The sequence below is a fragment of the Scyliorhinus canicula genome, unplaced genomic scaffold (assembly GCF_902713615.1).
Source record: "Scyliorhinus canicula unplaced genomic scaffold, sScyCan1.1, whole genome shotgun sequence".
NCBI classification, from domain to species: domain Eukaryota; kingdom Metazoa; phylum Chordata; class Chondrichthyes; order Carcharhiniformes; family Scyliorhinidae; genus Scyliorhinus; species Scyliorhinus canicula.
In genome coordinates, this window is record NW_024055429.1 from 120,288 (window position 1) to 264,466 (window position 144,179).

A 144,179-nucleotide genomic window follows, 5' to 3' on the forward strand; every position below is an offset into this window, starting at 1 on the left:
AAAGTTAGTCAGGATAGTCAGAGGCTTTTTCTAAGGGTGGAAGTGTCAATTATAAGGGGGCACACTTTCAACGTGAGAGGGGAAAAGTTTAAGGGAGATGTGTGGGGTAAGTGTTTCATGCGGGGGGGGGGGGGGGGGGGGTGTGCGTGTGCCTGGAACGCACTGCCAGAGGATGTGGTGGAAGTAGCACATTAGCAACAGTTAAAAGGCATCTGGATGGGGACATGAATAGGGAGGAAACAGAGGGATATGCACCGAGTCAGGACAGAAGTTTTTTTTTGTAGTTAGAGCATCGTGATCGGCACAGTCTTGGAGAGTCGAAGGGCCTGTTCCTGTGCTGAACTTTTCTTTGCACTTTATTCAGGTCCCCTCCCCGTCTCTCTGCTCCAAAGAAAACAACCCGATCTCATCCAGCCTCTCTTCAGAGTTAAAATGCTCCATTCCAAGTAGCATCCTGGTGAATCTTCTTTACCCTCTCTCGTTCAATAACCTCCTTCCTATAGTGCGGTGAACAGAACTGAATACAGTACTCCAGCTGCAGCTGAACCAAAATCCTCTGCAGCTCCAACATTACCTCCCTGCTCTTATAGTCTATTCCACGACTGATAAAGGCAGGTGTCCCGTCTGCCTTCTTAACTACCCTATTCACTTGTCCTGCCACCTTCACTTGTCCTGCTGTAATGTTCAGGGGTCTATGGGCAAACACCCAAGATCCTACAAGATGTCTACCAAATTATGAGGGGCATGGACAGAGTGGATCGTCAGAAGCTTTTGCCCAGGGTGGAAGAGAAGGCTGAAGGTTGACCTGATAGAAGTTTTTAAAATGGTTAAAATGTTCAATAATCCAATAGGGATTTCAGTAGAAACCTCTTTACCCAGCGAGTGGTGAGAATGTGGAGCTCACTACCACAGCGAGTGGTTGAGGTGAACAGCATGAATCCATTGATGGGGAAGCTAGATACATACACAAGGGAGAAAGGAATAGAAAGAGATGCTGATGGGGGAGATGTAGATGGGTGGGTGGAGGGCTCATATGGAGCATAAATACTGACACAGACCAATTGCTCCGACTGGCCTGGCCCTGTGCTGTAGACTCAATGGAACAGAGACAAATGTATTTATTTTAGATCTACCAGTAGTAGTAGATGCAGAATCCATCAAATAAATTAAGGCCAAAGGGCTGCACTGTGGCCCAGTGGTTAGCAATGCTGCATCACGGCGCCGAGGATCCGGGTTCGATCCTGGTCACTGTCTGTGTGGAATTTGCACATTCTCCCCATGTCTGCATGTGTTTCACCCCCACAACCCAAAGATGTGCTGGGTAGGTGGATTGGCCATGCTAAATTGCCCCTTAATTAGAAAAAAAAAAGAATTGGGGTACACTAAATTGTAATTTCTTTTAAAATTCAGGCCAGACTGAAGCGTCATGGTGTTGTGATCTCACTTAAAGAGTGTGGAGCAGTCGCAGCATCTGGGTTACAATGAACATTCATCTTCTGAAAGCCCTTGTGTGGCCGGTGACAATGTCCGGCTGTGAAAGCTGCAGCATCAAGAAGCCGGACGAGGCTCCAATAAAAGTGTTTGAAATGAAAGGACTCAGACGGATATCCCGTGTGTCACGGACGGCAAAGTGGACGAATGAGCGGGTTCTGGAGAAAGCTGGTGTTCAGAGGAACCAGTTTGAGGCAGTGATATCGAGGAAGCTTACGCATTTTGGACATGTGTTGTGAACAGGAAGGGAGCGTTTGAACAAAGAGGTAATGCCAGGCACCTGGAAACTGTGTACAAGGAAGGCCCAAGATGTTCTGGGTGGATAATATCGGAATGTGGACTGGCCTCTCGATGGGACAGGCAGTGAGAGCAGCGGAGAAATCAGTGAGAAAGATTGTCTAAAGAGCAGCCAACACTCGGAATGAGGACGGATGAAAGACAAGACAGGACATCTGTAGTGGTGGAAAAAAGACTATTTACTAAACAGGATAAAATTAATGTACCATATCTGCCTTTGCAGATTATTGCAGTGGAAATGTGCCCTCGCTCGAAGAGAATCAGTCCCCTGGAATGAAACTTGGCAGACCGGCCAGTCCAGAGGGAAACACTCCGACCTCCCACATCACCAACTGTCAGAGTGAACATGGTTCAGTCCTGGATGTGATTCACAGCAGCAAAAACAGCAGAATCCAACCCCTGTAACTTGTGAACCTGCTGGTGTCTCAGCCGGTGGGATGACTGAGTGAATCCCTTCCCACAGTTAGAACAGATAAATGATCTCTCCCCGTTGTGAACTCACTGGTGTGTGAGTAGGCTGGATGAATCTCAGAATCCTTTACCATACACAGGTCACAGTAAATGGTCTCTCCCCAGAGTGAACTCCCCTGTGAGTCAGCAGGTTGGATGAAGCTCTGATTCCTTTCCCAGACACTGAGCAGTAAATGGCTTCTCCCCGATGTGAACTTGCTGGTGTGTTCGCAGATCTGATGCATCTCCGAATGCTTTCCTACACACTGAACAGGTAAACGGCTTGTCCCCAGTATGAACTCGCTGGTGAGTCAACAGGCTGTATGAATCTCTGAATCCTTTCCCACACATGGAGCAGGTGAATGGCTTCTCTCCAGTGTGAACTCGCTGGTGTCTCAACAAGTCAGATGAAGTAGTAAATCCCTCCCTACACATGGAGCAGATAAACGGCTTCTCCCCGGTGTGAACTAGCTGGTGCCTCAGCAGGCAGAATGAATCTCTGAATCCTTTCCCACAATTGGAGCAGGTGAATGGTCTCTCCCCAGAGTGAACTCGCTGGTGTCTCAACAAGTCAGATGAATTAGTAAATCTCTTCCCACACACTGAGCAGGTAAATGGCTTCTCTCCGGTGTGAACGCGCTGGTGTGCCAGCAGGCAGGATGAATCTCTGAATCCTTTCCCACACTTGGAGCAGGTGAATGGTCTCTCCCCAGAGTGAACTCGCTGGTGTCTCAACAAGTCAGATGAATTAGTAAATCTCTTCCCACACACTGAGCAGGTAAATGGCTTCTCTCCGGTGTGAACGCGCTGGTGTGCCAGCAGGCAGGATGAATCTCTGAATCCTTTCCCACACTTGGAGCAGGTGAATGGTCTCTCTCCGGTGTGAACTTGCTGGTGTGTCCGCAGGTTGGATGAAGATCTAAATCTCTTCCCACAGTTGGAGCAGGTGAACGGTCTCTCGCCGGTGTGACTGCGTCGATGTGTTTCCAGCGCAGATGGGAAAGTGAATTCCTTCCCACAATCCCCACATTTCCACGGTTTCCCCATGGTGCGGATGTCTGTGACTTGATGCTTTTCCAGTCACACTGATGGTAAAATAGCCGATGGTTTTCCCCGTCCTAATGAATCGAGTGACTGTCAGATCTCGATGTGAAGTTTGGTTTGAGATTTCTTGCTGCAAATCCTCCACTTTGAATATCCTGTGAAAGGAGTTTACAAATGTCATCACTGTCAGTACAGCTCAGAAATTCAGAACAGACAATTCTAGTTGCTGTGGAACATGCTTTCTTCCCTCGTTCCCCAAAAACTGTAAATTTCCTTTTTTCAAAAAATATTATTGGAATTTTGCATTTAATATCAAAACATTGCAGAACAATATAAAAACAATAATAGTAACCAAACAAATAACACCGTCAATACAGGTATCACATGCTGCCGCCGTGTCTGTGACAGTCATCCCAGTGCTATCAATCCCTCCCTCTGTTACATTGTGTATTAAACAGTTTTTTTAAAAAAATGTTCTTATTGGGACTTTTAATGGTTGATCATAAGAATTATACACAACTTGACATTGGTATTTACCGTTATTGCCAGGGTTGTTTGCGTTATTTACCATTACTTTCATTTAGCTGGTGGTGGGGGACACGGGTGGAGGGGGGGTCCTATTCCCCCCCCCCCCCTTGAGTTTTGGTCGGCGGTTTGGATGGTCCATCTCCCCGGTGCACACACTCTACCTCCCTCCCTCCATTCTCACTCTACCTCCCTCCCTCCATTCTCACTGTACCTCCCTCCCTCCATTCTCACTGTACCTCCCTCCCTCCATTCTCACTGTACCTCCCTCTCCATTCTCACTGTACCTCCCTCCCTCCATTCTCACTCTGCTCCCCCCTCCATTCTCACTGTACCTCCCTCCCTCCATTCTCACTGTACCTCCCTCCCTCCATTCTCACTCTGCTCCCCCCTCCATTCTCACTCTGCTCCCCCCCTCCATTCTCACTCTGCTCCCTCCCTCCATTCTCACTCTGCTCCCTCCCTCCATTCTCACTCTGCTCCCTCCCTCCATTCTCACTCTGCTCCCTCCCTCCATTCTCACTCTGCTCCCTCCCTCCATTCTCACTCTGCTCCCTCCCTCCATTCTCACTCTGCTCCCTCCCTCCATTCTCACTCTGCTCCCTCCCTCCATTCTCACTCTGCTCCCTCCCTCCATTCTCACTCTGCTCCCTCCCTCCATTCTCACTCTGCTCCCTCCCTCCATTCTCACTCTGCTCCCTCCCTCCATTCTCACTCTGCTCCCTCCCTCCATTCTCACTCTGCTCTATCTAATATACACCATCCCTATCCTTCTGAAGGCTAAGTCACACTGATCGACAGATTAATACTCACTGTTTCCTGTTCTCAACCAAGTGATAACATCCGAAGAAATAGGAGCAGGAGTAGGCCATTCAGCCCATCAAAGCTCTTCTTCTATTTAACAAGATCATGGCTGATCGGATTGTGACCCTAAATTTCATTTTCTTCCTGTCACCATAACCCTCGACTCCCTTTTCTATCAAAACTCCAACTGGGCCTTGTATATATTTAACGATGCAGCCTCCACTGCTCTCTGGGGAAGAGAATTGCAAAGACTAACCGCCCTCTGAGGGAAGACATTTCTCATCATCATCTCAGAAATGTGACCCTTTATTTTGACAATCTGCCCATTAGCTCCTGAATCCCCCATGAGGGGAAACATCCTCTCTTCAGCTCCCATATCATGTTACCTCAGAATCTTATATGTTTCAATATGATCACCTCTAAACTCCAATGAGTCCAGACGCTTTCCTCACAACTCAACACATTCATCCCAGGAATTAGCCCGGTGATCCTTCTCCCAATGCAAGAATCATCCTCCTCAGTTAAGGAGATTGAAAGTGTGCACCGTACTCCAGATGCTATGATCTGAGAGCCATTACAGAGACACGGCTGCAGGATTCCATCACTTTAGAGAAGGGCAGGCTGGTACCTGAATATTCAAGATTCCATCACTTTTCAGAAAGAATATGCGGAGGGGCAGCTCTGTTAATTAAGGATGACATTAGTACAATAGAGAGAGATGACCTTATTTCTAGAGATCAAGATGTACAATCACATTGGGTAATGATAAGAAATGACAAAGGCAGGAAGTCACTTGCAGTAGTATCTAGGTCCCCTTAACAGTAACTACTGTCATGGGAATGTCTCTTTAAGAACTGTTTGTCTTCTCAAATGGCTGCAGTGATGTCATTGTGTGGGAGGAGCTGGGCTGTGGGTCTAGTTTTTAACTTTTGCTTTGAGCTGGAAGCTGGTTGTGGCTCTGAGTTTTACTTACGGGTTTGACAGTTGGAAGCTGCATTCAGACAAAAGAAAGCTTCTCTGGTCTCTCTGCAGGTTAAAAAGGTGTCTCCAGATCACTTGATAACTTCAAACTAATAACTATGTTCTGGAAGGAATTCAAACCTTCTGTTTTGTGGTAAAAGGGATTGCTAGAGTTATGGATGTTGTTACACGAGTGAAACAGTAACGGGAAGATATAAGGGTTAAATATAGAGTACTGTAGCTGTGTGGGGTATTTAGGTTTGTAGTTGATAAAAATGCTGACGATGTGTTTTAATAGAAATGTTAACTGAATTTGTAGAATAAACTTTGTTTTTGTTTAAAAGTGCCTAAGGCTCTATTGCATAACACCTGAAAAGTCGGCCCTTGTGCTCCTCATAACCAAAATCTACAAACAGTTGTAGGTCAGGTGAACTCCACGACATACTTTGGCGGTCTCTAGACCCGGGCCCATAACACTACACTGTAGGACGGAGAGTACAGAGAGGAATAATGGCTCTGAGAAAATGTAGATTGGGCGAATCAGATTGGCAAAGGTAGCCAGGCAGATGAGCTTGCAGAGTGTTTTGGAGAGTTTCTTACAGCAGCACATGCTGGAGCTGACCAGAGAGCTGACTATTCGAGATCACCCAATTGCTGAATTGTTAGGGTGCAGAAGGCCCATTGTGTCTGCACCGACTCTTCAAACGAGGATTATGACTTAGTGCCATTCCCGTACCACCCTTGACAACTTCATATCTGAAATTATTGCTCAAAGTCCTCGAGGTTAAACCCAGCAGCTTCTCCTGCATCTCCACTCCAGCCAAACTGATACAACAAACCAAAGGGAATTGTACAAAACCCTGGAAAGACAAAATGCTAGAAGGAAGTGAAGAAAGGGCAGGGCAGTGGGATGAGCCAGCATAGGTATGATGGGCTGAATGGCCTCCATCTGTATTGTAATCATTCAATGATTCTGTGAAAAAGGACTGTAACTGGAGACCAGAGACTAGCCTCCACAACCAACACCCTCCCCAACACAAATCAGTTCTTAATTGGTCTGTCTCTGCTTCCAGACTCGGTTCTGTGAGAAACGCCTGCAACAGAATAATAGCAAAATACTGTGGTTACTGAAAATTTGAAATAAAAAGAGCAAATACTGAAAATACTCATCATGTCAGCAAGCAACTGCAGCAAGAGAAACAGAGTTAACATCTCAGGGTGACGGATTCAATAAACATATGAACAATGAGCAGGAGTTGCCATTCAGCCCCTCAAGCCTGCTCCACAATTTAACAAGGTTATGGCTGGTCAGATAGTAATCTCAAATCTTCAATTACAGAGAATAAATATGGAGCAGAATTTGATGGTTAATATCAGCTGATGAGCAGAAGAAAAATGATCTTTGATGCAGGAAAAACAATTCCTGACCTCGGGAAGATAAAGATGGCAAATCAGCAGCACAAAGCCAAGGGATGGGCAGCAGTGAACTTCATTCAGACACATTGGAAGAAATAACAGTAAAATACCAAAACTAGTTAAAATAAATCCACTATTAGAGGCAGAAGACATGAGACAATGGCAGAGAGGTGATGACGGATGGCAGAGAGGTAATGAGGGAGGGCAGAGTTGAAACAGAGCAATGGGTGAACATGGATTCAGATCCACAGTGAAGGAGCCAAACCTGCCCCAGAGCCCTGGAACCAGTGCACAGATAACAAAGCACAACACTAAAAACTCTAAATTATAGATGGATGCTCAATAATACTCACCTCTGGAACTATTTCAGTTTTCAAATTTGAAACCTTCTGCTGGAATTGCAGCTTGAAATAATTCAGCAGCACTCAAATCAGAGAAAAATTGCAGTCTTCAAATGTTCTAACTCACTGTAAAAGGTGATTACAAGAGTCATGTGTCAATAGTGGTTTAAATCAAGAGATAAACATTTTTCTTGATTTGAGATTGCTGTGTAAATACTCTCCTTCTGACCTCCTGTAAAATAAGTTTGCAAAATCCATCAGTCAGTCCAGGATGCCAATTTATAACATTCCCTCCTTCTGTTTCCTGGTATAGGATTACTTAAAATGAGATATACTTAATTGGACGTAGTTCAGACAAAGTTCACCGAGCTGATTCCTGGCTAGAAGGGAGTTGGTTTCAAGAGGAAATGTTGGGCAAGGTGGCGAGCACTATTGCTTCACAGCGCCAGGGTCCCATGTTTAATTCCCGGCTTGGGCCACTGTCTGTGCGGAGTCTGCACGTTCTCCCCATGTCTGCGTGGGTTTCCTACGGGTGCTCCGGTTTCCTGAAAAACGTGCTTGTTAAATGAATTGGATATTCTGAATTCTCCCTCATGTCCCCGAACAGGCGCTAGAATGTGGCGACAAGGAGATTTGCACAGTAACTTCATTGTGGTGTGAATGTACGCCTACTTGTGACAATAAATTTTTAAAAATTATTATTGTATGCCCTGCAGCACCTTTCCGCATTTAAAGAGGGTGCCCGTAAACCAGCCCTTTCAATCAATGAGTCATACATTTTCTCTCCTGGCCCCTGGAACCCCGGCACAGTGGCAGAGTGGTTTGTACTGCTGTCTCACAGCACCAGCGACCCGGGTTCAATTCTGGCCTTGGGTGACTGTGTGGTGTTTACACATTCTCCTCGTTTTTGCGTGGGCTTCCTCCAGCTGCTCTGGTTTCCTTGCACAGGTCAGGTGGGAATAGGGTGAAGAGTGGGCCGAGGTAGGCTGCTCTTTCGAAGGGTCGGTGCAGACTTGATGGGCCGAATGGCCTCATTCTACGCTCCAGGGATTCTGTGATCAAGGCTGTCAGGATGGCCGCGCATGCGCTCTGCTCCCCGCTGAACGAAGATGGCGGCAATGGAACTGGGCCTGATCCGGATAAAAGCCCCGCAGCTGCAAACTCGGGACCTGAAGGGTTTTATTTCGGCCGTGGGCCTTCACCGGGCGTTTATGAAGCTTCCTCTCCCTCCCCACCCCCGACTCCCGGCTCCATTCCTCCCGCCGCCTCGCCGACTCACCCGCCCAAACAACCGCTTCCACACTCGCAGGGCTCCGGGCAAAATGGCACTGCGCATGCACCAAATAGAGCTCTACGCCTGCGTACTGTGCTCATGTGGAGTGAATAGAGCACATTCACATCAAGGGGATTGCTGGGTAATATCCGCACCATTGCAACATCACAGTTAATACAATATAACTGTGTTACCATTTGAGATAAATTAATCTAAAAATGTCATACATTTTGAATTGGTGATCTGCTATGCTCCATTTGTCAAAGTTCTCCTGTGCGACCATGCAGTTTTTAAAGCTTTTATACTATTTCCTCTCTCATCCCTCCTCCGACGTTGCTGACTCTGACTGGGTTCAATCGCAGTCATTGGTTCCTCTTTTTCCTTCTCCATCTCTGATTCTGAATACTCACTGTTTTACAAAATCATACTGCACAAGTAAAAGTCATTCGGCCCATTATACCTCGACTGGCTCTTTGGAAGATCTATCCAATTAATCCCACAGCCCTGCTGGCAGAGTCAGAGCAATGTATACCTGCTGTAGTATTCCGAGTGATTAATGGAAATAGTTTTCCAGTTGGATAGTTCACAGTCACATTCACCCCTGTAGAAAAATTGATTGTCCAATTTATTATCCAATTAAGTGTTCACCATTAGTTATGCACACAGAGCACCTGATTGAATTAATTCAACAATTGACAGACCACACAAACCACAGTGACATTATTAACAATAGGTCAAGTTAAGGGAGAATCCTGGTGTGATAGAGTAGATGAAATATGGGGTTACAAAATAAAGGCATTAATATCCTGCAATTTCACAATTCTCACTTGGCTGGAATGTTGCAGTATGAAAGGCCCTTTCATACTCCTATCAGAGGGAAGAGGCTGAGTCCAATAGACCTACCAAAGCCACACCACTGTTAGACTGCCTGAGGTCTGTGAATAAATCTGGGTATTATGATGATCAGTATGGTTGTTGTGTATTTGATTCCCAATAACAGATGCAGTATCCTCATTAAATACCCATGACAGTATTTAGCCCAGAAATCTCAGGACATCATCATAATCACTGTCATTGAAATCGTTCCTGATAAAAATTACCAACTATTCTGAAAGCTCCATTAGCTGTAACTCCCTTGCTGAAAACATACTTTTCTAGCAAAAAACCACACAGCTTCTGCACAGCCAAAAGGAAATCACTCACGCTGCAATTCAAACTCTGAATGATTTGGGATGTTGCTGGTAAGTGCCCAGGACAAATTGTTATTTGTAAGGTGAAGGTACATCAGCAGCAGGAGTTAGTGAAGAGGGTGATGCTAATAAACAGGCAGGCTGACACACCAGGAAATCTGCTCCAGAGGGGATTCATGGGATCCACCCAAAAGTCAAAACACAATCATTGGCTCCGGTATGACAGACTTCAGTTGAAGCTGATTTTAAAACTTGTCAGGACGCGGACCCTGATGTGATGGTGCAGAGGTGGTACACCATCGCAAAGATGTTCCCTCAGTCCTCACAGCAAGTAAGGTCTCACCCATCCTACATGATGAGGTTTTCTATCACAACGTAGCTCTAATTTGACATGCATTACATCTTGATGTCTTGCAAAAGAATTAATTTTGTTTCGGGATCAGATTGGGAAGTGTTGCTCCTTCATGTCCTCCATATGTTCATAATTACTACTGGTGGCTGAGGAACCCCCAGGATATTCGTCAACACCTGAACCTGTGTCCAAACTCATCCCACCATGCGACAGGAAGACTAATTGGGAAGTTCCACACGATGATCTGGATAAATTTGGAGGAACAAGTCTTTTATTCACAAATGAGGGAAGGAAGCACAGTATCTGTGTTACCATGGAGATAAATGTGTCAGGTACAAAATGAAAATAAATGAATAAATACTGTGCTTGATTTTTTTCTCAACTGGAACTCGATGTGGATGGTCGCCGTGCTTATGGACTGTGTCCAGGCTGAAAATTGGTTCTTGACGTATGATCCCCACCCCCTGCTCCACCCACTCCAGCCAGGTGATATTAACATTGAAATGGGAAAGCCAAAGAGTATCAGGGAAGATGCTACTCCAGAACTTTCTCTATGATAGTTCTCTCAATGCTTGAATTATGATTAAACTGTTATTACCTATTCCTGGGTCTCCCCTGGTTAGTTGGAAGAAGTCATTCGCCCATAACTGTACACAATATTCCAGCTAAGGTCTAACTAGTGTCTTGTGCAAATTCAGCACAACCAGCTTTTTCCTTAGTTTTTGCCCTTATCAATCAAGCTCAGAATAGTATATGCTTCAACTGCCCTCTTCATCTATCCTGTCACCTTTGATGACTTCTGTACATATACACCCAGGTCCCACTGCGTCTGCACCCCCTTCAGAATTTTACCCATTATTTTATATTGTCTCTCCATGTTCTTCCTCCCAAAATGTATCACCTTACACTTTTCCACATTGAATTCAACCTGTCGCCCATCTGCTCACTCCACCAACCTGCCATTGTCCAATTTGAAACTCTACACTGTACTCTTCAAAGTTTGTAATACTTCCAAGTTTTGTGTCATCTGCAAGTATTGAAATTGTCCCCTGCAGAACATCAATCTAGATCATGAATATATGCCAGGAAAAGCAAGGATCCAAATACCGACCACAGGGGAACACCATTACAAACATTCCTCCAGCCTGAAAAATATCCATTGACTGTTACGCTCAGCTTCCTAGTATTCAACCACTTTTGTATCCACTTTGCTACTGTCCCTTTTGTTCCATGCACTGCAATTTTTCTCACAAGTCTGTTGTGTTGCATTATATCAAATGCCGACTGAAAGTCATGTACATGACATCAACAGAATACCCTCGTCAATCCTTTTGGTTACCTCCACAAAAAAACTCCAGCAAATTAGTTAAACATAATTTCCTGTTTAGAAATCCATGCTGCTTCTTCCAAATTAGCCCTCATTTTTCCACATGGCTATTAATTCTATCTGGAATAATTGATTTGTGAAACAGACCTAACAACTGGTGTTAAACTAGTTAGTCTGTATGCTGGAGCTATCCTTTCAACCCTTTTTGAATAAAGGCATAAGATTTGTAATTCTCCAGTCTGGTACCTCCACGAAAGACTGGGGAATCATTTCAGGACCCCTGAAATATACATTTTCACTTCACCACTTCCTCATTATCAATTTTAAACCTATTAGGGCCAGGGCTTTTTAGTCTGGCCTGGGTAGTATCTACCTCCTTTGTGAAGACAACCAGTTATTTTTGTACAATTTTGAACAGGGCGGGATTCTCTGTCAGCCGACACCGGAATCGCGAAACGAGATTGGGTGGCAAATCGGTTCCGACTCTGAAATTGTGGCAGGCACCAATTTCACGGCAAATTGCAATTCTCAGGGCAGCGTGGTGGTGCAGTGGTTAGCCCTGCTGCCTCACAGCGCCGAGGTCCCAGGTTCGATCCCAGCTCTGGGTCACTGTTCGTGTGGAGTTCGCACATTCTCCCCGTGTCTACGTGAGTTTCGCCCCCATAACACAAAGATGTGTAGGGTAGGTGGATTGGCCACGCTAAATTGGCCCTTAATTGGAAAAAAATAAATTGGGTACTCTAAAAAAAATTTTAAAATCGCAATTCTCTGTCACCTCGACAGTGGCGTCAATAATAATAATAATATTAATTGCGTATTGTCACAAGTAGGCTTCAATGAAGTTACTGTGAAAAGCCCCCAGTCACCACATTCCGCCGCCTGTTCGAGGAGGCTGGTACGGGAATTGAACCGTGCTGCTGGCCTGCCTTAGTCTGCTTTAAAAGCCAGCGATTTAGCCCAGTGTGCTAAAGAATTGTACATTCAGAACTTCTCTATTTAAAATTTTGTAAACTCCTTTTCCAGGGCATGAGAATGGTGGATTTACGAACAGGAAGCTCAAACTGAACATCACAGCATTATCTGACAGAGTCACTGACTCACCACGGCCTGAATATCATCAATAATTGATTTGGAAGGAGAAATGTTTGTGTGTTCTGTCTCTACGACACCAGTTGAAACATCTGTGACTGGAAAAGCATCAAGACACACACTGGAGTGAGAGGTTCCAGTACACGGACTGTACAAAGAGCTTTAAACAGCCTGTAAAAAACATTACACGATTCTCAGAGGGAAAAAAGCATAATTGTGTTCTGTGTGTGTGGACAAAGCTTCAATTGGGCTTCAAAGGGGCTGGTTTAGCTCACTGAGCTCAATCGCTGGCTTTTAAAGCAGGCCAGCAGCACGGTTCGATTACTGTACCAGCCTCCCCGGACAGGCGCCGGAATGTGGCGACTAGGGGTTTTTCACAGTAACTTCATTGAAGCCTACTCGTGACAATAAGCGATTTTCATTTTATTTTCATTTCAATTGATTGTCTAAACTGGAGAGATACAAGGAAACTGGCACCATGGAGAAATGGTGGCAATGTGAGGAAGGCGATAAAGGATTCAATTCTTCATCCCAGCTGGAAATCCATCGACGTGTTCACACTGGGGAAAGGCCTTTCATCTGTTCTGTGTGTGAGAGGAGATTCACTCAGTTATCTGCCCTTCGGTTACACCTGTGGGTTCACACTGAGGAAAAGCCATTCAGCTGCACAACCTGTGAAGAGAAATTCAAGTCCTTATCCATGCTCACTGAACATCAGCGAATTCACACAGGTCAGAAACCGTTCATTTGCTTTGTGTGTGGGGAAGGATTCACTCAGATATTCACCCTCCAGACACATCACCAAATGCACACAAACGAGGATCCATTCAGGTGCATCACCTGTGGAGAGGGTTTCAGTCAGTCAGCTGACCTCAGTGAGCACCAACGCACTCACACTGGGGAGAAGCTGTTCATTTGCTCCGTGTGTGGGAAGGGATTCCCTTGGTCATCCCAACTGCTGACACATCAGTGGGATCACACCAGGGGAAGACGGTTCACCTTGTGTGGAGTGGGATTCACTCAGTCACAACACCTGCTGAGGCACCAGCGAGTTCACAAGTGACTGCAGGGACTGGAATCTGCTGTTTGGCTGCTGCTAATCACATCCAGGATTGATCGTCTGACAATATCTGGTTTGATTCTGCTGATGTTGACAGTTCCTATAACTGGCTGCAGTTCAATATTCTGGAGATGTCACTGATTTCCGGGGCTGCAATGCCCCTTTTTAAAAGCCCCACCTGTGATCTTCCTCAATTCCAAAACTCTCAATCGGAACACCTTTACAGTAAAATTATCAATTTGTACTTCAATCCTAAATTGATCTCTGATGCAAATCAGTGTCAGCAAATGCTCCACTGGTTGTCAACTTCAATTAGAAAGTGCAGATTAATCCTTGCTGACAATTCCTGCTGACTTCTGTCCATTGGGAAATTAAATTGCATCATGTGAAAGTAGCCAAGACAGATGTGTAAAAATCAGGGACATACTCTGTAAATAGACATTGGATCAGCTGGTGTCAGTTATTCCAGACTGCCTGTGACAATGGAAATCTCTGTGTGATTAGATCAAGAGGACGCTTCATCCGACCATCACCAAAGTTGCCCGGCTGAAATTGGCAGGTGGTGAAGATCTCACCGACAGAAGTAACCAGATGTCCCGCTGGGTTGAACATGACTGTGAGCTGTACCCCTGTCAGACGGACATCTCCCAGTCTCTGTTTGACTCTCCTGCAGCTTCCTGTCACAGTGAGTTGGACAAGGAACCCTCATCATTTGAGATGAATAGGGCCATTGATTGCTGAGCAAGCAGAAAGGTGCCCGGCAAGGATGGAATTCCAACTGAACTACTCAACCACGGAAAGTCCCATCGACTGCCACACCTTCATGACCTCCTTCGTCTCTGGTAGGTGACAGGAACCATTCCATATGCGTGATGCAAACATCATCACAATATATAAAACCAGCAGTGACGGAGGAGATTACAACAACTGTAAAGACATCTCAGTCCTTAACATCACTGGGAAGATCTTCATAGGGTCATGTTTAAAGACTCCAACTTCTTGCTGACTGAGTGTCAGCCATTGACTCTAATCGGTCATTAAGACCCATTTGTATTATTTACGTCCTCTTGTTAGCGCGCAGGCATGAGGCCCAATCCCGCCATCAGCAGGGTGGCTGTCAGAGCATCACGCTTGGATCGGCGCCCAACGCCAATACCGATTTTCCAATTCTCCACTGCATCAGGGACCCCGCTGTGAGTGGTGGAGATTCCAGCTCTATGTGTATAAACATCTCCTTCATTCATCACGAGTGTCTGGCAGTTGCCTTTCCGTTCCAGGCTGATATTGTCTCTGACATTATAGGTAGAAAGAGGTGCTGTCTGTTCAGGGTTTGGGAAGACACTCACAGACTCTGTTAGCAGCAGTTTGTCAAATGGCCTCCGGTAGCTCCCTCTGATGTTGGACAGTGCAGTTCATGGATGGTCTGATGGAAGCTCTTCAGATGCACCTTATAAGTGAGACATTTCCAAATCGGAGAAGTGAATATTTTTATTCTGCTGACTCATAGGCAGAGGGTTGGCCATCTTATTGGTTGCTGTTCACCCAAAAAATCCAGTTTGAACATAAGAAATGCAATAAGGCACTTTTTTCACCAAAACATACACGGTTAGGTTCTGTCCTTTCGCATTAAGTGGAGTCGGCCAATGTTACTGAGGTGAAAAGTCTTGTGGATGTATAGTTGAAAACTCAGCTTGGGGTGAAATATTTTGTGTTGAGTGTGAGCCAGGGTTCAGCCTGAGACAGTTCCCAGGGAGCGGGATGGAGTCCGTGTATCGGGAATGTAGATTGTCGTGGAGGTTGAAGAGGGATGGAGTCAGTGGGTAGGGAATGGAGTTTGCAGTGAGGGTTGAAGACAATGGCCTCATTCTACATGTTTAACTGGAGGAAGTTTCTGCTCTTTCAGCCTGAATGTCAGACAAGTCAGGATGGTGTGTGACTTGGAGAGGAATTTGGTGGTGAAGGTGTTCACATATACCATTGAGGTGGTGGAGGGGAGAGTTTGGGAGGTTCTGGTCAATTGTAGATATGTAAAAAATCTGTCTCACTGGCCACTGCCTCGACCCCACTAATGACCTGGTTCAACACAATTTCATCAGCTGTCTTTGTGTTTTTGTGAGTTCTCACTCCCTTTTTTCTGTTTTAACTCAATTTCACAGGGTACTGGAAGGGGAGGACTTTCTGTCGGGAAACTGAAACCAAACATCACATCAGGATCTGGCAGAGATAATTTACCATAACCTGAATATGATCGGATTTTGAACATGGAAGGAAAAAGCACCGATCACAGTGAGGAGAAACTGTCCACATGTTATGTGTTTGGACGACACTTCAGCCGATCCGACCGGTCGAACAACAAACATCGTCACACTGAGGAGAAACTGTGGAAATGTGAGGATTGCGGGAAGGGTTTTGACTATCCAGTTAGGCTGGAAATTCATCGGCGAATTCACACTGGGGAGCGACCGTTCATCTGCCCCAAGTGCGGGAAGGGATTCACTACCTCGTCCCACTTGCTGATACACCAGCGGGTTCACACTGGGGAGAGGCCATTCACCTGCTCTCAATGTGGGAAGGGATTCACTCAGTCATCCAACCTGCTGACACACCAGCGAATGCATGCTGGGGAGAGACCATTCATCTGCTCCGAGTGTGGGAAGGGATTCACCATTTCAGCCCACCTGCTGAGACACCAGCGAGTTCACTCTGACGAGAGACCTTTTAAATGCTCAGACTGTGGGAAAGGCTATAAAAGTTCTGGGGAGCTGATGTCCCATCAACGTGTTCACACTGACGAGAAACCGTTCAGATGCTCTCACTGTGGGAGTGGGTTCAAGCAATCATCTGACCTCACTGTACACCAGCGCACTCACACTGGGGAGAAGCCGTTCTCATGCGCTGTGTGTGGGAAGAGATTCAATCAGACATGTACCCTCCAGAGACATCAGCAAGTTCACACTGGGGAGAAGCCATTCACCTGTTCTGTGTGTGGGAAGAGGTTTGGTCGGTCATCCACTCTGCTGAGACACCAGCGAGTTCACAAGTAACTGCAATGAGTGGACCTTCCTGTAAATCACATCCAGGCCTGAACAGGAGGAGCAGCCAGATTGGGAGAGACTGAATCTGATTGGAGGAGCTGTTTCTCACACATTCTGTCTCTCCCACATTCAGGAGAGAGTTAATTTCCAATGGTCACCCCAGTGGTGAATTTTAATTGGCATATTGGGGGATTTTGATGGGCAGAATTTGCCCAACTCCTCCATTGAAATTACACCTTGTTCCAATTTTCCACATCTCCGATTAGAAAGTGCTGATTAATCCTTGCTGACAATTCTTGCTGACGTCCACATAAATTATCAAGGAATCTGAAACAAAACAGTGAATTATTTCACAGACACAAGATTCAACAATCAACATTGATGAAGTTTGGAAGTTGCTGAGTTGAATCATTTCTGACACAGCAGCAGCAACATTTGGTAAAGGTGGAACCCACAACAAAGACTGTTTTGAGAGCCACTCAGCAGAGATGTCATCTGTCATTGAAGCAAAAAGCAAAGCCGACCTGATGAACAACATAAACCCAACACCGAGAACACTGCATCATGTGAAAGTAACCAAGACAGTTGTGGAAAAGACGGGGAGAACGTGTGAAATAATCACTGGATCAGCCGACATCACAGAATGTGAATTGCCTCTGAAAACTACTGGATTTGATGTGATTAAGAGGACACTTGGTTCTTCCTTCACCAATGTTGCCCAACTGAAATCAGCAGATGCTGAAGTTCTCACTGACAGATCTAAACAGATGTCCCGCTGCGTTGAACACAGCTGTGAGCTGTACCCCTGTGAGACGGACAATTCCCAGTCTCTGTTTGACTCTCCTGCAGCTTCCTGTCATGGTTGAGTTGCACAAAATGCCATCACGTGCTGGAAAAAGCCATTCGTTGCTGAGCAAGCAGAAAGGCACCCAGAAACGATTGAATTCCAGCTGAACTGCTCAAACACGGAGAGTTCCATCGACTGCCACACCTGCATAATCTCCTCCTCTTGGCAGGTAGGATCCATTTCACAGGAAACGTTGACACAAATATCACAATCTACAAAAACAGCAGTGACAGAGGAAATTGCAGCAACTACAGGGACATCTCACTCTTTAGCATCACTGGGAAGACCTTCACTAAGGTCATGTTTGAAGATTCATCTACTTGCAGACTGAGTTTATCCAGAAGCACAGTGTGGTTTCTGTGCTGACCGATCTACAGTGAACATGATCTTCTCCACACACCAGCTACAAGAGAAGTGAACAATTGGGATTTGATCTATAGTATCAATGCTGAGAAAGTGAAATGTTTTAATAACTGAATGAAAATAAACCTTTCAGTGTGAATCACAATTTACTGGTGCAATTGGAAAAGGCACCAAAACGTCTCAATCTCTGAAGATAAACGTCAGCCTTGAAGTTATGTTTCGGAGCTCACAAGCTGTGGGAAGCTCCACTCTCTTTAACACTTTTTGGTCTAAGAAGGTTGAAGCATTTGTTTACCCACGTAAGCTAACTTTTTTAGTTTGATTTTTCCTCAGTTACAATACAGCGATCGGGAAAGTCACCTGAAGAAAGAAAACAAAACATCTTGGCAAGACTGAGAAAAAATATCAAAATAATTGGAAAAACAAAGATCAAAATGGTGTCTTGTTCATCTTTAATCTGGAAATAGTTATGTAAAGTTGACACTATTGTGTCCATTTGTGAATGTTTGCTTCACCCTTTTACAGTCAAGCATCGCTGTGAGAATTTAAACTAAAGTTTAAAGGTTTTTTAAAGATTTGGCTTCATCCCATTTGTTATCGTTCAAGACAAAGTGCCTGAAAACGGGAAATGAGAGTTACCCCCAAACCGATCTGTACCTCTGTCTCTGATCTAAAAATACCGGATGATGTGAGTGTTTAATTGGACAGTAAAGTTTCCGCACTGTCCTGAAACAGATAGAATGGGAAGCTCCATTTTCTTTTTTCTTAATAAATTTAGAGTACCCAATTATGTTTTTCCAATTAAGGGGCAATTCAGCGTGTCCAATCCACCTACCCTGCACAGCTTTGGGTTGTGGGGGTAAGATCTATGCAGACATGGGGAAAATGTGCAAACTCCACACGGACAGTGAACCGGGGCTGCGATCGAACTCGGGTCCTCGGCGGCATGAGGCAGCAGTGCTAAGCACTGCACCGCAGTGCCGCCCTGGAAGCCCCATTTTTAATCTAAGAAAATAAAATCACACCAGCGATTGGGAATTGGAATAATTCTGTGGGTCTAATTCAACGGAACAGACAAACTGTATTTCTACGTACATTCTAGTGGAAGTTAGGAAAGTGTAGATGAGACAAGTGAGTGATAGTTTTCACTTGGAGATGTTTGTAGCCTGGCTTCTGCACTTAACAGTAATGGAATCTGACAGTCTGGTCACTACCTGAAAGCATTAGAACCATACAGAGTGGCTCCTTCATCTTTTAAGAGACCATCTTTTAAACATTGTTTGAAAATCCATGAGTGAGCTGTATCAGATGGTACATGGAACATCCTTTTGGGATACAGATGTGTGTGTGCAGATGTGATGTTACATGTGGAAACACATGGTGACCCTGCACGGGAGAACAGTCCCCGACATGTTCAGCTATTCCACTACAGAACAACATGAAGTGCTTAACATAGAATGAGAGAGCATTTTAAATTATCAAGACATTGACATGTCTTGCACAGAGAATCTGACTGTAAAACAATCAGGACAGAATTAAACTCACTGGAATCTATCAGAGGGAGTGAAATTAAAGTGAAGAGGGATATAGAATCTGGATTTAGAAAATATTCACAAGGTGGATGCAGGTGAACAGGGGGCTGGAGAATCTTTGAAATTTGTGCCTGAATATTTGTTTGAACTGGATGTGTTTCCGATGCCAATAATCTAGAATTGTGAGAGATGGAGTGCAGGTGGGGAGTCAATAATGATCACATTTTGCTAGAATTGTTTTTACAAGTAGTCTAGGTTGCAGCTCAAGGGTTTGTGTTGCTGTTTCTGATCATTTCAGGAACTTTAGATGTTATCTATGGAATGTAACAAGAAATTAGGAAAAAAAGCTTGTAGTTTAGAAAGAGCTGGGTGAAACAGAAATCAGATTGTGAGACGTTAATAAGGATAATCCCTCTTCAAGGTGGGAAGATCTGTCAGAAATCACTGACTAATAACCTAATAAAATCATCAGAAATGTATTCCATATTACAAGAATAGCTGTGTGTGTGTCTCTCTGTCTTGCTTAAAAATAAAGATTCCTGGCTTGACAAACAGAGGGAAATCTATTCCAGTATTACTACATACGGACGGACACGGTAGTTAGGGAACTGAATTTATAGTGCTAACTGAAGACAATGACTTTGGCCTTCCCAATTTTTAATCCAAATTTCTGCTCATCCAGTACTGGATATGGGAAAAGCAGTTTGATCATTTAGTAACAGTGGAGGAATGGGGGTGAGGTAGAAATGGGTGTTGTCAGTGTACATGTGAAAACTAACACGGTACTTTTGGATGGTGTCACCGAGTGGCAGCGTGTAGATGGGAAATAGGAGGGGCCGAGAATAGATCCTTTTTAAGGTGGATAATGACGGTGGATTTAAAGGTGAGAGGGACAGTACCAAAAGAGAGAGAGACCCGTTGACATTATCAGCTAACACGGGGAAGTTGGGTGATCAGTAATCCTGAGAATAGGGTCAATACAGCAGAAGGTGGAACTCATGGACAAGAGCACTGAGAGGGCACGACAGAGGATGGCAGAGAAACTGGAGAAAGGTGTGAGTTCAGAGCTCAGAAACAAAAGTCTGACCCTGGTGGGCTCATGGAAGAGAGGGAAGCAGCAGAGGCAGCTGATCGGATTGTCTCTGTAGCTCCATGAGTTCCTCACACTTGTTGGAAGTGAGAATGGGAGACAGGGAAGAACAAGAGCCCTTCAAAAAGGAATTAATGCGAGTTAGAGATATTAAAAAGACGCAACGCAGTGTACTTAACACAAAGTTGATTTATTTAACATTTATCTAGAATAGTAACTTGGCTGTTAACTGGGCTGGGGCTTAACAACATCAGCAGAAACAGACCCCAATGAACATGGTCCAGTGCTAGATGTGATTAACAACCAAATTCAATCGCTGTAGTTACTTGTGAACTCGGTGGTGTCTCAGTAGGTTGGATGACTGAGTGAATCTCTTCCCACAATCGGAGCAGATAAACGGCCTCTCCCCAGTGTGAATTCGCTGGTGTGCGGTGAGCTCAAACGTTTGCCTGAATCTAGTCGCACAGTGAGAGCAGCTGAACGGTCTCTCGTCAGTGTGAACACGCTGATGGTACATTAGATCCTCAGAACTTTTAAAACACTTTCTGCAGACTGAGATTTAAATGGTTTCTCCCCAGTGTGAACTTGCTGGTGTCTCAGCAGATCAGACGACTGAGTGAATCCCTTCCCACACTCGGAGCAGGTGAACGGCCTCTCCCCAGTGTGAATTCGCCGGTGTACTGTCAGTTGTGATGATCGCCTGAACCCAATTCCACAATGAGAGCATCTGAATGGTCTCTCGTCAGTGTGAATACGTTGATGCAGCATCAGATTCCTGGAACTTTTGAAGCACTTCCCACAGTCTGGACATTTAAATGCTGTCTTGTCAGTGTGAATTTGCTGGTGTGTCAGCAGGGTGGATGAATCAGTGAATCCTTTTCCACACTCGGAGCAGATGAACGGCCTCTCTCCGGTGTGAATGCGTCGATGAGTTTCCAGTACAGACGGGTAAATGAATCCCTTCCCACAGTCTCCACATTTCCACGATTTCTCCACAATGTGAACGGTGTTTTTTCCTTCCATCTTAAATATCCAGTCTCATTCACGTTACGATCAATTGGGTGTCTGTCTGATCCTGATGTGATGAATGTTTTCAGATTCCCCACTGAAATCATTGCATTCTCATATCCTGTGTAACTGTTTAAAAACAGAAAATAGGGAGTGAGAGAGAACCCACAAAAACACAAAAGCAGGTTGTGAAATTGAGCTAAATGAATCTGGTTATTTGTGGGGCCGACACTGGGAGAAAGTGACCATGAAAACTGCTGCATTGTCATAAAAACACAACTGGTTCACTCATGTCCTTCAGGGAAGAGAACCTGTCAACTGGTCGGAGCGTAGATTAGACATCAGCCTCTTTTGGAGGAGAGAGAAAGCTGGGAGCAGAATGGGTAAAGGTGATTGACTGTATGCATCTAAAGCTCAGCTAGAACTTTGACAGAATCTCCCGGATCTTCAACCTTCACCACTGAGAAGGATCAGGATCGCAGGTGTATGTGAAATGCATGACCTCCAAGTTCCAGTCCAAGACACACACTGTCCTGATCTATCTGACAGCCATGGTGTGAAGATACCGGTGTTGGACTGGGGTGGGCAGTAAAAAGTCTTACAGCACCAGGTTAAAGTCCAACAAGTTTGTTTCGAATCATTAACTTTCAGAGCAAAGATAGCCAAGTTCCGTACCCATGAGTACGGCCTCAACCAGGACCTTGGATTCATGTCACATTACATTCACACACCCCCCCCCCCCCCCACCCCCACCATCTGGCCTGAGTTTGAGAAACTCTACGAACTGACCTGGCTTGAGACAATTCACACCTCTTTAATCTGTGATTATCCCTCTCTCCAGTTGCGCCATCTGGACCTGTAAAGACTTAATTACCGGCAAATACTCGCATTCAAAGTATCATCTTGCATCATTGACTTTGTCTATATATGTGGTTGTGGAACCCACCTCTTCATTCACCTGAGGAAGGAGCAGTGCTCCGAAAGCTAGTGATTCCAAACCTGTTAGACTTTAACCTGGTGTTGTAAGACTTCTTACTGTATCTGACATCCTGTACTGGATGAAGAGAAATTTCTCCCAATGAAATAATGAGAAGTTTGAAATCATTGTCTTCAGTCCCTGCGAAAAGTTCCATACCCTAAACATTGACTCCATCCCTATCCCTGACAACAGTCTGAGCTGAACCAGACTGTTTACAACCATGGAAAAATATTTCACTAAAATAAAAGTAAAAAACTCTGGAAATGTGAAGTACAAACAGAAAATGCTGGATAAACTCAGCAGGTCAGGCAGCACCTGTGGAGGAAGATGACTCTTCCGAAACCACAGCTCGGTTTCCGACCACATATCACTGCCACGGCCTTGAATGAGTTTCTATCTCGTTCACATCACCCGACTTAGTCTTGTCTCATGTTTCTGATGTTCACACACATTCCTTTATTGTCTCTTGATTTGACTATCCAAGAAAGACACTTACATTTAGGTTCTGATGAATGGAGTGACTGTCAGATTTTGATCTGATATTTGGTTTGACTTTTGCACCTTCAAATTCTGCTCTTCCAACGTCCTGTAAAGCAAAATTCATCACTGTCAGTCCAGGAATAAAAATTGAGAATCGTCGGGCCGCCGCGTAGAGCGGCCCGCGCCGGCCAACCACGTCGGCACCAATGGCGCCAAGGGGGCATGGCCCGGTCGTGGGGATTCTCCAGACCAACCCAGGGTTGGAAGAATCCTGCCCACGATAAGGGAGTAAACCAGGGCATCATGATCGGCACAGGCTTGGAGTGCCGAAGGACCTGTCCCTGCTGTACTTTTGTTTGTTCTTTGTTCAGGGTTGTGAGTGTCTTCCCTGGTATTCATGTGACTGAACAGATCTTTAAACACAAGGAGCAGGGCGTCCCGTGAGGTACTGGGATCCGGAGGCCAGGATTTGTTTATTTCTCTTTCCTCCTCTGCTTCACAAATAAGACCTTGGGTCTCTACAGGGTAATGCAGTTTGATGGACAGGCTGTCTGTATTCTGAACAATGGGTAACAAGCTCCGCCCAGTCATTCAAAACATTGCCCCCAAAAAAGATGGCGATCGCGCATGCGTCTTGCTGCTTGTTGCCACCAATAAAGATGGTGACCTTTCGGTTTACACAACATGTTTAAGAAATCTCCCGCCGAGCTGTCCGATCCTTCTCACCCTCCGTACCGACAATCTCTCTTCGCGTGTATGGATTCGCCAGAGAAGGACATCTTAATCGCCATTACTTGCAGTGCGCATGCTTTAGTTTGCGTCCCTCATTCACTGTGATTGGTTGGAGGACCAGCCGCTCCCGCCCCCTCCCCCGATTGGTCCGGAGCTGCCGTCAATCACTTCCGGGGGCATTGAGAGACAGAGCATGCGCAGTCCGGCTGTGGGCTGCACATTAGTGCGCAGGCGCAGTGTCAAAGAGCTTGGAGCATGCGCAGTGTGATTGATGCCTCGGCCCTTGTTTGTCACGGAGAAACGGAGTCAGCGTCAGGCGGTGGGTGGGAGGATTTGGAAACACTTTGTGGGTCCGCAAACCCTTCACCATCATTGGCTGCGCTGAGAGTGGAGACATGGAAATGGTGCAGATGGTGAGATGGGTTTGGATTTCAGCCCAGGGAGGAGGGAGAGTGTGTGGGATGGGGATTTACAGCTTTGGGGAACAAGAGAGGAAAAATTTTCCAGAGAAACTTGAATTGTCTGTTCAGAGTTAGTTTTGCTTTTACAGGGTATCACTGAGGAGGATTTACAGAAATTCACATGGAGATCTGACACAGCCTCTTGATTCATCAGGACCGAAATACTGTTGGCATTTACAGTGGAAGGAGAAATGTTTGTCTGCTCGTCTTTGCATGAAAATTTCAAACATCAGTGTGACTGGAAAAGCCCCGAGACCCACACAACACACACCCGAGTGAGAGTGTTCCAGTGAATTGACTGTGGAAAGAGCTTTAACCATTCACAGTAGGGAGAAACTGTACATGTGCTCTGTGTGTAAATGAAGCATCAACTGATTGTACAAACTGGAGAGACACAAGGCTACCAGCACTATGGAGAAACCGTGGAAATGTGGGGACTGTGGGAAGGGATTTAATTATCCATCCCGGCTGGAAACTCATCAACGCAGTCACATTGGGGCTAACAAAATGGAGAAACCATGGAAATGCAATGATTGTGGTAAAGGATTCAATTATCCATACCTGCTCGAATACCATCGACAGAGTCACACTGGGAAGAAGCCCTTCATCTGTTCCGAGTGTGGGAAGGGATTCACAACCTCATCCCACCTGCTGTTACACCAACGTATTCACACAGAGGAGAGACCGTTCAGCTGCTTTACCTGTGGAAAGAGGTTCTCGTGTTCATCCAACCTCAATGCACATCAGCGAGTTCACATTGGGGGTAAGTCGTTCACCTGCTCCTTGTGTGGGAAGGATTTCGCTGGTCCATCCGGTCTTTGGTCACACCAGCAAATTCACAGAGGGGTGAAACCGTTCATCTGTTCCGTGTGTGGGAAGGGCTTCACTCTGTCATCCAACCTGTTGTCACACCAGCGAATTCACACTGAGGAGAGGCCATTCAGCTGCACTTCCTGTGGAAAGAGGTTCAGGTCTTCATCCAACCTCAGTGCGCACAAGCGGGTTCACACTGGAGAGAGGCCATTCACCTGCTCCATGTGTGGGAATGAATTCACTAATTCATCCAGCCTCCAGTCACACCAGCGAATTCACACAGAGGAGAAGCCATTCATTTGTACGTACTGTGGAAAGAGTTTCAGGCAGTTATCAATCCTCACTGCACATCAACGCACTCACACTGGAGAGAGACCATTCACTTGCTCCGAGTGTGGGAAGGGATTTACTCAGTCTGGCAGCCTGCATTTACACAAGCGCACTCACACCGGGGAAAGGCCATTCACCTGCTCTGAGTGTGGGAAGGGATACACTCGGTCATCCCACCTGCTGACACACCAGCAAGTTCACAACTGTCTGCAGGGTTTGGATTCTGTTGTTAATCACATCCAGGATTGATAATCTGACAATATTTGGTTTGTTTCTGCTGAAATTAACAATCCCTACAACTGGCTGGAGTTTAATATTCTGGATCTGTCACTAATTGTCAGGGCTGCAATGCTCCTTTTAAAAAGCACCATCTGTGATTTGTTTTTGCTTTAATTCAGGAACTTTCAAGAATAACTTGTTAATAATAAACTTATGAACTTTTCCTTCAATCCAAAATGGACCTTTGCTGCAAACTCTACAATACACTGTCTCCAGGTAAAAGGTAAAGTCATCCAAATAACCACAGGCTGACTGGTTGTGATTTAACCTGACGATCATGACACCTCCAGCCAAGGGCAAGGTTGAGAAGGCGGACCTTCCTGAATAACCCACACTGCTGACCTGCTCTGCATTATAGACCAGCTGTATAGCCAATTGAGCTAAACTGGCCCCACTGTCTCTAAGATTCCGCTGATTCACATCTCCAATTAGAAAGTGGTGATTAATCCTTGCTAATTCTTACCGAATTACACATTCTTCACAAATACACCTCCACTATCAAATTTAATTCTCAAGGAACTTAAAAGAACTTAAGTCACTTATTAGCACTGAAATTAAAATTGTTGAAAAGAGAGAAATGTTGCTGAAGCTTTTCATTTTGTACTCATCAGGACAAGCCGAAAAATGCCAAATTTCAAATGATCATAATTAATACAACAGGAGTCAAGAGTGCTGATTGGTTCGCAAGTGCACTCTCACTGGCTGAAACATGACTAGAGAAATCAACAGGAAACTACAGGTTCCTTGAGCTTTCGGGTAATTCAAATAAAGTTGCAAGGCTTAATCATATTCCTTTTGTTTACAGAGAACTGGTGCCTGCATATGAAAGCATGTCGCTTTTAGCAAAATACAATGAGTCATGTTACGAGCTGGACTGATTATCTTAAATTGATTGTTAGTGTAGCTATTAGCGCATCAGATTGTTCAGATCAATGGCAAGTTTTATTTTTATTGCACTTTTTAAAAATAAATTTAGTGTACGCAATTCTTTTTTCAAATTAGGGGACAATTTAACGTGGCCAATCCACTACCTTGCACATCTTTTTGTGTTGTAGGGGTGAGAACCACGCAGACACAGGAAGAATGTTCAAACTTCACACGGACAGTGACCCAGGGCCGGGATCGAACCTGTGTCCTCGGCGGCATGAGGCAGCAGTTCTAACCACTGCACCGCCGTGCCGCCCCTTTTATCACGCTTTGAACATTGCAAACCAACATTTGACACTGCGGCTAGCACGAGGGGCGAAGGGATCAAAGGATATGGGGGAAAATGGGATTAGGCCAAGGAGTTGGATGATTAGCCATGAGCGTAATGAATGGCGGAGCAGGCTCGAAGGGCCAAATGGCCTCCTCCTCCTATTTGCTATGATTATATTAGCCACTGTAGCCACCTGGGGTGGCCACTGCCCAACACAAAATGGAAGATTACAAAGAATGCAGGGAAAATGCAGGGAAAGTGAGCAGCATAGTAGTATTGTGGATAGCACAATCGCTTCACAGCTCCAAGGTCCCAGGTTCGATTCCAGCTTGGGTCACAGTCTGTGTAGAGTCTGCACATCCTCCCCGTGTGTGCGTGGGGTTCCTCCGGGTGCTCCGGTTTCCTCCCACAGTCCAAAGATGTGCAGGTTAGGTGGATTGGTCCAAAATTGCCCTTAGTGTTGGGTGGAGTTACTGGGTTATGGGGATGGGGTTGGGGTGTTAACCTTGGGTAGGGTGGTATTTCCAGGAGCCGGTGCAGACTTGATGGGCCGAGTGGCCTCCTTCTGCACTGTAAATTCTATGATCAATGTTGCAAAAGCAAGCACCTTGCAATAGCACTTGTGTATTCTGACTGCTGCAGAAACCAGGCAGCACTGTGAAAGAAAACAAGTTAGCATACTAATGAGGCGATACCGGGTGATTCCCAGGTACAATGGAAACAAGTTAACTCAAATCGCTACAGTGAATAGAAGGCCAGACTTCTCAGCGCCCAGAAAAGTCCAAAACAATAAGCCCCAAGAACTGCCCAGTGATCGCGGGACTGCCCCGTTATTGGGGAAATTCAAATCAATCGATTGGGAAGAGACCCAATAGATTGCGGGTGTATAGAGGGTCCGCCCAGGTGGGCGCAAGACCCTGGGAGAGCTATAAGACAGAGACCCCGACCCCAGCTCGCTCGCTCAGCCAGCCTCATCTTGACCAGCTCCTCTTAGCCAGCGCTCTCCTTGATCACCAGCAGAAGACCTTGAGAAGAGGAGGCTTGGTCAGCAGCCACCACCAATTAAGTGTCACACAACGCACGCTACGAGAGTAGACACTCCTGACCCTTTTAGTCCACACCGATTGGAAGCCTGCGATCCAGGACAAAGCTAGAGGCCGTTGTTCCCTGATCGGCAGTTCCCTTATTCCAGTATTGACCTGTTAGTGGTAGGATTAACCTAGTCTTGTCGTTTTATATGCATAATTAGTAGATAACTATTATAGTAAACGTGTCTTGTTTGAACTTACTAACTGGTGTATGAAGTTATTGGTCTGAACTTGAACTTGAAACTTGTGGCGGTATCTTAACGATACCTGGCGACTCCAGAGCTAAGGAACGAAACAGAGCCAAATTGAGTGTTAAGCACACTCACCCAGAACGAGCAACACCACATAAGGTGATATTAGAACAGATGTTCAAAAACTTGGTTAAAGAGATTGGATTTAAGGAGTATCGTACAGGATAAAAGTGAGGCTCAGAGTTGGAGAGGTTTAGGGGAAATTCCAGAGATTGGGTTCTGGGGATTGGAAAGAACAGTCCCAGTGGTGAAGCGATTAAAATCTGGAATACTTAAATGACCGGGATTAGAGTGCAGAGATTTGGGAGGGTTGTGGAATCACAGGCATTGTCAGAGATGTGGAGGTCACAGCCAGAGACAGATTTTAAAAAAGGGGTGAGAATTTTAAAATGTTGCTACTTAAACAATAATCTTTGTGGGGGCCAAGGGTTTGGGAATTTCTGGTTGAGTTGTAGATACACAAGATTCCTGTCCTTTACCCCGCTCACTCTCCTACTCCCTCTCTCGCTGTCCTCTCATAGAAGCCAGAGACTTGTGTCGGCCCAGACTGGGTGGCAGGTGCAAATCCCTGAAGGATATTAGTGAACCAGTTGTGATTTTACAACAATCCAGCAGCTTTCATGGTTGCTATTTCCGACTGACAACCCCACAAATGACCAGATTGATTCAGCTCAATTTGAAACCTGCCTTTGTGGTTTTGTGGGTTCTCTTCACTCCCTTTTCCCTGTTTTAAATCAGCTTCAGGGAACTGAAACCAAATCATTGGGATCTGATAGAGTTGCCCAATTTGTCACTATCGGAACATCAACATTGGAATTTGAACACGGAAGGAAACAGCACCGTTGACACTGCAGAGAAACCACACACTCGTTCTGTGTGGACAAGATTTCAACTATTCATCTAACCTGGAGAGACACAAGGACACGTGGGGAAACCTTGGAAGTGTGAGTACTATGAGAAGGGATTCAGTTATCCTGTTGAACTGAATCAGCACATTCACACTGGAGAGAAGCCATTTACCTGCTCAGAGTGTGGGAAGGGATTTACTCGGTCATCCCACCTGCTTCGGCACCAGTGTGTTCACACTGCGGAGAGGCCATTCACCTGCACCATATGTGGGAGGGGATTCACTCGGTTATGCCACCTGTAGAAGTCAACTGTTACCTGACACACCTAATAGGTAGAGGATAGTTATTTAGGATAAATATTAAGCCCCAGTTTTACCATTTTAAATTAAGGATTTTAACACTCTCAAAACATAACTGTTTCATAGAACCAGCATAATTCACTTTACTAGATTAAAACAGACACTTTAACTGATTTAATGAATACATTTTTCAAGTCAGTGTCCAAGGACAGAGCAGGACCCGTAGCAACAGCCATAGACATGAAGGCTTTATTGTTATAATAGCTAAGCCAGCAGACAATCAGTTTTTGTGTTCTTGATAAAGCACAATAGAACATAGAACAGTACAGCACAGAACAGGCCCTACAGCCCTCAATGTTGTGTGCTGAGCCATGATCACCCTACTCAAACCCACGTATCCACCCTATACCCGTAACCCAACAACCCCCCCCCCTTAACCTTACTTTTTTATTAGGACACTACGGGCAATTTAGCATGGCCAATCCACCTAACCCGCACATCTTTGGACAATATTGCATTCATTAACATTGGGAATTTCTGGTTGAGTTGTAGATACACAAGATTCCTGTCCTTATGCAGATACGAAACAATTAGAACTAATGTTGCATATTAAAGATGGACGGCTTGCCGTCAAATCAGATGTGTTTGAGTCTAACCCAAACCAATTAGGATTATATTGGGGTGTGATTAGATGGCTTCAGACAGATATGAAACAGTATAACTGAAAAGTTTTGTTTGGCCATTTGTGAGTGGTGTTGGTTTGAAGCTGAAGATTAGCTGGATTTCTTTCTCTCTTTTTGAATCATCTATACTTTGATCTGAACTATTCACTGCCTCCTGTATTCATATTTCATTTTCAGACTTTGACTTTTAAAGTTATTGTCAAGCTGTTTGCCTCAGCAAGAAGATAATTTCTGTGATTCTTTGAAAGCTTCAAATTGTCTACGAGTTGCCTTTCATAATTACTTTCAAATTGTAATCAATAGAAGACAAATAAACAATTCCTATTTGCACCTGAGAAGTTTTAACTGAAATTTCTGCTGAGTTCCAGTAATCTCAAAGTGCTGCTGACAACCGAATGGTTAAATCCATCAACTTGGTGTCGTTCGGCAAACAGGGGAGGCACCAGCCAGGAAGAAAACGGCTAGAATGGGGTAAGAAATATATTTTTGACCCATTCTTATAGCTGCATCAAGCAGTGCTTCGACCCCTTAGAAAGGACCTTTTTATAGATTGTTAATTCAATCAGGTGCCGGTCATTGAATCTAAAATAAAATGGGACTGAAAAAATAGTCACGGTAGTGTACACAGATATGCAAAAGGAGTTGACGACCAAAATATTGGGTGTAAGGCTGAGTTTATGGTGGACATGGCTCCTAAAGTAGTTTCAGAACCTTCAAATGGAAGAGAACTACTTCCCACAACGTGCAAGGGAGGTCGTGCTGTATCGGATGTCTCTATTGATGATCTTGGATCTTTGATTTGTAGACAATTTGGACTGTCTGCAGTTGCCACAAAAATTGAATCAAAATATGATATCCCCAAAGGACAGTGGTCCCTTGATAATATCAAGAAGGCATGGGGTAAGACCACACGGTTAAACGGTGGAAGACGTATTAAATGGTCTTTTGCAGTAATGGCACAGCTCCAAAAACATCAAGAGACAAATGCAAAAACAAAATTCGATTGTGAGCTTCAGTCCACTAAAGATCAACTAATTGCAGCTGTTGAGGAATTACGAGATGCAAAATCCAAACTTGAGCATTATGATGAAATTAAAACATTGTTGGAAAATTAAACCTTTAAGGTTCAATTGTTATCTTTTCAAATCGCAGAATTGCAACATCAAGTTGTTGAATCAGAGTCAAACTACCAACAGTTGCAAACAGAAACTGAGCAAATCAAAAGTCAAAATTGCCAGTTACTTGAGGAAAAATGTATTTTGGAAATTGACATGGACACCATGAAATGTCGTAACAAATTACTGACAGACAAATTAACAGCACAAAAGACTTCAAATCTGTGTTTAAAAAATGAGCTGAACTCTCCAAAGTAAACAGCGCCACTAACCGGACAATTCAAAATGATGTTAACTAAGAGCTAAGGTGTACCAGTGATAAATAAATCAAATCTTACATTATTGCAAGCTGCTACTGACATGAAAACAATGAATACACTGATCGAGGTTCCACAAGGGGGGTCTGGCCAAATGAACTATCTCTCAAGGACACTTTTACCCCAGAACAAACTGTTATCTTACTCTGAGACCGACCACAAAATGCTGCTGGCCATGATCCAATTAAGCACCAAACAGCCACCAGAACTGTTTGCAGCTTTAAACTTGATCCTACCCAAACCTCAGTCCAAAACCTCAATTGCTAACAAAGGCATGTCAATCGTTGCCTCTCCTCCGTTAACGATAAATCCAAGCCTTGCATTCACTTGAAAAAAAAATTCCAGAAGATTTCTTTCTCGTGTTGAAGATGGCCATTTTGCGAGTTTCAGATTTCACGGTTGCAGACTGGTCTACGATGAAGGCCAGCCTCCTGGCTACAGGGATACGGGACAAGTCACGTATCGCTAAAAAGTTGCCAAGAACTGTCAACTTGAGAAAACTGTTATTAATCTGAATGTTGCTTTATTAATTTTAAGAAATTAACATATCTTGTTAGCTGTGTTTCCTTTAACAGAATCGACTAGTTCATCTACAGAAAACCAAGATACAGCGCAAAACTGGTTCAGTTATATATTCAATAAGTTATTGTGTTTGATATTTTAAAATAAATGTTTAGAATTAGCTTGGAAATTAAAACTTCAGAAAAGTAACTCTGATTAAAGCAAATCCATAGAGAGAACATATTGTTCTAAGAGACTTGATAACGGGAATTTGGCAGCAATCCAACTTTTACTCCCAGTCCATTTGAGTGACAAATATAATAAAAAGTTCAGAGATGAGAATGGCATCATTCCAATTTATCCACCCTATACGCCCCTTTTTGTCTCTGCAAGAAAATTAAACCTTTCAACAGCTTTTATGTATAATCCAAAAGATGTCAAAGACTTGACAATTCACATCCAATACAAAGTTTCATTATCATTTATTAGTGAATTATTATTAATAATTTATTAATAAATTACATAATCAATTTTGATCATCATTTTACCATTTATTACTAGATCATATGTTCAACTTCTTATTGTATAATCATTTTATTTGTATCCATGAAATTATTATTAATTGTTTATTGCTGAATTTTGTAATCATGATATCAATTTTAAATCAGTATATCAATGTTAAGATCTGTAAAATGTTAACCGTAATACTCATTTTCAGTTATTTGACTGGCTTTGTAAATGTACCAGATTCACATCCAAAAATCTATTCTCCTGTGTAGCTGTGTTCATCATTTACATAACATACCAATGGGCTAAGTGTATCAAAGAACTATTTGCTAAACACAGGGGACCAACTGTCAGAATGATTCACACTAACTCTACTGCACCCCCAATTGATGAATTTGAGATGAAATACTATTGTTGAAATGTTACTGATCAATCAATTATTTGACTGTATTATTAACATATTCTATAATTTATTAATACTGAATCAGTAGAATCAAATTTGATTAATTTATTGTTATTTTGTAATAATGATTCTTTAAGAATTTTAATGATTATTGTTGAAATGCTTGTTGCAATGCTAAGTGTCCATTCTATTGTTTAAAACTGCAATGACAATATGAATGAGTTATTCTTTGCGCTTTTACCTATCCTGTCACATTAATAATGTCTTTTATCATATTCTGATATGTCTCACTTGATCTTTCGATTTATCAAAGGGCCGAACTGTAGAAGCCAGGTATTTCAAATATACCTAATATAGGTAAAAGATAGCTGTTTAAGCGTAAATATTAAGCCCCAGTTTTAAAATTAAGCATTAAAAAACACATATTCTGCAAATTCATTGACATAGTTTTAAAGTAACACAGAAGTCTGATAAGACAAACACTTTTCATTACATTTCTCCAAGGACAAGGGCTGGATCCATGGCACTGAGGTGGCAGGAGTGAAGGTTCTCCTGTTCTCACGCCGTTCGAGATTAGGGTGAATCACATTCCATAACTTATACAAGGTGAAACATTTTAGACTATGTTGCCTTGTTTTTAATAAATGGACATTTAATAAATGGACAGTTCGAACATCGAATCAAATATATTTGATTCCAACATTCTCAAAACAACAATTTTTATAAAAGCAACACCGAGACTTGCATTCGCTCCCAGTCAATTCTCACCCTTGTTTTCAAATCCCTCCATGGCCTCATATCTCCCTGTGTCTGTCATCTCCTCCAGCTCCACAACCCTCTGAGATATCTGCACAGCTCTGATCCTGGACTCTTGTCCACCCCCCGATTCTAATTACTCCGCCATGGTTTTAAGTTCCCTCGGCCCCAAGCACTGAATTCCCTCCCTAAACCTCCCCGTCTCCACCTAACGTACCTCCTTTCATACTCTGTAAAACTCACCTCTTTGACCAGGTTTTTGGTCACCTGGTCTAATATCTCCTTTTGTGTCTGGGTGTCTCACTTTTTATAGAATTATAGAACAGTACAGCACAGAACAGGCCCTTCGGCCCTCGATGTTATGCCGAGCAATGATCACCCTACTTAAACCCACGTAACCCGTATACCCGTAACCCAACACTTTGTTTTATAATGTTCCTGTGAAGTTGACTGGGATGATTTATGATGTTAAAGGTGTTAAATAAAAGAAGTTGTTGTTGTTGACTGTAACCCTGACCTCCTGTTTTACAATATCCCATTGGTTTCAGAACAAACTTTATCTCTGATGTTTTGCCCCCTGCAGGTTTGCAGCCTCTATAAAGACGGCGGCCGTTAACTCAGGCCTGTAACCGGGAGCAGGCTGCAGCTGTCCCCCCGCTCGATGCAAAGCCGGGTGCGGAAACTTCTTATTGGGGTTTGGCACCTCCACAGGGTTTCAGTGAACCCACCCGGCCGAGTCCAGCATTGGCACTGCGCATGCTCCAGCTCATGATGCACAAGGAGTGATTGACGGCAGGTCTGGACCAATAGGAAGAAAGGGGTGTGCGTGGCGGTCCTCCAAGCAATCGGAGTGAATAAGGGGCGGGGCTGAGCCCGGACTCCCACGTGAGCTCTAGCATGCGCAGTACCGTTGAGAACTCAGGATTCCAGCAGTTGGGCGGAAACCCTCAGTCGGTCACATCGCGATCGGGTGAGTCATGAGGGAGGAATGGAGGCGGCGGATGGGTCAGGAAACTTCATAAAAACACCGTGTTGGCCCCAAACACGAAGCTCGGATACAGCAGTTGAACCGGCGAAAGCTGCTCGGGCTTTTCCCCGAGACAGGGCCGGGTGGATGCGGAGGGAGCGAGAGCCCCGGCTTTGCTCCGCCTCCCATTCACTCTGATTGGCTGGAGGACCAGTCACTCTTGTTCGGTCTTCCAGCCCCGCCCACTCTTCCTATTGGTCTGAATCCGCCGTCAATCAGTCCCCGGGCATTGTGAGCTGGAGCAAACCCTTCACCATCATTGTCAGCTCCCTGGTTTGCAGCTGCGGAGCTTCTCCCTCCCTCCCGGGAACAGGCCCAGGTTAACGGGCACCATCCTGCTTCACACACTGGAGGGTGGTTCACATCACGGGATGGGGGGGATGGGGATGGGGGGGGGGGGAGAATAAATAAGAGCTTATACTTTGCACTCAAATCAGTGAGGACTCTGATCTGTGGGAAGGAAGGAAACCCTGGGTGGTGGGCCGGGAGGATTCACAAAACACACGCTGGAGGCCCCAAACTCCCAATAAGACCCATTGATTTTATTGTCAGTCAGCGGACAGGAGCTGGAGAACTGAACCCAGGCAGAGGAGAGGGAGGAAAAAAGGAAATGGTGCAGATGGTGAGATGGGTTTGGATTTCAGCCCAGGGAAGAGGGAGAGTGTGTGGGATGGGGATTTACAGCTTTGGGGGAACAAGAAAGGAAAAAATGTTCCAGAAAAACTACGATTGCCTGATCAGAATTTATATCCTGGACTGACAGTGATGGCTTTTGTAAACTCCTTTTACAGGATATTGGAAGTGGAGAATTTGCACACAACAAACTGAACCCAACGGAAAGGTTTGTCTCTTTGCGAATTCTATCCTGCATTGACAGTGATGACGTTTGTAACATGAGATATTAAAGCTCCCAGGAAAGATTAAATGGAGGGGGGCAATGTGAGAGATTACCATGGTTTAGCACACTGGGCTAAATGGCTGGCTTTGAAAGCAGACCAAGGCAGGCCAGCAGCACGGTTCAATTCCCGTACCAGCCTCCCCTACCAGGTGCCGAAATGTGGCGACTAGGGGCTTGTCGCAGTAACTTCATTTGAAACCGATTTTCGTTTCATTTCATTTCAACAAACAAGTCATAAATACAAGATAGTTACGAATAAGTCCAAGTGGACAATACGGACAAAATTATTTATCACAGTTCAGAATGTGCAACTCATTACCATGGAAAGGAGTTGAGGAAAATGCTGAGATGTTTTCAAAAGGAAACAGGACAAGCACATGAGAGAAAATGGAATTGAAAATCAGGAGAAAGGCTGAGATTTGATAGGTGTGACAGTCGGAGATGTGTGCCGAGTATTGACAGCAGCAGAATCTGTGACAGAATGGCCTGTTTGTGTCTTATATATTCACAATATTTCAATGTAATCTCCTTTTACAGAATATTTGCAGATGCAAACATCATGTCGAGATCTGACAGTCACTTGATTCATCAGGACCGGCCTTTCAATGTGGAAGGAGAAATGTTTGTCTGCTTTGTCTTTTGGAAAAAAATTTGAAAATCACTGTGATTGGAAAAGCACCGAGACACAGACATCTAAGTAATTTTCCACCGTTAGCTGGAACTGAGCTTTAACCAATCACAAAGCATGAAATTAAATTGCAGCATATACATCAGGGAGACACCGTACTCAGGCTTCAACTGATGATCCAAGTTGGAGAGACATAAGGACATTCGCACCAAAGGAATAAAGAAGCAGCAATATGACATTCCGCCCCGTGAGCCTGTTCTACCATTTAATAACATCACGGCTGATCTGACAGTGACCTCAAATCTGGATCCCACCTGCACCTGATAACTTGTCAATACCCATGGAGAAACCGTGGAAATGCAGGGACTGTGGGATGGGATTCAATTACCCATCTGAATTGGAAACTCATCGACGTATTCACACTGGGGAAAGGCCGTTCACCTCCATATGTGGGAAGGGATTCACTCGGTCATCATACCTCCTGACACACCAACTTGTTCATACTGATCAGAGACCGTTTAAATGTGCTGACTGTGAGAAGAGCTTTAAAAGCAGAAAGGATTTACTGTTACATCAACGCACTCACACTGGGGAGAGGCCATTCACCTGCTCCGAGTGTGGGAAGGGATTCACTCTGTCATTCCAACTCCTGGCACACCAACTTGTTCATACTGATCAGAGACCTTTTAAATGTGCTGACTGTGAGAAGAGCTTTAAAAGCAGAAAGGATTTACTGTTACATCAACGCACTCACACTGGGGAGAGGCCATTCACCTGCTCCGTGTGTGGGACGGGATTCACTCAGTCATCAGACCTCCTGAGACACCAACTTGTTCATACTGATCAGAGACCTTTTAAATGTGCTGACTGTGAGAAGAGCTTTAAAAGTAAAATGAGTTTACTGAGACACCAGCGCACTCACACTGGGGAGAGGCCATTCACCTGCTCCGTGTGTGGGAAGGGATTCACTCAGTCATACCACCTCCTGGAGCACCAACTTGTTCATACTGATCAGAGACCGTTTAAATGTGCTGATTGTGAGAAGAGCTTTAAACGCAGAAAGGAGTTACTGTCACATCAACGCACTCACACTGGGGAGAGGCCATTCACCTGCTCCGTGTATGAGAAGAGATTCACATGTTCATCCCAGCTTCTGCAAAACCAGCGAGTTCACACTGGGTACAGGCCGTACTCTTGCCCCGTGTGTGACAAGAAATTTACTCAGTCATCTCACCTGATGACACACCGACTTGGTCACATTGATTAGAAACCTTTTAAATGTTCTGACTGAGAAAAGAGATTTAAAGGTAAACCGAATCTGCAGAAACACGAGCGAGTTCACACTGAAACAGAATCATAGAATTTACAGTGCAGAAGGAGGGCATTCGGCCCATCGAGTGCACAGGCCCTTGCAAAGAGCACCTTACTAAAGCCCATACCTCCAACCTAACCCATAACCCCACCTAACCTTTTTGGACACCAAGGCAATTTAACATGACCAATCCACCTAATCTACACATTTAATGGACTGTGGGAGGAAACTGGAGCACCCGGAGGAAACCCACGCAGACATGGGGAGAACGTGCAAACTCCGCACAGACAGTGAATTCCCAAGCTGGGAATTCTGGGACCCTGGAGATTTGAAGCAACAGTGCTAACCACTGTGTACCGTGTGGCCCACACGTGGGAGCGATTCTGGGGAGAGGCTGTTTAACTGCTCCGTGTGTGGGAGGAGATTCACTCAGTCAAACAACCTGAACAGACATCAGCAAATTCACAGGCAACAGCAGGGTTTGGATTCAGCTGTTGTTGCTGCTGTTAGTCACATCCAGGACTGAATGATGCCTGGACGTCTGTTTCCAGTGGGGCTCCACAGTTTCCGGTATATATCAATGATTTAGACTGAAATGTACACACCAGGATTATACAGAAGTTGCTGATGTGTTTCAGACAATGAGGGAGAAAGTCATGGACTGGGTCAGGTGTACAGAAAAGTGGTGAATAGAAATTTAGATAATGAGAAGTTAGGAACACACTTCAGTGAACTCCCGATAAAAATAAGGTCACTTCAGGATAATGGAAAAAACTGATTGGTGAGGAAGCAACAAATAAGAACATAAGAACATAAGAACTAGGAGCAGGAGTAGGCCATCTGGCCCCTCGAGCCTGCTCCGCCATTCAATGAGATCATGGCTGATCTTTTGTGGACTCAGCTCCACTTTCCGGCCCGATGGAGAAGGGTCGGGGGGGAGGAGAAGGGTCAGGGGGGGGAGGAGAAGGGTCAGGGGGTCAGAGTACCCAATTATTGTTATTTATTTTTCCAATTAAGGGGCAATTTAGCCTGGCAAATCCACCTAACCTGCACATCTTTGGGTTGTGGGGGTGAAACCCATGCAGACACGTGGAGAATGTGCAAGCTCCACACGGGCAGGGACCCAGGGCCGGGATTCAATCCCGGGTCCTCAGCGCCGTAGTTCCACTGCTCCACGTGTTACTCTAGCTAAAAATAATTCTAATAACTTTATTGAACAGTTCTCAAATGGAAAGGCACTTGACCACATTAAAACTAAGGATCTGCAATAGACATTTGATCTAGCAAGTCATATATTTAGGGCATAGTTAGAAACAGAAGGCATTCATTTAAAGTGATTAGAAAAATAAGCAATGCTGAGCAAGGTGAGGAGAGTGGGCAAATAATACAATGAGTAGCATGGTGGTTAGCATAAATGCTTCACAGCTCCAGGGTCCCAGGTTTGATTCCCGGCTGGGTCACTGTCTGTGCGGTGTCTGCACGTCCTCCCCGTGTGTGCGTGGGTTTCCTCCGGGTGCTCCGGTTTCCTCCCACAGTCCAAAGATGTGCGGGTTAGGTGGACTGGCCATGCTAAATTGCCCGTAGTGTCCTAAAAAGTAAGGTTAAGGGGGGGGGGGGGGTTGTTGGGTTACGGGTATAGGGTGGATACGTGGGTTTGAGTAGCGTGATCATTGCTCGGCACAACATCGAGGGCCGAAGGGCCTGTTCTGTGCTGTACTGTTCTATGAGGAACAGTGTGAGATTATGCACTTTGGAAGGAGAAATGGAGGTTAGACTATTTTCTAAATGGGAAAATGCTGAGGAAATCACAAGCACAAAGGGACTTGGGAGACCTTATTCAAGATTCTCTTCAGGTTGACGTGCAGGTGCACTGCAGCCTCACGGCGCCGAGGTCCCAGGGTCGATCCCGCCTCTGGGTCACTGTCCGTGTAGAGTTTGCACATTCTCCCCGTGTTTGCATGGGTTTCGCCCCCACAACTCAAAGATGTGCAGGGTAGGTGGATTGGCCACGCTAAATTGCCCCTTCATTGGAGAAAATGAATTGGGTACTCTAAATTCAAAAACAAAATGTAAAACCAAAAGGTTAATGTGCAGGTTCAGTCGGCAGTTAGGAAGGCAAATGCAATGTATTCATGTCGAGACGGCTAGAATACAAGACCAGGGATGTACTTCTGAGGCTACATAAGGCCCTTATCAGACCCCATTTGGAGTATTATGAGCAGTTTTGGGCTCCGTATCTAAGGAAGGGTGTGTTGGCCTTGGAAAGGGTTCAGAGGAGGTTTACAAGAATGATCCCTGGAATGAAGAGCGTGTCGTATGAGTAACGGTTGAGGACTCTGGGTCTGTACTTGTTGGAGTTTAGAAGGATATAGGGGGGGATCTTATTAAAACTTACAGGATACTGCGAGACCTGGGTAGAGTGGACATGGAGAAGATGTTTCCACTTGTAGGAAAAACTAGAAGCAGAGAACACAATCTCAGACTAAAGGGGCGATCCTTTAAAACAGAGTAAGAAGTCTTACAACACCAAGTTAAAGTCCAACAGGTTTGTTTCAACTCACTAGCTTTAGGTGCACAGTTCCTTCCTCAGGTGATGAGGAGGAATTAAAACAGATGAGGAGGAATTTCTTCAGCCAGAGGGTGGTGAATCTGTGGGACTCTTTGCCACAGAATGTCATGGAGGCCAAATCACTGAGTGTCATTAAGGCAGAGATAGATAGATTCTTGATCAATAAGGGGATCAGGGGTTATGGGGAGAAGGCAGGAGAATGAAGATGAGAAAATATCAGCCATGATTGAATGGCGGAGCAGATTCGATGGGCCGAGTGGCCTAATTCTGCTCCTATGTCTTACGATGTGAAGAAAAACATTCTGTGCTGCATGTGGGATCATGAATGCACTGCTCGAAAATGTGGTGGAGGCAGATTCAATTGATGCCTTGAAAAGAGAATTGGACAACTATCTGTTACTATCAGATCAGCCATGACCTTATTAAATGATGGAGCAGACTCGGCTGAATAGCCAACTCCAGCTCCTTGGCCATCTGTTCGTATCTTTTGAGGAGAAAAATATCTGCAGAGTTCAGGGCCAATGACAGGGGATTGTGACTGTTGCAGAAAGTTGGCACAGATACAATTTGTTGAGTGCCTTTGTTTTGTGCTGTCACCTTTCTATGCCACTGTGTTACATAGAACAGTACAGCACAGAACAGGCCCTTCGGCCCTCTATGCCGAGCATTGTCCGAAACCAAGATCAAGATATCCCACTCCCTGTCATTCTGGTGTGATCCATGTGCCTCTCCAATAACCGCTTGAAGGTTCCTAAAGTGTCTGACTCCACTATCTCAGCAGGCAGTCCATTCCGCACCCTAACCATTCTCTGAGTAAAGAACCTACCTCGGATATCCCTCCTATATTTCGAGGGCAGCACGGTAGCATTGTGGATAGCACAATTGCTTCACAGCTCCAGGGTCCCAGGTTCGATTCCCCGCTGGGTCACTGTCTGTGCGGAGTCTGCACGTTCTCCCCGTGTGTGCGTGGGTCTCCTCCTGGTGCTCCGGTTTCCTTCCACAGTCCAAAGATGTGCAGGTTAGGTGGATTGGCTATGCTAAATTGCCCTTAGTCCAAAATTGCCTTTAGTGTTGGGTGGGGTTACTGGGTTATGGGGATAGGCTGGGGGTGTGGGCTTTGGTAGGATGCTGTTTCCAAGAGCCGGTGCAGACCCGATGGGCTGAATGGCCTCCTTCTGCACTGTAAATTCTATATCTATATCTCCCACCCTGTATCTTATAGTTATGCCCCCTTGTAACAGCTACATCCACCCGAGGAAATAGTCTCTGAATGTCCACTCTATCTATCCCCCTCACCAACGTATAAACCTCTATTAAGTCGCCTCTCATCCACCTTCGCTCCAAAAAGAAAAGCCCTAGCTCGCTCAACCTTTCCTCAGAAGACCTATCCTGCAAACCAGGCAGCATCCTGGTAAATCTCCTTTGCACCCTTTCCAATGCTTCAACATCCTTCCTATAATGAGGTGACCAGAACTGCACACAATACTCCAAATGTGGTCTCAACAGAGTCATGTATAGTTGCAACATAACCCCGCAGCTCTTAAACTCAAGCCCCCCATTAATAAATGCTACCACACTATAAGCCTTCTTCACGGCTCTATCCACTTGAGTGGCAATCTTCAGAGATCTGTGGACATGAACCCCAAAATCTCTCTGTTCCTCCACATTACTCAGAATCCTGCCATTGACCCTGTAATCTGCATTCAAATTTCTCCGACCAAAATGAATCACCTCGCACTTATCAGTGTTATGAGGGAAATGCAGTGCACCAACGCAAGAGAAGCAGATTGCTCCCTCGATTTGGATTGGATTTGTTTATTGTCACGTGTACCGAGGTACAGTGAAAATTATTATTCTGTGAGCAGCTCAAACAAATCATTTTGTACATGAAAAGAAAGTAAACTAAAAAGAAAAAACATAATAGGGCAACACAAGGTACACAATGTAAATATATAGACAAAGGCATTGAGTGAAGCGTCCAGGAGTGTAGTATTAATCAGGTCCGTCCATAAGAGGGTTGTTCAGGAGTCTGGTAATAGTGGGGAAGAAGCTATTTTGAATCTGATCGTGCGTGTTCTCAGACTTTTGTATCTCCTGCCCGATGGAAGAAGTTGTAAGAGTGAGTAAGCTGGGTGGGAGGGGTCTTTAATTATGCTGCCCGCTTTCCCCAGGCAGAGGGAGGTGTAGATAGAGTCAGTGGATGGGAGGCAGGTTTGTGTGATGGACTGGGCTGCGTTCACTACTCTCTGAAGTTTCTTGCGGTCTTGGGCCGAGCAGTTGCCACTCCAGGCTGTGATGCAGCCAGATCGGATGCTTTCTATGGTGCATCTGTAAAAGCTGGTTAGAGTCAGTGTGGACATGCCAAATCTCCTTAGTTTCCTGAAGAAGTATAGGCGCTGTTGTGCTTTCTAGGTGGTAGCGTCGATGTGCGTGGCCAGGAGAGATTTTTGGTGATGGAAACCCTGTGCCCAGCGCAGGAGAGGCTGGTTGTTGGGCAGTGTGAGCTGAACATACATGGCTGGATAAAGACTGAGGCAGATGTCAAGACCCTTGGAGTGAAAACAGGTCTGGAGGGAGTAGGTCAAAAAACCTGGGGAGTTGCATTTTGCATGAATCGTGAGTGTGAGCCAGTCACAACTATGAACAGTAAACAAACCTATCACTGGTTTGATGAGATGATATACCATGTCCCAGGTGTTGTAAATACTGTACATACTGTAGATCAGCCTGCTTGCTGCCCATGTCTAAGTGATATCTTATCAGAATAATTTGCTTCTGTATTAAATAAAGTATCCAACCTCTCATCGTGCTTCATGCCCAGCATCTTGACTAACTCTGGATTTTCTGTTTTGCTAACTGGGAAATAGAATCTTCCTGTTTACTAATTACCCTATGGCGGCTGTGTTACCCAGAATCCCCCGTGCTCCAGAAAGTCCCCTATCAGTGAGTGTACGAGGCCAGTGTGCAGGTGCAGTGTGGGTGTGTGCTCTGAGCATGCTCAGTGTCAGTCATGGTGAGAGAGTGAGGAGGAGCTGGGTTGAACACAACAGTGAGCTGTTCCCCTGTGAGAAGAGCATCTCCCACTCTCTGACTCTCCAGCAGCTTCCTGTCATGGTTGAGTTGGACAAGGAACTCTCATCATTTGAGCTGAGAAAGGCCATTGATTGCTGAGCAAGCAGAAAGATGCCTGGCAAGGATGGAATTCCAGCTGAACTGCTCACACACAGAAAGTCCCATTGACTGTCAAACCTTCCTGCCCTCCCCTTTTGGGCTGTGAGATTGGTCCACGGATCATGTGTGATGCAATAAAAACAGCAGTGACAGAGGAGACAGCATCAACTACAGGGACATCTCACTCCTTGGAGTCAGGGGAAGACCTTCACTTGGGTGATGTTTAAAAGATTCATCTACTTGAAGACTGAGTTCATCCAGAAGCACAGTGCGGTTTCTGTGCTGACAGATCTACAGTGAACATGATCTTCTCCACACACCAGCTACAAGGAAGAGAACACTTGGGATTTGATCTAAAGTGTTAGTGCTGAGAAAGTGAAATGTTCTAATTACTGAGTGAAAGTAAACCTTTCAGTGTGAATCACAATTTACTGGGACAATTGTTTCAATCTCTGAAGATAAACTTCAGCCTTGAAGTTATGTTTCGGAGCTCACAAGCTGTGGGAAGCTTTGTGAATGTTTCTTCTTCCCTTTTGTAAACAAGCAAAGAAGTTAACCTTTTCCCCTGACAGCACGGCAATGATTTGAAATTAAGACTTTGACTTTTAAAGATTTGGCTTCAACCCATTTGTTGGGGTCATCTTTCCGGCCGTGCGAATCATCGTGGGTGGGTTGGAAATTTTGCTGGAACATTTTTTGATAATCATAGAACATAGAACAGTACAGCACAGAACAGGCCCTTCGGCCCTCAATGTTGTGCCGAGCCATGATCACCCCACTTAAACCCACGTAACCCGCATACCCGTAACCCAACAATCCCCCCATTAACCTTACACTACGGGCAATTTAGCATGGCCAATCCACCTAACCCGCACATCTTTGGACTGTGGGAGGAAACCGGAGCACCCGGAGGAAACCCACGCACACACGGGGAGGACGTGCAGACTCCACACCGACAGTGACCCAGCCGGGAATCGAACCTGGGACCCTGGAGCTGTGAAGCATTGATGCTAACCACCATGCTACCGTGAGGCCCCTTTTTTTTTTTTCTGCCCTCTGCTGGATGATTGCCTTCACTCAAACTCCTCGGGTCTTCTTCGCAGATTCACCTTCAACTTAGGCTGACCGCACTGCACGTATGCAAATTCCCCCAGAACAGCTGATCAGTAGCTCTGCTCTGCTGCCCTCTGCTGGATCCTAATCTTTATTGTCACAAGTAGTCTTACATTAACACTGCAATGAAGTTACTGTGAAAAGCCCCAGTCAGCACATTCCGGAGCCTGTTCAGGTACACAGAGGGAGAATTCAGAATTGCCATGTGAGAGTACCTTTAAGAATTGGGTGTTTATCAAATAGCTGCAGTGAAGACAGACAGCCCAGCTCCATCCTGATTTATTTTCAGGATGTGTAACTAGTAAAAGCTCTTTCCACGGTCAGTTCACTGGAACACTCTCACTCGGGTGTGTGTCTCAGTCCTTTCTCAGGCACACCTATGTTTGAAATCTCTTCCCAGACAGAATGGACAAACATCGCTCCTTCCACATGCAAATTCAAGTCCAGATGAACTGAGTTATTCTGTTAATTTCCTGTCTGAAAATCCTCTTCTGAGCCCCAGTAAAACGGCTGCAGTCACTCGTAATCTACCTGGTGTCTCGAAGATCAGATGACCGAGTGTATCCCTTCCGACACTCGGAGCAGGTGAATGGCTCCACTCCAGTGAGTGTGTTGTTGTTTCTGCAGATCATTGCTGCTTTACAGCTCTTCCCGCATTTAGCACACGAGTGTGAACACGCTGGTGTCGCTGCAGGTTTGATAATCAAGAAAATCCTGTCCCACACATGATGCAGGTGAGTGTGAGTGCGTCAATGAATTTCAACACAATGTGTAATTAAATTCTTTGCCACAGTCCCTACACTGGAACACTCTCACTTGGGTGTGTGTTTCCCTGTGCTGTTCCTGTCACACTGATGTTTGAAATCTTTCCCACAGACAGAACAGACAAACATTTCTCCGGCCACATTCAAAAGATATTCAGGTCCTGATGAATTGAGTGACTTTCAAATGTTGATGTGATGTTTGATTTGAGTTTCCATTCTGTCAATCCACTCCTTGTGACCCTATAAAACCAATGTGCCCATGTTAGCCTAGGACCGAAACGTAGAACAGATAATTCTAGTTCCCAGGATTTAAGTATTGCTCTTGTTTCCCAAAGCTGCAACTCCCAGTCCCACACACTCTCCCCTTCCCACAAACTCACCACAATGATTTCACCGTCACCAATACTCAGATGAACATTGAATTCCAGATTATTGAATTTATCCTCCACCAATTGCCATGATGGGATTTGAACCCTTGTCCCCAGAACACGAGCCTGTGTCTGGATTGCTGATATAGTGAATCCCCATGGAGAGTGGTACTGACCTGGAACTCAATGGTTACACTCAATGACCAATAATATCCAGGTTCTGATTAATCAAGTGACTCTTTCTGTTTTGAATGTCTTGTTTGATTTCACTTTGCTGTGTTTAAATCCTCCCCTTGTAACCCCGTCAAAGGAGTTTCCAGAATCCATCACTGTCAGCCCTGCTGAGTGGACAGGGCTCACCACGCATGCGCCCTGCTGCACACAGCCCCCGATGAGGATGGTGGTGGTTAACTGGGGAAAGGCTCTGCAGGAAAACCTTCCTGCTCGAGACTGGTAATTTCTTGTTTTAGCTTTGAGGCTTCCACTGGGGGTGTGTGAAGCCTCCCCTCCCACCCACTGCCCCTAACGCTGCCTCCGCCTATCCGCCTCCTTCCCGCCTGAAGATGAGACAAACAAGCGCCTGTCCCTGGACATGAGCCGCACTGCGCATGCCCCACATCACAATGCCCGGGGAGTGATTTGACGGCAGGTCCAGACCAATAGGAAGAGGGGGCGTGACTGGAGGACCGAGCAGGAACGGCTTCCAAGCAATCGGAACTAATGAGGGGCAGGGCTGATCCCGGATCTCCCTCATTGGCTGAGACTCTGCATCATTTTGAGTTCTTCCCATTGGCCACATGGGCACGGGTTCCACAACCTCATTTCCTGCCTGAGAGGTGTTAACCAATGGGAGGAATTGGAGGACCGGATGGTCCTCCAGCCAATCAGATTGTGGACTTTGTGTGAATGAAGATTGAGCTTCACAAAGACTGAACCTTCTTCCTGTGTCAAACCTCTGAGGAAAACACTTTCTTTTCACTTCAATGGACTTCTTAAGGTTCAATTGACCCTTCTACAGAACTGTTACAACAAGGGACAACAAACTCTGTTTCTGATGCCACAGATGTGGCCTGGCGGCACAGTGGTTAGCACTGCAGCATCACAGGGCCAGCAACCTCAGTTCAATTCCAGCCTTGGGTAACTGTGTGGAGTTTGCACATTCTCCCCGTGTCTGTGTGGGTTCCCTCCCTGTGCTCCAGTTTTCTCCCACCATCCGAAGATGTGCAGGTTTGGTGGATTTGTTATGCTAAATTGCCCCTTGGTGATCAAAGGTGAAGTGAGGTTACGGGGAGAGGGCAGGGAGAATGCGCCTGCAAAGGGGGAAGGGGTGGTGTAGGGTTGGTGCAAACTCGATGGGCCGAATGGGCTCCTTCTGCACTGAAGGGATTCTATGATGCTGCCAGACATGTTATGTTCATCCAGCATTTTCTGTTTTTACTCTATATCACACACATTTTTGATCCACTAATTTGATTTATTGAACCACAATACCATCAACTACTGGAAGCAGTGTATTGGTGTTGCAGCTTTTCTATAGAACTTTCTCTCATGTCTGATCTAATGGGAGGCAGAGGCAGCTGATCGGATTGACTCAATCTCAGTCACAAAGAAGCTCCACAAGCTCCTCACACTTCTTGTTGGAGGTGAGGTTGGAAGAGACACGGGGAAGCGAGAGAACTTCAAAAGGAACTAACTTGTGTCAGAGATATTAACAAGTTTCAACACGCTGCATATTTAACAAAAATCTAATTTATTTGACTTTTAGCCAGAATATTATGCGCTGTAAATGGGGTGGAGTTTGTTATCAGCAGAAACAGTCCCAAATTAATATGTTTCAGTCCTAAATGTGATGAATAGCAAAATCCAATTACTGTCGTTACCTGTGGCCTTGTTGGTGTGTCAGCACATGTGATGACTGAGTGAATCCCTTCCCACACTTGGAGTCGGTGAATGGTCTCTCCCCAGTATGAACTCGCTCGTGTCTTAGCAGGTGGGATGACCGAGTGAATCCCTTCCCACACTTGGAGCAGGTGAATGGTCTCTCCCCAGTGTGAACTCGCTGGTGTCTCAGCAGTTTGGATGACTCAGTGAATCCCTTCCCACACTTGGAGCAGATGAATGGTCTCTCCCCAGTGTGAACTCGCTCGTGTCTTAGCAGGTGGGATGACCGAGTGAATCCCTTCCCACACTTGGAGCAGGTGGATGGTCTCTCCCCAGTGTGAACTCGCTCGTGTCTTAGCAGGTGGGATGACAGAGTGAATCCCTTCCCACACTTGGAGCAGGTGAATGGTCTCTCCCCAGTGTGAAATCGCTCATGTGTAAGCAGGTGGGATGACCGAGTGAATCCCTTCCCACAAGTGGAGCAGGTGAATGGTCTCTCCCCAGTGTGAAATCGCTCATGTGTAAGCAGGTGGGATGACCGAGTGAATCCCTTCCCACAAGTGGAGCAGGTGAATGGTCTCTCCCCAGTATGAACGCGCTGGTGACTCAGCAGGGAGGATGACTCAGTGAAACTCTTCCCACACTTGGAGCAGGTAAACGGTCTCTCCCCAGTGTGAATTCGCTGGTGATTCAGCAGGTGGGATGACGTGCTGAATCCCTTCCCACACTTGGAGCAGGTGAATGGTCTCTCCCCAGTGTGACTGCGTCGATGAATTTCCAGCCTGGATGGGGAAGTGAATCCTTTCCCACAGTCCGCACATTTCCACGGTTTCTCCTCAATCTGACTGCATTTGTGGCTTGTGAGGCCTGATGATTGACTGAATCCTCGTCCACACACACAACACGTGTACGGTTTCCCCGCACTGTGAACAATGCTCTTTCCTTCCATGTTCAAAATCCTATGATGTTCAGGATATGATAAATTGAGGGTGTGATGTTTTGGTTTGAGATTCCCGACCTTTGAAGCCTCCCCTTCGAACACCCTGCGAAACGGATTCAAAACAGAAAATAGGGAGTGAGAGAGAACCCACAAAAACACAAAAGCAGGTTGTCAAATTGAGCTGAATGAATCTGGACATTTGTGGGCCCGGCACTGGAAAAAAGTGACCATGAAAACGGCTGGATTGTTATAAAAACCCAACTGACCTCTTTGGGAGGAGAGAGAAAGAGGTGAAGAGGGATGTTGTATATCTACAAGACATATTAAGAGAGTAGTTGGCAAAGCAAATTCGATTTTGAGCTTCATAAACAGTAATATTGACACCAAAGCTATGCTTCCGGTGGCAGTGATTAGCACTGCTGCCTCACAGCGTCAGGGACCCGGGTTCAATTCCAGCCTTGGTGACTGTCTGGAGTTTGCACATTCTCCCCGTGTCTGCGTGGGTTTCCTCCCACAATCTAAAGAGCAGCAAATTAGGTGGATTGGCCTTGCTAAACTGTCCCTTAGTGTCCAGGGATGTACAGGTTAGGTGGGGCTATGGGGTCACAGGGTAGGGGTTTGGGCAGAGGCAGGGTGCCCTTTCAGAGAATCAGTGCAGACTCGATGGACCGAATGGCCTCCTTCTGCACTGTAGAATTCTATAGTTCTAATTCTATCCTGTGCATCTTTCTAAAGCTCTGGTCATCACTCTTCAGGAAGGATGTGAAGGTTCTTGGAGAAGGTGCAGAGGAGATTTACCAGACTGGATCCAGCAAAGGAGGTTGAGGGGAGATTTGATTCAGGGACACAAGATTATGCCAGATTTCCATCAGGTGGACAAAGAAACTCTGTTTCCATTCACTGACTGTACAAGCAGTCGGGACACAGATTTAAAGATTTGGGTAAAATCTGGATTGAACTATATAAGATCCTGAGGGGTTTTGGCAGGGTGGATGTGCTGAGGGTGTTTCCTCTTGTGGGAGAATCTGGAACAAGGGGGTCCCTGTTGCAAAATAAGGGGTCACTCATTTCAAATGGGTGACAGTGCGGAGACTGCACATTTTCCGTGTGGCTGTGTGAGTTTCCTCCGATTTCCTCACACAGTTCAAAGATGTGCAGGTTAGGTGGATCGGCCATGCTAAATTGCCCTTCGTCTCGAAGGATGTGCACATTGGGTGGGATGGGGCGGACCTGAGTGGGGATTGTTCTTTCGCAGGGTTGGTCCAGACTTGAGTCCGCTCCAGTCACAGCCGGACTCTGCGCATGTGCAAAATTGTGTAATGTGGATCTCGCACATTCTCAGCTGCAGTGCATGTTGGGTGATTAACCCGCCATTGAAATCTATATTGTTGATATAAATCATGCTTTGTGAACCGATTATTACTGGTAACATTGGACCAATGTGACAAATGTATTAAATCAATCAAACAGCACCTAAATAGTAAGGGCCCTCCATCACAGTTCTGTCTTGGGTGTGATTGACAACAGTGACGACAGTGAGATGTGAATTCATTGGGGGTCTCAACAGGTTGGGTGAACAAATGATTTTTGTCCCCATAGACCGAACTGTTAAACTGCCCCTCGCCAATAACAATGTGCTGAAATTGGATCAAACAGTTTGAGCTTTTAAAGGTGGAGTGTTAACCCGTGGGGAAACTGAGGAAATCCCTTTGCACATGTGAAGTGTGTGAGTGATCTCCGTCTGAACTGCTCCTGAACTGCACATTAGATTAATTAATGACTAACTCATATTTATTCTCATCCAGTGGAAACATCTTCCACTTTTCTATCATATCAAACCTTTTGATAATCTTAAAGGATCAGGCCATTGTTTATTCCCTTTTCCAGAGAAAAGGGATTTTTAGACGTCGGTAATGGTTCTGCCATTCATACCCCCCCGGACCTGTCTTTTATTTCTTCACTTGTTCTGTTAGTTTACCTACTTGTCTCATTGTCACCCAGTTTTGCCTTGCACTATTATCCTCTTTGTCATTTAAAAAAAACCATTAAAGACTTCCGGTTGTGGCTATGCGGAGCTAAGTCGCACGTTCGGCAGCTCCCGCTAGCAACGGACTTTTGGGCTCTTTTCAGGGCCCGTAACGGCGCTTGTTCGATGTTTCCCGGTGTGGGAAGGGGACAGCAACATTCCCTTGATGGTGTATGGATTGGACCAGGAGTGGGGCGATTAAAAAAGTGACATTTAAGCAAAGAAAGGTGCGAGGGAGGAGGACCAAGGTGGCGGCGGGCGGGAACCAGGCAGTGTGGATACAGTGGAGATAGTGGCGGTGATGGATGCGGAGAAGGCCTTTGATAGGGTGGAATGCGGGTACCTGTGGGAGGTGCTGAAAAGGTGCTGGTTTGGGGAGGCGTTCGTCAGGTGGGTGAGGTTGCCATATGAGGCCCCGGTGGCGAGTGTGGCCACGAACAGAAGGAGGTCAGAGTATTTCCGGCTGCACCGGGGGACGAGGCAGGGGTGTCCCCTGTCCCCCCTGCTCTTTGCACTGGCGATCGAACCCCTGGTCATGGCGTTGAGGAACTGGAGGGGGTTAGTGCAGGGTGGGGAGGAGCATCAGGTGTCGCTTTATGCGGATGATCTGCTGCTATATGTGGCGGACCCGGTGGGGGAATGCCAGAGGTGATGCGGATCCTTAGGGAGTTTGGGGATTTCTCCGGGTACAATCTCAATATGGGGAAGAACGAGTTGTTCGTAGTGCACCAAGGGGACCAGGAGAGGGGCATTGGTGAGCTCCTGCTAAAAAGGGCGGAGAGGGGTTTTAGGTACCTGGGGGTCCAGGTGGCTAGGATTTGGGGGGCCATGCATCAGCTTAACTTCACAAGGCTGGTGGAGCAGATGGAGGAGGCGGGTAGGGTGCAGTCAGTTAATATTTCAGTGCTCCTGAGGTTTTTGTTCCTGTTCCAATGCCTCCCCATCCTGATCCCCAAAGCCGCCTTCAGACGGGTTAACAGAAGCGTTACGGGGTTTGTGTGGGCGCAGAAGACCCCGAGGGTGAGAATGGTGTTCTTGGAGCAGAGCAGGGATACCGGGGAGGGGGGGGGGGGGGGTTGGCATTGCCTAACCTCTGTGGGTAATATTGGGCCGCCAACGCGGCGATGGTACGCAAGTGGGTGATGGAAGGGGAGGGGCGGCATGGAAGATGTTGGAGATGGCGTCCTGTGTGGGCACGAGCCTGGAGGCGCTGGTGACAGCGCCGTTGCCGCTTCCTCCAACGAGGTATACCACGAGCTTGGTGGTGGCGGCTACCCTGAAAATCTGGGGGCAATGGAGACGGCACGGGGGGAGGTGGGGGCCTCGGTGTGGTCCCCAATACGGGGGAACCACCGGTTTGTCCCGGGGAGAATGGACGGAGGGTTCCTGAATTGGCACAGGGCAGGTATTAGAAGAATGGGGGACCTGTTTGCGGATGGGAAGTTCACGAGCCTGGGTGAGCTGGAGGGGAAGTTCGGCCTCCCCCCGGGGAACACCTTCAGATATATGCAGGCAAGGGCGTTTGTTAGGCGGCAGGTGGTGGAGTTCCCACTGTTGCTGCCATGGAGGGTCCAGGACAGGGTGCTTTCGGGGATGTGGGTTGGAGAGGGGAGGATCTCGGCAACGTATCAGGTGATGCAGGAGGAGGAGGAGGAGGCATCGGTGGAGGAGCTGAAGGGTAAGTGGGAGGAGGAGTTGGGTGAGGAGATCGACGAGGGGACGTGATGGATGCCCTGGGGAGGGTGAATTCTTCCTCCTCTTGCGCGAGGCTCAGCTTAATGCAATTCAAGGTGCTGCATAGGGCGCACATGACCGGGGCAAGGCTGTGCCACTTCTTTGGGAGAGAGGACAGATGTGTTAGGTGCTCAGGGAGCCCAGCAAACTACACCCACATGTTCTGGGCATGCCCAGCGCTGGAGGACCTTTGGAGGGGCGTAGCAGAGACTATGTCAAGGATGGTTGGTTCCAGGGTTGAGCCGGGCTGGGGGCTCGCAATATTTGTGGTGGCAGAGGAGCCGGGAGTGCAGGAGGCGAAAGAGGCCGGTATTCTGGCCTTTGCGTCTCTGGTAGCCCGGCGAAGGATTCTTCTTCAGTGGGAGGATGCGAGGCCCCCAGGCGTGGATCAACGGTATGGCTGGGTTTATTAAATTGGAGACGGTCAAATTTGCCTTAAGGGGGTCGGTGCAAGGGTTCTTCCGGCGGTGGCAACAGTTTCTAGACTTCCTGGCGGAGCGTAAGGTGATGGTCAGCAACAGCAGTGACCCGGGGGGCAGTGGGGGGTTTTGGGGTGGTTGGGGGGCTTGTGTGAGGGTTTGTTTGTTTTTCTTGATTGGGCGTGTATATTTGCCGATATGCTGATTATTTATGTTAATTTATTACTTGTGTATAGGGGGGGGGGGGGTTTGTTCTTATTTCTTTGTGTTTTTGTTGTTGATAATTTGGGAAAACTTGAATAAAAATTATTTATAAAAAAGAAGCATGAAAGTGCCCAATTCTTTATTTTCCAATTAAGGGACCAATCCACCTACTCTGTACACCTTTGGATTATGGTCGAAGACCCACGCGACAGTGACGTGGCTGCAAGGTGATCAGGGCTAGGATCGAAATATACAAGGATCTGTGTCCAATCGAAAGAAAAGGCAGATGGGCAAAGGGGGGTGGGGTTGCATTGTTAGGAAGGAATTAAGTAAATCGATTGCAAGGAGAGATATAGGATCTGAAGGCATAGAATCTCTGTGGGTAGAGTTGAGGAATCGCAAAGGTAAAAAGACCCTGGTGGGAGTTATGTACAAGCTTCCGAGCAGCAGTCAGGATGTGGGACAGATAAGAAATCAGGAGACAGAGAAAGCGTGTAAAAAGGCAATATCACAATAACCAGGGGGAATTCAATATGCAGGTGGGCTGGGAAAATCAGGTTGGTAGTGGATCCCAGGAAAAGTAATTTGTGGAAGGTCTAAGAGATGTTTTTTTCGAACAGCTTTTAACAGAGCCTAATAGGGAACGGGGTAATGTGTGATGTGTAATGAGGCAGACTTGATTGAGGCACTATGGAAATTCATCCCAAGGAGGAACAAAGAACAGTACAGCACAGGAACAGGTTCTTCGGCCCTCCAAGCCTGCGCCGACCATGCTGCCCATTTAAACTAAAATCTTCTACACTTCCGGGGTCCGTATCCCTCTATTCCCATCCTATTCATGCATTTGTCAAGATGGCCCTTAAACATCACTATCGTCCCTGCTTCCACCACCTCCTCCGGCAGCAAGTTCTTCTGTGTATAAAACTTACCTCGTACATCTACTCTCAACCTTGTCCCTCGCACCTTAAACCTGTGCCCCCCAGTAATTGAAAACATGCTAAAGGGAGGACAAGCATCCATGGTTGACGAGGGATGTCAAGGACACCATAAAAGCAAAAGCATACAAAGTGGCGAGGACATGTGATGAGCAAGTGAACGATCTCTCCCCAGTGTGAATTTGCTCGTGCTTCTGCAGGGTTGATGACCGAGTGAATCCCTTCCCACACTTGGAGCAGGTGAATGGTCTCTCCCCAGTATGAACTCGCTGGTGTCTCAGCAGTTTGGATGACTCAGTGAATCCCTTCCCACACTTGGAGCAGATGAATGGTCTCTCCCCAGTGTGAACTCGCTCGTGTCTTAGCAGGTGGGATGACCGAGTGAATCCCTTCCCACACTTGGAGCAGGTGAATGGTCTCTCCCCAGTGTGAACTCGCTCATGTGTAAGCAGGTGGGATGACCGAGTGAATCCCTTCCCACACTTGGAGCAGGTGAATGGTCTCTCCCCAGTGTGAACTCGCTCATGTGTAAGCAGGTGGGATGACCGAGTGAATCCCTTCCCACACGTGGAGCAGGTGAATGGTCTCTCCCCAGTATGAACGCGCTGGTGACTCAGCAGGGAGGATGACTCAGTGAATCCCTTCCCACACTTGGAGCAGGTAAACGGTCTCTCCCCAGTGTGAATTCGCTGGTGATTCAGCAGGTGGGATGACGTGCTGAATCCCTTCCCACACTTGGAGCAGGTGAATGGTCTCTCCCCAGTGTGACTGCGTCGATGAGTTTCCAGCTTGGATGGGGAAGTGAATCCTTTCCCACAGTCCGCACATTTCCACGGTTTCTCCTCAGTGTGACTGCATTTGTGGCTTGTGAGGCCTGATGATTGACTGAATCCTCGTCCACACACACAACACGTGTACGGTTTCCCCGCACTGTGAACAATGCTCTTTCCTTCCATGTTCAAAATCCTATGATGTTCAGGATATGATAAATTGAGGGTGTGATGTTTTGGTTTGAGATTCCCGACCTTTGAATCCTCCCCTTCGAACACCCTGCGAAACGGATTCAAAACAGAAAATAGGAAGTGAGAGAGAACCCACAAAAACACAAAAGCAGGTTGTCAAATTGAGCTGAATGAATCTGGACATTTGTGGGATCGGCACTGGAAAAAAGTGACCATGAAAACGGCTGGATTGTTATAAAAACCCAACTGACCTCTTTGGGAGGAGAGAGAAAGAGGTGAAGAGGGATGTTGTGTATCTACAAGAAATATTAAGAGAGAAGTTGGCAAAGCAAATTCGATTTTGAGCTTCATAAACAGTAATATTGACACCAAAGCTGTGCTTCCGGTGGCAATGATTAGCACTGCTGCCTCACAGCGTCAGGGACCCGGGTTCAATTCCAGCCTTGGTGACTGTCTGGAGTTTGCACATTCTCCCCGTGTCTGCATGGGTTTCCTCCCACAATCTAAAGAGCAGCAAATTAGGTGGATTGGCCTTGATAAATTGTCCCTTAGTGTCCAGGGATGTGCAGGTTAGGTGGGGCTATGGGGTCACAGGGACAGGGTAGGGGTTTGGGCAGAGGCAGGGTGCCCTTTCAGAGAATCAGTGCAGACTCGATGGACCGAATGGCCTCCTTCTGCACTGTAGGAATTCTATAGTTCTAATTCTATCCTGTGCATCTTTCTAAAGCTCTGGTCACCACTCTTCAGGAAGGATGTGAAGGTTCTTGGAGAAGGTGCAGAGGAGATTTACCAGACTGGATCCAGCAAAGGAGGTTGAGGGGAGATTTGATTCAGGGACACAAGATTATGCCAGATTTCCATCAGGTGGACAAAGAAACTCTGTTTCCATTCACTGACTGTACAAGCAGTCGGGACACAGATTTAAAGATTTGGGTAAAATCTGGATTGAACTATATAAAATCCTGAGGGGTTTTGACAGGGTGGATGTGCAGAGGGTGTTTCCTCTTGTGGGAGAATCTGGAACAAGGGGGTCCCTGTTGCAAAATAAGGTCACCCATTTCAAATGGGTGACAGTGCGGAGACTGCACATTTTCCGTGTGGCTGTGTGAGTTTCCTCCGATTTCCTCACACAGTTCAAAGATGTGCAAGATGTACATCCAATAAAAATGGCGGCCGTTAACTCGAGCCGAACATGAGGAGCTGCAGCTCCGCTCGGTACAAACTGGGTCCCGGAAACGCATTTTCCGAGGTTTGCAACTTACAACAGCTTTACACAAAGTTTCCGCCCGCCCCCGCGATGTCACGCTTCCTCCATGTTGTGGAGATGCTGGCGTTGGAATGGAATGAGCACAGCAAGAAGTCTTACAACACCAGGTTAAAGTCCAACAGGTTTGTTTCCTAAAACATATCTGTTGGACTTTAACCTGGTGTTGTAAGACTTCTTACCATGCTCCTCCATGTTGTTAAATGCCTCCTACCAATTTCGGATCTGAAGAAGACGCTCTTCTCCTTCGCCATTACCCACACTGCGCATGCTTCAATCACAGCGGATCCCGCCCCTCAGTCACTCCAATTGGTTGGAGGACCAGCTGCTCCCGGTCGATCCTCCAGATCCGCCTCCCCTCTTCCTATTGGCCGGGAGTTGCCGTCAATCACCCGGGCATTGTGACGGTTCCAGATGGTGAGAGCGGCCACAGGCTCAGGCTGACTCGCTGATTGTCCAATAATAACAGTGAGAGTCTCAGTGGGACAATCAGACAATAATAGTGGCGATGGGGCCCAGAGGAGAAACAGCAAAGGATTCACTCACTTTGAGACTAACAAACAGTTCCAATAAGTCAGGCTGCAGTGTGTGAGTGAACACATAGAACATAGAACAGTACAGCACAGAACAGGCCCTTCGGCCCTCAATGTTGTGCCGAGCCATGATCACCCTACTCAAACCCACGTATCCACCCTATACCCGTAACCCAACAACCCCCCCCCTTAACCTTACTTTTATTAGGACACTACGGGCAATTTAGCATGGCCAATCCACCTAACCCGCACATCTTTGGACTGTGGGAGGAAACCGGAGCACCCGGAGGAAACCCACGCACACAGGGGGAGGACGTGCAGACTCCACACAGACAGTGACCCAGCCGGGAATCGAACCTGGGACCCTGGAGCTGTGAAGCATTTATGCTAACCACCATGCTACCCTGCTGCCCCTTTGGATCTTTGGATCCAATGTAGAATCATAGAATCCCTACAGCGCTGAAGGAGGCCATTTGGCCCATCGAGTCAGCACCGACCCACTGAAAGATCACCCTACTGTGGCCAATCCCCCACCCTAACCCCGTAACCCCACCCAGGGACAATTTATCACAGCCAATCCACCTGCACATCTTTGGACTGTGGGAGGAAATCTTTGCAGCCACGGGAAGAATGTGCAAACTCCACACAGACCGTGACCCAAGGTCGGAATCAAACCCAGGTACCTGGTGCTTGAGGTAACAGTGCTAACTACTGAGCCACCCCCGTAACTCTGTCATGATTAGACAATAACCTGCCTGTTATTCCAATTCTGGTGTATGTTCCTCTGTTACTATTATTATTAGACAACAATCTATCTGATATTCCAATTCTGGTGTGTTATACTCTGTTGCTGTTATCATTAGACAATAATAGGAGGGCAAGATGCAAGGTAGCAATGATATTTTGAAGTTTCTGGGTTACAATGAGTGTCACTGGGAGGTGTGATAAAATAGGAATGGAAACATCATGACAAAGGGTGGCACAGTGGCAGTGGTTAGCACTGCTGCCTCACGGTGCTGAGGACCCAGGTTCGATCCTGGCCCCGGGTCACTGCTATGTGGAGTTTGCACATTCTTCCCGTGTCTCCATGGGTCTCACCCCCACAACTCAAAGATGTGCGGGTAGGTGGATTGGCCACTCTTTTGAGGTCCACCAACAAAATAGAACAAAGGAAACAAACTTAGGGACAAAGCAAAAAGGGCCGCTCCAGTTAGGGGCACTGCCCGAACGTAACAAAGATCAGCAGAAACTTAAAAACATCTAATGGGAGTGTATTTAAAGGAGTCAATAAAGCACCCCAACCCCTGCGGTGCCCACCGGGCATGGAAGGCTTTGATGGTGCCCATGGACACCGCATCCTCCCTTTCGAGGGACATCCAGCTGCAAATGTAGTCGCGGAAAAGGGGCAAACAGTCTGGTTGGATGACCCCCTCAGTCGCCCGCTGCCTGGACCTATAAATGACGCACTTCGCCAGGCCCAGAGCATGTTCACAAGGAGGTAAGTGGAGCTGGTTCGCGAGGTGTTCGGCCCAAGTAGGACTCAGCAAAAACACAGTCCGTGCTCCCACCCTGGAACGACCACCCAGTGGAATCCACCTCCTCCCTGCTGGTGTGTGGAGCCTTCAGTCCGGGAGGGGGCTCAGCAAACACACTGTCTACTCGATCCCCCTGACCCGGAACAAGCACACCGGATCGAATAAGGAAGGTTTGTCCTTGCTGAAGGCAGATGTTATCAGTTGGGAGGACTGGGCCGGGCCCTCGGCCCAGCAAACAAGTAGTCCAAGGGCTTTACTCCCACCTTGTTTTTGAAGTTGCCTCCTTGTTGTTGTCATTCTCTCCCCTCTCCTTCCTCCAGGCAGCTCAGCAGCAACCAGGACCGGAAACAGGCAGCAAACTGAGCAACCGAGAGTGAGAGAGAACAGCAACAGAGAAAGGGAGAGAACAGCAGCAGCCACTCTCCACAACAGCAACATCCTCACAACACCAAAGTCTGCACTGGGAGTGCCAGCTTCGGATTGGCCATGCTAAATTGCCCCTTAATTGGAAACAAATAATTGGGTACTCTAAATTCATAATAAAAAATAATAATACTCACCTCTTGTCACAATTTTGGTGTTTTCAAGCTTACAATCTGCTGCAACCTTCGGCTGGAAAGATATTAGAAGCTTTGGAAGCACCTGTAAAAAGAAATTACACTGGTCAGAAATGTTAGTCGAGGTTAGAAATTAAGATCAGGCAAACCTTTATCTTGGTTTGAGTTTGCTGGGTGTAAATCCTCCCCTTCTAACCCCCGGTAAAAGGAGTTTCCAAAATCCATCACTCTTCAAGTCCAGGATAGAAGGTCCAAACATTCTTTCCCCTTGTTGCCAGTCCCAGGATTACTTAATGAGGGTTTTACTTGCTTTGGAGGCAGTTCAGTGAAGTTTCACTAGTCTGATTCCTGGGATGCGAGACTTTGTTTTATGGAGCAAGATTGAGCCTGTTTGATCTGTACCCGATGGAGTTTAGAAGAATGAGAGGTGATCTTATTGAAACGTCTAAGATTCTGAGGGGTTTTGATAAAATAATATTTTCCCACGTGGGGTTCAAGAACTAAGGGGGACAGTTTAAAGATAAGCGTTATCCAATTTGACGCTGAGATAAGGAGAAATGTCTTCCCTCAGAGGGTCATCAGTATGTGGATAAAAGTAAATTGCTGCGGATGCTGGAATCTGGAACAAAAACAGAAAATACCGGACAATCTCAGCAGGTCTGACAGTATCTGTGGGGAGAAAAGGGAGCTAAAGATTTAGGGCAGCACGGTAGCATGGTGGTTAGCATAAATGCTTCACAGCTCCAGGGACCCAGGTTCGGTTCCTGGCCGGGTCACTGTCTGTGCGGAGTCTGCACGTCCTCCCCATGTGTGCGTGGGATTCCTCCGGGTGCTCCGGTTTCCTCCCACAGTCCAAAGATGTGCGGGTTAGGTGGATTGGCCATGCTAAATTGCCCGTAGTGTCCTAAAAAGTAAGGTTAGGGGGGGGGGGGGTGGTGGTGGTGGTGTTGTTGTTGGGTTACGGGTATAGGGTGGATACGTGGGTTTGAGTAGGGTGATCATTGCTCGGCACAACATCGAGGGTCGAAGGGCCTGTTCTGTGCTGTAATGTTCTATGTTCTAATGTTTTGAGTCTGGATGACTCTTTATTAAAGCTGAGTTTGTGGAATTCTCTTTCCCAGAGAGTACTGGCGTTGGGTCACTGAATATACTCAAAGCTGAGTTAGTCTTTTTTTATCTACTGGGGAGTCAAAGATTTTTGGGGGAAGGCAGGAAAATGTGATTAAGGGCACATGCGGATCAGCCATGCCTTTATTGAATGGCAGAGTAGGGTCAATAGGCCGCATGGCCGTTCCCTGCTGCTAATTCTGATGTTATTATTCTTCTGTTCTTCGGATTGCCACACACACAGGGCAGCAGCACCTTTCCCCTCTGGAGGGGCCTGTCAATCATCGACACAATGATTTTCTCTCCTGGTCACCGGGAGCCTGAAGCATCGCCTCTGTTACGTCATCAAGATGGCCTCTCAGCCGCTCCGCTAAACAATGATGGCGGCCGTGGAACTGGGCCTGACACCGGATAAAAGCTCCGGAACTGCAACCGCGGGATTTGCAGTCTTAAACCGGCCTTGCGACCAGCAGGGGGTGTTTATAAAGCCGTAACTCCCTCCCCACCCCGGCTCCCGGCTCCATTCCTCCCTCCGCCTCACCGACTGTCACCGCCCCAAACAGCCGCTCCCGCACTCGCAGACCTCCGAGCAAAGTGACACTGCGCATGCTCCAGACACAGTCCAGCATTGCGTCTGCGCACTGGGCTCCTGTGACGTGAGGGCACATTCACAGCCGCATGGAATGATGGGTAGTAGCCGCACGATTGAAACTGCAAACAGTTAATACAAAATAACTTGGTTACCGATTGATAAACATAATCAAGCAAATTATTGTCAATGGGTATTCTGCTATTCTCCATTTCTCGAAATGAATGAATTCTGCTCTCCTGTGGAACAATGCAGATCTTAAAATGCTTTTCCCCCATGGGTCCTTCCTCTCTCCTCCCCAGAAGATGCAAACAGTTGCTGGGTTCAATCCCAGAATCAGTAATTCCTCCATCTTCTTCCCTCTTACTCGTGATACTGAATGTTCAGTGTTTTCTAGAATGATCCGGCACAGATGGAATTCACTCGGCACATCATGTCTGCACGGACTCTGGACAAGAGCTACCAATTTTCCTGGTTAAATTCCATTTGCCACTGTACTGCCCATATAACCAGTCCATCTGTATAATCCCGTAATTTAAGGTTTTGGTCCTCGCTAGTTACCACACCGACAATTTACCATCTGCAAACTTATCGATCATACCTTCACATATTTCAAGTACACGATTTTATATATAATTACTATTGGTGTCTGAGGATGCACCGGATCTCCGTCAGCACCTGAACCTGTGATTCCTTCCTGCGAGACAATCGAGAGCTTTAATTGCTCTGGAGAAACAATGCTGAGAAAGCTGATGTTCTGGTCAAGGCTAATAACTGGGTGCTGCCTTGCCTGTCTCTGAATTTACTCCACTCCTGTTCACTCCCCACTTATAAGCATTGACCATAATGACTGGCAAGAGTTTAGAACATAGAACAGTACAGCACAGAACAGGCTCTTCGGCCCTCGATGTTGTGCCGAGCCATGATCACCCTACTCAAACCCACATATCCACCCTATACCTGTAACCCAACAACCCCCCCCTTAACCTTACTTTTTAGGACACTACGGGCAATTTTAGCATGGCCAATCCACCTAACCCGCACATCTTTGGACTGTGGGAGGAAACCGGAGCACCCGGAGGAAACCCACGCACACACGGGGAGGAGGTGCAGACTCCGCACAGACAGTGACCCAGCCGGGAATCGAACCTGGGACCCTGGAGCTGTGAAGCATTTATGCTAACCACCATGCTACCGTGCTGCCAATCAGTCACTATCGTGACAATGTACCTATCAAACTGCATCATTGGAGCGGCACGGTTACACAGTGGTTAGCACTGTAGCCTCACAACGCCAGGGTTCCGGTTTCAATTCCCGCTTGGGTTACTGTCTGTGCAGCGTCTGCACATTCTCCCTGAAAGACTTGCTTGTTAGGTGAATTGGTCATTCTGAATTCAGACGAACAGGCGCTGGAGTGTGGCAACTCAGGCATTTTCACAGTAACTTCATGGCAGTGATAATGTAAGCCTACTTGTGACAATAATAAAGATTATTACTATTACATTTGAATTCCAACGCCTCAATGAAGAGGCAGAGAGTGGTAGAGAGGGATCTCTGCCAAACATCTGCGGGTCGAGAAACACCTTCTCCAATCGCAGAAAGACCACAAGAGAAAACATATGACCCTGAGTAGATGTCATCCTCGAAACGAGGAACAACTGACAACCGAACAACAGAGGAGGAGCAGGTCATGAAGGTGTGACAGTCAATATAACTTTCTGCGTTTGAGCAGTTCAGCTGGAATTCCATCCTTGCCGGGTTGGTTCTGATTGCTCAACAATCAATGGCCTTTTCTAGTTCAAGTGATGAGGATTCCTTGTCCAACTCAATCATGATAGGAAGTTGCAGGAGAGTCAAACAGAGACCGCGAGGTGTCCGTCTCACAGGAGTACAGCTCACATTCGTGTTCAACCCAGCAGGACATGTTCACATCTGGTGGTGAGAACTTCACCATACTCCATAATCAGGTTGGCACGGTGATGCAGTGGTTAGCACTGCTGTCTCACGGCACTGAGGTCCCTGGTTCGATCCCGGCTCTGGTCACTGTCCATGTAGAGTTTGAAAATTCTTCCCTTGTTTGCGTGGATTTCGCTCCCTCAACCCAAAAATGTGTAAGGTAGGTGGATTGGCTATGCTAAATTGCCCGTTAATTGGAAAAAATGAATTGGCCACTCGAAATTTAAAAAAATAACAATACATAATCAAAGGCAGTTCAGATTCCTTGATAAAAGCATATTACTCCGGATGCTGGAATCTGAAACCAAAAGAAATATGAAACTATCTTTAGTTTCAGATTCCTGACGCAGGCTGCTCCAGTATTTATTTGTACAGCATCTCCATCTTTTACACAATGGTCTTGGCAACATTCAAGTCCCAAGTGATGCAGTGTTCTGGCTCCTGGGTGTATGTTGGGCATCGGGTAGATTCTGCTTTTTGCTTCAACAACAGATGTCATCTCTGCTGAGTGGGTCTCAAAACAGTCTTTGTTGTGGGTTCCACCTTTACCAAATGTTGCGGCTGCTGTGTCAGAAATGATTTAACTCAGCAACTTCCAAACTTCATCAATAATAATTTTGATTGATTAAGTTTCTATTCATGCGCCTGTGAAATATTTTACCGTTTTATTTCATGTTGATAATTTAATTTTATAATGGTGGTGTCACAGTGAAGCAAGTGTAAGTCAGAAAGAATTGTCAGCCAGGTTTAATCAGCATTTTCCACTTGGAGATCAGTAGAATGTTTCAGAAACTGAATTATAGATTTTGCACCAAAAACTATTCAAGATTAAAGTAAAAGTTCATAACGGCTATTGTAAGTGTGTTTCTGGGAAAGATCTTGAATGAAGAGGAAAGATGTTTTTAAAAAGAGACACTGCAGCCCCAAAATCAACGACAAATCCAGAATATTGAACTGCAGCCTGTTATAGGGGTTGTTGACATCAGCAGAAATAAACCAAATATTGTCAGACGATCGATCCTGTATGTGATTAACAGCAGAAATAACAGCAGAATCCAGTCTCATCAGTCACTCATGAAGCTGTTGATACAAAGAACAAAGAAAAGTGCAGCACAGGAACAGGCCCTTCGGCACTCCAAGCCCATGCCGACTATGCTGCCCATCTAAACAAAAATCTTCTCCACTTTCTGGGTCCGTATCACTCCATTCCTATCCTATTCAAGAGTGGTGACTTGAAAGAGGTCCACAAGATTATGAGGGGCATGGATAGAGTGGGATGAGCAGGCAGGGTGGAGTGGTCAGTCACCAGGGGCATAGGTTTAAGGTCCCTGAGGCAATGTTTAGAGATGTGCGAGGCAGGTTCTTTTTACGCAGAGGGTGGTGCGTGCCTGGAACGCATTGCCAGGGGAGGCAAGGGAGGTAAATCTATAACCATTCTCTGAGTAAAGAACCTACCTCGGATGTCCCTCCTATATTTCGAGGGCAGCACGGTAGCATAGTTGTTAGCACAATTGCTTCACAGCTCCAGGGTCCCAGGAGCGATTCCCCGCTGGGTCACTGTCTGTGCGGAGTCTGCACGTCCTCCCCGTGTGTGCGTGGGTTTCCTCCCACAGTCCAAAGATGTGCGGGTTAGGTGGATTGGCCATGCTAAATTGCCCGTAGTGTCCTAAAATGTAAGGTTAAGGGGGGATCGTTAGGTTATGGGTATAGGGTGGATACGTGGGTTTGAGTAGGGTGATCATTGCTCGTCACAACATCGAGGGCCGAAGCGCCTGTTCTGTGCTGTACTGTTCTGTTATGGAAGCAGATACATGAACGGCGTTCAAAAGGCATCTTGACAAACACATGGATAAGATGGGTATAGGGATACAGCACAAGGAAGTGCTGAACATTTTGGCAAAGGTTGGTATCATGACCGGTACAGGTTTGGAGGGCCGAAGGGCCTGTTCCTGTGCTGTATTGTTCTTTGTTCAAAGACCATGTTCAATGTGTGAGAAACAGTTCACGTGTTCGGAATGTGGATGATGTTTTAGCCTATGGTCTAACCTTTCGACCGATATGTAGGCACGCTGGAAGAAACCTTGGAAATCTGGCGATTGTGGAATAGATATAATCAGACCTGGAGATTCATCGACATGTTCACACTGCGGAGCGACCGTTAATGTTCTCCGTGTATGGAGGAAGAGATTCACTCATTTCACCAGCCTCACTTCATCATGGTCAATCTGTACTGGACTGTTACAAAGTCCAATGTATCTTTCCTGAAATTTGGTGGCCAGTACAGAACACAGTTCATGCAGGAAAAGACAGCAGGAATTTCTCTAATCTGTGATTTACAAGGACACATTCTTGGTTCCCAGCAGTTACGTTTCTGCAATAATTTACTCATTTTCCCTAAACTACCCTGCCTGTTAATTCTATTATTTCTGATAATTCCATTACTGTAGCTATAAACATTACACGTTAGAATTTAATCTGTTCCATTATTCACTCTGGTTTAAGTTTATGTTGAGGTTAATAACAGACAAACTCTGTCCTCTCCCCGATCCGATTAGAGTTTCCAATGAGTCGATTCTGTGGAATGGAATGTCTTATCAGCGTTTCCACGGTGACCTGTCTGCAGTGAAGCACCTGCTTGAGTTTCTAACACAGACTAAACTTCTCTCTCCCATTGCACACATTATATCAGACATTAGATGTCAATGTATTTCAGCCATGTTATGTTAATATCTCCAAAACTCTAGAAGGAGTTCAGATACACGAACCGTTAAATGTGGGAGGACAAGTTGATAAAGTGTATCTCATCTATAATTTCACAGGCTTTGTTCAGAGTTGTTGTCAAACCACCACCCGGTATTTGAACCTCTGGTATCCAGCGCAGGTATCCAAGGTTTTATAATTCTAAGTGTGGAGTACAAAATGACAGATGTCCTGTAAACCTGGACAAATCATTGGTTGGGCTGCAGTTGGAATATTAGATCAGGTTTTGGGGATCTTACACCAGGAAGGATGTCAAGGCCATGGAGAGGGTGTAGAAGAGATTCACTGAGATGATCCCAGGGAAGAGAGGCTTTAGTTACCAGGAGGGATTAGAAAAACTGGGGCTCTTTTCATTCGAACAGAGGCTAACTGAAGATCAGAGGGAGGGGGGTTTGATTCCACCCTTGGGTGACTGTGTCGAGTTTGCACTTTCTCCCAGTGTCTGCGTGGGTTTCTTCCGGGTGCTCCAGTTTCCTCCCACAGTCCAAAGACTGTGGTTAGCGCAGCTTAGTTGGATTGGCCATTCTAAAAGATTTCCGCTGAGTGTCCAAAGGTTAGGTGGGTTTCTGGGGATAGGGTGGAGGAGTGGTCCTGAGTGGGGCACCGTATTGGAGGGACAGTGCAGGTTTGATGGGCTGAATGGCCTCATTCTGCACTGAAGGGATTCTATGGAACAGAAAAAGGCTCGTATGAAATATCAATCAGATGGTATAACAATGTTTAGGACTCTCACTGGATGGACAGGACAGCAGATGTATGGGAACATCACCACCTGCAAGTTCCTTTCCAAGCCACACACTGTCCGATCTTGTCCGACATCCAGTGCTGGATGAGCAGAACTTCCCTCCATTTAAATATTGAGAAGACTGAACACATTCCCTTTCATCCCCTCTACAAACTCCACTCCCTTGTTACCAATTCCATTCCTGTCCAATGTCTGAGGCTAAAGCAGACTGTTCACAACCCTGGTGAAATAATTCACCCCGAGATGAGGTCTTGACCACATATCCACACTGTCACCAAGATTGCCACCTCAGGAACATAGCTCAACTCCACCTTAGTCTCTGTTCATCTGCTGCAGAAACCATCATCCATTCTTCTGTTACGTCTCCAACAAATTATTCCAACGCACTCGCAGCCGGACTCGAACATTAAACAACCCCCTCCATCCCAAACTCTGCTACCCATGTGCTTACTCACACCAGCCCCTGTCCCACTGATCTGCAAATGCTTCCTTTTAAAAGGCACAAAAAAGTTTAAATCTCATTATTCTTTTCCTCCATGGTAGTGATCATCCTGATCACTGTAATCTCCTCCACATGCACCCCTTTGAGATCTCTGCACTCATTTAATTCCAGACACTTGAGAATTCCTGATTTTAATCTCTTCACCATTACTGAGTTGCCAAGGCCTCAATTTCTGGAATTTCCTCCTTAAAACTCTCTAACTCTGACTCAATTTCCTCCATTAAGATTCTCCTTAAAATCTAATATCTCCTCATGTGGCTCAGCGTCAATTGTTATTTTGTAACGTTTCTCTGAAAGTCTTAAAAATTACATTCTGTTCAAGTCACAATATAAAATTCGAATTATTGTCACTGCCCTCGACATATATTCTGCCCCGTAAATAGGAATTTGTAACTCAGAGTGAAACAGTTTGCTGGACATTCTATCATGAAAACACATTTTAAAAATGTTGCCCCCAACAATGATGGCGACTGAGCATGCGCTCTGCAGCTCGTGCCCCAATAAAGATGGTGGGTGCGCGTGCGCACTGCCGCTAGTGATCCAAATAATGATGCCGAGGGCGCATGCGTGCGGCTGCCAGCAGTAAATAAAAATGGCGGCCGCATCGTCTCTTCTGTAACAAAGCTGCAGCCTCCGCTCAGATCCCCAGGTACCGGTAGGTTATTTTGTCAGATGTTCGGTTTATATAACATGTTTACGCAGCGTGCCTAACAACCCGCATGATACATGTCTTTCTCCGTCCCGCCATTCCCACCTTATGGATTGTGGATCCGAGAAACAACCTTTTCCGCATCGCCATTAATCGCAATGCGCATGCTTCACTCAGCCCAGTCCCGCCCCTGATTCACTCCGATTGGCTGGAGGATCAGTCACACGCGGACCCGCCCACTCTATTCCTATTGGTCTCGCGATGCCTTCAATCATTGTCCGGGCATTGTGCGGTGTCAGGTGAGAGGTCAGTGTTGGGGGGCGGGGTTTACAAACCCCAGTGCGGCCCCAGAGCCGAACAATGAACATTCTCCACTCTCACTGTCCGTCACTTCCGGCTTCTCTCCACAAACAACCTCAGAGAGACCAGGGGGGCGTCACTGACCCAGTGACAATGTCACTGCAGCGAGACAGGAAAATGTTCTGGGGACATGGGCTCCAATCCATTCAATTAATAAAATCTGGAATTTAAAATTAGTCTCAATGATGGTGACTGAGGGTCACTGAGAAAATCTCCAATGTCACTGGATTAGGTCAAAAAGGCAGAAAGTAGGAAACTAGTTAGTTTAAAGTCTGTTGTTGGGAGACTGTTGGAATCCATTATTGAGGAAGCAGTATCTGGACATTTGGAAAGTCAAACTGCAATCCATCAGAGTCAGCGTGGTTTTGTGAAGGGTAGATTGTGTTTGATTCATTTCTTCCAGTTCTTGGAAGATGTAACAAGCCAAGTGGATAATAGGGTCCTGTAGATTTATTTGGACTCCCAGAATACGTTTGATAAGGTGTCACACAAAAGATAATAATCAACATAAAATCCCACGGGGTTGAGAGGTAATATATTAGTTTAGATAGAGGATTGGCTAACCAGCAGAGTGGGGATTAGATTTATTGACACAGGTACTGAGGAAAAATATTTTTATCCAGAGGGTGGCGACGGTCTGGAATGCACTGACTTCGGAGGGTGATAGAGACGGGTTGCCTCACATCCTCTAAAAAAGTGCCTGAATGAAGACTGGCACGTCATAACATCTAAGGCTGTGAGCCAAGTGCTGGTAAATGGGATTAGGTAGGTGGGTCAGGTTTATCATGTGTTGGTGCTAACTCGATGAACCGAAGTGCCTCTTCTGCACTGTGAATGAAATTAAATGCAAATCGCTTATTGTCACAAGTAGGCTTCAAATGAAATTACTGTGAAAAGCACCCCATTCCGGCGCCTGTTCGGGGAGGCTGGTCCGGGAATTGAACCGTGCTTCTGGCCTGCCTTGGTTTGCTTTAAAAACCAATGATTTAGCCCAGTGTGCTAAACCAGTCTCTCTGAGTTGCTGATGATACAAAGTTCGGTGGCATCATAGACAGCATAGATGATTGCATTAAATTGCAAGAAGAAATTGACAGACAAGGTGAATGGGCAAGATTGTGGCATTATAAACAAGTGTGAGGTTATCTGTTTTGAACCAAAAAAGGATCGAACTGAGCACTTTCTAAATGGAAAGAGGTTCAGTACAGTGGGTGTCCAAAGAGACTTGGGGTTCATAGAATCTATGGTATGGAGACAGGCCCTTCGGCCCAAACTGGTCCATGCCAACCAAAAAACTCATCTAAGCCAATCCCATTGGCCTGTATTTGGCCCCTATCCCTCTGAACCTTTCCTATCCATGTATCTGTCCAAATGCCTTTTCAGTGTTGGCAATGTCCCTGCCTCAACTCCTTCCTCCGGCAGTTCATTCCGTACTATCCTCTATGGAAAACCATTGCTCCTTGGGTTCCGATTAATTCTTTCCCCTCTTAACATAAACCTGTGCCCTTTAGTTCTCGATTCCCCAACCCTGAGAAAAAGACTGAGTGCATTCACCCTATCCATGCCTCCCATGATCTTATACACCTCTATAAGATCACCCCTCAGTCCCCTACGCTCCAAAGATAAAGGTCCTGGCCTGTCCAATCTCTCCCTATAACTCAGTCCCTTGCCTGGCTACATCCTTGTAAATCTCTTCTGCACTCTCTCCAGTTTAATAACATCTTTCCTACAGCAAGGCAACCAAAACTGAACACCAACCTCACCAACGTCATGTACAATTGCAACATAACTTCCCAACTTGTATACTCAGTGCCCTGACTGATGAAGGCCAGCATGCCAAAAACCTCCTTCAGAGAATTTGCAGTGCAGAAGGAGGTTATCGGCCCATCAAGTCTTCGAGAGCTGAATAGCCCTTACAAAGAGCACCCTACCCACTTATCTACCCTATTCCCGTAACCCAGTAACCCCCACTTAACCTTTTTTTTGGGACACTCGGGGTAATTTAGCATCCCCAGTCCACCTAACCTGCGTACCTTTAGACTGTGAGGAAACCAGAGAACACACGCAGTCACGGGGTGAATGTGCAGACGCCACACAGACAGTGACCCAGCTGGGAATCGAACCTGGGACCCTGGAGCTGTGAAGCAACTGTGCTAACCACTATGATACCGTGCTGCCCTATCTATCTGTGACTCCACCTTTAAAGAACCGTGCACATGAACTCCAAGTTCCCTCTGTTCCATGATACACCCTAAGTCCCTACTATTCACTGTGAAAGTCCGACCTTGGATTTGACTTTCTGAAATGCAACACCTCACACTGATCTGTATTGAACTCCATTTGCCATTTCTTGGCCCACTTCCCCAGCTGATCAAGATCCTGCTGCAATTTTTGACAACCTTCCTCACTGTCTACAATATCACCTATTTTAGTGTTATCTGCAAACTTACTGATCATGCCTTGTACATTCTCATCCAAATCGTTAATATAGATACAAACAGCAATCTCATAGTTACTGATCTCCGATGTACTCCCCACTTAGTTAATTACTCCAGTTTCTCAAATATAGAACAGATTCCCAACCAGCCAATCAGCTTTACTCTGAGGTACGTTATTTATATTTATTGTGGGGCAGCATGGTGGCTCAGTGGTTAGCATTGCTGCCTACGGCGCTGAGGACCCGGGTTTAAATCCCAGCTCTGGGTCACTGTCCGTGAGGAGTTTGCACATTCTCCCCGTGTTTGCGTGGGTTTCACCTCCACAAACCAAAGATGTGCAGGATAGGTAGAGTGGCCACGCTAAATTGCCCCTTAATTGGAAAAAATAATTGGGTCCTCTAAATTTATTTTTTTTTAAATTATATTTATTGTTCCGAAAATGTCTAGGCCATGAATCCCCGCGGTACGTTATTTATATTTATTGTTCCGAAAATCCTCCTGCCCAAGTTCACACCAATTCTGCTCCCTGCATTTGTGAGATTCACTGCTGGGAGTCTGGAAAGTAACTGTCCTGTAAGGTGATGAGTCCTTTTCCCAATTGGCTGAGGAAGGCAGTGTGTCACAAGGATGGATGTGTTGACCGATTAATGGCTGGAGGATGGGGACTGGTCATGTGATCAAACTTCCAGGAATACATTTAATCAAAGTTTGCGAGGAGAGAATGTTGTGAATTTCTATCCTAAACTGACAGTGAGGTTTCTGCACATTTACAGGACACTGGAAGAGGAGGTTTAACAGACGGGAAACGCAAACCAAATGTCACATCGCAATCTGACAGTCACTCGATTCATCAGAACCTGAATATCAGCAGCATCTGGGTGTGAAAGGTAAAAGGTTTGTCTGTTCTGTCTGTGAGGGAAGATTTCACGTCTCGGTGTGACTGGAAAAGCCCCGAGATTCACAAACCCTGGTTAGACCAAACCTGGAGAACTGTGTTCAGTTCTGGGCAACAAACCTGAGGAAGGATAGAATGGCCTCGGAGGGAGTGTAGCACAGATTTACCTGAGTGATATCTGAACCCCCCCGGGGTTAAATTACAAAACTAGATTACACAAAAGAGTCAGAGACATGATGGCACAGAGAATGGCATTTGGCCCATTGAGTCCATGCTAGCTCTCTGGGGCAATCCAGTCAGTGCCATTCTCCTGCTCCCTGTATCATCGCAGGTTTATTTCCCTCGAATCCAATTTCCTTTTGAAATCAAATCATTCATTGTGTCCATTTCCAAACTCCCTGACAGGCAGCAAGTTTCAGGTCATTGCCGCTCGCTGTGTAAAAACATATCTCATATCACCTCATATCTCCTGTACCTTGTACATTCAAACTAGGAACAGGCCACTCGGCCCTTCGAGCCTGCTCATCATTCAATAAGATTGCGGCTGATCTCATTCTAACCTCAACTCCACATTCCTGCCTACCCCTGATGACCTTTCACCCCCTTGCTCATCAAGAATGTATTCAGCTCTGCCTTAAAAGTATTCAAGGACTCTGCTTCCACTGCCTTTTAAGGACGCGAGTTCCAAAGTCTTACACCCCTCAAGAGAATAAAAAATCCTCATCTCCATCTGAAATGGGCGACTCCTTATTTTGCAACAGTGATGCCTTGTTCCAGATCCTCCCACAAGAGGAAACATCCTCTCCACATCAAACTTGTCAAGACCCCTCAGGATCTGATATAGTTCAATCCAGGTTTTACCCAAAACTATTAATCTGTGTCACGACAGATTAACCTAATTCCACCCTATCGCCGTATCTGCTTGTACGATCAGTGAATGGAAAGAGTTTCTTTGTCCACCCGATGGAACTCTGGTATAATCTTGTGTCCCTGACTCAAATCTCCCCTCAACCTCCTTTGCTGGAACCATTCTGGTAAATCTCCTCTGCACCTTCTCCAAGAACCTTCACATCCTTCCTGAAGAGTGGTGGACAGAGCTTTATAAAGATTCATAGAATAGAAATAGAACCATAGAATTCCGACAGTGCAGAAGGAGGCCATTCGGCCCATCAAGTCTGCACTGATCCTCTGAAAGGGCACCTGTTTGGGCCCTCATTCCTACCCTGTCCCTGTGACCCCCATAGCCCCACCTAACCTGCACATCCCTGGATATGAAGGGGAAATTTATCAAGACAAATGCACCTAAGTTGCCCTTCTTCAGACTGTGGGAGGAAACCTGAGCACCGGGTGGAAACCCACGCAGACACGGGGAGGAAGTGCAAACTGCACACAGTCACCAAGGCCGGAATTGAACCTGGGTCCCTGGCTCTGTGAGACAGCAGTGCTAATCACTGTGCCACCAGAAGCATAGTTTTGAATTCAGTATTACTGTTTATGAAGCCCAAGATCAAATTTGCTTTGCCAACTACTCTCTTCATATGTCTTGTAGATCCCTCTTCACCTCTTTCTCTCTCCTCCCAAAGAAGTCAGTTGGGTTTTTATAACAGTCCAGCCGTTTTCATGGTTGCTTTTTCCCAGAGCCGGCCCCACAAATGACCAGATTCATTCATCTCAATTTCACAACCTGCTTTTGTGTTTTGTGGGTTCTCTCTCATTCCCTATTTTCTGTTTTAAATCAGTTTCACAGGGCGTTTGAAGGGGAGGCTTCAAAGTCCAGAAACTCAGACCAAGCATCACATCAGGATCTGACAGAGCCCTCAATTTATCATATCCTGAATACTATCGCACTTTGAACATGGAAGGAAAAACCATCGTTCACAGTGGGGAGAAATCATACACGTGTTGTGTGTGTGGACGAGGATTCAGTCGATCATCAGGCCTCACAAGTCACAAATGCAGTCACACTGAGGAGAAACCATGGAAATGTGCGGACTGTGGGAAAGGATTCACTTCCCCATCCAACCTGGAAACTCATCGACGCAGTCACACTGGGGAGAGACCATTCACCTGCTCCACGTGTGGGAAGGGATTCACTCAGTCATCCAACCTGCTGACACACCAGCGGGTTCACACTGATGAGAGACCGTTTCAATGTCCAGACTGCGGGAAGTGCTATAAAAGTTCTGAGTATCTGATGCGCCATCAACGTGTTCACACTGCCGTGAAACCGTTCAGGTGCTCTCACTGTGGGACTGGGTTCAGACGATCATTTGCCTTCACTGTACATCAGCGAATTCACACTGGGGAGAGGCCATTCACCTGCTCCAAGTGTGGGAAGAGATTAATTCAGTCATCTGATCTGCAGAAGCACCAGCGAGTTCACACTGTGGAGAAGCCATTCACCTGCTCAGAGTGTGGGAAGGGATTCACTGAGTCATTCGCTCTGACCACACATCAACGAGTTCACACTGGGGAGAGACCATTCACCTGCTCAGTGTGTGGGAAGGAATTTAGTGTTTCATCCAACCTGCTGAGACACCAACGACTTCACACTGATGAGAGACCGTTCCAATGTCCAGACTGTGGGAAGTGCTATAAAAGTTCTGGGAATCTGATGAGCCATCAACGTGTTCACACTAACGAGAAACCGTTTTGGTGCTCTCACTGCGGGACTGGGTTCAGACACTCATCTGCCCTCACTGTACATCAGCGAATTCACACTGGGGAGAGACCATTCACCTGCTCCTGGTGTGGGAAGGGATTCACTCAGTCATCAGACCTGCAGAAGCACCAGCGAGTTCACACTGGAGAGTGACCGTTCACCTGCTCCAATTGTGGAAAGGGATTTCATCCCACCTGCTGACACACCACCGAGGCCACAGAGCAGATACATTAATGGCATTCAAAAGGCATCTTGACAAACACATCAACAGGATGGATAGAGAGGGATACGGCACAAGGAAGTGCTGAGGGTTTTGGCCAAGGTTGGTATCATGACCGGTACAAGCTTGGAGGGCTGAAGGCGCTGGTTTAGCACAGGGCTAAATCACTGGCTTTGAAAGCAGACCAAGGCAGGCCAGCAGCACAGTTCAATTCCCATACCAGCCTCCCCGAACAGGTGCTAGATGTGGCGAGTCGGGACTTTTCACAGTAACTTCATTTGAAGCCTACTTGTGACAATAAGCGATTTTCATTTTCATTTTTGTTCTTTGATCTTTGCACAGTGAATGGATTTTGCTGTTACTCACATTCAGGACTGAACCATGATCATTTGGGTCTCTTTCTGCTGATAACAAACTCCAGCCCATTTACAGGGGCTAATATTCTGGCTAAAAGTCAAATAAATTTTATTTGTGTTAAATACGCAGTGTGTTGAAACTTTTAATATCTCTGACACAAGTTAGTTCCTTTTGAAGTACTCTCGCTCTCCCCTGTCTCTTCCATCCTCGCCTCCAACAAGAAGTGAGAGGAACTTGTGGAGCTTCTTTGTGTCTGAGATTGAGTCAATCCGATCAGCTGCCTCTGCTGCTTCCCTCCCTTCCACATGTCCACTGGACCAAACTGTCCCTAAATTTCATCCTTTCCCGAGCCCTGGACCCACATCATTCTCTAGTTTCTCTCCCATCTCCCCTCATGCCCTCTCAGAGCCCATCTTGTCCATGAGACCCAGCTCCTGCTACATCGACCCTATTCCCACTGAGCTGCTGATCAGCCAACTACCCTGTGTCCATGGATATTGTCAACATTTCTCTCTCTTCAGGTACTGTCCCTCTGTCCTTCAAATCTGCCATCATCACCCCCTCCTCAATAAAACAAACCCGTGACCCTGCCATCCTTACAAATTACTGCCCCATCTTCAACCTCCCTCTCCTCTCCAAACTCTTTGAACATGTTGTCACCTCCCAAATCCTTGCCCATCTTTCCCAGAACTCCCATGTTTGAATCTTTCAATCAGGTCTCTGCCCTGTCACAGTGAAGTACAAGAGACAAACAGAATCTCACCCGGAGAGAAAGACAGACAATCCTGGAGCTTGGATCCAACACGGATATGTCCATAAGACCAGAAGTAAGGGTAGCAGCACAGTCATTATCGAGAGACAACAATACCTGCTGGTGACAGACTAAACAACATGAATCACAACACCATACCTAGACCCATATACCCGAGACAAGAAGAATTGGAGATGAAGAACTCAAAGACACATTAACCGGACAAATGGAATATCTAAGAGGACAACAGGTAGAACCAAGGAAGTTGTATCTGCTCCCCAATATACCCAAACACATGATGATAATAATTTTTATTATTGTCACAGGTAGGCTTATATTAACACTGCAATGACGGTACTGTGAAAATCCCCCAGTTGCCACACTCGAGTTCCTGTTCGGGTACACTGAGGGAGAGTTCAGAAAGTTCAATTCACCGAACAAGCAGGTCTTTCGGGACTTGTGGGAGGAAACTGCAGCACCCGGAGGAAACCCACGCCGACACGAGTCGAACGTGCAGACTCTGCACAGGCAGTGACCCAAGTGGGAATTGAACTCGGGACCTTGGCACTGTGAAGCAACAGTGCTAAACACTGTGCTACATCAGGGAAATACTACCAGACATCCCTATTGGATCAGACTGTGAGAGAGGAAATGCTACAGAATCATAGAATCTATAATGCAGAAGGAGGCCATTCGGCCCATCGAGTCTGCACTGGCCCTTTGAAAGAGCACCCTGCTAGACCATGCTTCCACCCTATCTCAGTAACACCACCTAACCTTTGTTTGGACACTAAGGGGCAATTTAGCATGGTCAATCCACCTAACTTGCACATCTTTGGACGGTGGGAGAAAACTGGATGGGAACCCACACAGATACGGGGAGATTGTGCAAACTCCACACAGTCACCCAAGGCCAGAATAGCTTAAACATCAACACACTGCTCCTGCTAGTTGATGGTATAGTGGGTCAATAAATATAACTAGTGGATTAAAAAGGTGTGTTATATAGTGTAAAAACAGAAAATGCTAGATTAACTCAACAGGTCTGGCAGCATCATAGAATCCCAACAGTGCAGAAGGAGGCCATTCAGTCCATCGAGTTTACACCAACCCTACAAAAGAGCACCCTACCCAGGGGCACTTCCCCCGCCCTCTCCCGGTAACCCCACTTCACCTAAGGACACTAAGGGGCAATTTAGCATAGCCAATCCACCAAAGCTGCACATCTTTGGACGGTGGAGGAGTGGCATGTGGCACAGTGGTTAGCACTGGGACTACGGCACTGAGGATCCGGGTTCAAATCCCGGCCCTGGGTCTCTGTCCATGTGGAGTTTTCACATTCTCCCCGTGTCTGCGTGGGTTTCACCCCCCCACAACCTAAAATGTGCAGGGTAAGTGGATTGACGACGCTAAATTGCTCCTTAATTGGAAACAAAAATTGGGTACGCTAACTTTTAAAAAAAATCATTGGATGGTTGGAGAAAGCTGGAGCACCCAAAGGGAACGTACACAGACATGGGGAGAATGTGCAAACTCCACAGTCACCCAAGGCTGGAATTGAACCCAGGTCATTGGAACTGTGAGGCAGCAGTGCTAACCACCGTGCCACATCTGAGGCAAGAGAAACAGAGTTAACATTTGTTCTTCCTTGTTGTAACAGTTCTGTAGAAGGATCAATGTAGAAGTGGAAAGAAAATGTTTTAATCAGAGGTTTGATACAGGAAGAAGTTTCAGTCTGTGTGAAGCTCAATCTTCAATTACGCAAAGCCTGCAGTCTGATTGGCTGGAGGACCAGAGTCCATCCGGTCCTCCAAATCCTCCCATTGGTCAACACTCCTCAGGCAAGACATGAGGTTTGGAACCCGCGCCATCTGACCAATGGGAAGAACTCAAAATGATGCAGAGTCTCAGCTAATGGGGGAGATCTGGGATCAGCCCGCCCCCGTTTTACTCCAATTGGTTGGAGGACCAGCTACTCCTGCACGGTCCTCCAGCCTCACCCCACCTTCCTATTGGTATGGACCTGCCGTCAATCACTCCCCGGGCATTGTGATGTGGAGCATGCGCAGTGCGGCTCATGCCCAGGGACAGACGCTTGTTTGTCTCATCTTTAGGCGGGAAGGAGGCGGATAAGCGGAGGCAGCGTGAGGGGCAGTGGGTGGGAGTGGAGGCCTCAAAGCTAAAACAAGAAATTACCGATCCCGAGTTTGCACCAAGCGGGAAGGTTTTCCTGCAGCCTTTCCCCAGTCAACCACCACCATCCTCATAAGGGGCAGGGTGCATGCGCGGTGATCCCTGTTCACTCAGCAGGACACAGTGATGGATTCTGGAAACTCCTTTTACAGGGGGTTACAAGGGGAGGATTTAAACACAGCAAAGTAAAATCAAATAAGGCATTAAGATCTGAACTTCTGTTTTGAACCAGATGTATTGACAATTTTTATAAGATGCAGAGCAAGGCCAGCAGTGTGGGTAGCACAGTGGTTAGCACTGTTGCTTCACAGCGCTAGGTTCAATTCCTGGCTTGGGTCACTGTCTGTGCAGAGTCTTCACTTTCTCCCTGTGTCTGCGTGGGTTTCCTCTGGGTGCTCCGGTTTCCTCCACAAGCCCCGAAAGATATGCCGTTAGGTAATTTGGACATTCTGAATTATCGCTCAGTGTACCTGAACAGACACCTGAATGTGGCAACTAGGATCTTTTTACAGTAACTTGATTACAGTGTTAATGTAAGCCAACTTGTGATAATAAAGATTATTATTATAAATAAATCAAATCAAAATCTGGGTGAGGGTCACATTCAGGAGAAGTTATTAAAATGGAACCACATACAGATAAACTATATCAGGATTTACTGATATTTCCATTTGAATCACTGATCCTGGTATCTGACACCTCTTAACTTGATCCATCACATCAACACTTGGACTAACTGACTGGGCTGAGGTCTGTCTCGTATAAAAACCTGAGGATCTCTTGTCATCAGAGTCCTAGAAATTTACAGCACAGAGGAGGCCATTCAGCCCATTGTGTCTGTGTTGGCTGAAAATGGTTTATCCAGCCCACTTTCCACCTCTTGGTCTGTAGCCCTGCAGGTCACAGAAACTCCACATCGGGGTGTCTTTAAATGTGATGAGGGTTTCTGTCTCTACCTTTCAGACAGAGTTCCAGATCCCCACCACACTCCTGGGTGAAGAAAATCCTCAATTCCCCTTTAATCCTTCCAATAGATACTTAAATCTCTGCCCCTGGTTACTGACCAGCCTGTTAATGAAATAGGTCCTTCTGCCATCTGATCCACTGTATCTGGGACCCTCATGATTTTATACACCTCAATTAAATGTCCACTCGGCCTCCTCTGTTCCACAGAAAACAATCCCAGTCGATCCAATCTTTCCTCTTATTAAAATTCCCCAATCCTGGAAACATCCAGATAAATCTCTTCCGTACTCTCTCCAGTACAATCACATTCTTCCTGTAATGTGGTGACCAGAACTGTACTCCGTACTCTAGCTGTGATAGAACTCGTGTTTTTTAGTTCTGGAATAACCATTCTCTAACATTTCATTGACTTCAATGAAATATGGGGCCTCACGGTAGCATGGTGGTTAGCATCAATGCTTCACAGCTCCAGGGTCCCAGGTTCGATTCCCGGCTGGGTCACTGTCTGTGTGGAGTCTGCACGTCCTCCCCGTGTGTGCGTGGGTTTCCTCCGGGTGCTCCGGTTTCCTCCCACAGTCCAAAGATGTGCGGGTTAGGTGATTGGCCATGCTAAATTGCCCGTAGTGTAAGGTTAATGGGGGGGATTGTTGGGTTACGGGTATGTGGGTTTAAGTAGGGTGATCATTGCTCGGCACAACATCGAGGGCCGAAGGGCCTGTTCTGTGCTGTACTGTTCTATGTTCTATGTTCAATGTGATGGAAACTGACAGTTGCAACCTGTCAGCATTTGAAAGATATTTACAAATGATTTGAGAGTTTCTTACAGTTGGGATCTTTCTCTGTCCTGTCCATTCGAGGTGTTTGATAACAGCCTTTCCCCTGTGAATATCTAGCTGGAGTATTGGGCCCTGATATGTTTCCTTATTCACCTTGTTGACTAAATATTGAATCTTGTGGTTTTCAGATACCAGATAATCAAACTGTCAACAACAAATCGTCTTTTACTAATTTTATTTACAGCGCTGCAATAATACAGACAGTCAAATCCTTACATGGTTCTGGTCCTCAGTGAAATACTGAAATTATGAACTTTAGATGTACTTCATATATTTCACAGGAAACAAAGTACATTTGGTCTGTCCGCATTGAGTCCTTTTTTAAAATTTAGAGTACCCAATTGTTTTTTTTCCAATTAAGGGGCAATTTACTGTGGCCAATCCACCTACCCTGCACATCTTTGTGTTGTGGGGGTGAAACCCACGCAGACACAAGGAGAATGTGCAAACTCCACACGGACAGTGACCCAGGGCCGGGATCGAACATGGGTACTCAGCGTCATGAGGCAGCAGTGTTGACAACTGTGCCACCCCATCCACATTGACTCTTATAAATTTTTACAGATGCACCACAGAAAGCAACCTATCTTATTGCATCACACCTTGTATGGTAACTGATCAGCCCAAGACCGGATTAACCATGCTAAATTGCCCCTTAGTGCTCAGAAAAGATGCTTAGGTTAGGTTAGGGTCATTGGTATAGGGAATGGGAGTGGACTTTTATAATCTTTATTATTATTGTCACAAGTAGGCTTACATTACCACTGCAATGAAGTTACTGTGAAAGGCCCTAGTTGCCACATTCCGGCGCCTGTTCGGGTACACTGTGGGAGAATCCAGAATGTCCAATCCACCTAGCAGCACGTCTTTCGGGACTTGTGGGAGGAAACTGGAGCACCCGGAGGAAACCCACGCAAATACGGGGAGAACATGCAGATTTCAATGTGGGTTTTGAGGAGAGATTTCGCCTGCTGCTGCTGAGTAGACTGAACACTGGTTCTGAAATAATGTCACACTGATCCAAATCCTCCCAGTCAATCCAGAGTTCCAGATTTAAGTAGAATTATTTAAATAAAAAAATAGGTACCATTTAATTTCTTTACACTTGGGTCGGCAAACCCGGTCACACAAACTACAAGAGATAGTCTTTGAGATTAATTATTCCTTTAATGTCTGTGTTGTTCTGAATGTTGACAGTATTCACCTTCTCCCTAACCTGCGCTTTCCCTTCTTTAGGTTAATTCTAAAAATGTTTAACTAACTTGCTGGAGTTTTTTGAGGAGCTAACAAAAGGCGTTGATGAGGGTAATGCGGCAGATGTGGTGTACATGGACTTTCAAAAGGCATTTGATACAGTGCCACACAACAGACTTGTGACCAAAGCTATAGCTCATGGAATAAAAGAAACAGGAGCAACATGGATACAATATTGGCCGAGTAATAGGAAACAGAGAGGACTGGTCAATGGATATTTTTGGGGGCTGGAGGAAGAGTTTAGTCGTGTTCCCCAGAGGGTGGTATTGGGACACCTGCTTTCCTTGATATATATCAATGATCTAGACGTTGGTGTACAGGGAACAATTTCAAAGTTTGCGGATGATACAAAATAAAAGTACTCAGTATCCTTGGATTTATTATTCTGCTGCACAGTGGTTAGCACCGCTGCCTCACAGCACCTGGGACCTGGGTTCAATACTAGCTTTGGGTGACTGCCTGTGTGGAGTTTGCATGTTCTCCCGTGTCTGCATGAGTTTTCTCTGGGTGCTGCCCCCCCCCCCCGACAGTTCAAAGGTGTGTTGGTTAGGTGGAGTTACTGGGATAGGAATGGGAAGTGGGCCTAGGTAGGCTGCTCTTTCGGTGAGTCGGTGCGGACTTGATGGGCCGAATGGCCTCCTTCTGCACTGTATGGATTCTAAAATTAATAGGGGAATAGAGTAGACGAGCAAAGAGATTATGCTGAACTTATACAAGGAACTTGTTAGAACCATTCTTGGAAACTTCTTCTGCACTCTCTCCAATGTGTTCACATCCTTTCTATGGAGTGGCGCCCAGAACTGTGCACAATATTCCAGTTGAGGTCTCAAAGGACATGAACGGAGGTGAGGGAAACGAGAGAAAGAGGAGTTCAGGGCCTGGACAAAGGGGAATTTTAGAGGAGACTTGGCCCAGTGGGTGAGGGGAATTATCAACAGCAGAGAAAGCTGATTGAATGGACTGAATCTTAGTGACAAAGAAAAGCATGCGTTCCTCCTCCATGAGCACTTGTGGGGAGGTGAGGATGGAGGAGGCAGGGGAGAGGGAGAGACCTTCAAAAAGAATTGTTTACGTTGACAATATTAAGATTTAACACAAAAATCTTTTATTTTTACTTTTTCCAATTTAGTGGAGATTTTGCGTGGCCAATCCACCTACCCTGCACATCTTTGGGTTGTAGGAATGAAACCCACGCAGACACAGGTAGAATAAGCAAACTCCACACCGACAATGCCCAGGGCTGCGATGAAAGCCGGGTTCTCGGCACCGTGACTCAGCAGTGCTAACCACTGCGCCACCTTTCCGTGGGCCACACACAAAACATGTAACACAAAGCTCATTTATTTGGCTTTTATCGAGAATATTAACCCCAATAACTGGACTGGATTTCATCAACATCAGCAGAAACTGACCCACTAAACATATTTGAATCTGGATATGATTAACAGCAGAATCCAATCAATGTGGTTACTTATGAATTCTTTGATGTTTCAGCAGGTTGGATGACTGAGTGAATCTCTTCCCACAATCGGAGCAGGTGAACGGCCTCTCTCCAGTGTGAACTCGCTGGTGGACAGTGAGGTGAGATGAGTGTCTGAACCCAGTCCCACAATGAGAGCACCTGAATGGTCTCTCCTGGTGGTGAACATGTTAATGGCGCATCAGTACACCGGAACTTTTATAGCACTTCCCACAGTCTGGGTATTTAACTGGTCTCTCCCCAGTATGAATCTGCTGATCTGTCAGCAGGGAGGATGAAGCAGTGAATCCCTTCCAACACTCGGAGCAGGTGACTGGTCTCTCCCCCGTGTGAACTCGCCGATGTTTCAGCAAGTGGGATGACCTAACAAATCCTTTTCCACATGTGGAGCAGGTGAATGGTCTCTCCCCAGTGTGGCTACACTGATGAATATCCAGCTCAGATGGGTAACTGTATCCCTTACCACAGTCCCCACATTTCCATGGTTTCTCCATGGAGTGACTGTACTTATGTTTTGACAGGCCAGATGATTGGCTGAAACCTCTGCCACACATAAAAACTGATGTTTCCACAGTCAGTTCACTGGAACTCTCTCATTCGGGTGTGTGTTGTGTGGGTCTCGGTGCTTTTCCAGTCACACTGATGTTTGAAATCTTTTCCCACAAACAACAGAGAAACATTTCTCCTTTCACATTCAAAGGCCGATGATATTCCGATTCTGATGTAGCGAGTGAGTCTGTTTCATCTCTGCGATGTTTTGTTTGAGTTTCCACTCGCAAAATTTCCTCTCCTAATACCGTGTAAAAGAAGTTTACAAACATCATCACTGTATAGTCATAGAAATTCAGTACAGACAATTCCAATTTCTGTGGACTAATCTTTTATCACTTGTTACCCCAAATAAGTGGTCCAAACAAATGTCTTTGTTCATCAGCCCCAAGAAAAGATCCAGGAGAAGAACTTCAGATTCACCCAGCCTCCTCCACAATGAGCAGCCAAGAATTAGGAGCCTGGGGCTGAAGTGTAACCGAAGGTGAGGAGCAGCCCCTTCAGGAAACTATACAGAGGCTGCAACCTCTACACTGAACAATGGTCCCTCCTCCAGACTGCAGTTGGGGCTGGGTGAAGTTGTTGAATTGCCTTCCTTCCTGCGGGCACTAGGACCTGGCGGGGTACACACTACGAAGCCACGCCCATTAAAGACGTCACCGCATCCACGCATGCGCACCGCTCCATTTCAATCAAGACGGTGGCCGTTAAGCCGGGACTGATATCGGGAAAAAGATCCGAAGCTGCAACCGCAGGACCTACAGGTACATATTCCTGATTTGGGGCCTTCACGCAGTGTTTGGAAACTCTCTCTCCAGAGCCGGCTCCATCGCTTCCTCCGGATTTCCACATCCTTACCCGCTGCCCATGAGACAAACAAGTGTCTCTTTCCCAGGCGCCATCACACACTGCGCATGCTCCAACTACTCCCAGGCATTGCGCCTGCGCACTGCTGCCCTTTGGTGTCGATAGAGGACATTCACCACCGCGGGGGATGCCGGGTAATCAATGTGCCATTTGCCTGGCGCCATGGTTGTGTGCTACCAGGTAAGCTGGGCGGTCTAGCTCACGGAAGCGAAGTGGGAGGCGAGCAGTCAGGGGGGGGGGAGCGGAAACTGTTCTGTTGACACCCCCCCCCATCAGCAGAGCCCTCCACCAACAATCCCAACCCCCACCCCCATATGAAACTAGTCACCTGCTCGCCTTCCAGGCGCTTCTGTGAGCTAGCTAGGGATTGGTGCTTGGAGACAAATTGGAGGTCGAGGACAGTGGATGCCCGAGGGCAGGCCTGAGGAGAGGCAGGATGCGGGCTGGAGGCTGCCCTAAGAAGGGTGATAAGACCATAAGACATAGGAGTGGAAGTAAGGCCATTCGGCCCATCGAGTCCACTCCACCATTCAATCATGGTTGATTTCAACTCCATTTACCCGCTCTCTCCCCATCGCCCTTAATTCCTCGAGAAATCAAGAATTTATCAATTTCTGTCTTAAAGACACTCAATGTCCCGGCCTCCACCGCCCTCTGTGGCAATGAATTCCACAGACCTACCACTCTCTGGCTGAAGAAATTTCTCCTCATCTCTGTTCTAAAGTGACTCCCTTTTATTCTAAGGCTGTGCCCCCGCGTCCTAGTCTCCCCATCTAATGGAAACAACTTCCCTACGTCCATCCTATCCAAGCCATTCATTATCTTGTACGTTTCTATTAGATCTCCCCTCAACCTCCTAAACTCCAATGAATATAATCCCACGATCCTCAGACGTTCATCGTATGTTAGGCCTACCATTCCTGGGATCATCCGTGTGAATCTCCGCTGGACCCGCTCCAGTGCCAGTATGTCCTTCCTGAGGTATGGGGCCCAAAATTGCTCACAGTATTCTAAATGGGGCCTAACTAGTGCTTTATAAAGCCTCAGAAGTACATCCCTGCTTTTATATTCCAAGCCTCTTGAGATAAATGACAACATTACATTTGCTTTCTTAATTACGGACTCAACCTGCAAGGTTTCCTTTAGAGAATCCTGGACTAGGACTCCCAAGTCCCTTTGCACTTTAGCATTATGAATTTTGTCACCGTTTAGAAAATAGTCCATGCCTCTATTCTTTTTTCCAAAGTGCAAGACCTCGCACTTGCCCACGTTGAATTTCATCAGCCACTTCTTGGACCATTCTCCTAAACTGTCTAAATCTTTCTGCAGCCTCCCCACCTCCTCAATACTACCTGCCCCTCCACCTATCTTTGTATCATCGGCAAACTTGGCCAGAATGCCCCCAGTCCCGTCATCTAGATCGTTAATATATAAAGAGAACAGCTGTGGCCCCAACACTGAACCCTGCGGGACACCACTTGTCACCGGTTGCCATTCCGAAAAAGAACCTTTTATCCCAACTCTCTGCCTTCTGTCTGACAGCCAATCGTCAATCCATGTTAGTACCTTGCCTCGAATACCATGGGCCCTTATTTTACTCAGCAGTCTCCCGTGAGGCACCTTGTCAAAGGCCTTTTGGAAGTCAAGATAGATAACATCCATTGGCTCTCCTTGGTCTAACCTATTTGTTATCTCTTCAAAGAACTCTTAACAGGTTTGTCAGGCACGACCTCCCCTTACTAAATCCATGCTGACTTGTCCTAATCCGACCCTGCACTTCCAAGAATTTAGAAATCTCATCCTTAACGATGGATTCTAGAATTTTGCCAACAACCGAGGTTAGGCTAATTGGCCTATAATTCACTTGTTCATCACACTTACTGACACACCAGAAGGTTCACACTGATGAGACCTTTTAAATGTCCAGATTGTGGGAATTTTTAAATAATCCTTATTGTCACAAGTGGGCTTACATTAACACTGCAATGAAGTTACTGTGAAAAGCCCCTAGTCGCTACATTCCAGCGCCTGTTTGGGTGTAATGAGGGAGAATTCAGACTGTCTAAAGTACGTAATGGGACTGTGGGAGGAAACCGGAGCACCCGGAGGAAACCCACGCAGACACGGAGCGAACGTGCAGACTCCGCACAGGCAGTGACCCGAGCTGGGAATCAAACCTGGGATCTTGGCGCTGTGAAAGCATAGTGGTAGCCATTGTGCTACCATGCTGCCCACTGGAGCCCTGATATCCCATCAACTTGTTCACACTGCTGAGAGATGGTTCAAGTGCTCTCACTGTGACAGTAGGTTTAAGCGTTCATCTGACCCCACTGTACATCACAGTCACACTGCCGAGAGTCCATTCACCTGCTCTGAATGTGGGAAAGGATTCAGTATCGCATCCTGCCTTCAGACACCAGAGAATTCAGACTGGGCAGAGGCCATTCACCTGCTCTGAATGTGGGAACAGATTTATTCAGTCATCCCAACTGCGGATACATCGGTGCATTCACACTGGGGAGAAACCAGTCAGTTGTTCTGTGTGAGGAAAACAATTCACTCGTTCATCCTACCTGCTGATCCACCAGCGACTTCACGCTGGGGAGAGGCCATTCACCTGTTCCAAGTATACGATGGGATTTGCTCACTTGTCCAACCTGGTGAGACATCAGGCAGTTCACACTGATGAATGACCTATTAAATGCCCAGACTGCGGGAAGTGCTGTAAACTTTCCGAGGAAATTATCTCCCATTGACGTGTTCTCCGATGTGAGTGAGTTCAGGTGCTCTCACTGTGGGACTGGATTCAGGCAAACATCTCACCTCACAGTTCACCATTGCACTCACACTGGGAAGAGGCCATCTCATGCTCCGAGTGTGGGAGGAGAGTCAATTAGACATACACCCTTCTGAGACACCAGTGTATTCATACTGGGGAGAGGCCAACCGTCTGCTCTATGTGTGTGTCGGGATTATCACAGTCACATAGTTTGCTGTTGGACAGTCATTCACTTGCCCTGTGTGTGTGTGTTGGGATTCACTCAGTCACACAGTCTGCTGTTGGACAGTCATTCACTTGCCCTGTGTGCGTGTGTAGGGATTCACTCAGTCACACAGTCTGCTGTTGGACAGTCATTCACTTTCTCCATGTGTGGAAATGTTTCAACTGACCTGATGAAAGTTCACACTGGGCTGAGACTGTTCACTGCTCTGAGTGGGAAGGGATTCACTCAGTCGTTTAAACCTTTGACTCCTCAGTGAGTTCACACTGCACAGAGGGTGTCTGTGTGTGCTGTCCGGAAACACAGCTTCTGATAATGGAATTAATATTGATCAGAGATCCTGGATTTCATTTCAAATTGTTACAGTGTTGCTCCCCAAAAACTAAATATACCACGTGTTTTTACCGAATTATCCATAACACTTAATACGAGCTCGGAAACTAAGAAACAATGAGACATTGGTTCAATGTTTTTATTTCAATCACATAAGCCATTCCAGACAGAGACCATGAGATTACTGGATACTGACAGGAGATCTCATCAGAAAGATCAGTGAGCACGTTATTCTAATCTGATCAATCTGCTCAAAGGTAGATCTGGTCAGGAACACCGAGATTTTGTATTGATCCTTCTTGACTTTAGTAACGTGTTCTTAACTTGTCAACACACTCTGGTTATTTATTTCTCAAAGTGGAACACATGAACCCATTAATTAACCTGGTAAATGATGTCATGCTCTTTAGTCAGTCTGTGTGATATGGTCACCACGTTTCTCATGTTTTGTAACTGAATATCTCCTCTCTTCATTAAAAACTTAAGAATGTCTTTGTATTTAGTCCATCTCCTGACCCTCTGGCTCAGCGTTGAGAATATACATTGTCTGTCCTTTCGGATTATTTATCTCTTCATGTCCAATCTTATCCTCAGTCTGACCTCTGAGAACCTGTTTCTATTGTAGGTCCTTAGTTTTAATGTGTGTAAGTGACATTACTGTTGAATAATGTTTATTAAAGTTAATCAGATATTCTCTGCGTTGCCTCCCTCTGTCTACATTCCCCATCACGAGAATCAATAAGGTTCTTACTTTTGTAGCTTTAGAGTTTTCTCTTTCTCAGTGCAAACCTTTCTGTTATATTTTTTCTCCTTGCAACTTGTTTCCTTGAATTTCTGTAACATTGTGGCCTTTACACACACTTCCCCGAGGGAAACTCCGGGATTTTCTATATGTAAACTGTGGTCGCCGAAACCCAAGTGCAGCTCGCCCTCAACCTGTGCTCCGACATGGCGCTGCTCATTGTCTTCCCGCACCTACGTGAAAGAGGCGGGAGACACGGTCGCGACTGAGCAGTGCGAGCTGAAATCTTTCCTCGCCTGACTCCAGAGGGAATGGAGGGGACCGTGCTGCTCTGCTCCCTCCAGGCACTCAATAGATGGCAGTGCAGGTGGCAATTTACTGCTGACATGGAGGTGACTACAGCCAACCTCAACATTAACGGCAGCTGGGACACACTCCACAGGTTCCAGAACTTCTCGGTCCTCTGTGACGGGAAGTATGCGGCGTACTTCCTGCAGGAAACCAACACCGCTCTGGGAGACAAAGCCACGTGGCTCCTGGAGTGGGGGGGGGGGGGGGGGGGGCGGTCTACATGAGTCACCTATCCTCACGTTTAGGTGGGTTGGCTATCTTGTTGGTCCCACATTTTCAGACGGAGATCTTGAGGATCAAGGAGCCAGTGCCAGGTCGGTTGCTGCACCTGACGGTCCGCGAGGGGGGTGAGGTACCTCACCTTGTGAATGTCTACGCCCCCTAGGCTGGCCAGCAGCAGACGGCTCTCTTCGAGCAAGTATCCACTCTCCTTGGCATCATCGCTGCAGGCAAGTGTATCATTCCGGCGGGGGGAGGGGTTAATTTCAATTGCACATTCGGGACAAAGGACCGCCTCGGTACCCTGTGCAGCTCTCGTGCGGTGGTGAAGTTAAGGAACCTGGTCGGGTTCTTTGACTGGTGGATGTCTGGCAGACTCTCCATCCTGACTCCAGCGTCTTCACTTTTTTGAGACCTGGGGTCGGAGTGTGCAGAATTGGCCGCCTCTACATTTCAAGGTCACAGCTGCCGCGTTTCCATTATTTTTCTTTTTTTTAATTTAGAGCATCCAATTCATTTTCTCCAATTAAGTCACAATTTAGCGTGGCCAATCCATCTACGCTGCACATCTTTTGGGTTGTGGGAGTGAAACCCATGCAAAAACGGGGAGAATGTGCAAACTCCACACGGACAGTGACCCAGAGCCGGGTTCGAACCTGGGATCTCGGCGCCGTGAGGCAGCCGTGCTAATGACTTGTGCCACTGTGCTGCCCTGCCCCATTTCCTGATGGCCTCTGTGCAGCAGGTGCCGTGATTGCACCGTCTGGTCTGGGTGCGGCTCGCCCTGTCTCGCGCTCAGACACGGTCCACGTACTGGCACTTCAACAACCTGCTGCTGGAGGACGAGCGGTTCCTTGGCTCGTTCATCGAAATGAAAATCGCTTATTGTCACGAGTAGGCTTCAATGAAGTTACTGTGAAATGCCCCTAGTCGCCACATTCCGGCGCCTGTTCGGGGAGGCTGGTACGGGAATCGAATCGTGCTGCTGGGTCTGCTTGGTCTGCTTTAAAAGCCAGAGATTTAGCCTTGTGAGCTAAACCAGCCCCTGGGAGCGGAGAGGCTTCCCCTCCTTGAGTTTATGATGGGACAAGACTCCCATGCCTACCTTCTGTCAGGAGTATGTGATGGGGTTGACAAGAAACCCAAGGTTGAGGAGTTGGCAAAGGAGGTACGTGACCTGGAGTCATGTCTCAGTCAGCCCAATGAGGATCCGGCCCCGTGGCTGGTGTTCAGAGAGAAGTGCGCACTGCGGGATCTGCCACTTGTCGAGTCCCGTGATGCGTATCTGAGGTCATAGATCCAGATCCTCATGGACCCCAGCTTTCCTACTTCAGGCAAAAATGCGCAGGGCCAGTCAGCAGTTCCTTACACTGCTGGCTGACGACAGGTCCCTCATCTCGGATCAGGGCCCAAATTCGAAACATTTAGTGCCCATTTCTCCTGGATCTGTCCAATGAGTTTGTGGTAGGACCTGCCGCAGATCGGCCCAGAGGGCGCAGGGAGATTTGATAGCCCAATAAGCCTGGGGGAGCTGACCTGTGCCCACGACAGCCTGTCCAGGGGCAAAACTCCGGGGCTGACCGTGCAGACTTTCAGAATGTCCTGGAACTTCCTGGGGAGCGATGACGCAGGGGTCCTGGGGGAAAGTCTCGCGACTGGGGAGATGCCACCATTACCCTGCTGCCAGAGGGGGGATCTCCCCCACCTTAAAAACTGGTGACTGGTCTCCCTCCTCAGCACAGATTACAAAATCTTCGCCAACATTTATTTCCCATCCCTAATTGTCCTTGAGAAGGTGGGGAGCTGCTTTCCTGAACCGCTGCAGTCGGTGTGGTGTTGGGACACCCACTGTGCGTTCCTGAGGGAATTCCAGGAGTTTGACCCTGCGACAGTAAAGGGCCAGTCGAAGGGGAAGCACGGGAGCACAGTGGTTAGCACTGTTGCCTCGCAGTGCCAGACCCAGGTTCGATTCCAGCCTTGGGTGACTCTCTCTCATCCTTTGCAGCCTCCTTAAATCTACTTCACATATTACTTCCCTACCTGTATGAGTCATTCATTCAATCCCATCATCCAACACTTTCATACAGATTGTAAATGGTTGGGAGCCCAGCACTGATCCTGGTGACATTCTACTTGTCACATCTTACCCACCCAGAAATGGCCCATTTATACATACTGGCTGCTTCCTATTCGCTAACCAATCCTCTATCCATGCTGATATGTTGCTCCTACACCATGAGCTCTTATTTTGTGGAATAACCTTTGATGTGGCACCTTGGGAAATACCTTCTGGAAATCCAGATAAAACACATCTGCAGGTTTTCCTTTATTGACATCCCTTGTTACCTCCTCAAAGTACCTTGATAAATTAGTCACGATTGAGTCCCTGAACCTCATTTTCAAACTATGTATCAAAAGAAAAATCAAATCTTCTCTACCCCAGGAAAGTCCAACAAATTAATGTATTTTCTGGTTGAAAGTTTATTGACGAAACTGAACATGGTTAAAAAAATCGAACAGAGAATTACTTGAGGATCAAAGACAACCAGGTAAAAGGATGTTCACAATGTTCTGGTACCCCGTTCCTGTGACTCCCCGCTTTGGACACAGGGGCACTGAACCCTGGGGTCGCATCACCATCAGCCACTATCACCCTTGATTAGTTGGAGATCCATTTCTCAAGCCAGGCCTCCAGCACCTTCCCCTCTCTATTTGTGTACAGGCTCCTTTACTCTCAGCTAAATTCAGCCCTCAGCTCCATCACCTGGCTGTCATTGACACGAGCAGTACAGACAGAAAGGTGCACAAGGGAAGTCAGAATTTGTGGATTAGAACCTCCATAAAGGTCAGCAACTTCTTTAAAAAAAATTGAATTCCCAGTCAACAAATTGAAGAATCACACAACGGGACTTCACGTTTTATCACTTTTAATGCCACAAACAAACTAGATGCTACTGTAACCTACCCACAGAACTTTGGTATTTTAAAATAATAATAATCTTTATTATTGTCACAAATAGGCCGACATTAACACTGCAATGAAATTACTGTGAAAATCTCCTCGTCGCCACAGTCCGGTGCCTGTTCGGGTACCCACAGGGAGGATTCAGGATGCCAAATTCATCTAACAAGCACACCTTTTGGAAATTGTGGGAGGAAACCGGAGCATCTGGAGGAAACCCACGCAGACACGGGGAGAATGTGCAGACTCTGTACAACAGTGACCCAAGTGGGAGTTGAACCTGGGACTCTGGTGGTAAAGCACCAGTGCTAACCACTGTGCTACCGTACCAAAGTTACGCAATCTAAATTTGAACTGCACCATTATAGTTACTCTGCCCTGCAAGTCGAAACTGAATCTCAGAACCAGTCCAAAGTGATGATTCATTCCCCAGGATTTACTTCCGTTCTTTTCTTTTCAAGTCAGGCAGCCTTTAATCCCAGAATTGTCTTTCACAGTGAAAGATTAGCCAGCTGCCAGAAAACCGAGAGTCGGCACAAATAGGTCATTTTCTGGTTGGCAAGGTGTAATGAGTGATGTGTCACAGGATCAGTGCTGGAGCCTCAACGTTTTACAATGACTTTGATGACAGTACCAAAGGTATTGTCACTTAGTTTGCTGATGATGCAGGCAAAAAGGAAAAGGAGGTGGTGTTGCTCGGATAATAAGGGACGACATCAGAACATTAGTAAGGGTGGATCTCAGATCAGGAATACAAAACGTGGAATATGTTTGGGTGGAGCCAAGAAACAGCATGGGGCAGGAAACATTGGTGAGAGGTGTTATAGGCCACCAAACAGTAGGGGTAGTGTGGGACATGGTATTAATCGGAGATTAGAGAAGCATGTAGCATGGGTAAAATATTAAGGAGTGACTTCAATCTGCATATAGACTGGGTTAACCTAATGGGCACTGATGCTGTGGAGGACACGTTTCTGGGTGTGTTAGGGACAGTTATCTACAGCAGTAAGTTGAGGAACCAACTAGAGAACAGGCGCTTGTAGATCTAATATTATGCATTAAAAAAGGGCTAATCGATAATCGTGCTGAAAAATAACCTTTCAGGATGAGTGACCAGAATATTGAATATGAGGTATTCCAATATGAAGCTAAGGTATTAAGTTTGAAGGAAATTATGACGGTGAAAGGGACAAATTAGCAGAGGTGGATTGGAGTAAATACATTAAAAGGTGTGACAGTCCACAGGCAACGGATAAACTTTCAATAATTATTACACACTTTACATTTCTTCAGAGCACAAAAACCCCAAAAGGTCAGAGAACCAGAGGAAGTGAAGTATTGTATAAGATTGAAAGAAAAGGCCGACAAAGTTATCAGAAATAGGAATAAACCTGAGGATTGTGAGGATTTTAGAATGCAGCAAAGGACTAAGTCACTGAGAAAGCGAGGGAGAATAGAATATGAATGTGAAACAGCAAATTACATTATAATGGACTGTAAAAAGATCTATAGGTACGTAAAAAGGAAACGTTTGTCCATTCCAGATAGTCAGGAGAATCTAGAATAAGGAATAGAGATCTCTACAGCCACCTCGTTCAACACTCTGGGATGTAGATCATCAGATTTTGGGGATTTATTCACTTCCAACCCCATTAATTTCTCCAGGACTACTTTTTCACGAATTCTCATCTCTTCCTGTTCCTCGTGCTCACGAGTCCCTTGGTTTGCATGTGTTTTGGAGAAAGTTTTGCATCTTCATCCGTGAAGACAGACACACATTGCTCAGTTTCTCTGCCATTTCCTGACTCCCCATCATGAACTCTCCTGTCTCTGCCTGGAATGGACCCACATTTGTATTTGACAGTGTTTTCCTTTCCAAATACCTATAGAAGCTTTTCCAGTCGGTTTTTATGTTTCCCCCCAGTTTTCTCTCATATTCTATTGCTCTTTATCAGTTTCTTGGCCCTCCTTCTCTGAATTCTAAACCATTTCCCAATCCGCAGGTTTACTAATATTTTGACCACGTTCTGAACCTCTTCCATTGATCTAATGGAATCTTTAACTTTTCTTGTTAGCCAAGGTTGCATCACTTTTCTTGTTGGATTTTCGTTCCTTAAAGGAATCTATATTTGTTGTAAAAATGTAAAATAAAATTCGCAAAGATCCCATAGGCTGCTCTCGCCTTTGACCGAGAGCTGACTGGAGGTGATTTAACCTGAGGGTCAGTACACCTCAGGCAAAGGGACTGGTTGAGAAGGCGGGGCCTTCATGAATAAACCAGCCAGTTTGGGAGTTGAATCCTCACTGTTGGCATTGCTCTGCATCACAAACCAGCCGTCCAGCCAACTGAGCTGACCAACCCCTGATAAATATGTAATAATTCCTTAAATATTAGGTATTCCCCGTACCAATCAGTCTCCCAGTCCACCTCAAACAACTTGCCCCTCGTAACCCTGATAGTTTTCTTCTGTGCGGAACACCCAGATAAATTAAACAAAAGAACCATGTAACAACCAGGGCCCATCTCCACGGCAATGCGGCATGCTTTGTGTGGTTCCAAACAGAAATGGAAACTAAATATCTCCACACTTCCAAACACCCTTTCACTCTGTGATCCTTGTGCAATTTGAAGCCAGGTATTAGTAACAAGGTTCAAAGAGAATCAGCCAACTGGAGGCAAAGTGGTGAGACCGCCTAGTCCAGCAGAAAGAAACCCTCCGACCATCCCCACTGACCACCTGTCAGAATGAACAAAATGCTGTCCTGGGTGTAGAGCAGAAACAATAACAGCCGAATCCAACCTCTGTAATCAATTGTGAAATTGTTGGTGTCACAGCAGGTCTGATGAAACATGCATTGAGAGGTGGACGGTGTCTCCTCAGTGTGAACTCGCTGGTGTGTCCGCAGGGTGGATGAATGACTGAATCCATGACCACACTAAGAGCAGCTGAATGGTCTCTCCCCAGTGTGAATTTGCTGGTGTGACTGCAGGTTGAATAACCGAGTGAATCCCTTCCCGCACTGAGAGCATGAGAATGGCTTCTCCCCAGTGTGAACTTGCTGATGTCTCCGCAGGTTGGATGAATCACGGAACCCTTTCTCACACTGAGGGCAGGTGAATGGGCTCTCCCCAGTGTGAATTCGCTGGTGTGTCTGCAGGCTGGATAATTGAGTGAATCCCTTCCTACACTGAGGGCAGGTGAATGGCCTCTCCCCAGTGTGAACTCGCTGGTGTGTCTGCAGGTGAGATAACCGAGTGAATCTCTTCCCACATGGAGAGCAGGTGAATGGCCGCTCCCCAGTGTGAATTTGCTGGTGTCTCTGCAGGTGAGATAACCGAGTGAATTCCTTGCCACACTGAGAGCAGGTGAACGGTCTCTCCCCAGTGTGAACTCGCTGGTGTGACTGCAGGTGTGATAACCGAGTGAATTCCTTCCCACACTGTAAGCAAGTGAATGGCCTCTCCCCAGTGTGAACTCGCTGGTGTGTCAGCAGGTGAGATAACTGAGTAAATCCATTCCCACAGTGAGAGCAGGTGAATGGCCTCTCCCCAGTGTGAACTCGCTGGTGTGTCTGCAGGGTGGATGACTGAGTGAATCCCTTCCCACACTGAGAACAGGTGAATGGCCTCTCCCCAGTGTGAACTCGCTGGTGTTTCTGCAGTTTGGATACTTCAGCAAATCCTTTCCCACACTGAGAGCAAATGAACGGCCTGTCCCCAGTGTGAACTCGCTGATGTCTCAATAGGAGGGAAGAATCACAGAATCCTTTCCCACACTGAGAGCAGTAAGGTGGCCTCTCCCCAGTGTGAACTCGCTGGTGTTTCTGCAGGTTGGATAACTGAGTAAATGCCTTCCCACACTGAGAGCAGGTGAACGGCCTCTCCCCAGTGTGACTGCGTCGATGAACCTCCAGCACAGATGGGACTCGGAATCCCTTCCCACAGTCCCCACATTTCCATGGTTTCTCCATGTTTTGGGTCTCCTCGTGTCTCTCCAGGTTGGACAATCAGTTGAAGCCTCTTCCACATACACAGTACGGGTATGGTCTCTCTCCGCTATGAATGGTGTGATGTTCTTCACACCATGTAATTGGTTGAAGATCTTTCCACAGTTAGTTCACTGAAACTCTCTTACTTGGGTGTGTGTTGTGTGGGTCTCAGTGCTTTTCCAGTAACACTGATGTTTGAAATCTTTAGCTGACAGTTTGGACAAATAGTTCTTCTTGATTCAAAGGCCAATGATATTCAGGTTCCAATAAAAATACTGACTGTCAGAACGAAACGCAACATTTGAGATTTCTGTCTGTAATTCCTCATCTAATATCCTGTGAAAACAATTGACAAAATTCATCACAGTCAGTACAGGATAAAAACTTAGAACAGACAATTCTAGTTTCTATGTCATATTTTTTCCTCTCTCTTATTCCCCAAAAGCTCTAAATCTCCATCCCACACCTTCCCTCCCTTCTCTTTTTAAAAATAAATTTAGAGTTCCCAATTCATTTTTTTTCCAATTAAGGGGCAATTTAGCATAGCCAAACCACCTACTGTGCACATTTTTGGGTTGTGGGGGCAAAACCTACTCAAACATGGGGAGAATATGCAAATTCCACACACCCAGAGCCGGGATGGGACCTTGGCGCTGTAAGGCTGCAGTGCCAACCACTGCACCACTGTGCAGCCTCTCCCCCTGTTGTATCAAATAATAAGAATATTTACTGGTGTCACAAGTAGGCTGACATTAACGCTGCAAAGAAGTTACTGTGAAAATCCCCTCGTCGCCACACTACAGCGCTATTCACCCTCCCTATTCTCCTGAAGATGCTGATTCAGGCTGATTGTCAGATCCATGCTCACAGCTTCCTGTCCAGGAGGTCACAACAAATATGAGCTGCAACCAAAGAGAAAATACTGGAAAATCTCAGCAGGTCTGGCAGCGTCTGTAGGGAGAGAAAAGAGCTAATGCTTGGAGTACAGATGACCCTTAGTCAAAGCTAAAAGACAGAGATAGTAGGAAAGATTTATGCATGAAAGATGACTCCATTCTCACTCCACAGTATAAAGAAGCTGACAGATCTGAACATTTATCCACATTTTATGTCTTTACTTCCGATTTCCAGCATCCGCAGTATTTTGCTCTAATTTGAACCTTCAGACCTCATCCCACCCAGTCAGCTCAGTGGAATGTCCTCCAGCTGTTTAGTTTGGAAGTTGTCACCATCCGGGTCACTGGGACCCTGAGGCCCCGCCCACTCGTCCGGCCGATCCGCGCATGCGCTACGCTGCCTGCCCAAACAAGATGGCGGCCATTAAACCGGGCCTGTTCCCGGGGAAAAAGCCCTGGAACAGAAAGCATCTGACGTGCAGGCTTCTGACGGGGCTTGCAACCTGCACCAGGTGTTTATGAAATCTGGGCTCCCTCCCCACCCCACCCCACCTTCCGGCTCCATTCCTCTCTCCGCCCCAGCGACCCTCACCTGCCGAAAAAAGCCTCTCCCGCACTCGCAGTACTCGGAGCAAAGTGAAACTGCGCATGCTCTAGATACAACATTGCTCCTGCGTACTGGGCTCCTGGGGAGTGATCAGGGCAGATTCACAAACGCTGGGTATGTTGGGTAATAACAGCACCATTGAAACTCCAAATAGGCAGTAGAAGATGTATTTTGTTACATCGTTGAGATAAAACACAAATTCGTGTAAATGGGTGTTGTGTTATGCTCTATATCCCAAAGTGATTTAAATGGCTGTTCTAAACAAAAGCAAATTGCTGTGGATGCTGGAATCTGAAACAAAGAGAAAATGTTGGAAAAGTTCAAAAGGTCTGGCAGCATTTGTAAGGAGAAAAAAGAGCCCAGATGCCCCTTTGTCAAAGCGAAAAGCCGTTGAAAGTGGAAGATATTTAACTGTAGGGTGAGGAAATGAAAGATGAGTCATAACCACAGAAACCAAGGGAAAAGAGTGCTAAAATGTGCAGGTTAAGTGGATTGGTTATGCTAAATTGCCCCTTTGTGTCCAAAATGTTCGTCGGCATATGGGGATAGGTTGGAGGCATGGGCTTAATTAGGGTGGTCTTTCCAAAGGCTGGTGCAGACTCGATGCGCCGAATAGCCTTCTCCTGCACTGCTAATTCTATGATAATGGCAGTCCCCAGAGAAAATAAAAGGGCAAATAGCAGAGAAACTAAAATCGGAGAGTATGTTGTGACAGATGTAGATGTTGAGGGAAGGGGAGACACGACAGGGAGAGAAGTAAAATGAGGTGAAGGGGGGAAGAATTGGATTGGATTTGTTTATTGTCACGCGTACCGACGTACAGTGAAAAGTATTTTTCTGCAAGCAGCTCAACAGATCATTAAGTACATGAAAAGAAAAGAAATAAAAGAAAATACATAATAGGGCAACACAAGGTAAATAATGTAACTACATAAGCACCGGCATCAGATAAAGCATTCAGGGGTGTTGTGTTACTGAGGTCAGTCCATAAGAGGGTCCTTTAGGAATCTGGTAACAGTGGGAAAGGGGGGGATCAGATAGGGGGAAATATATATATAAAGACAAAGAAATAAAAGGTAAAAGGCAATTAAAATGAAATGGAATGAAAACAAAGGGGTCGAGGTGGGTGAGAGCGAATCATCTGAAGTTGTTGAATTCAATGTAGAGATCGGAAGGCATGTCTAACCAGAAGATAGAACATAGAACATAGAACAGTACAGCACAGAACAGGCCCTTCGGCCCTCGATGTTGCGCCGAGCCATGTTCACCCTACTCAAACCCACGTATCCACCCTATACCCGTAACCCAACACCCCCCCCCCCCTTAACCTTACTTTTTAGGACACTACGGGCAATTTAGCATGGCCAATCCACCTAACCCGCACATCTTTGGACTGATGAGATGCTGTTCATCCAGTTTGCGTTGAGCGTCACTGGAATATTGCAGCAGGCCAAGGACAGATAGGTGGGCATAGGAACAGGGTCTTGTGTTAAAATGGCAATCAACAGAAAGGTCAGGGACCTGAATGCGCACAGACCCAAGGTCTACGTTTGGTTTCTCTGATATAGAGGAGACCACATTGGGAGCAGTGAATGCAGTAGAGCAAATTGAAAGAGGTGCATGTGAAATGCTGCTTTAACCTGGAATGAATGTTTTGGGCCTGAGATGTTAATCATGGAAGAGGTAAAAGGACAGGTGTTGCACCTTCTGCGATTGCATGGGAAGATGCCATGGGTGATGGGAGAGGTGTTGGGTATGATGGAGGAGTGGACTAGTTTATCTTGGAGGGAATGGTCTTTGTGGAATGATGACAGAGGGAGTGAAAGGAAGATGTGTTTGGTGGTGACATCACGTTGACGTTGGTGAAAATGGCAAAGGATTATGCTTTGCATACGGAGGCTGGTGGTGAGAAATGTGAGACTGAGAGGGATTCTAGCCTTGTCCTTGGAAGGAAATGAAATGAAAATCGCTTATTGTCACAAGTAGGCTTCAAATGAAGTTACTGTGAAAAGCCCCTAGTCGCCACATTCCGGCGCCTGTTCGGGGAGGCTGATACGGGAATCGAACTGTGCTGCTAGCCTGCCTTGGTCTGCTTTCAAAGCCAGCGATTTAGCCCTGTGCTAAACAGGGGACGGGGCGAGGGTAGTGGTGTGGGAGATGGACTGCACAGTGTTAACGGCCCTGTCAACAGCTGTAGGTGATAAATCATGGTTGAGGATGAAGGAACACATTTGAAGCACCACTTTGGTAAATGGCATAATCGGAACAAATGCGACGGAGGCGGAGGAGCTGAGAGAAAGGGAGGGAGTCCTTACAGGGTGTAGGGTGCGAAGATAGCTGTGGGAGTCAGTGGGATTGTAATAGATATTAGTAGACAGTCTATTGCCGGAAATGGAGCCAACAAGGCAAAGGAAGAGGAGGGGAGGAGTCTGAGATGGACCAGGTCACAGTGATGAAGGGGTGGAAACTGGAAGCGAAGTTCATGAATTTTTGCAGTTCCGGACGAGAGCATTGAAGCAGCACCAATAGTCATCGGTTGTGGGAGGGCACCCGGGTAGGCCTGGAATAAGGAATGTTCCTTATACCCCATAAAAAAGCAAGCATAGCTAGGACCCATGTGGGTACCCATTGCTACCTTTGATTTGGAGAAAGTAGGATGAATTAAAGGAGAAGTTGGATTGGATTTATTTATTGTCACATGTACCGAGGTACAGTGAAAAATATTTTTCTGCAAGCAGCTCAACAGATCATTAAGTACATGGGAAGAAAAGGGAAATAAACAAAATTCAAGCAAATAGAAGAAAATACATAATAGGGCAACACAAGATATACAATGTAACTACATAAGCATTGGCATTGGATGAAGCATACAGGGTGTTAATTAGGTCAGTCAATAAGAGGGTCATTTAGGAGTCTGGTGACAGTGGGGAAGAAGCTGTTTTTGAGTCTGTTCGTGCGTGTTCTCAGACTTCTGTATCTCCTGCCCGATGGAAGAAGTTGGAAGAGTGAGTAAGCCGGGTGGGGGGGATCCTTGATTATGCTGCCCGCTTTCCCAGGCAGTGGGAGGTGTAGATGGAGTCCATGGATGAGAGGCAGGTTCGTGTGATGGACTGGGCGCTATTCACAACTCTATGAAGTTCCTTGCGGTCCTGGGCCAAGCAGTTGCCAAAGCAGGCTGTGATGCAGCCCGATAGGATGCTTTCTATGGATCATCTGTAAAAAATTGGTAAGGGTTAATGTGGACATGCCGAATTTCCTTAGTTTCCTGAGGAAGTATAGACGCTATTGTGCTTTCTTGGTGATAGCATCGCCGTGAGTGGACCAAGACAGATTTTTGGTGATTTGCACCCCTAGGAATTTGAAACTGCTAACCATCTCCACCTCGGCCCAGTTGATGCTGACAGGGGGCACTTTGCTTCCTGAAGTCAATGACCAGCTCTTTACGTTTGCCGGCATTGTGGGAGAGATTGTTGTTGTTACACCACTCCACTAGGTTCTCTATCTCCCTCCTGTATTCCGACTCGTCGTTATTCGAGATCCAGCCCACTATGGTCGTATCGTCAGCGAACTTGTAGAAGGAGTTGGAACCAAGTTTTACTACACAGTCGTGTGTGTACAGGGAGTAGAATAGGGGGCTAAGTACGCAGCCTTGCGGGGCACCGGTATTGAGGACTATTGTGGAGGAGGTGTCGGTGTTCATTCTTACTGACTGTGGTCTGTTGGTCAGAAAGTCAAGGATCCAGTTGCAGAATGGAGAACCAAGTCCTAGGTTTTGGAGCTTTGATATGAGCTTGACTGGGATTATGGTGTTGAAGGCGGAGCTGTCGTCAATAAATAGGAGTCTGATGTAGGAGTCCTTGTTTTCGAGATGTTCTAGGGATGAGTGCAGGGCCAGGGAAATGGCATCTGGTGTGGACCGGTTGCGACGGTATGCGAACTGAAGTGGATCAAGGTGTTCGGGGCGTATGGAGGTGATGCGCTTCATGATCAGCCTCTCGAAGCACTTAATTACGACTGAAGTCAGGGCCACCTGGCGGTAGTCATTCTGGCACGTTGCCTGGTTCTTCTTTGGTACCGGTATGATTGTGGTCTTCTTGAAGCAGGTGGGGACCTCGGAGTGGAGTAGGGACAGGTTAAAGATGTCTGTGAATACCTCTGCCAGCTGGTATGCGCAGGCTCTGAGTGCACGACCAGGGATCCCATCCAGGCCCGTCACCTTCCGTGGTTTCACTTTCAGGAAGGCCGATCGGACTTCGGAAGCTGTGATGGTGGGTATGGATGAATTATGGGCTGCTGGAGCACTCGACAGCAGAATGTTGGTTACATGCTTGAACCGAGCATAGAATGCATTAAGTTCATCGGGGAGGGGTGCGCTGCTGCCAGAGATACTGCTTGGCTTCACTTTGTAGCCCGTTATGTTGTTTAGTCCTTGCCACAAACACTGAGAGTCTGTCTGTGACTCTAGCTTAGTTTGATATTCTCTCTTGGCATCTCAGATGGGTTTGAGGAGGTCGTACCTGGATTTTTTGTATAGGTCAGGGTCGTCTGCCTTGAACGCCTCAGATCTGTCCTTCTGTAGGGAGTCAATCTCATGGTTGAGCCATGGTTTCTGGTTGGGGAACGTACGTACTGCCTTCTTTGGCACGCAGTCGTCCACACATTTGCCGATGAAGTCTGTGACGGTGGTGGCATACTCTTTAAGTCGCTGAGTTGTTAAATATGGACCAGTCCACTGTCTCTAAGCAGTCACGTAAGAGCTCTTCTGTCTCCTCGGACCAGCAATGCCAACCTTCTTAGCTGGATTCTCCCACTTGAGTTTCTGCTTGTAAGCCGGGAGAAGGAGCACTGTCTTATGGTCTGATTTCCCAAAGTGCGGTCGGGGGATGGGACGCTAGGCGCCCTTGATTTTTGAGTAGCAGTGGTCAAGAGTACTGTCGCCCCTGGTGGGACAGGAGATTTGGCAGTACGCTCTTGAGGTTGGCTTTGTTGAAGTCTCCGGCCACGATGAACAATGCTTCTGGGTGTTCTGTTTCGTCATTGTTTACAACTGTGTATGGTTCATCCAGCGCCTTCCTCACTTCTGCCTGGGGTGGGATGTAGACCGCTGAGATAATGGCTGAAGTGAACTCACGTGGAAGATAGTATGAGCGGCAGTTCACGGTCAGGTATTCCAGGTCTGGGGAGCAGGAGGTCACCAGGGTCACCACATCCAAGCACCAGGAGGAGTTGATGAGGAGGCAAACCCCTCCACCCTTCGCTTTGCCTGAAGATGCCAAGCCGTCCGCCTGGTGAATAGAGAAGCCTTCAGGTTGTATGGCACAGTCCAGTGAGGCGGGGGTGAGCCATGTCTCTGTGAAACAGAGCACACAGCAGTCTCTTACTTCCCTCTGAGATTCACCTGAGGAAGGAGCTGCGCTCCGAAAGCTCGTGTTTGAATCAAACCTGTTGGACTTTAACCTGGTGTTGTAAGACTTCTTACTGTGCTCACCCCAGTCCAAAGCCGGCATCTCCACATCATGGCTTCCCTCTGAGAGGTAAGTCTGGCGTTAAGTTCATCCAGCTTGTTTTCAATCGCTTCGACGTTTGCCAGGAGTATGCTGGGGAGAGGGGTCTTGAAACCGCGTTGCTTCAGTCTAACCTGCAGACCGCCGCATTTCCCTCGCTTCCTCGGTCAAGTTGTTGAGCAATAGAACGAGTTCAGCCAGGCAGACTAGAGCGGTGGTGAATGGGAATTGTCCAGGCCTCTTTTATTCAAGTATTGTATAATTTTTTGTTTAAGTATTTATTTCAAGTATTCCATATTTTTTTTAACCACCCTGTAAACCTGTCCACCAATGGACATGCACTTCCTCGGGTCCTACCATTGATGATTTATTCCCTTGCCTTGTTTGTAGATTCTTTACCCAGCGTGAAACCACAGGTTGACCGTGTGCTGTGTAAAACCGGACATTCCACAGGCCCCATTTTCCTGGAACAAAATGAAGAAGCTGCTGCTTTCCAGATCCTTTCATTTCCTCTCATCTGTTTAAAGCCACAAACAGAAAGGTCCAGTTTTCTCCTGGAGTTTGAGACAAATCAGCTTCAAAATGATGCAGAGTTTCAGCCAATGAGGTCCGGGCTCAGCTCCACCCCTCATTCACTCTGATTGGTTGGAGGATCAGCTGCTCCCGCTAGTCCACCAGTCCCGCCCCCTTTGTCTATTGGTCCGGGGCTGCTGTCAATCACTCCCCGGGGCATGGTGAGCAGGAGCATGCGCAGTATTGAGAGTAACTCCGGTTCAGGCGATCGTTTGGAAATTCTCAGTCGATCTGATACCGCCGGGTAAGCCGGGAGGGAGTCGGCGGGTGGGTCGGACGGCTTCATGAACACACCGTGCAGGCCGTAAGCCCCGAATGCTCGGATACGACATTTGACGGCAAAAATTGCGCGGGCTTTTATCCCAGACAGGCCCAAATTAACCGTCCACTGAAGCTCTTTCCCGCCTCCCATTCACTCTGATTGGCTGGAGGACTACCTGCTCTCGTTCGGTCCTCCAGCCGTGCCACCTTTTCTATTGGTCCGAACCCGCCGTCAATCAGTCCCCGGGCATTGTGAGCTGGAGCAAACTCGTCACAATCATTGTCAGCTCCCTGGTTTGTCGTCCCAGGTTAACGGGCACCATCCTTCTTCCCACACTGGAGGGTGGTTCACAACACAGGGTGGGGGTGGGGGGATAATAAATAAGAGTTCAGACTTTGCACTCAAATCAATGACGACACTGATCTCTGGCAAGGAAGGAAACCCTGTCAGGTGGGCGGGGAGGATTCACCAACATCCGCTGAAGGCCCCAAACCAATTGATTTTATTGTCAGTCTGCAAACAGGAGCTGAAGAACTGAACCCAGACAGAGGGGAGGCAGGGAGGAAAGAGATGGGTTTGGATTTCAGCCCAGGGAGGAGGGAGAGTGTGTGGGACGGGGATTTACAGTTTTGGGGGAACAAGAGAGAAAAAAATGTTCCAGAGAAACTAGAATTGCCTGTTCAGAATTTCTATCCTGGACTGATAGTGGTGGCTTTTGTAAACTCCTTTTCCAGGGAGTTAGAAGTAGGGAATTTACACAAAAAACTAAACCCAACAGAAAGATTTGTCTCTTTGCAAATTCTATCCTGCATTTACTTTTGTAAAATGAGAGATTACAGTGATCAGGAAATATTATATGGAGTGGGGCATTATGGAGTGGAGTGGGAGAGGGGCTGGTTTAGCTCACTGGGCTAAATCGCTGGCTTTTAAAGCAGGCCAGCAGTACGGTTCGATTCCCGTACCAGCCTCCCCGGACAGGCGCCTGAATGTGGTGAATAGCGGCTTTTCACAGTAACTTAATTGAAGCCTACTCGTGACAATAAGCGATTTTCATTTCATCCATTTCATTTTTCTCTATTGAAAACAAGGAAGTAAGCAGTGACCTGATAGAAATCTTGTAAATTATCAGTAGTTTGGAGAGGGGTGATGGGAGAGAGTCTAAAACCGGGTACGATCAATAAACGACGAGTCATAAATCCAAGATAGTTACAAATAAATCAAAGGGGGCAATACGGACAAATTTATTTACTTACAGGTTTAGAATGTGCAACTCATTACCATGGAAAGATGAGATAGGTGGGACAGTAGGAAATTTGTGCCAAGTATGGACAGCAGCAGAATCTGTGACAGAATGGCCTGTTTGTGTCTTAATATATTCACAGTAATTCAATGCAATGACCTTTTGCAGAATATTTGCAGATGCAAACATCATGTCAAGATCTCACAGAGACCCTTGATTCATCAGGACCGGCCTTTCGACATGGAAGGAGAAATGTTTGTTTTGTCTTTGGGGAAAAATGATAAAAATCACTTTGATTGGAAAAGCACCAAGACACATACATCTCAGTAATTTTCCACAGTTAGCTGGAACTGAGCTTTAACCAATCACACAGCATGAAATGAAATTGCAGCATTTACATCAGAGAGACACCGTACTCAGACTTCAACTGATGATGCAAGTTGGAGAGACATAAGGACATTCGCACGACAGCAATCAAGAAGCAGCAATTGGACATTCAGCCCCGTGAGCCTGTTCCACCATTTAATAACATCACTGCTGATCTGATAGTGACCTCAAATCTGCATCCCACCTACACCTGATAACTTGTCGATAACCATGGAGAAACCATGGAAATGTGGGGACTGTGGAAAAGGATTCAAATCCCCGTCTGAATTGGAAACTCATCGACGTATTCACACTGGGGAAAGGCCGTTCACCTGCTCCGTTTGTGGGAAGGGATCCACTACATTATCCAACCTCATCACACACCAGCATGTTCATACTGACCAGAGACCGTTTAAATGTGCTGACTGTGAGAAGAGCTTTAAAAGCAGAAAGGATTTATTGTTCCACCAACGCAGTCACACTGGGGAGAGGCCGTTCACCTGCTCCATGTGTGGGAGGGGATTCACTCAGACATCGAACCTCCGGACACACCAACGTGTTCACACTGACAAGAGATCTTTTAAATGTTCTGACTGTGAGAAGAGCTTTAAAAGTAAAAAATGTTTAATGATACATCAACGCACTCACACTGGGGAGAGGCCGTTCACCTGCTCTGTGTGTGGGAAGGGATTCACTTGTTCATCCCAGCTTCTGACTCATCAATCTGTTCACACTGATCAGAGACCTTTTAATTGTTCTGACTGTGAGAAAACATTTAAAAGCAAAAGGGATCTTCTGAAACACCAACGCGTTCACACTGGGGAGAGGCCATTCACCTGCTCCAAATGTGGGAAGGGATTCACTCGGTCAGCCCACCTTCTGAGACACAATCGAGTTCACACTGGGGAGAGACCGTTCAGCTGCCCTATGTGTCGGCAGGAATTCAATGATTCATCCAACCTGCTGCAACACCAGCGAGTCCACACTGGACAGAGACCGTACTCTTGCCCCGTGTGTGACAAGAAATTCACTCAGTCATCCCACCTGACTACACACCAACTTGTTCACACTGATCAGAAACCTTTTAAATGTTGTGAGTGTGAAAAGACATTTAAAAGTAAACCGAATCTGCTGAAACACCAGCGACTTCACACTGAAACAGAATAATAGAATTTGCAATGCAGAAGGAGCCACTCGGTCCATTGAGTCTGCACCGGCCCTTGGAAAGTGCACCCTACTTGAGCCCACACCTCCACCATAACTCCGTAACCCCACCTAACATTTTTGGACACTAAGGGCAATTTAGCCTGGAAAATCCACCTAACCTGCACATCTTTTGACTGGGAGGAAACCAGACCACCCGATGGAAACCCACGCAGGCACAGGGAGAACGTGCAGACTCCGTGCAGACAGTGACCAAAGCCGGGAACTGAACCTGGGACCTTGGAGCTGTGAAGCAACAGTGCTATCCATTGAGCTACCATGCTGCCCACACATGGAAGCGTTACTGGGGAGTCACTGGTAGAGGCTGTTCAACTGCTCCGCGTGTGGAAGGAGATTCACTCAGTCAAACAACCTGCTCAGACATCAGCAAGTTCACAGGCAACAGCAGTGTTTGGATTCAGCTGTTGTTGCTGCTGTTAGTCACATCCAGGACTGAATGATGCCTGGACGTCTGTTTCCGGTGGGGCTCCACAGTTTTCTGGTATATATCAATGATTTAGACTGAAATGAATGCACCAGGATTATACAAAAGTTGCTGATGTGTTTTAGACAATAAAGGAGAAAGCCATGGACTGGGTCAGATGGAGATAAAAGTGGGAAATGGAAATTTAGATAATGAGAGGTTAATAATGTTAATAATTAAATAAATAAAGACAGGGCAGGACATCCCAGCCCAGCGGATTACACATCCAGTTCCGTTTGGGAAAACCAGGGCACTTCCATTGCGCTGGAAATGTCATCAGCTGGAGCAGCAGGAAGCAAAGGTGATTGGTTCAGAGGTATTTTTGTGATCGAAAGACTTTCCAGCGGAGTTCTGGATTGTTCAGGACAAGATTCCAAGTTTTGTGTGGTATATATGAATGATTTAGACTTTCACAAAGGGACATGGTTGAGACATTTGCAGTGTGTGATTGACAGTGAGGAATAAAGTTGGAGACTACAGGAAGATATCGGTAGACTGATCAGCTGGGCAGTAAAGAAGCAAATGGAGATCAATCTGGAGGAGTGTGAGGGAATAAATACACTTGTGGTCCGTGTACAAGGACACACACAACTTTCTCTACTGTGGTATTCTGCAGTCTCTCTATTTAAATTATTATTATTCCCAACATGGGTCAACTTCACTTTTTCCCCAAATTGTACTTTGGGCGGGATTCTCCCAGCCCCTGGCCGGAGAATCCCCGCAACCGCACCACACCGCCCCGACGCCGGCACGTGATTCTGCGCTCCGCGGAGAATTGGCGCTGTGCATTTGGTGCGGTGCTGGTTGCAGGCTGCTGTACGCGGCCGGGCCAACGATTCATCGGCTCGAATGGGCCGAGCGGCCGCTCTGAAAAGGCAGTCCCGCAGGCGCCATCCACACCTGCTGGCAGCTGGTGGGGACTCTCCACTCAGGGTCGGGGGCGGCCTGTGGGCGAGGGGGCTCCGACCCGGGGGGGGGGGGGGGGGCCTCCGATGGGGCCTGGCCCGTGATCGGGGCCCGCCGATTTGCGGGTCAGCCTCTCGCTCCCCGGGCCTATTTGTCACGCGCCGGCCCCTGAACTCCAGCGCCATGTTGCATCGGGGCCGGCATGTTGAGGGAGGCCACCGTGTATGCGCGGGTTAGCGCGGCGCACAGTTCGGAGGGCTCCAGTTGGGAGGCTGGAGCAGCATGAACCGCTCCAGTGCCGTACTGGCCCAGAATTGGTACTCCCCGAGGGCCGTTCACGCTGTCGTTAAACGCGACAGCATTCCCGACGCCGTGGACACTCTGCCGCCGAATGGGAGGATCCCACCTGAGATCTGCCAAATATTTCACACTGACTTACTCTATGTATGATCGTTCTGCAGGCTGTGTAACTGGGTGAAGCTCTTTTCACAGTCAGTTCACTGGAACACTCACTTGAGCGTATGTGTATCGGCACGTTTCCAGTTACAATAATATTTGAAATCTTTTCCATGGGCAGAATAGACTTAACATTGCTCCTTCCACATTCAAAGGCCTGTAACATTCTGATCCTATTGAATCGAATAACTGTTAACCGTGAACATGGCACGGTAGCACAGTGGGTAGCTGTGTTGCTTCACAGCGCCAGGGTTCCGTCTTTGATTCCTGCTTGGGTCACCGTCTGTGCGGAGTCTGCACGTTCGCCCCGTGTTTGCGAGGGTTTCCTCCCACAAGTCCCGAAAGATGTGCTTGTTAGGTGGATTGGCATTCTGAATTCTCCCTCAGTTTACCCGGACAGGCACCAGAGTGTACCGACTAGGGCCTTTTCACAGTAACTTCATTGCAGTGTTAATGTAAGCCTACTTGTCATAAAGATTATTATTTTTTTTAAATAAATTTTATAGTACCCAATTCATATTTTTTTCCAATTAAGGGGCAATTTACCGTGGCCACTCCACCTAGCTTGCACATAGAACATAGAACAGTACAGCACAGAACAGGCCCTTCGGCCCTCAATGTTGTGCCGAGCCATGATCACCCTACTCAAACCCACCCTATACCCGTAACCCAACAACCCCCCCCCCCCCTTAACCTTACTTTTATTAGGACACTACGGGCAATTTATCATGGCCAATCCACCTAACCTGCACATCTTTGAACTGTGGGAGGAAACCGGAGCACCCAGAGGAAACCCACGCACACAGGGGGAGGACGTGCAGACTCGACACAGACAGTGACCCAGCCGGGAATCGAACCTGGGACCCTGGAGCTGTGAAGCATTTATGCTAACCACCATGCTACCCTGCTGCCCTCATCTTTTGGGTTGTGGGGGCAAAACCCACGCAAACACGGCGAGAATATGCAAACTCCACACGGACAGTGACCCAGAACCGGGATTGAACCTGGGACCTCGGCACCGTGAGGCCACAGTGCTAACCCATTGCATCACCGTGCTGCCCTGTAAAGATTATTATCAACTCATTGTCCCATCTCCACCATTCCTTTCCTCCACTCCCAGTTTTCCTCCATCGTCTACTCTGGCTCGGTTCAGTTCTAACCAGTGTGCAGACTGAGAGTGAAGTTAACGACTCAATAATTTTCTCTCCCAGTCGCTGAGACCCTGAAGCCCCACCCACTCCCTGTTCCCTCACAACTCTGCTCCTCCCTGAACCAAGATGGCAGCCATTAGCCTGTGACTGTTCCCGGGGAAAAAGCCCCAGACCAGCAAATTTGGGACCAGCAGGTTTTTATTCTCAGCTTGTGGCCATCAGCAGGTTTTATCTGGAGACTCAATTTTCTGCGCATTTGTAACCGTCACAATGCCCGGGTGATTGACGGCAGCTCCCGCCCAATAGGAGGATGAGGGGCGGGCTTGGAGGACCAACAGAGCGGCTGGTCCTCCAACCAATCGGGGTGAATGAGGGGCGTGGCCCGCTGTGATTGAAGTGTGCGTAATGGCGACAGAGGGTGGCTTCTTCAACTCCGTAATTGGTAAGTACGGACGGCGCGAGGAATCACGTGACTCTACGGAAACGCTGCCTAAATATGTTGTGTTAGCCACAAACCTCTGAAAAGAGCTTACTGGACCACCCAGTTTGTACCGAGCGGGACTGCAGATCCTCCCGTTCAGCCCGTGTTATCGGCCGCCATATTTAATAGACGGCATGTGCATCAGGGCGCATGCGTGATCGCCATCATTGTGGGGGGCAAATGTCCAATGACCCGGAGGAGTATTAAAAAAAATATATCCCAGGTTCCATTCCCCCGAGGTCACTGTTTGTTGCGGAGTCTGCACCTTCTCCCCGTGTCTGCATGGGTTTCCTCTGGGACCTCTGGTTTCCTCCCACAGTCCAAAGATGTGCAGGTTAAGTGGATTGGCCATGATAAATTGCCCCTTAGTGTCCAAAAAGGTCAGGAGGGGTTATTGGGTTACAGGGTGGAAGTGAGGTGCAGGCTCGATGGACCGATTGGCCTCCTTCTATGTATCTCAGCCAATCTATCATTGAGTCCCAATGTCTCACTGATGAGGCAGAGTAGCGGCAGAGAAGAAAGAACGGGGTGGCACAGTTGATTTCACCACTGCCTCACAGTGCAAGGACCTGGGTTCGAATCCGACCTTGGGTGACTGTGTGGAGTTTGCACATTCTCCCCAGTCTTTGTGGGTTTCCCTCCGGGTGCGCCGGTTTCCTCCCACAGACCCTTTCACTCTCTCTCTACTCCAGTAGAGGTGAACCAGTTGGGTTTCTATGCCAATCCAGTAGTTTTCAAGGTCACTTTTTCCCTTTGCCGGCCCCACAAATTACCAGATCGATTCACATCAATTTCACAACCTGCCTTTGTGTTTTTGTGGGTTCTCTCTCACTCCCATTTTTCTGTTTTAAATCAATTTCACAGGGTATTACAAGGGGAGGCTTTGCAATTGGGGAACTGACATCGAACATGATATCAGAATCTGATGGAGACAGCCAATTTATTGTAACCTGAACATCATTGGATTTGGAACATGGAAGGAAAAAGCACCGACTACAGTGGGGGGAAGCTGTGCCCTGTGTGTGGACAAGATTTCAACCAATCATCTGGATTTTTGGAACATAACTGCAGTCACGACAGGGCGATGCCTTGGAAATGTGGTGACTGTGAAAAGGGATTCAATTTCCTATGCCAGCTGGAAACTCATCGATGCAGCCACACTGGGGAGAAGCCATTCACCTGCTCCCAGTGTGGGAAGGGATTTGGTCACACATTCACTCTACTGAGACACCAGCAAATTCACACTCAGGAGAGGACATTCATGTGCACTGTGTGTGGGTTGGGATTCAATTGGTCAACCAACCTGGCATTACACCAGCGAGTTCACAGTGGGGAGAAGCCGTTCACCTGCTCCCATTTTGGGAAGACATTTGCTCACTCATATACCCTGCGGACACACGAGCGAGTTCACACTGGGGAGAGGCCATTCATCTGCTCCCAATGTGGGAAGGGATTCACACAATCATCCCACCTACTTGCACATCGATACATTCACACCGGGGAGAGGCCATTCACCTGCTCAGTGTGTGGGATGGGATTCAGTCAGTCATCCAACCTGCTGAAACACCAACAAATTCACAAGTAACTGTTATGATTGGATTATGCTGTTAATCATATTCAGGATTGAACTATCTTCATTTGAGTCTGTTTCTGCTGAATTGAAAAATACCTCCAGCTCAGTTATAGCTGTTAATATAGTTGGTCTTGGAAAGGGAGGATTTGCAGTTAGGAAACACAAACTAAACATCGTATCAGCATCTAACACCCACCGAATTTATCGTAAATTGAATACCTTTGGATTTTGAACGTGGAAGGAAAAAGCACCTTTCACAGTGGGGAGAAACCGTACATGTGTTCTGTGTGTGGATGAAGCTTCAGTCCATCATCTGGCCTTTCGAAACATAAATGCAGTCACACTGGGGAGAAACCGTGGGAATGTGGGGACTATGGAAAGGGATTTGATTAGCCATCCCAGCCAGTAGTTCATCAGTGCACTCACGCTGGTGAGTCGCTTTTCACCTGCTCTGAGCATGGAAAGGGATTCACACACTCATACCACTTGCACGCACACTGACATGTTCACGCTGGGGAGAGGCTGTTCACCTGCTCCCAGTGTAGGAAGGGATTTGCTCATTCCTCCAATCTGCTGAGACACCAGTGAGTTCACACTGGGAGAGACCATTTAAATGCCCAGACTGTGAAGAGTGTTATAAAGATTCTGGGGAACTGATGTCCCATTAACATGTTCACACTGAAGAGAGACCATTCAGATGCTCTCACTGTATCATAGAATTTATAGTTCAGAAAGAGGCCATTTGGCACATCGAGTCTGCACCGGCCCTTAGAAGGTGCACCCGACTTAAGCCTATACCTCCACCCTAACCCCGTAAACCAGTAACCCCACCTAAACCTTTTGGACACTAAGGGCAATTCAACATGGCCAATCCACCTAACCTGCACATCTTTGGACTATGGGAGGAAATGGGAGCACCCGGAGGAAACACAAACAGATACAGCGACAATGTGCAGACTCCGTACAGACAGTGACCCAAGCCGGAAATCGAACCTGGGACCCTGGAGCTGTGAAGCAACAGTGCTAACCACTGTGCTACTGTGCCACCCAATCAGCAGCTTACCACTCAAAGGACTGGGTTCAGACAATCATCTCACCTCACTGTACAGCAGCGTCTTCACACAGGGGAAAGGCCATTCACCTGCTGCCAGTGTGGGAGGGGATTCACTCAGATTCCAACCTACTGATGCACCAGCAAGTTCACAAGCAACTTCAGTGATTGGATTGTTTTGGGAATCGCAGCCTGGACTGAACCATATTCATTGGGGTATGTTCCTCCCACAAGTCCCGAAAGACATGCTTGTTAGGTGAATTGGACATTCTGAATTCTCCCTCTGTATAGTAGGTGGATTGGCCATGATAAATTGCCCTTAGTGTCCAAAATTGCCCTTCGTGTTGGGTGGGGTTACTGGGTTTTGGGGATAGGGTGGAGGTGTTGTCCGTGGGTAGGGTGCTCTTTCCAAGAGCCGGTGCAGACTCGATGGGCCGAATGGCCTCCTTCTGCACTGTAAATTCTATCTATGCCCGAACAGGGGCTGAAATGTGGCGACTAGGAGATTTTCACAGTATCTTAATTGCAGTATTCCTATAAGCCTACTTGTGACAATAATAAAGATTATTATTATTATGATGTTCATAAACTCCAACCCTGTTGTAAGAAATTAAATTCTGAATAAAAATCAAGTCAAATCAGTTTGTGTTAATCATAGTTAATCAATGGGCGGCACATTAGCACAGAGTTAGCACTGTGGCTTCACAGCGCCAGGGATTCGGGTTTAATTCCTGGTTTGGGTCACTGTGTGGAGTCTGCACAACCTCCCCGTGCCTTTGTGGGTTTGCTCCAGGTGCTCCGGTTTCCTCCCACAAGTCCCGAAAGACGTGCTTGTTAGGTGAATTGGACATTCTGAATTCTCCCTCAGTGTACCCAAACAGGTGCCGGAATGTGGTGATAGGGGATTTTCACAGTAACTTCATTGCAATGTTTAAGCCTACTTTGACAATAATAAAAATTATCATTATTATGACTGTGGAATTAATTGGATGAATCTTCCAAAGAGCCAGCACTGGTATAATGGGCCAAATAGTTTCCATCTGTGCTGTATCATTCCATAGAATAATTAATATTCAACAGGAACAGTAGTAGGCCATTCAGCCTTTCAAGTCTGGTCCTCCATTTCATAAGAAAATGGCTGATCCAACACTAAGTCCACTTCCCTCCCTTCTCTCTATAACCCAGATTTCCTTAAATTATTAAAAACCTATTGATCTCAGCCCTGAAAATGTTCAAGGACACAGCCTCCAAAGCTTCCCAGGGGAAATAATTCTTTGGAAGAATAAATTCTTCCTCAAATGCTTTTATTCTGCAACTATGTCCTCTGGTCCTACATTCTACCATGAGTGGAAACATCCACCCAATATTTATCCTGTCTAACCCTCTACAAATCTTGTATGTTTCAATCATATCATTTCTCATACTTCTGCACTCCTCGGAGTACAGACCCAACATGTTTAATCTTTACTCATATTGAAATGTCTCCATACCTGGGATCATTGGTGTAAATCTCTTCTATACTGCCTCAGATATATATTATATCTTTCCTTAAATGAGGGGACCAGATCTCCCTTGAAATAAACAGCAGCATTACATTTGCCTTCCCTATTACCTTCTGCTCCTGTATGCTAATTTCTGAGTTTCATGAACTAGAACCCCAAGTCCCTTTCTGCTGCAGCTATCTGCAGTCTCACCATTTAAACAAGAATCCGCCTTCTCATTCATTCTTCCAAAATGAACAATCTCACATTTTCCCTCATTGAATTGCAGTTCAGCATCAGTAAATAGAGGAGAGGAACCAGTGACTGTGAGATTGACGCAGACAGACTTAGCACCCTGAGAGAAGGAGTTAGGGAAAAGTTGGAAAAAGTTTTAAAAACTCATCGTGTACTGATAGGAAAATAGAGGTATTTTAGAAATTGAATATAGCAGCGCAGATATTCACAAGAATTTATGTGTTGTATTTCTTAATTCGCTTCAATTGCTGAACAAAATTAGTTTTCTTCTGTTTGGATGCTTCAATGGCGCTGCCGTTACCCAGCATTCCACGCGCTTGTGAACGTGCCCTATTCACTCTGCGGGAGGTCAGTGCGCAGGCTCAGTGCTGAGCTCTCCGGAACATGCGCAGTGTCACCTTGCCCAGAGGCGGGTGAGTGCGGGAGAGGTTTTTGTTAATGGGAGAGAGCGGGCGGGGCGGAGGGAGGAATGGAGCCGGGAGGTGAGGGTGGGGAGGGAACGGAGGCTTCATAAACACCCGGGGTTGGCCCCAAGCCCAAATATCACCTCGCAGGTCCGGAGTTTGTAGGTCGGAGGCTTTTTCCTGAGAATAGGCCCAGGTTTAAAAACCATCTTGTTTCAGCCATGATGTGGAGATGCCGGCGTTGGACTGGGGTGAGCACAGTAAGAAGTCTTACAACACCAGGTTAAAGTCCAACAGGTTTGTTTCAAACACGAGCTTTCGGAGCACGGCTCCTTCTTCAGGTGAATGGAAAGGCTTGTTCCAGAAATGTTTATATAGACACAGTCAGAGATGCCCCGGAATGCGAGCACCTGCAGGCAATCAAATCATCAAAGATGCAGAGAGAGAGGTAACTCCAGGTTAAAGAGGTGTGAATTGTCCCAAGCCAGTTCAGTCGGTAGGCCTCTGCAAGTCCAGGCTTGTTGGTGGGGGCCGAATGTAATGCGACATGAATCCCAGATCCCGGTTGAGTCCGCATTCATGCGTGCGGAACTTAGCTATAAGTTTTTGCTCAGCAATTTTGCGTTGTCGCGTCTCCTGAAGGCCTCCTTGTAGAATGCTGACCCGGAGATCAGAGGCTGAATGTCCTTGACTGCTGAAGTGTTCCCCAACTGGAAGGGAACAGTCCTGCCTGTTGATAGTCGCACGATGCCCGTTTATTCGTTGTCGTTCAGCAGGAGCAGTGCGCATGCGGGACTTTTTGGACACGTAGCTGGAGTGGGCGGGGCTTCGGGATCCCAGTGACCAGGAGAGAAAATCTTTGACTCGTTGATCTTCATATCAATCTGCTAATGGGTGGGAAATGCCTCAAGTGGTAAATAACGGCTGATTATAAGGGGGGGGGGGGTATTGAGGAGGCCGAATGGATGTGGAGGCTCCATAAACACACTGTGGAGATGCCAGGATAAGATTAAGAATCTAATGTTCAATCCTGCGGGGCAACATCCGGGAGACTGGACCCATTTGTTTGGGGAGGGGACAGTGCGCCTGCGCAGTGCACCCTGTCCTGACAGCAGGAGGAGAGAACGTTGCGAATTTCTCTCCTGGACTGACAGTGTTGGGTTCTGGAAACTCCTTTTACAGGAGGGTTAGAAAGGGAGGATTTACACACAGTAAACTCAAACCAAGAAAAATATTTTTCTCTTCTGAATTTTTAATCCTTCACTGACAGTGATGACTTTTTACAGGACATTAGAAGAGCAGAATTTTAAGGTGGAAAACTCACCCAAGATTCACTTCAAAAACTGAGAGTCACTTAGTTCATCAGTACCCAAATGTAAGTGTTTCTGTTTTACAGAAGGTTAAAGATTTAAACATTCGTGCAGCTGGAAATAGGGTGGAGCAAGATTTGCAAACCAGGATGTTACTTAACCGGGGCCAGTAGGTCAGTGAGAACAGGGGTGATGAGTGAGTGGGACACAGTTCAGAGGACATGGTAGCAGATATTTGGATGAACTCAAGTTTGGCAGGTTCCCTACCCTGAACAACATCACTGAACCAGTTTGGTTTTTACAACAATCCAGCAGTTTTTATGGTCACTTATTCCTCGTGCCGGCCCCACAAGTGACCAGATTCATTCGGCTCAGTTTTACAACCTGCCCTTGTCTGTTTGTAGGTTTGCTCTTACACCATTTTCTATTTTTAATCAATTTCACAGGGTATTAGAAAGGGACAATTTGCAGTTTGGAAACTGAAACCAAATATTACATCAGGATCTGATTGAGTCGTTCAATTTATCGTAACCTGAATATCTTTGGATTTTGAATATGGACGGAGAAAGCACCATTCGCAGTTGGGAGAAACTGAACACGTGCTCTATGTGTGGACGAGACTTCAGCCAATTATCTGACCTCTGGAACCACAAGTGCAGACACAACGGGGAGAAAGCATGGACATGTGGAGACTGTGGGAAGGGATTCAATTATCCAGTTGAGCTGGAAACTCATCGGCGCAGTCACACTGGGGAGAGACCGTTCACCTGCTCCACATGTGGGAAGGGATTCAGTCTGTCTTGCAATCTGTTGGCTCACCAGCGTGTTCACTCTGATGAGAGACCTTTTAAATGCCCAGATTGCGGGAATTGCTATAAAAGTTCTGGGGAAGTGATGCGCCATCAACGTATTCACAGTGACGAGAGGCCTTTCAGGTGCTCTGACTGTGGGACTGGATTCAGGCAATTATCTGACCTCACTGTACACCAGCGAATTCACACTGGAGAGAGCCCGTTTACCTGCAACGAGTGTGGGAAGGGATTCAGTCGGTCGTCACGCCTGATGACACACCAGCGAATTCACACTGGAGAGAGACCATTCTCCTGCGCTGTTTGTGGGAAGGAATTCACTAATTCTTCAGCACTGCTGAAACACCAGCGAGTTCACACTGGGGAAAGGCCATTCACCTGTTCTGTGTGTGGGAAGGGATTCACTGGGTCAACCGACCTGCTGGAACATCAGCGTATTCACAGCGGGGAGAGACCATTTGGCTGCTCCACGTGTGGGAAGAGATTCACTCAGTCATCAACCCTGCAGACACACCAGCGAGTTCACACTGGGGAGAAGCCATTCACCTGCTCCATATGTCAGAAGGGATTTGCTCACTCATCCACCCTGCTGAGACACCAGCGAGCTCACAAATAACTGTTTTGATTGGAATTTGCTGTTTATCCATTTGTCCTTAGAGTTTGTTTCGGAGTTGAAGAAAGTCCAGCCCTGTTATAGGAATGAATATTCCAGTTAACAGTCAAATCAGTTTTGTGCTAAGCACACATTGTGTTAGGTCTTTTTAATATCTCCAACACAAGCTAGTTCCTTTTGAAGGGATCTCCCTGTCCCCTCTATTCCCTATCCTCCCCTCCAGAAAGAGGAGCCTTGAGTCCTTTGAGGATATAATAAGCAGGGTGGATAAAGGGAACCAGTCAATGTTGTGTGTTTGGATTTCCAAAGGCTTTCAGTACGGTACCACATACAAGGTTACTGCAGAAGATAAGAGCTCATGGTGTTGAGGGTGATATATTCGCACAGATCGAGGTTTGGAGAACTATCAGCAAAGAGTGAGTTGGGATAAATGGGTCATTTTCAAATTGGCGCACTGTAACTAATGGACTACCCCTGGGATTAGTGATGGGGCCACAACTATCCAGATCTATGCTAGGGCTAAATCGCTGGCTTTGAAAGCAGACCAAGGCAGGCCAGCAGCACGGTTCAATTCCTGTACCAGCCTCCCCGAACAGGCGCCGGAATGTGGCAACTAGGGACTTTTCACAGTAACTTCATTTGAAGCCTATTTGTGACAATAAGCGATTTTAATTTCATTTTCATTTCATACACTGATAACACCCAGCTCTACCTCACCACCATCCCTCTCCATTCGTCCACTATCACTAAATTATCAAACTGCTTATCCCACATCCAGTATTGAATGAGCAGAAATTTCTTCCAATTAAAAATTAGGAAGATCAAAGCCATTGTCTTCAGTCACAATTAGAAATTCCCTTTCCTAACTCCCAAGTCCATCCCTCTCCCTGGGAACTGTCTGAGGCTGAACCACACTCTGCACAATCTCCGGGTCAGATTGGACCCCAAGAAGAGTTTGTGACCACATATCCAGACCATCACTAATACCAGATATTTCAATCTCCAAACTCTAGCCTGTCTCCACCCCCATCCCCACTCAGATGCTGCTGAAACCCTCATCCATGCCTGTGTTACCTTTAGACCTGATTCCAATACATTCCTAACCAGCCTCTCCCATTCACCCCACTCCCACATGGAAATGTGAGATTATCCTAATCTCTGCTGCCCTTGTACTTTCTCACATCCAAGTCACATTCACTGTCCTCCATTGGCTCCAAGTGAAGTAATGCCTTGATTTAAAAATTTGAATCATTATTTTCAAGTTCCTCCACAGTCCTGTCCCTTCCTGTCTCTACAATCTCCAGTCCCACCATCCTCTGAGATATCGACATTCTTCTCAGTCTGGCTTCTTTGTCATCCCTGATTTTAATTACTTTACTATTGGTGGTGGGGCCGAGGAATAAAACCTAAACTTCTCCAGCTCCCTCTCCTGATGAAAGATTCCTGTTATTACTTCCTCTCCAATCGAGGTTTTGGTTATCTACCCAAATATCGCCCTATGTGACTCAGCATCAATTTATTCTTTACGAACCTCCTCTGATATGAAAATCGCTTATTGTCACAAGTCGGCTTCAACGAAGTGACTGTGAAAAGCCCCTAGTCGCTGCATTCCGGCGCCTGTTCGGGGAGGCTGATACGGGAATTGTACCATGCTGCTGGCCTGCCTTTGTCTGCTTTAATAGCCAGCGATTTAGCCCAGTGTGCTAAACCAGTCCCTTGAAACATTTTATTCCATTAATTGCATTATATAGATACATGTTGTTACTGTTTCACAACAGCCATTTTGCTCAAAATAAGATTCCACAAACTGCAATCAGACTGATTACTGTGGCGCTTCAAGAACCCAGGGGGAAGGGAGTATTCATTTTTCTCATGTTTACAGGGTATATTCAAGAATCAACTTCTTTGTGGTGAGCCGGGGGGTCTTGGTCAGGGTGGAGGGGCAGAGTACGCAGGGATGGTAATCCCAGACTACGCGCCCCATTGGTTGGAGATACAGCTGAGATCGGGATGGAGCAGAGTCTGGGGTGGAGGCTTGATTCGAGGTTGTTGGCAGATCGAGGGTTTTGTGATAAAGTGCAGACTATGACTAAAGATTATGCAGAATTGAACCAAAATGGGGAGGTGTCGGTGGCTACACTTTGGGAAACACTAAAAGTGGTGGTCCGAGGGGAGATTAGCTTGTTCAAGGCACATGCGGACAGGTAAAGGAGGGAGGTATATGAGCGGTTAATGAAAGATAGTTGAGGTAGATGGGGAGGACTCAAGGGCCCCACCACGGAGGGATTGGTGAGGAGGAAAAAGTTACAGAGGCAATTTGATAGGTTGACGACGGGGAGGGCGGTAGGACAGCTAATTAGGGCAAAGGGGGGCAATACGAATATGGGGAGAAGGCAAGTCGAATGTTGGCACATCAGTGACGGAGGCAGGCCGCATCCAGGGAAATTTGGGGGCTACAGACTGAGGCTGGGGATGTGGCCTTGGAGCCATGAGGCATTTAGGGATTATTATAAGGAGCTGTATAGGGCAGACCCGGGGTGTGAAGAGGGGGACATGGGACAGTTTTTAGATGGCCTGGAGTTTCTACAGTTGGAGGAAAAGAAGAGGCAGTGCTGGAGGAGCCCTTGGGGCTGAGGGAGGAAATGGATAGTATAAGGGGTATGAAGTTAGGGAAGGCCCCTGGGCCCGACGGTTACCCAGCGGAATCTTACAAGGAGGTTGTGACGGACCTGGTGCCATATCTCTTGGGAGTGTTTAATGAGGTGTTGGAGAAGGGGGAGCTGCCGGAGATGATGACGCAGGAGACAATCACATTGATACCACTGAAGGGGTGCCTGTTATACGTTGCAACGGTGGCGGACCCACAATGTGGGTTCGTGAAACTTTGAACTGCACAGGTGGACAAGGCAGGGATGCCTGCTGTTGCCATTGTTGTCTGCACTAACTATGGAGCCACTGGCAATGGCTCTTAGGGGGTTGATAGAGTGGCAAGGGATTATGAGGGGACATATGGAGCATAGTTGTCACTATATGCGGACGAACTGCTATTGTATATAATGGACCCGCTGGAGAGCATGGAGAGGATTATGGGCCTGTTGGGGAAGTTCGGGACGTTCTCAGGATATAAGTTAAACGTAGGGAAAAGTGAAGTGTTCCCAGTGAACGCGTTGGGTCAGCGAGCAACCCAGGTGGGGTTGCCATTCAAAGTAGCTAGAGACAGGTTTAGGTATCTGGGGATTCAAGTAGCGAGGCAATGGGCGATGCTACATAAATGGAATTTAACAAAGCTGGTGGAGGAGGTTAGGGAGGATCTGAAGAAGTGGGACATGCTGCATTTTACTCTGGCAGGGAGGGTCCAAGTGGTGAAGATGAGAATTTTGCTGAGGTTCCTATTCATATTCTAGACACTTCTGATATTTGTACCGAAGGCCATCTTGTGAAAACTGGATATGATTATTTCAGATTTTGTATGAGCAGGGAAGGGGCCAAGGGTAAGAGGACCCTGTTATGTAGACACAGGCAGAAGGGAGGGTTGGCTTTGCTGAACCTGCTGCATTATTACTGGGAGGCAAACGTGGAGAAGGTGAGGCAGTGGCGGAAAGGAGAGGGGGCAGAATGGGTTAGGGTGGACGACGAATCCAATCGGGGATCCAGCTTGAGGGCTATGGTGACGACGGCTTTGCCAATGGTGCCAAGGAAATACGTGTAGAGCCCAGTGGTGCAGTCTACAGTAAAGGTCTGGAAGCAGCTGAGGAGGCATTTCAGGATACAAGGGATGTCAGTGTTGGCGCCGCTGTGTGAAAACCATGGTTTCAAGCTGGGGCGGAGGGGGTGGGGGAGGAATAGACGGTATGTATAGTAAGTGGAGAGAAGTGGGGCTGGCTCAAGTGAGGGTTCTGTACCTGGAAGAGAGGTTTCCCAGTGCAGAGGAACTGAAGGAGAGGGTAGAGATCCCGAGGGGAAGTTAATTTGAGTACCCATAGGTAAGAGACGATGCGCGGAAACTTTGGTAAGAGGTTCCCAGGTTACCGAGGTACACCCTGTTGGATTGATTGCTGCTTCCGGACACGGAACGGAGGGCAGGACTGAGAACATATACAGGTGGCTGGGAGAGCAGGGAGGTGAGCAGGTGATGAAGATTAAGGAGAGGTGGGAGGGAAGGTTGGAGGGAGATAAGTTCAGGAGTATGGAGTGAGACATTATAAAGGGTAAAAGCAGCTGCCTCGTGCACAAGGATGAGCCTGATACAGTTCAAGATTGTACACAGGGTGCACATGACTCGGGCAAGAATGATTGGGTTCTTCCAGGGGGTGGCAGATGAGCATGAGAAGTGTGGGCGGGCACCATGCACGTTCTGGGGAAGCGAAAAGTTGGAGGGTTTCTGAGAGGGAGAGATTGCGATGCTAACAAGGATAGTGGAGGAGATTGAGCCGGAGCCTTTGGGGCGATATTTGGCATATCAGAGAAGCCGGACCTGATGGAGGGGAGGAAGGCCGATGTTGTGGCCTTCGCCTCCCTTATTCCCGATGAATTTTATTGGAGTGGCGATCAGCAACACCACCGGGTGTAGCAGCCTAGCTGGGTGACTTGTAAGACTTTCTTTGGCTGGAAAATATCAAATATGAATTAAGGGTTTAAGTGGAGGGTTTTGAGGCAAGGTGGGGGATGTTTGTGGCCATTTTTGATGAGCTGTTCCTTGGGGGGGGGGGGGGGTTGAAAAAGGGGGAAAATTTGAACAAACTATAATGTGCTGGGAAGTTCAATTCCGAATTGTTTATGTTTTGTAACTTTTATTTAAGTTTGGAATAAAATACATTAACCAAAATCAGACTGATTAATCAAGTCTTTTTGGTGGTAATTGAAACATGGACTTTGGTCCCACCGCCTCCCTTGTGGACCATATATGGGGTTAGTCCATTGAATCCCTAGAGTACAGAGGGAGGCCATTCGGCCCATTGGGTCTGCACAAACCCAATGAAAGAGCACCCGAAATAGGGCCCTGTCCTATCCCAGTCACGCCACCTAACCTGCACATCTTTACACTGTGGGAGGAAACTGGAGCACCTGGAGAAAACCCACACAGACACAGGGAGAACATGCAGACTCCGCACAGACAGTGACCCAAGGCAGCTTTGACAAAGACTCATCCAGACTCGAAACGTTAGCTTCCCTTTTCGCTCCACAGATGCTGTCAGTCCTGCTAAGATTGTCCAGTATTTTCTGTTTTGGTTTCAGATTCCTGCATCCGCAGTAATTTGCTTTTATCTACAACTTTATATCAGTTACAAAACTGAACAAAAGTTCTCGTGTTCGTTTAGCACCCTCCGAGCATATCAAAGTGATCAGTCAATTATGGATTTTGGAAGGAAAAATGAAGAGAGGCAGTATGAACTAAATAGAAACATAGAATCTCTACAGTGCAAAAGCCCCATCAGCCATCTGAAAGAGTACCCTACCAACCCATTCCCCCACCCTATCCCCTGCAACCCCACCTAACCTGCACACTAAGGCGTTTTATCATGGTCAAATCACCTAACCTGCATATTTTTGGACCATGGGAAGAAACCAGAGCACCCGGAGGAAACACATGCAGAAATGGGGATAACATACAAACTCCACATAGTCATCCAAAGCAGGAACTGGTACTGAGGAAGTTCTGCTGACATAACCACTGTGTTGCATGTAAATGGTACATATTTAAATAAGGTGCCGCAATAGAATATCCTGGGCATTACTCTCCTCCCAAGATAAGTGCACTATGGACTGAACATTATTCCACCCCTCTGTTCCCACAACGGGATAATTAATCCATCCCAGGGGGTGAGATCCATAAAGCTGAGCGTTCCAGTAATAAAGAGAAACACCTCGTAATAGAGTCCTGTTTTGTAGCCATCTCTCCATTCATTCTACTTCCTAGACTTGGACTCAACATATTTTGTAGACTGTACATACTGCAGAGACAATGGACCAGTGAGTGGTTGGAGTCGACACTAAGCCCTGTAGTAGGTGGATTGATACAGTGGATTTCTCTGTCCCATGGATGATGCATTGGCAATAGGGTTTTCACCCCCTTTCCACCTTGAAAAATATATTTCAACCAATTGATTTAAGGCACAAAGAGAGCTTTCGATGATAGGAACAAAAAAACGAGGCCTCCTAACTTTATCTCTTAACGACAGGCCTGCACTGGATTCCAAAAACACAGCGAAAAAACACTTAGCTGTTATAATGATTGGAATTAGTAACTGAAAAGTGGGAGCCATCGTACATTTCTGTATATTTTATAAATTGATTTCGATGATTGCCTCTCCGTCTGTAATCTCCAGGGGATGACAAAACAATTTTTCCTGAAGGCTATTCACAGTTAAATGGCAGTATTAACCCAGCGCCCCCGCGGGTCAGAAAGTCCCCTATCAATGATTACAGGGCTCAGGTGCGTCGGCGCAGTCTCAACTGGTGGTCTGGGCATGCGCGATGGCAGTGGCTGTGACGGACTAAGGCGGAAGAGATGGTTTCTGGAGGCGGTAAAGGGATTGTGGGGGTCGCGGTGGAAGGGGAATCGGGAGGGGGCTGGAAATGTTCATAAACACCGGTGGAAGCCCTCGACTAAGAGCCCACAGGCACCGTGTTAACCCCGCGGTGACAGACCAGGTTGACAGCCGCCCTGACCCAGGGTAACCGGTCGCCATCTTGGTAGAAGCAAAGTGACTGCGCATGTGCGGCCATCTTGGTGAGGGAACAGGAAGTGGAGGCTTCGGGGTCCCAGTGACCAGGAGAAAAATCATTCTGGACCCTGGACCAGCTCCTGTCACACATCCAATAATTTAAATACTTAAACATATTTTTATGTTGATATTTTTGAAATATTCTCGTACCGTCCACTGTAAATCCTGTATCACAGTGGCAGTCGAGTAAAACTCAGTAAGTTTCAGGATCTGCCTGAAAAGGCAGTGTGATCTCATTCCGTAATTACTTTCAAAAGAGAGGTGGACAGTTACCTGAGGATGAGGAGGTTGCAGGGTTCGGGACACGAAATGGGAATGAGGGACTGAACAACTTGGGGCCTCACGGTAGCATGGTGGTTAGCATCAATGCTTCACAGCTCCAGGGTCCCAGGTTCGATTCCCGGCTGGGTCACTGTCTGTGTGGAGTCTGCACGTCCTCCCCGTGTGTGCGTGGGTTTCCTCCGGGTGCTCCGGTTTCCTCCCACAGTCCAAAGATGTGTGGGTTAGGTGGATTGGCCATGCTAAATTGCCCGTAGTGTAAGGTTAATGGGGGGGATTGTTGGGTTACGGGTTACGTGGGTTTAAAGTAGGGTGATCATTGTTCGGCACAACATCGAGGGCCGAAGGGCCTGTTCTGTGCTGTACTGTTCTATGTTCTATGTTCTAAGTCTGCTCTGTCTAAAAGTCAGTACAGGAAAGTTGGGCTGAACACCTCTTGTGCAATGCACCTCTGTGATTCTCTAAACCTGGATGGAACCAAAATAAAATCCAAAATCGTTATTGGCCATTTCACTAAATGCAAAGAGTGCACTGTCTATCAAGAACCACTTAAGACGGGCAGCATGGTGGTGCAGCCTGATGTCGAAACACTGCAACTCTCGTTCTTTATTTTTCTCTTTTTCCCCCCGAAAAAATGGGTGTGTAACAATGTAATTTAGCGGCAGGAGCATGTGTGGCCCGGCCTTGCAATCGACCGAAAAGCAGCAGTCACCCGCCTACAAAGAAACCGCTGGCGCTTTCAGATTGAACAGGCAAGCCGTCCATCAAAACGAGAGGCTGAGAATAAAACGCCAAGTGTTAATTAAGTTGTTTTTATGCAAATTCCCATGCCATACTCTGCAAATTTAGATTTGCGAAAAGAAAATTACTCAAAGCAAATTTTTGTTCAAAAAAGTGTCGAAACGGTAGAGTTTTACGGAAGAAAAACTGACATTAATGGGACACAACTTCTTAGCCCTGCAGGGGGTTTGCAGGGACCCGGAGTAGATCGCACAGCTTTTGCTGCAGATACGGGCCCCCGCACTTCCGGCTCAGTGGCTGCGCATGCGCACGATGGCGGCCTCAAGTCTCCGCGCCGTGCTCCATGGTGAACCCAGACCGTGGAGCTGGACGCAAAAAAGAACCCCCCCCCCCGATCGGCCGCGCACCCGACGCTCAATTCCTGCACAAGCATTTACCAGCCGCCTATAAGGCCCCCCCCCCCCCCACCTCCTACAATCTGAGCGCCCCTGACCAGGACAGCCACAGACTCAGTCCGTGGCCACCACGCGAGTATCCTGACTGGCTGGAGCACAGTAGTTCCATGCCATCGGGACTTTGGCCGGTCGGGGGCAGAGCGGACCTCTGGCAATGGCTCCAGGTAGGTCCCAGGCGGGGAGTACGCTGCTTTTCGGGGCCCTTAGAATCGGTGAACCGGCACCAGTCCGTGCGCCAGCCGCGATTTCAGTGTTGCGGTGCAGAGAATCCAGCCCATTGTCTTTTTCCAGAGGGTGTGGAACTCGCTGCCACAGGGACGAGTTGAGGAAAAAAAACATGAATGCACTTAACAAGTTGCAGACACGAGAGAGAAAGGAATAGAAAGACCTGCTGAGAGAAGCGATAGACCCATTGGCACTGACACTGGGCACAATTACCTGTTGCTGTATATTGAGTATCATTCTATTTAATCTCCTTTTACAGGGTATTAGAATGGAAAAAATTGCAGACAACAAACTCAAGATTAGAGAGCCTCAATGTGGAAGGAGAAATCTTTGTCTGTTCTATCTGTGGGAAAAGATTTCAAACATCAGTGTGACTGGAAAAGCACTGAGACACACACGCCCGAGTGAATGTTCCAGTGAACTGACTGTGGAGCCTGAACCAGTTACACAACCTGGAAAAACATCACACCATTCACAGTCGGGAGAAACCGTACAAGTGTTTTGTGTGTGGATGAGACTCCAACCTGGAGAGACACAAGGACAACGGCACCATGGAGAAACGGTGGAAATGTGGAGACTGTGGGAAGGGGTTCAAATCTCCATCCCTGCTGGAAGCTCATCAACGCAGTCACACTGGAGAGAGACCGTTCACCTGCTCTCTGTGTGGAAAGGGATTTACTCAGTCAGCACACCTTCTGAAACATCAACTTGTACACAGTAATAAGAGATCTCTTAAATGCTCTGACTGTGAGAAGAGCTTCAAAAGCGAAATGGATCTGCTGAGACACCAACGTGTTCACACCGGGGAGAAGCCATTCATCTGCTCTGAGTGTGGGAAGGGATTCACTCAGTCAGCCAACCTGCTCACACACCAACAAGGTCATACGGGGGAGAGGCTGTTCCCTTGCTCTGTGTGTGGGGAGAGATTTAATCATTTATCTAACCTGCAGAGACACCAGAGAGTTCACACTGGAGAGAGATCGTTCACCTGCTCCGAGTGTGGGAAGAGATTCCTTCACGTATGGAACCTTGCTGCACATCAACTTGTGCACAGTGATCAGAGACCGTTTAAATGTTCTGACTGTGAGAAGAGCTATAAAACTACATCTGATCTGCTGAAACACCAACGCACTCACACTGGGGAGAGGCCGTTCATCTGTTCTGTGTGTGGGAAGAGATTTACTTGGTCATCCAATCTGCTGAGACACCAGAGACTTCACGAGTGACTGCAGGGATTGGATTCTGCTGTTATTGCTGTGATCACACCTGGGACTGAAGCACATTCCCTCTGACAGCTGGAGTTTGTTTCTGCTGATAATCCCAGTAACTGGTTGGGGTGTAATGTTTTGATATTTGTCAAATGAATTAATGTTGTTTCAGACACACACTTTGTTGATCCTTAATTTCTCCAGGAAAAGAGGCAACTAATTGATGTCCTGTTACACACTGCTCCATTTCTGGGACTTTCCTCCTGTCCAACTCTAGATTATTTCATTTTCATACCTTATTGCTCCCTCAGACAAGTCCCAACTCCCCACACCTTTCAGAGTCTTTCTCCTCGCCTTGAGACCCAGGGAAGGTATTGGTAGGAATTCCGAGATCTCTCGACATAAATCCCAGTCATTTTCAGCTACAGGACTGAGCGTGTATCCCACAGCATCTCTCTCACCTTCGATGTGTGAATGGAACATCAAGCTTGTAAACCCAATTTAAACCCACTCAGCAAATGTGTTTAACAGGAGCCTGGAATGGAGTCATAAATAGGAGATTCAGGGGTTTATGCCATCTGCATCATTCACCCCATTCTCACTTTGACAAATATGGACTGATCAGAGTGAGACAGCATGGACTTGTTAAAGATTAAGTCATGTCTAACTAACCATGTTGTATTTTGGAGGTCACTAATATGTTAGGTAAGGGAATGTCTATGAATGTTATCATAGTGACTTCCAAAAGTCATTCAATAAAGTTCCACACAAGAGACTTTAGCAAGATGGAAGTGCCTGGAAGGAAGACAATATATTATCGGCTGGTTTAGCTCACTCAGCTAAATCGCTGGCTTTTAAAGCAGGCCAGCAGCATGGTTCGATTCCCGTACCAGCCTCCCCGGACAGGCGCCGGAATGTGGCGACTAGGGGTTTTCACAGTAACTTAATTGAAGCCTACGCGTGACAAGCGATTTTCATTTTCATATAACTTCGAGAGTTGGTTAGGAGATACTGGACAATAACCTCCTCTTCATAAACACGTGATCCTGACTGTGAGGCACAGGTTAGTCCAGAGAGATCGATGGGTGGACACAGTCTGTGTTGTCATTTTAATAAAAATCTTACCTTCGAAAAACAACCAGTTCCCAGAAACCAGTGGCAAAATCCTCAAAGAAAAGGAGCTGGGTTTCTGCATGGGGAATTTAAGAGCCTTTAAGGACTTTGCAGCAGAAAGTGTAATCATTCCAGCTTAATGGACTGCCTGGAAAATACAGGAGATTTATCTTTGTTACATCTGCTATTTAATGTGTAATTTATAGTTAACGTTGACTGAATTTAAATTCATATCTAGTTTGTTTCTTTTGGTTTGATTGTGAAAGTAAAATGTATAAAAAGTGAAACCTTGTTCATTGGTTTTCTTCTTGTCATTCGGTAACTGTGGTTCTTTTTGTTCTTTGACCACCACAGGGATTGTAAGATGGTGGATTCATTAGGTTTGATCTTTGAGAATTCCTTACATTCTAGAACAGTTCCCAAGGAACCGAAGTTCACAAACATAATCTCACTTCTCAAAAAAGGGGGGCAGCACAGTGGTTAGCACGGTTGTTTCACAGCTCCAGGGTCTCAAGTTTGATTCCCAACTTGGGTCACTGTCTGTGTGGAGTCTGTACATTTTCCCCGTGTCTGCGTGGGTTTCCTCCGGGTGCTCCTGTTTCCTCCCACGGTCCAGAGATATGCAGGTTAGGTGGATTGGCCATGATAAATTGCCCTTGGTGTCCAAAAAAAAGGTTAGGTGGGGTTATGGGTATAGGTGTGGACTTAAGTAGGGTGCTCTTTCCAAGAGCTGGTCCAGAGTCAATGGGCTGAATGGCCTCCTTCTGCACTGTAAATTCTGTGAATTCTATAGAGATAAAATGGGAAATCGAGTCTGACATCTGTAGTTGGCAAATGCTAGAACCTGTTATTTTTTTAAAATAAATTTAAAATACCCAATTCATTTTTTCCAATTAAGGGGCAGTTTAGCGTGGCCAATTTACCTAACCTGCAAATCTTTGGGTTGTGGGGGCGAACCCCACGCAAACACGGGGAGAATGTACAAACTCCACACGGACAGTGACCCAGAGTCGGGATCGAAACTGGGACCTCGGTGCTGTGAGGCAGCAATGCTAACCACTGCAGCACCGTGGTGCCCCTTAGAACCTGTTATTAGGGAGATGGGTACAGGGCACTTAGAAAATGATTAACTTTTCAAAAATTAATTTACTGGATGTGGGCATTGCTGGCCAGGCCAGGATTTATTGTCCTCTCCCTAATTGCCTTTGAGAAAGCGGTGGTGAGCTCCCTGCTTGGACAGCTGCAGCCCCTTTGGTGTAGGTGCACCCTCCATGCTGTTAGGGAGGGAGTTTTATGGTTTTGACCCAGTAACATTGAAGGAACGGCGATATAATTCCAAGTCAGGGTGGTGATAGACTTGAAGGGGAACCTCTAGGTGGGGAGGTTCCCAGGTATCTGCTGCTTTTGTCCTTCTAGATGGTAGTGGTCGTGGGTTTTGAAGGTACTGCCGAAGGAACATTGGTGAGTTCCTGCAGTGCATCTTGTAGATGGTACACAAGGCTGCCACTATTCGTCGGTGTGGAGGGAGTGAATGTTTGAGAAAGGGGTGCCAATCCATCCGGCTGCTTTGTCTTGGATGGTGTTGAGTTCTTGCGTGTTGTTGGAGCTGCACTCCAACTGATTTCACTGATTTATGAAAGAGAAATCACATTTGACAAATGTGTGGAAATGTTTCTGCAGATGTAATGGGTAACGCGGGAAATCTGTGGATATCGTGTATTTGGATTTTCAAAAAAATTTGAGAAGGTGCCACACAAGAGGTTATTACACAAAATTAGGGCTCGTGTGATTCGGGTTAATAACTTATCACTGGATTGTGGATCGGTTAATTGACAGAAAACAGAGAGTGAGAATACACCGGCATTTTCAGAATTTTTAAAAAGTGGAACATTGTTTGATTGGTGAGAGACTGCGAAATGTTTGCATGAAATGAAATGAAAATGAAAATCGCTTATTGTCACGAGTAGGCTTCAATGAAGTTACTGTGAAAAGCCCCTAGTCGCCACATTCGGGCGCCTGTCCGGGGAGGCTGGTACGGGAATCGAACCGTGCTGCTGGCCTGCTTTAAAAGCCAGCGATTTAGCCCAGTGAGCTAAACCAGCCCTGGCATTGAGAGGGACCTGGGTGTCATTGTACAGGAAGCAGAGAAAGTTAACACGGAACCACAGCAAGCAAATGGTATTTTAGCTTTCATTGAAATGGCTTGGAGTACAAGAGTAAAGATGTCTTACTTCAATTATGCAGAGCATTAGTGAGGCCTCACCTGGAGGACTGTGCACAGGTTATGTCTCCTTACCCAGGGAAGGCCATATTTACCGAGGGGGCTTGAGGAGCAGTTCTATGGACTGGTTCCTGGGAGGAGGGGATTGACCCAAGAGGAAAAATTGAGTTCGCTGGGCTGATACTGATGGAGGTTGAAAGATTGAGAGGTGATCTGATTGAAATTTTAAATTTTTAATCGGCCTGACAAGGTAGATGCGGAGAAAATGTTTCTTGTGTCTGGGGAACCTATAATATGGCGATTAGTCTCCGAGTCGGGGATTAACCATTTAGGACGGAGATGAGAAGGAATTCTTTCTCTTAAAGGATTCTGAATCTTTGGAATTTTCTATTCCAGGGAGCTGTAAAGCCTCAGTTATATTTAAGAGAGGGGACAATAAAATCTTGGATACGAAGGGAATTAAGAATCATGGGGAGGGTGAAGATCAGTCATAATTGTATTGAATAGCAGAGGAGACTCGAAGGTCTGAATGGCCCATTTCTAGTCCTATTTTAATGTTCTTGAAACCTCAGTGTGATTCCTCTCAAGCTGTTGAGTGAGTGAATTAAATCTTCACAAATCGCCAAGACACCAGAGTACAAGTCAGGACAGACTGACTTGTCCATTGGTTACACATTACAATTAAATCTGAGCACACAGACCATTTATTCCAATTCTCTTCTGTTATCTGTTAATCTGTTTTCATAGCTAATTATTCCAGAAGCAACTCGCTAGTCTATCGCCAGAGGCTTATTGCTTGAGGGGTGCCACTCCACATCAAGCATGGCTGACCAGGACTCTCTCCCACTCTTACCGCCAGCCATTGGCAGGTTTTGGGAGAATTTTGGAGGTTGACACTAAACCTGTTTGATTGTGTTACAAACGTTCCTTCCTTGGCCATCACATCCTGGGGTGGGATTCAAATCCAGAGCTTCTGGCTCAGAGGTAGGGACGCTTGAGCCACAAAATTTTCCATAGACTAAACATATCTGAACGTAATCAGAGTTATCCAGAATTTCAGCACTAACGGAGGGAGCTATTTCATAAAACAAGGAACAAAGATTCCACAGGATTTTCACTGTAAATCATCACAAATGGATGCTATTAGTTACAGCAGGGTCCAGTGTCAGGTTATAAATTGGTGAGTATACTTTAAGAGTGATCCCTTTAATATCTGAGAAGTTAACAGCATGTCTAAGAAGCCGACAGATGAGATTACCAACATTCAGAGTTTACCACCTCAACCTCAAGTTACAGAACAAACTTTCTCCTGTCAATATGGAGCTGCAGGATTGGACTGGGATCTGTTTCTTGTTCATCTTTAGTTCAATACAGTTACTAAGAGATTTAAATTTTAAAAGGATGTTTACAGCTATAATGGTCTATTGCGATATGAATGAAGCATGGTGTGGAGTATAGGATAAGTCTAATGGGTGAAAATGACATCAGAAATAAACCCCAGCTGTCAGAATCTAAACTCTGCATCATTGATGAACTCGCCGATGTCTCATAAGGTTGGATAAACAAATGAATCCCTTCTCACACTCTGAGCAGATGAAAGGCCTCTCCCCAGTGTGAGTGCGTTGGTGTATAATGAGGTTGCCTGATTGCTTGAACCCAGTTCCGCAGTGAGGGCACCTGAACGGTCTCTTGTCAGAGTGAACACGTTGATGGATCCGCAGTTTCTCTGAACTTTTAAAGCACTTCCTACAGTCTGGACATTTAAAAGGTCTCTCTTCAGTATGAACTTGCTGGTGTGTTCGCCAGTGTGATAACTGAGCAAATCCCTTCCCACATTCAGAACAGGTGAAAGGCTTCTCCCCAGAGTGAGTGCGCTGATGTCGAACAAGGTCAGCTGATCGCCTGAACCCATGCCCACATTGAGAACATCTGAACGGTCTCTCATCAGTGTGAACAAGTTGATGGCGCCGCAGTTCCTCTGACCTTTTATAGCACTTTTCGCATTCCGGACATTTGAAAGGTCTCTTGTCACTGTGAACTCGCTGGTGCATCAGCAGGTCAGATGATGCCCTGAACCTCTTCCCGCATTGTGAGCAGCTGAATGGCCTGTCCACAGTGTGGATGCGCTGGTGCATCCGCAGTACATTTAGGCTTTTAAATCTCTTTTCACAGTCGGAGCATTTAAACTCCCTCTTGTCAGCGTGAACAGGCTGGTGTTTCTGCAGGGAAGAGAAACTAGTGAATCCCTTCCCACAGCCGGAACAGGTGAATGGCCTCTCCCCGGTGTGATTGCGCCGATGAATTTCCAGCTCAGACGGGTAACTGAATCTCTTCCCACAGTCCCCACATTTACACGGTTTTGTCCCTGGGTGAATAGTAATTTTTGCTGCCATGTTCGAAGGCTGGTGATCGTCACTCCTGATGAATTGAGTCTGTCAGATCCTGATATGATGTTTGGATTAGTTTCTCTTTCCCGATTGCAAATCCTGTCTTTACTATACCCTGAGAGATTGATTTAAAACAGAAATAAGGGAGTGAGAGAGAACCCACAAAAACAGAAAGAAATAAAACACATCGAGTTGAATGAATCTGATAATTTGTGGGATTGACACTGGGAAAGAGTGACCAAGGTGAGGGAGTGGAACAGACAGGGGAGATGGTGGGAGAGTCAGGGGGTGAAGCAGAGATCATTCATCCCCAATTCAATCAGTTTCTGTTTGGATTGCGAAGGGGCGGGATTGGAGGACTAATAGGTTATCAGGTCCTCCGACCAATCACAATGTGTGTTGGAAGCCGGTCTCGCAGCAGCGGGGCAGGTACCGGAAGGTCCCTCATTGGCTGTTTGACCAGAGATTGCCACCTACAAAAATGGCGACTACGCATGCGCCTGGCTGAGCCTCGCCCCTACGAAAATGGCGGCAACGAACTCAGCGATTTCTCATTCGGAGGCAAAGGCAGGAATTTGAGCTTCATATTGGGGGTTTGGAGCGTACTGCGGGTGTTTGGGAAGCCCTCATATCCAACCCACCCGCCGGCTCCATCCCTCTCGTCTCACCGCGCAGTTTCTCATCAGCTCCGGAGATCCGCGATTGCCGAGCCCAGCTCCTACCCGCACTGCGCATGCTCTCCATCACAATGCCCGGTTGATTGACGGCAGCTCCTGACCAATAGGAAGAGGGGGCGCGGCTGGAGGACCGAGCGGCAGAAGCCGGTCCTCCAACCAATCAGAGTGAATGAGGGGCTGGGCTGAGCCCGGATCTCCCTCATTGGCTGAAACCCTGCATCATTTTGAAAGCTGCTTTGTCTCAAACTCCAGGAGAGACTGTGGAAAATGTTTGTTGATGGCAGGAAGTTTTTTCTCAAACAGAATTTTTACATAACCAATGAAAAAAAAGACGAATATTTAACAAAACAAGGTGGCTGTTATTGTTATACAAAAAGAGAATATACATTGAATGAACAATTCCCCACCTCCCCGCCCCCCTCTCAGTCAAGGAACGGTGTCGCCGCTGGGCGAACCCCAGCAAGGACCCTCTCAAGGCAAACTTTATTCTCTCAAGACTGAGAAACCTAGCCATGTCACTGACTGAGAAACCCAGCTATGTCACTAACCCAGGTCTCCACACTCAGGGGTTTCGAGTCTCTCCACATTAACAAGATCCGTCTCCGGTCTACCAGGGAGGCAAAGGCCAAAACCTCGGCCTCTTTTGCTTCCTGCACTCTGACACCCCAACGATCTCTATCTCTGGACTCGGCTTCACCCGCGTTTATAAGATCCTGGATATAGCCTTCGCAAAACCCTGCCAGAATAGCGCCGGGCACGACCAGAACATATGGACATGGTTTACTGGGCTCTCTGTAGATCTCGCACAGCTGTCCTCAACCCCAAAGAGCTTGCTCATTCTCGCCGTCGTCATGTGTGCCCAATGTACCACCTTAAACTGAATTAAGCTGAACCTGGCACATGATGAGGAGGAATTCACCCTGCCGAGGGCATCAGCCCTCAGGCCCTCATCCAGCTCCTCGCCCAGCTCCTCCTTCCACTTGCCCTTCAGTTCCTCCACTGGGGCTTCCTCAGCCTCCTGCAGATCTTGGAAAATGCCCGACACCTTCCCCTCTCCTACTCGGATGCCAGAGACCACCCTTTCCTGTATCCTATGAGGGGGTAGCAACGGAAATGTCCCCACCTGTTTTTTGAGAAAAGCGCGTACTTGGAGGTATCTGAAGACGTTTCCAGGGGGCAGATTGAATTTCTCCTCCAGTGCCTTCAAGCTAGGCAAAGTCCCATCTATAAAAAGGTCCCCCATCCTTTTAATGCCTGCCCTGTGCCAACTTTGAAACCCTCCGTCTATCTTGCCCGGGACAAATCTATGATTGTTCCGTATCGGGGTCCAAACTGAGGCCGCCTCCTCCTTCCTGTGCGTTCTCCACTGACCCCAGACCCTCAATGCCACAGTCACCACCGGGCTTGTGGTATATTGTGCGGGCGAGAATGGCAGCGGTGCCGTTACCTGTGCCCCTAGGCTGGTGCCTTTGCATGACGCCGCCTCTAGTCGTCCCCACGTCGACCCCTCCTCCATTACGCATTTCCTAATCATGGCTACATTCGCCGCCCAGTAGTAGCTACAGAAGTTCGGTAGCGCCAACCCTCTGCCCCCCTCCCCCGACTGCGCTCTAAAAACGAGATGGAGATGGTTGACAACTTCAAATTCCTAGGTGTGCGCAGGGGGAAATGTTTAGATACATGCAGGTTCGAGATTTTGACAGAAGTAGATACAGAACTTCCCAGAGGAGCCAGTCTCCACAATACTGGAGGACGGGCTGACGACAGGGGGATTGGGGAAGTGGGTAGTGTCTGCGGTTTACAGAGCTATTTTGGAAGAGGAGAGGGCACCACTGGAAGGGATCAAAGCAAAGTATGAGGAAGAGTTGGGAGAGGTTATGGAGGAGGGGTTCTGGTGTGAGGTGCTCCGGAGAGTGAATGCCTCCATCTCGTGCGCGAGGTTGGTGCTGACACAGCTGAAGGTGGTATACAGAGCACGCCTCATGAGGATGAGCCGATTCGTTGAGGGAGTAGAAGATGTGTGTGAACGCTTTGGGGGTGGGGTGAGGTGGTGCTAATCATGTTCATATGTTTTGGTCCTGTCCAAAGCTAGAGGATTACTGGAAGGAGGTTTTTAGGGTAATTTCTAAAGTGGTGCACGTTAAACTGTACCCGGACCCCCGAAGGCCATATTCAGGTTGTCGGTCCAGCCAGGGTTGGAAACGAGAGTGAAGGCAGCTGTTGTAGCCTTCCCCTCATTGATAGCCCAAAGACAGAGAAACCTCTCCACCCTGTGCCCTGGTGTGGCGGGGGCATCTGTTGGAATTCTTGACTCTTGAGAAGGTTAAGTTTGAACTGAGGGGAAGGATAGAACGGGTCTACAATTCATGGTCATTATTCATTATGCACTTTCAAGAACTGGATAACATCAAACATTAGTTGGGGGGGTGAGAGGGTTGGGGGGATAGGTGTTAATGGTAGCTATGGATGGTTCCTGATTCCTTTTTGCCATTTGTTTATGAGAACACGTGGGTGAATGTTTTGGGTTTGGTGGGAGGATGGGATCGTTGTCATTGATATGGGGAGTGACATATTTGTTACTGAATGTTGTTTATTGTTGGTGGGTGTAGATTTGGGAGAAAATGTGAAAAAGGAGGAGAATAAAGAAATAATTTTAAAAATAAAATTCCTAGGTGTGCACATCACCAACAATCTATCCTGGTCCACCCACGCCGACACTACGACCAAGATAGCACACCAGCCCCTAAACCTCCTCAGGAAACTAAGTTAATTCGGCATCTCCACATTGACTCTAACCAATTTTTACAAATGCATCATAGAAAGCATCAGTAGAGGGGCTGGTTTAGCACAGGGCTTAATCGCTGGCTTTTAAAGCAGACCAAGGCAGGCCAGCAGCATGGTTCAATTCCCGTACCAGCCTCCCGAACAGGCACCGGAATGTGGCGACTAGGGGCTTTTCACAGTAACTTCATTTGAAGCCTATTTGTGACAATAAGCAATTTTCATTTCATTTCATATCTGGCTGCATCACAGCTTGGTATGGCTACTGCTCAGTCCAAAACCGTACAAACCTACAGAGAGTCATGAACACAGCCCAGTCCAGTGAATCTGCCTCTCTTCCATTAACTCTGTCTACATCTCCCATTGCCTTGAGAAAGCGGGCAGCATTATTAAAGACTCCTTCCACACGGGTTATTCTCTCTTCCAATCTCACACTAACAGGTTCAAAAACAGCTTCTTCCAGTAGCATGGCAGGGACCGGAAGGCCCCTCATTGGCTGTTTGCCCCCAATAAACATGGCGGCCAGGCATGCGCCCGGCTGAGCCTTGCCCCTATGTTACCAGTCTCCTGAATGACCCCATTATGGACTGAAGTGATCTCTTCAGTCTTCTCTACTGAATACTACTACACTCTGTATGCTTCATCCAATGCATGTGTATGTATTTACATTGTGTATTTATGTATGTCCTATGTTTGTTAATGTGTGGAACGATATGCCTGGATTGTACGCAGAACAATACTTTACTCTGTACCTCCATACACGTGACTATAAATCAAATCAAAACTGGACCTTTCTGTTTGTGGCTTTAAACAGGTGAATCCCTGTGGAGCAAACATTTCAACATTTGTTATTGAAATTAATTTATTCAGCACAGACAGCAGGGGTTATTTCAGAAAATTACACAGTAAAGTTAATGAGCTATCGAGCCTGCAGTGAAGAGGGAAGACTCTTTGTCTGGGATCTTTGACTCATGGATTCCCAGCTGAAGGTGTTTCTGTAGTAACAGTTAACTTTTGATATCAATGCCACCGTTAGACACAGGGGGAATCCCTTGTTTCAATAAACGAACTGGCAGAAGGGTTAGGACAGGATGGCAAGAAGGTTAATACTGTAATTATTCAGAATATAGGCTATAAAGAAACAATTGATCTAAAAGACAATCTGTTCTCCTATCTTAAATCTTGTGTTTTCTGCATTGAACAATTACATTCAAATCTGGAACACGTAGATATGGATTGGTGTCTCCATTTCATTTTTGTAATGTATTGTGTTCTTTAGTAATGCTCTTCCCCACATTCTCTCCATATCCTTTCTCACAAAACCTTCCATTATTTTAACAATTTCTATTAGGTTACCCTCCTCCGCCTTCATTTCTCAAGAGAGACGAGACCCAGCCTCTCAATCCTTTCCTGACATTTTTGTGTACCTACACATTTCTGGTTTCACCATTCTAAATCTGCTTTGCACCCTCTCCAGTGCCTCGGTATCATTTTATAATATGCTGACCAGAACAGAATGCAGTGATCGGCGAGATACTTCATCCAGGAGTCACGGATTTCCCCAAAAATGGGACCAAGCTAAGATGTGACATTACATTGGTTTATTAAGAAACAAAGGATTAAAAATTATACATAATGGACGCAAAAAACGTACATCCTGTGAAAGGTGAGAATGGTTTACCAGTTACAGAGGACAAGCTGATGATGCAGAATGAGTACTGGTCTCCATTACTATTGGCTGCCGTCTCCTCTGAATTGTTCCCTGGTGTGAGCCAGAGTGAGTGTTGGGTGAAGCCAATATGAATCATTTTTGAAATCTCTTCCTGTTTTAACCTTTACACATTTAACCTTTGCACCTTCATAGATGGATCATAAGATCCAATCATATCGGTTAAATATTCCAATTTCAGAGCACGTGTTAGAGACACATCCTGGGCAGAAAGAACTGGTCTGTCTTGTGCTTGTCACCCAGCAAGCTGCTGTGGAATATTTCTGCATAAGCAAGAAAAATGGCATCATGGTGGCGCAGTGATTAGCACTGCTGGCTCACAGCACCGAGGACCCGGGTTCGATCCCAGCCCCAGGTCTCTGTGTGGAGTTTCACCTCCCCTCAGCTATTCACAATATATATTAATGATTTAGATGAGGGAATAAATGTAATATCTCAAAATTTGCAGATGACACAAAGCTGGGTGGGAGGGTGAGCTGTGGGGTGGATGCAGAGGTGCTTCACTATGATTTGGACAAGTTGAGTGGGAAAATGCATGGCAGATGCAGAATAATGTGGCCAAATGCGAGGTTGTCCACTTTGGTAGCAAAAACAGGAAGGCAGATTATTATCTGAATGACTATAAATGAAGAGAGGGGAATGTGCAATGAGACCTGGGTATCCTCGTACACCAGTCACTGAAGGTAAGCATGGAGGTACAGCAGGCAGTAAAGAAGAAAATTGGTGACTTCCGGTGGCGTGGGCGCGCAGGGCGGCTGCAGCGCTAAGAGCTCCCGCCGGTGGCTGTGAGTCGCGGCTTTTTCAGGCAAATCCCAGAGTTTTAACACCCCCCGGACTACCGTCGGCCTTTGGGGCCATCGCAGCAGCCAGCGGGGCCGGTTTAAAAACCGGTGAAGAACCCCACGCGGGTGTCGGGCGGCGGGGCCTGAGGCGCTGGGCCCAGCGCGGTGTTGGGGCCAGAGCAGCGGGGGCGGAGCTACGAGGGGGCCGAGGTGATAGGCCTGAGTCCAGGGCACCATGTAAGTGGGGCGTCCCACATCGGATGGCTCCCATCTAGGAGGAAGAAAGAGGCTGAAACCTGGTCCCAGGGGAGCTCTGGATCAATGCAGAGGAGAAAGAAAGAAGTTTGGAAGATTTAAAGAAGCTTGGTGAAGTTTTCTTTTGCTCCTCCCCCGCCCTTTAAAAAAAAAAAAGAATAATTCAGATTGATGAAGGACAGAAGGCTGGAAGGAGAGAGAGGAGAAGAGAAAGAAAGTAAAAGACAAGAAGCCGCTAAAGGATGCAAAAAGCAGCGTCGAAGAAAGGAGGAAACGCGGGGTCGCCGCCGCTGAAGGAGAAGACGAATAAAAGTGGTGACAGGATGGCGGATGCCGAACTGCAAAGCGGGGCCGCACTATTTACGGTAAGAAGATCACCGAGGTGATGTCTGTGGAGCTGGAAAAACAGTTTGCGAGGCACATGGAGGCCTTGAGAAAGGAGACGGCGGTCGTCTCCGGTGGAGGAAGCAATCGCCCCGATGGATGTGGCGGTGGCAAAGGCATTGGCCGAGGCGAGAGAGCAGGGCGAGAAGATGAAGGAAGTGGAGGAAGCCGTGTCACGGCACAGCGACCAGGTCACCTTGATGGGAGATGAGTTGCGGAGGGCTGTGGAGATTAATAGAGGACTCCAAGCAAAGCTGGAAGACTTGGAAAACCGCTCAAGGCAGCATAATTTGAGAATTGTGGGTTTGCCTGAAGGGACAGAGGGCCCAAGGCCAACACAATACTTTGCTAAGAAGTTGGCGGAGCTGATGGAGGAGGGTGAGAACCCCTCCCGGTACGAGCTAGACCGAGCACATCGGCCATTAAGGCCGAAGCCCAAAGTGAACGAGCCGCCAAGAGCAGTAATTATCTGCTCCCATAAGTTTTGCATGAAGGAGAAGGAGAAGCGGGAGGTGATATGGGATGGTCCTATGGTCCGGATCTACCAGGACTTGACAGTGGAGTTGGCAAAAAGATGAGCGGCGTTTGGGCGAGAGAAGGCGACATTGCACAGGAAGGGGGTGCGATTTGGTATGGTGTAACCAGCGAAGTTGAGGGTAACGTATAACGGCAAAGACTTTTATTTTGAGACAGCGGATGCGGCTGAGGAGTTCGTAAAGGCAGAAGGCTTGGGACAGAAATGAAGAACAGAACTGGAAGAGAGACTGTGGACTGTGTTCGAACAGCGGGAATGTATGTTAAAGATGGCTAGGGGTAATCACTGATTCCTTTTTCGTCATTTGTTTATGTTAACATGCGGGCTGATGTCTGAGCATGGTGGGAGGATGGGATCGTTTTTATTGTTATGTGGTTTGAGATATTTGTTGTTGGTTATTGGTTGTTATTGGTGGGTGTGAATTGGGGAGAAACAGTGTGAAAAAAAAGAATTAAAATATTTCAAAAAAATAAAAAGCGGACAGAACATACCCAGGAAATTATGAAACAATTAGCTTCACCGGTAAATAATCGAATCCTGAGTAAAGAGGGAATTTTTTAAATCTGGAAAGATAAATGTAACAATGAATAGTCAATATGTATTTCAAATGGGAAAATCCTGTCTGACCAAAGTTATGTGTATTGCTGCTTGTGCGTGTGCTGCTTATCATTAGGTGTCAGCAACCTTCCTCTCCAATGTGGTTCCTGAGAATTTCATTGAGTGATCTGAATGGTACGATTAGAGTCAGAGAGTTTTTCCAGGAGTGAAAGAGGCCCTTTGACCCATCGCGTCTCCACCAGCCATCAAGCACCTATTTACTCCAATCCCATTTTCCAGCACTTAGTCCGTAGCCTTCCATGCAATAGCATATCAAATTCTCATCTAAATACTTCTTAAATGTTGTGAATTTACATTCTTTACCACACTTTCAGGCAGTGAGTTCCAGATTCCCAACACCCTCTGGGTGAAAACGTTTTTTTTCGCATCTCCAGTAAGCCTCCCGCCATACCTGAAATCTATGCTCCTGCTTATTGACCCCTCCGGTAAGGGGAAAGGTTCCTTCCTATTCACCCCATCTATTCAGCACTAATTCACTCGATCATTTTACATACCTCAATCAGGTCCCCCTCAGCCTTCTCTGCTCCAAGGAAAACAACCCCAGCCTATCCAGTCTCTCTCGTTATCTGAAATACTCCAGCCCAGGCCATCCTGGTGAATCTACTCTGCATTCTTCTCGTGTGCAATCACTTCCTTCCAGAACTGTACACACTACTCCAGCTGTGGGCTAAGCAGCATTTTATACAGCTCCATCATAACCTCCCTGCTCTTATATTCTATGACTCAGTTAATAAAAGCAAGTACAGGTATTCCATATTCCTTTTTAACCACCCTATCTACCTGGCCTCCTGTCTTCAGTTACCTATGAATATGCCCACCATGGTCCCTCTGATCCTCTGTAGTTCCTCGGGTCCCACCATTCATTATTGTTTGCAGATTTTTTTTTCCCAAAAAATATACTTTATTCATAAAATTTATCATAATCTTTACAGAACTTTTCAAATTGCCTTGACTATACATTTCCGTCTGAGTTACATTCATTTGTCTTCAATTCAATTGGGATAACGTTACACACGTATCCTACTATAAGCTACAGTTCTTTCTTCAATATTTACATTTACATTACTTTGTTTCTATCATACATTGTGGTAATGGAAAAAAAGAACCCCGGACCGAGGGGTTTTACACTGTTACCAACCCCTCGGTGTACATTTGCTGGTCAGACCTTACACTGTGGTCTTCCCCCATTGCGCCTTGGCGGCAGCTGCGTCCCTCAGCACGTAGTCCTGGACCTTGGAATGTGCCAGTCTGCAACAATCGGTCGAGGACAATTCTTTGCACTGGAAGATCAGCAGGTTTCGGGCAGACCAAAGAGCGTCTTTCACCGAGTTGATGACCTTCCAGCAGCAGTTGATATTTGTCTCGGTGTGTGTCCCTGGAAACAGTCCGTAGAGCACAGAGTCCTGTGTCACAGAGCTGCTCGGGATGAACCTTGACAGATACCACTGCATCTCACTCCAGACCTGCTTTGCAAAGGCACATTCTACAAGGAGGTGTGTGACTGTCTCTTCTTCCCCACATCCACTCTGAGGGCAGCGTGCAACGGTGCTGAGCCTTCGGGTGTACATGAAGAATCTGACAGGGAGGGCCTTTCTCATCACCAGCCAAGCTAGGTCTTGGTGCTTGTTTGAAAGTTCTGGTGATGAGGCATTCTGCCAGATGGTTCTGACAGTCTGCTCAGGGAACCATCCAATGTCCTCCACAGTCTCCTTTTCTCTGAGGGTCTCGAGGACATTACGTGCTGACCACTGCTTCATTGCTTTGTGGTCAAAGGTGTTTTTCTTCAAAAACTTTTCCACGAAGGACAGGTGGTACGGCACGGTCCAACTGCTTGGAGCGTTCCGCGGCAATGAGGCCAGGCCCATCCTTCGCAACACCGGGGACAGGTAGAACCTCAGTATGTAGTGACACTTGGGGTTTGCATACCCGGGGTCTACGCACAGCTTGATGCAGTTACACACAAAGGTGGCCATCAGGATGAGGGCGGCGTTGGGTACGTTCCTCCCTCCTTTATCTAGAGGCTTGTACATTATGTCTCTTCGGACCCGGTCCATCTTGGATCTCCATATGAATTTGAAGATGGCCCGGGTGACTGCTGCGGCGCAGGTCCGAGTGATGGGCCAGACCTGCGCAACGTACAGTAACACCGAGAGTACCTCACACCTGATGACCAGTGTTTTGCCCGCAATGGAGAGGGAGCGTTGCTCCCGCCAGCCCAGTTTTTGTTTTGCTATAGCACTCCTCCCAGTTTTTGGTGCATGCCCCAGCCGCTCCGAACCATATCCCCAGCACCTTCAGGTAATCTGACCTGACCGTGAAGGGGACAAAGGATCGGTCGGCCCAGTTCCCAAAGAACATTACCTCGCTCTTGCCGCGGTTTACCTTGGCTCCTGAGGCCAGTTCAAACTGGTCGCAGGTGTCCAAGGGCCTGCGTACAAACGCGGGATCCGAGCAGAAAACGGTGACATCGTCCATGTACAGGGAGGTCTTGACTTGCACACCTCCACTGCCTGGGATCGTCACCCCTCTCATACCCGGATCCTTCCTGATGGACTCGGCAAAAAGTTCTATGCAGCAGACAAACAGGGCCGAGGAGAGAGGGCAGCCTTGCCTGACTCCAGATTTGATCTGGAACTTTTCTGATTATTGTTTGCAGATTCTTTACCCAGCATGAAACCACAGGTTGACCGTGTGCTGTGTAAAACCGGACATTCCACAGGCCCCATTTTCCTGGAACAACATGAAGAATCTGCTGCTTTCCAGATCCCTTCATTTCCTCTCATCTGTTTAAAGCCACAAACAGAAAGGTCCAGTTTTCGCCTGGAGTTTGAGACAAATCTCAATCACTTCCCGGATATGGAGCAGAGAAGGCTGAGGGGGACCTGATTGAGGTATGTAAAATCATGCAGGGTTTCAGCCAATGAGAGAGACCCGGGCTTAGTACCGCCCCTCATTCACTCTGATTGGTTGGAGGACCAGCCACTCCCACTCGGTCCTCCATCCCCGCCCCCCATTCCAATCACTTCCCGGATATGGCCGACTACAGCATGTGCAGTGCCTGGAGCAGCTCCGGTTGAGGCGGTTGTTCGGAAATTCTCAGTGGATCTCATACCGCCGGGTAAGTCGGGAGGGATGGAGCCAGCGGATGGGTCGGGCGGCTTCATAAGAATCCCGTGCAGGCCCAAATCTCCGAATACGAAACTCGGATACAGCAGCTGAACCGGCGAAAGCTGCCCGGGCTTTTCCCCAAGATAGGCCCGGGTGGCCGTGCGCATGCGGAGGGAGCGAGAGCCCCGGATTTGCTCCGCCTCCCATTCACTCTGATTGGCTGGAGGACCAGTAGCTCTTGTTCGGTCCTCCTGTCCCGCCCCCTCTTCCTATTGGTCCGAACTCGCCGTCAATCAGTCCCCGGGCATTGTGAGCTGGAGCAAACCCGTCACCATCATTGTCAGCTCCCTGGTTTGCAGCTGCGGAGCTTCTCCCTCCCTCCCGGGAACAGGCCCAGGTTAACGGGCACCATCCTGCTTCACACACTGGAGGGTGGTTCACATCACAGGATGGGGGAGGGGGGATAATAAATAAGAGCTGACACTTTGCACTCAAATCAATGAGGACTCTGATCTCTGCCACGGAAGGAAACCCTGGCAGGTGGGCAGGGAGGATTCACAAACACCCACTGGAGGCCCCAAACCCCCCAATAAGACCCATTGATTTTATTGTCAGGCAGCAGACAGGAGCTGGAGAACTGAACCCAGGCAGAAAGAGGGGGAAAACTGGGAGTGGAGGAAAGAAATGGTGCAGATGGTGAGATGGGTTTGGATTTCAGCCCAGGGAGGAGGGAGAGTGTGTGGGACGGGGATTTACAGCTTTGGGGGAACAAGAGAGGAAAAAATGTTTCAGAGAAACTAGAATTGCCTGTTTCCGAAATTCTATCCTGGACTGACAGTGATGGCTTTTGTAAAGTCCTTTTACAGGGGGTTGGAATTGGAGAATTTGCACACAACAAACTGAACCCAAGAGAAAGGTTTGTCTCTTTGTGAATTCTATTCTGCATTGACAGTGATGACTTTTGTAACATGAGAGATTACAGCTCTCAGGAAAGATTGAATGAAGTGGGGCGCTTTTTCTTTTTTTAATAAATTTTCTGTGCCCAATTCATTTTTCCAATTAAGGGGCAATTTAGCATGGCCAATCCACCCACCCTGCACATCTTTAGGTTGTCGGGGTGAAACCCACGCAAAGACGGGGAGAATATGCAAACTCCACACGGTCAGTGACCCAGAGCCGGGATCAAACCTGGGACCTCAGCGTTGTGAGGCAGCAATGCTAACCACACGCCACTGTACTGCCCAGGTGGGTCTCTTTTTCTATCGACAACAATAAATTAAGCAGTGACCTGCTATAAATGTTTTAAATTATCAGTAGTTTGGAGAGGGGCGATGTGACACAGTGACCATCAATAAACAACAATTCATAAATACAAGGTAGTTATGAATAAATCCAAGGGGGCAATATGGACAAAATTATTTATCACAGGTTCAGAATGTGCAACTCATTACCATGGAAAGGAGTTGAGGAAAGTGCTGAGATGTTTTCAAAAGGAAACGGGTCAAGCACATGAGAGAAAATGGAATCGAAAATCAGCTGAAAGGCTGAGATTTGATAGGTGTGACAGTTGGAGATGTCTGCTGAGTATTGACAGCAGCAGAATCTGTGACAGAATGGCCTGTTTGTGTCTTATATATTCACAGTATTTCAATGTAATCTCCTTTTACAGAATATTTGCAGATGCAAACATCGTGTTGCGATTTGACAGAGTCACTTGATTCATCAGGACCGGCCTTTCAATGTGGAAGGAGAAATGTTTGTCTGTTTTGTCTTTCAGAAAAAATTTCAAAAATCAGTGTGATTGGAAAAGCACCGAGACTCAGACACCTAAGTAATTGTCCACAGTTAGCTGGAACTGAGCTTTAACCAATCACACAGCATGACATTAAATTGCAACATTTACATCAGGGAGACACCGTACTCAGGCTTCAACTGATGATCCAAGTTGGAGAGACAGAAGGACATTTGCACCAAAGGAATCAAGAAGCAGCAACAGGACATTCAGCCCCGTGAGCCTGTTCCACCATTTAATAACATCACGGCTGATCTGATAGTGACCTCAAATCTACATCCCACCTACACCTGATAACTTGTCGATAACCATGGAGAAACCGTGGACATGTGGGGACTGTGGGATGGGATTGAATTACCCGTCTGAATTGGAAACTCATCGACGTATTCATACTGGGGAAACGCCGTTCATCTGCTCCGTGTGCGGGAAGGGA

General features: G+C 46.8%; 3 protein-coding genes, 2 long non-coding RNA genes and 1 pseudogene across 12 annotated transcripts; 3 read left to right on the forward strand and 3 right to left on the reverse strand.

Moving 5' to 3' along the window:
* Window positions 1-1,949: 1,949 nt before the first annotated feature.
* LOC119959374 (zinc finger protein 239-like) lies at window positions 1,950-9,086 on the reverse strand. 6 transcript variants are annotated; one of them, XM_038787672.1, is made up of 3 exons: window positions 9,062-9,086; window positions 7,341-7,454; window positions 1,950-3,437 (listed from the first exon to the last, which is right to left on the reverse strand). In XM_038787672.1, exon 3 carries the CDS (start codon window positions 3,283-3,285, stop codon window positions 2,383-2,385), a length of 903 nt encoding a protein of 300 aa, XP_038643600.1. In that variant the 5' UTR covers window positions 3,286-3,437; window positions 7,341-7,454; window positions 9,062-9,086; the 3' UTR covers window positions 1,950-2,382. The 6 variants fall into 6 exon arrangements, with proteins under 6 accessions (XP_038643600.1, XP_038643599.1, XP_038643597.1 ...); XM_038787671.1 differs by lacking the exon at window positions 9,062-9,086 and adding an exon at window positions 8,829-8,990; XM_038787669.1 differs by lacking the exon at window positions 9,062-9,086 and adding an exon at window positions 8,608-8,677.
* Window positions 9,087-19,152: 10,066 nt separating this feature from the next.
* Window positions 19,153-19,950, forward strand: LOC119959378. The gene is made up of 2 exons (XR_005459181.1): window positions 19,153-19,596; window positions 19,659-19,950. It is a non-coding gene; the product is annotated as an uncharacterized LOC119959378 (long non-coding RNA).
* Window positions 19,951-20,660: 710 nt separating this feature from the next.
* LOC119959368 lies at window positions 20,661-95,615 on the reverse strand (annotated as a pseudogene).
* Window positions 23,962-31,706, forward strand: LOC119959377 (oocyte zinc finger protein XlCOF26-like). 2 transcript variants are annotated; one of them, XR_005459180.1, is made up of 3 exons: window positions 23,962-26,324; window positions 28,844-29,049; window positions 30,304-31,706. XR_005459180.1 is itself a non-coding variant. In XM_038787674.1 (2 exons), exon 2 carries the CDS (start codon window positions 24,558-24,560, stop codon window positions 25,536-25,538), a length of 981 nt encoding a protein of 326 aa, XP_038643602.1. In that variant the 5' UTR covers window positions 23,968-24,098; window positions 24,236-24,557; the 3' UTR covers window positions 25,539-26,142. The 2 variants fall into 2 exon arrangements, 1 of the variants encoding a protein (XP_038643602.1); XM_038787674.1 differs by lacking the exons at window positions 28,844-29,049; window positions 30,304-31,706 and having other exon boundaries at window positions 23,968-24,098; window positions 24,236-26,142.
* Window positions 95,616-112,982: 17,367 nt separating the features above from the next.
* Window positions 112,983-115,367, forward strand: LOC119959373. Its single transcript, XR_005459178.1, has 3 exons — window positions 112,983-113,008; window positions 114,286-114,374; window positions 114,756-115,367. It is a non-coding gene; the product is annotated as an uncharacterized LOC119959373 (long non-coding RNA).
* A 13,471-nt stretch (window positions 115,368-128,838) lies between these two features.
* LOC119959382 (gastrula zinc finger protein XlCGF17.1-like) lies at window positions 128,839-132,269 on the reverse strand. 2 transcript variants are annotated; one of them, XM_038787677.1, is made up of 2 exons: window positions 131,754-132,269; window positions 128,839-131,200 (listed from the first exon to the last, which is right to left on the reverse strand). In XM_038787677.1, exon 2 carries the CDS (start codon window positions 131,089-131,091, stop codon window positions 130,222-130,224), a length of 870 nt encoding a protein of 289 aa, XP_038643605.1. In that variant the 5' UTR covers window positions 131,092-131,200; window positions 131,754-132,269; the 3' UTR covers window positions 128,839-130,221. The 2 variants fall into 2 exon arrangements, with proteins under 2 accessions (XP_038643605.1, XP_038643606.1); XM_038787678.1 differs by having other exon boundaries at window positions 131,727-132,269.
* Window positions 132,270-144,179: the final 11,910 nt, after the last annotated feature.

Coding starts and splice junctions, on each gene's coding strand:
- LOC119959374 (XM_038787672.1), bottom strand. CDS start 3,285: ATGGGGAAACCGTGGAAATGTGGGGATTGTGGGAAGGAATTCACTTTC.
- LOC119959377 (XM_038787674.1), top strand. CDS start 24,558: ATGGAGAAACCGTGGAAATGTGGGGACTGTGGGAAGGGATTTAATTAT.
- LOC119959382 (XM_038787677.1), bottom strand. CDS start 131,091: ATGGCAGCAAAAATTACTATTCACCCAGGGACAAAACCGTGTAAATGT.